This window comes from Lates calcarifer, linkage group LG1, assembly GCF_001640805.2.
Source record: "Lates calcarifer isolate ASB-BC8 linkage group LG1, TLL_Latcal_v3, whole genome shotgun sequence".
NCBI classification, from domain to species: Eukaryota; Metazoa; Chordata; class Actinopteri; family Centropomidae; genus Lates; species Lates calcarifer.
In genome coordinates, this window is record NC_066833.1 from 17497922 (window position 1) to 17642100 (window position 144179).

General features: G+C 39.6%; 7 protein-coding genes and 1 long non-coding RNA gene across 13 annotated transcripts; 4 read left to right on the forward strand and 4 right to left on the reverse strand.

Annotated features, from left to right (window-relative positions):
* Window positions 1-2233: 2233 nt before the first annotated feature.
* On the forward strand, window positions 2234-8331 carry prkra (protein kinase, interferon-inducible double stranded RNA dependent activator). 2 transcript variants are annotated; one of them, XM_018675810.2, is made up of 8 exons: window positions 2234-2495; window positions 4588-4763; window positions 5334-5415; window positions 5832-5910; window positions 6253-6370; window positions 6468-6562; window positions 6668-6830; window positions 7284-8331. In XM_018675810.2, exons 1-8 carry the CDS (start codon window positions 2443-2445, stop codon window positions 7439-7441), a joined length of 924 nt encoding a protein of 307 aa, XP_018531326.1. In that variant the 5' UTR covers window positions 2234-2442; the 3' UTR covers window positions 7442-8331. The 2 variants fall into 2 exon arrangements, with proteins under 2 accessions (XP_018531326.1, XP_050927226.1); XM_051071269.1 differs by having other exon boundaries at window positions 2239-2379.
* A 472-nt stretch (window positions 8332-8803) lies between these two features.
* On the reverse strand, window positions 8804-45493 carry osbpl6 (oxysterol binding protein-like 6). 5 transcript variants are annotated; one of them, XM_051071273.1, is made up of 25 exons: window positions 44890-45493; window positions 38910-39038; window positions 37648-37891; window positions 29868-29990; window positions 29337-29390; window positions 28100-28213; window positions 27832-28002; window positions 25701-25845; window positions 25414-25517; window positions 24919-25011; window positions 24002-24170; window positions 23018-23148; window positions 21068-21175; window positions 20891-20920; window positions 20522-20653; window positions 19323-19410; window positions 17015-17268; window positions 16433-16570; window positions 15266-15329; window positions 15001-15079; window positions 14169-14313; window positions 13261-13405; window positions 12931-13057; window positions 12553-12675; window positions 8804-11616 (listed from the first exon to the last, which is right to left on the reverse strand). In XM_051071273.1, exons 3-25 carry the CDS (start codon window positions 37792-37794, stop codon window positions 11505-11507), a joined length of 2796 nt encoding a protein of 931 aa, XP_050927230.1. In that variant the 5' UTR covers window positions 37795-37891; window positions 38910-39038; window positions 44890-45493; the 3' UTR covers window positions 8804-11504. The 5 variants fall into 5 exon arrangements, with proteins under 5 accessions (XP_050927230.1, XP_018531322.1, XP_050927231.1 ...); XM_018675806.2 differs by lacking the exon at window positions 38910-39038; XM_051071274.1 differs by lacking the exons at window positions 24919-25011; window positions 38910-39038.
* A 2655-nt stretch (window positions 45494-48148) lies between these two features.
* LOC108882983 (cytochrome c) lies at window positions 48149-49819 on the forward strand. Its single transcript, XM_018675799.2, has 3 exons — window positions 48149-48298; window positions 48944-49120; window positions 49225-49819. The coding sequence occupies exons 2-3, from the start codon at window positions 48949-48951 to the stop codon at window positions 49368-49370; spliced, it is 318 nt and encodes a 105-aa protein (XP_018531315.1). The 5' UTR covers window positions 48149-48298; window positions 48944-48948; the 3' UTR covers window positions 49371-49819.
* Window positions 49820-51079: 1260 nt separating this feature from the next.
* On the forward strand, window positions 51080-88694 carry pde11a (phosphodiesterase 11a). Its single transcript, XM_018675798.2, is given in 20 exon segments — window positions 51080-52237; window positions 52941-53099; window positions 61455-61544; window positions 62238-62378; window positions 62544-62608; window positions 64138-64270; window positions 65307-65373; window positions 69682-69758; window positions 69850-69942; window positions 70915-70965; window positions 73428-73574; window positions 73708-73815; window positions 74866-74975; window positions 77697-77787; window positions 80774-80874; window positions 81069-81146; window positions 81232-81295; window positions 81724-81798; window positions 82710-82793; window positions 86507-88694. Coding segments are annotated over 20 exon segments (2883 nt in total). The 5' UTR covers window positions 51080-51322; the 3' UTR covers window positions 86741-88694.
* A 1045-nt stretch (window positions 88695-89739) lies between these two features.
* agps (alkylglycerone phosphate synthase) lies at window positions 89740-117024 on the reverse strand. The gene is made up of 20 exons (XM_018675797.2): window positions 116772-117024; window positions 113572-113661; window positions 112245-112335; window positions 112027-112147; window positions 111808-111882; window positions 110671-110742; window positions 109985-110064; window positions 108478-108558; window positions 107389-107514; window positions 106984-107092; window positions 102674-102801; window positions 102148-102199; window positions 100527-100603; window positions 100328-100440; window positions 98739-98808; window positions 97627-97688; window positions 96687-96776; window positions 95402-95501; window positions 95170-95227; window positions 89740-91432 (listed from the first exon to the last, which is right to left on the reverse strand). The coding sequence occupies exons 1-20, from the start codon at window positions 116954-116956 to the stop codon at window positions 91311-91313; spliced, it is 1902 nt and encodes a 633-aa protein (XP_018531313.1). The 5' UTR covers window positions 116957-117024; the 3' UTR covers window positions 89740-91310.
* A 1236-nt stretch (window positions 117025-118260) lies between these two features.
* LOC108882959 (uncharacterized) lies at window positions 118261-119664 on the reverse strand. The gene is made up of 2 exons (XR_001960856.2): window positions 119371-119664; window positions 118261-118530 (listed from the first exon to the last, which is right to left on the reverse strand). It is a non-coding gene; the product is annotated as an uncharacterized LOC108882959 (long non-coding RNA).
* A 2524-nt stretch (window positions 119665-122188) lies between these two features.
* nfe2l2a (nfe2 like bZIP transcription factor 2a) lies at window positions 122189-128806 on the forward strand. The gene is made up of 5 exons (XM_018675793.2): window positions 122189-122239; window positions 125133-125399; window positions 125684-125776; window positions 125861-126034; window positions 127144-128806. Exons 1-5 carry the CDS (start codon window positions 122201-122203, stop codon window positions 128407-128409), a joined length of 1839 nt encoding a protein of 612 aa, XP_018531309.1. The 5' UTR covers window positions 122189-122200; the 3' UTR covers window positions 128410-128806.
* Window positions 128807-131899: 3093 nt separating this feature from the next.
* On the reverse strand, window positions 131900-136177 carry hnrnpa3 (heterogeneous nuclear ribonucleoprotein A3). The gene is made up of 11 exons (XM_018675794.2): window positions 136075-136177; window positions 135169-135291; window positions 134895-135041; window positions 134606-134816; window positions 134417-134506; window positions 134248-134319; window positions 133382-133429; window positions 133089-133226; window positions 132851-132967; window positions 132660-132730; window positions 131900-132558 (listed from the first exon to the last, which is right to left on the reverse strand). The coding sequence occupies exons 1-10, from the start codon at window positions 136108-136110 to the stop codon at window positions 132675-132677; spliced, it is 1038 nt and encodes a 345-aa protein (XP_018531310.1). The 5' UTR covers window positions 136111-136177; the 3' UTR covers window positions 131900-132558; window positions 132660-132674.
* Between the last annotated feature and the right edge of the window lie 8002 nt (window positions 136178-144179).

The following is a 144179-nucleotide window of genomic DNA, read 5'->3' on the forward strand; positions in this document are numbered from 1 at the left end:
CAAACAGTAATCTCAGTTCACACATTGTGACCTACTCTTGAGGCTTAAAACTTGTATAGGAGCATCAGTTAAAATCTAGTTTTCAAGCTTGTATTTAACACAAAACTGAGCTCAGTAAGGTCTCACAAAGAAATTTCTAATCAATAATATACACAACAGGATACCATTGGATAGCAATGATTACTACCACACAGCTACAAAGACACACAAAACGCCAAAGAGGCAAAAAAAAAAAAAAAGCCTGAATCACAAAATAATCACAATGAGATGCTTAACTGCCACAGTGAAACACAAAATGGCCACAAAAAACTGTTAAATGTTCTGGAATAGACACAAAACTACAAAGACACAATGCAAACCAAAGCAACCACAAAGAATCTTACCCTAAGTATAAAACAGCCAGCTAGAAAAGCAAAACAATGCAATACCAATGCCTAAAGTAAAGGAAGATCACTTTAAAGTATTGAATGAAATGTATCTGTCCAATGATTTTTTTACATCAACTTTTTCATTTAAATTTGAATATGTGTACTTTCTGTGGATCTGATATTGAAAAAAATAAGCAATAAGCATTTATATTATATTTGTATATATAGATTATTATATATAGATTCAGGACCTTTTGGAATATGTTTCAGCACTGGTTAACCTCCAAAGAAATACAGATCCAAAATATATCATCCAAAACATAAAGTGTGGTTTTCAAATGGAGAACAAAAAACTGAGTTTGAAAATAATAACTTGGTCATTTTGGCAAAGTACTTTATACACAAATGCCGTGTCCCAGGCACCAATATTTAATGCATATCTAAATTAAATAATTTTATATATACTTATTACATAAGTATTGTAACCCTAAAAAAGCAATATATCTTCATGATTATCTATGTAGCTTAATCCCTGACTGAACGCTTGGATGTTTTGTTTTGTTTCTAGATACCTTTTTATTATATATGTTGTCATCGCTTACTCATTTCCTCCAACTACTGGTTGAATTGCAATTTCTTGAATTTGAAGAGCTTATTATCACTTGTATCAAAGTTTCAATAAAGGAATAAAAGATAAGGCTAATGTTAACGCTCGACGCTATTGCAAACGCCCAGGTGTAAAACAGCCAGGTAGAGACGTAAATGATATAAAATGACCACAAAAACGATGACGACGACATGATAAACCATCATAAATGAAGTTAAAATGATCAGGATGGAATACAAAGTTACAAAGAGATGCAAAACATAGGTTAAGTGACTGTAAACAAATACAATGGGGATTTAAACAGACTATCAAGAGCGCTTGACTTTTCACCCGTCCAGGCTGGGGGTCCACAACTCATGACAGGGACGCCTCAGTCACGGAAACACAAACGACTGAAAATAGAAATATGTCTTTAGAGGAGAAGTCTAATGACGCGAGCGTTAACGCAAATGCTAACGCTAGCCGTTAGCATGCTCGCTACTTAGCCTTACCTTCGGGCCGAAGGCGTATTTAGCGTCCAGCCTCACTCATGTTCGACAAAAAGGAACTCCAAACCTTGTTTTAGCATCCAGGCTTCGCATCGGTAATTAAGCTTTCTTACAGCACTGGCAAACCAAGACAAAGTTTCAAACGTTGGTGTTTATCTGTTCCGACTTCGTTTCTCCGCCTCTCTAGGCTCCACCCACAAGGTCATGACTGATGACGACACACGGCATGGACCAATGACAACACACGCAAGCCAACAACGGCAGAAAAAAGCGCCTCCCCCTATATATATATATATATATATATATATATATATATATTATATTATATTATATTATAAGAACTGACAATAGCTCCAATAATACATCCATGACAAACAGTAGTTGGATATTTACTGACGGCTGGGTGTGGTGGGGATCCTCTGGTGAGTGCAGCCTTGAAGCTACACAAATAGGGAGAGAGCGCTGAAGGATTTCTACGGGAGGGATGCAGAGATGAGATGTTTAACTTGTATCTCTTTGGTCGGACTTTTAAACAACTGTGATCAATTGCATTAATTTTTAACACATTAATTTTGTGGGTTATCTAATAAATGTGTTTTCTTAACCTCCTTTTTTTATTTGAGGGGGCTCTCCACTGAAGAGATAATTCAATCTTTCTGGAGTGTGGTTTCACCTTAAGTTTCACACATAGACTACAGTCTATGGTTGCACATGATGAACCTACCATCACCAGTAGGTGGAGGCAAACATTTTATGTCCGTATGTGACGTCAGTTGACCCGCCACTGACCCGGATGTTGATATGATGTTAAATTTGGTGATTTCCCCGGCCGGTCTACAATGATTTTTTAGGCCACTTCATTCTCTTTCCTCACATTAATTTAATTAGATGCCCGGAAAAAATAAACGCGAAAGTGGTGAGTGAAGTTTTCCTTAACCACAGTCTTTAATCAGCCCGCTGACCAGAGAAACCTTTAAACATGTCTCAGGAGGGATATCAGTCACCAGCAGTGAAAACCACCGCCGACACCAGGTCAGTTGTTTATAATGACTTAGGTTTATTAAAATGCTTTTAACGCCCGCAGACCATTAACAACAACATAGCGACAATATTTAACGGCTTCTGGTAAGTGTTAAAATCTCAAGCCATGAAGTTACGAATACAAATACAATTAAATATTGCAAATGAAGTTCGACATGACTTACAGAGAACTGAAACTGAAAAAATAAATGTTATAATTAGTTTTCTATTGATTTAGCAATAACGATTAGATTTGGCCTCATAAATTTCTCTGCCCCCCGAAAAGAAGCCTCATTAAGTTATATTACTAATATTACTCATATATTACTACTATCATATATTACTGATATTATTCATTAAGTTATATTCATAATAATAATATAACAAATTCTATTAATAATAAGTTAGTAATAATAATAACAATAATAATCAACATTAATTGAACAGTAGAGCATTTGAAAATAAATATACTTAACATTCAGTGTTTTAGGTTTGATGGAAAAGACTCTAAAGTCAGTATCATAATGTTATAAGTAATAATACTAGAATTATGCAGAATAATCATCCAACTCACTCCCAGTGCGTGCAGTTCATGTCAAATAAAGACAGCAATATCATCTAAAACCTATGAATCCTCAAGGCAGTGCAGAAGCCATGCAGAGCAACAGGACACAGCAAAACCTTAGTGCAGTAATGCAGCAACAGAATATGCAGTAGTACACATAGAAATGCAAAGCAGCAAGATATAGTGATTATAACCATTTGTAGACATGCAGAGCAGCAATAAGATATTTGTGTTACAATATGTCAATTCACTGATTTCATAATTATACAAAGGAGGGTGTTGCAATTACACTTGTGGTGGTCTGAATGTTGGAGAGACGGGTTTGTTACCAGAGGCTTGCAGGATCTATCCGCTGGACTGGAGGGATAAATCTGTATTCGTATCCGTACGAGGTGTCGCTGAGCAAGGCCTCTAACCTCCAGCTGCTCCTGTGTAGCTGCTCAGTCACCAGCAGATCATACTGTGGTTGCACTGGCCAGCAGCTTGTGCAAATGTGTTTTACTCTGTGAGAGTGAACAGTGTGTTTCTGAAAAGAGCTGTGCTTTCAGTGATACTTCCCTGGATAAAGAAAGTAAAAACAAACTTAAGGCCTGCTGTCCACCTTGCAGCATCCTTACCTCAGCAAACATCAGCTTGGGTTTGTGAGTGCAGGAGGGTTCATAGGCTAAAAGGCACTTAACAAAACCACATTTATCTTAGGCAGAGTCATTTCTGTGGTTAGTAAAGTGCAAGCATCACATATCATATGCAGCTTAATAAAACTGAGTGGTGGCTGTGCATTTTCTGATTAAAGTAATAGCCTTTATATCAGACACATCTGATCAAATCAGATGATGTTTTAAATCAACCAGACACAGTGTTTGCCTCTGTACATGAATATAAACTTTTTTTTTTCCCAGTTTCTTACATGTTAGTCATATGAGATGACCCACACTATAAATGGTGACAAGTTCTCCCAGGCTAATTCTGTAGTATCATAAATGGGTCTATGAAAAGTGTGCACAAAAGACTTAAAAAGGTTGTTATAGAGCCTCCAGGGGACAGTCCCGAGCTCTTGTCATCACATCAGGAATGTGCATCAAGTCTGTGAGTTTTAATTAGATGAGATGAGAAAGTTACTTAGTGAAGCTAAGCTATGTTAAGCTGAAACAATAATGTGATTAATCAACAATTCGATCCACTTTTTATATTTGCCGAATCAGCCAGTCCTCATTAATTCCAGCTTCTCACATGTGAGGATTGTGATGGTCATTTTCCTACTATTTTCTCATATCTTATAGATTAATTGAGAATGTAATCATCTCATGTATTGAGAATGAAAATAATTGCCAGTTGCAGCAACTATAAGTATTTTTGGATCTCTTATCATCATAATAAACACCTATAAACACCAAAGCTACAAGACATGATCCTAATAAGTTAAAATATTTACATAAAAAAAGTTTATTAACAGCCCTGATTTTTGGTTCAGATGAATGAAAACAGTGCTGTTATTATGCTTATGTTAACTGTTTGTGTGTGTTTGTTTAATACTCGCAGCTTGAACGCACTTGAAACACAGAGGAGTAATCCTGGGAAAACGCCTATACAAATCCTGCATGAATATGGCACCAAAATTGGCAACCTTCCCGTGTATGTGATGGAGAAAGCCGAAGGAGAGGCTCACCAACCCTGCTTTGTCTTTAGTGTGAAAATTGGAGATGTGAGCTGCACAGGTACGTCGACAGTCCCACTCCTGCTGTGTTGATAGCTGCCTGTCACTGCATCAAGCCTTTTATTTAATTGTAAATCATACAGTGCTGGCTCCAGTCGGCAACATATTATGTGTCACTTCTGCTTTGATGTCAGTTGTGTCTATTGCCACAGTGTAGTCTTAAATATATCCTCCATGTTTTTTTTAAACAAAGGTATCTCACCTCAGACATAGAGCAGTGCAGAGGATTACAGACATTTTCAAAGCTCTCACTGTTGAAGTGACAAGAAATAACAGTCCTTTTATTTTATATCTTCAACAACTACTCTAGAGCACAATTCGTTTAAGCCAAATTGTCCTCTTTATTTGATCAAAAATGTCCTTTGGTGTAGCGCTCAGGATTAAGCTTTCCTTTCTGGGATGGTAACAACAAACAACAATTGACACCTTGTGGGCTTAAACTGAGAATTAAAATTTTATCTCACAGGCATATTTATTTTTTAAACATTTTTGAGGTTATGGTGCTTTAAAAAAATTTTTCTCTAGCATATTATATAACCTGTGGTGTGTGTCTGGTTGTATTTTGTTTCAGGTCAAGGTCCCAGTAAAAAGGCTGCTAAACACCAGGCTGCAGAGGCTGCCCTGACTATTCTGCAAATAAATGCTGGAACAGTGTGAGTCAAAATGAAACAATTAGTTGATGGACATCAAATGAATTGGCAACAATTTAAAAAATAAATAAATCATTCTAGTAATTTAATAAAAGCAAAAATGCCAGAAATTCACTGATTCCAGATTCCTCAAATGTGAATATCTGTCCTCTATTGTTTGTCTAAATTGTTTTGGCCTTTGTTCAACAAGCAGTTTAAAGATGTAACCTGGAGCTTTTGGAAATTAATGCAGGTGGTTTGTTTTTTTTTTTTTTACCACTTCCTTGTATTATACAAACAAAAGAAGCCATTGATTAAACAAGAACTGGAAATTACCATTAGTTGAAGCCCTGCACTGTCGCACCATGCAAATCTGAAAGCCTGCAGTGAATGTTGATCTGTTGCAGCTGTGGTAACTGCTTTGATGTAATTCCCAACAGGAATGTTCCTGCGAAGTCTGAGAGTAACGGTGTTGCAGCAGAAACAAACAACCACCCCAACTCAGTGGGAGTACTGCAGGTGTGTAAATCCTGGCTGTGGTTGTTTTTATGCACTGAAGTTGTTTGAGTGTGTCTTATCTATGCAATATTGTACCTGCAGTTGTAGTAGTTTCCCTGTGTGTGTCCTTGAGTGTTCTCTGCCCAGAACATGGATAAAAAAGATAGACCACAAGAAGGGAAAGCTTGATAAATGTATTCACTTTCAGAGATCAAAAGTTGTGTCCACTGAGTAAACTGTAATTGAAAGTGGCACACAGCAATATATCATGTCTAATGTCTAATATACACAATAAGTTTTAAATAAATTCAATACTAACTCTGTTTTGTCCTTTTTCTCCTTCTCATTGGCATTTCATTTCAGGAGCTAGCGTTGCAGAGAGGATGGCGTCTTCCTGAATACACAGTTTTATTGGAGGCTGGTCCCCCACACAAGAGAGAATTCACTGTTACTTGTCGAATGGAGTCCCTGTCAGAGAAGGGTGCGGGTGTTTTTGAGATTTTCATGTAAAATCCTTAAAGTGACTGTAATTTTTCATTGTTAATTCTGCTCTCAATTTCTGCTTTATGTTTTGACAGCTGTAGGAAATTCAAAAAAGGCAGCAAAAAAGGCAGCTGCAGAGAAAATGGTGGCGAAGCTTCAAAGTCTGTCGGGCTGTTCAGAAATCACATGGGTATGTCAAATATTTCTGGCATTTTTTTGTGACCTCTCGAGGCAGCAGCAATATTTCTGAGTTAAAAGTTTCTAAAACATGTTGCATTTAATTTTTCATTTTCAGATGCCTCAGCCAAGTGTCCGATTTGAGAACTTAAGGAACTCATCAGCGGAGAAGATATCTTTACTGAGAAGAAACCCCCTGAGCATTCCCAACACAGATTACATTCAGATGATGCTGGACCTGTCCAAGGAGCAAGGCTTTGAGGTCACATACTTTGATATTGGTGAGACAGCCCACACTGCATCTGTGTTTCTTCATCAAAGATACAGAGTGCTTTCTATTCAGATGGTTTTATTGAAGTAATGTGACAGCTTGAAAGGGGTTGCTCATAGTGATGAGAGTTTTCACATGAATCAGCAGCTCCACTCAGCTCTAAGGCGTTTTATAGTGAGTTGTTATCGAGGAGTCTGGTCCTGGAGATTTACTGTTTTGGCTCACTCTCACCAGTCTGCCAGCCAAAAAAGAAAAAAAAGTTATTGCAGGGTTAATTAAGGAATTGGAAGATCATCAGATGATGGCAGATCTCCATGGACTTCCAGGGTCACAGGGTGGATGACGGAGGGGCGAGAACTGGGGGAAGCATACTTAGCTGAATAGAAAGCACCCAGGGAAAACACTGCTTTATTAATTTGTGCCGGTCGTGTCACTTTGTAAAGTGTGCGTCTGTCTTTGTCAGATGAGCTGACAGTGAACGGTCAGTACCAATGTCTGGCAGAGCTGTCCACCTCGCCGGTCACTGTGTGCCATGGCACAGGCATCTCCTGTAGCAACGCACACAACGATGCAGCACACAGTGCCCTCCAGTACATCAAGATCATGGCCTCCATCAAGTAGACACCTCCACAGTCAACAGTCGCTTCACCCATGTTGTCACATACATCAGCTGTTTAGTCAGGATGAGGCTGTAGATTGTTCTTCCCGCTTAAGTCTTCCTGCCCATGGACTATATTAGGTCAACGTATATTTTTATATTTAATTATGTATATCACAAGGAAGATCATGCGCCACAGTAATTCAAGGTATTCAAGGAATCATTCAACAGTATTACTGAGGAAAGTTCAATATTAAGAATCAGATCTAAATAAAAATTTGTCACCGGGATGAAGATGACTGACATATTTAACTGAATACACGTGTAAATGAACACAGGTGAATATTATGAAGCACTTCCTCAACAAAAACAAAATTTTGTGTTTCCAGTGTTGGAAATTCTTTGCCTCTTTTTTAAAAAATTATTATTATTATTATTTTTTAAGATGCATACACTTTTAGGTTCCAGTTGAATTATTTAAATTTTTCATTCCACAGTTTTCTCACCAGCGATGTATTGAGCAGCCAATAGACCTTATACTTTTAATTTGACTCCTGCCTTTCTGTAAATGAACACCTGAAAATGAAAGTGATTTGAAGAGATTATTTAAATATTTAAATTCAAAATGATGGTCTGCACTTTTATCCACATTTTTTTTTCCTATTTCCACTTTTCCATCTGTCAGTGTACAGTTTACAATACAATCCCAACTGTCATTATCTAAATTAGATACATGTTACTTTCTGCTGGTCTGTTTTTTTGCAGTGTGCCTCATAGTAGTTAAAATCTGTGACATATTTAAAACATTTACTGACTGGTTTCCTCTGCTGTAAGAGCTGAACCCTGGTGGAGAATAATACCAGCAACAATATGTGTAAGAATACAGAAAATAAACCGAAACACTAAATGTGAATGAGTGTTGATTTCTGTCAATGGTCATACAATAGTATTGAAAAAGCAGATTGCTGCGGTACCCTCAGGAGCTATTGCAGTCTTACAGATTGAAATCTCTCTTGTGGAAGCTGACCTCTTGACAGCCATCAATTTATGAGGCAGCAGGTCCTGTGGTACTAGTGCAAGGCCAGCTACACCGTCTCAAGGAAATTTATATCAAACGCAACTGGACTTAGTTGTAGTCTGGGAAGAGGTAAGTAATAATTTTAAACTGAATATCTTTGGATTGTCAACTGTCATGACAACGTCATGTTAGACTCGGGGATATGTTTCACTATTTTCTGTCATTTTATGACAAATAATCTTCCAGATTAATCTGAAAAATAATCTTTCAAATCTGAAAGATTATTTGACACAACCCCATTCTCCTGTGGACAATGTTATTTCACAGTTATGGCTGTCTTTTACATATTATCCACACACTTATCAGCTGAGTTTTACAGTTTTATTAGAACAAGCACTATGTAGCAGCAGTGTACAGTGTTCATGGAAAGATATGTACTTTGTTAAAATTGCACTTTAGAAGGTACCCATTAGGAAAGTAGATCTGAAAGAAAGGTGAGCTGACACAGTGCTTTGTGATACATGTCAGTCCAAAACAAAAACAAAACATGAGAGTCAAATTGAGAACACAAAAACTTTTTTTTTTATAAGGCATCTGCAATATTCATTGGCAGGCTAAGTTGTCTAGACATGCAGGTAGAACAATGGATGAAGAAAGCATGAGAAAGTTTTCATGATTTTTTTTCACTACAGTTGGTCTCTATGATACCAAACACTATGCAAAGCATTGTCCCTACCTCCACTCAAAATTGCTGGGATTCAGTCTTGTTAAAAAATCAGTGATGGAGGAGGAGAAAGGAATCAGCTTTTGCAGTATTGACCCATCTTCTAAATGTGCTGTATTTACAGTGATCACCAAAAATGTATTGGTTATATGTTGGAGTAGCAGAGCAGTGCAGAACATCTTTGAACACTGCAAGCATTTTACAGTCAGATTAACCTGTTTTTTTTTCCCACTTGTAACATCAGACATCTTCCTCAAAACTATTTTGTCCACAGCTGACTCCTCAATATAATTTAGAATCTGTAGGCAGGTGGAGACTGGAGAATGTGCGGAGTTAAGGGCATACCTTCTTCTTGGCATGGGGATTCTTTATCAGTAGTGTGAGGCATTAATAAATGCATTAAGGCACAGCAAGTGAAACTGACGCTGACAAGTAGTAGCATTGAGTTTGTGATTGGGGATAAAATTAAAAGTACATAATGTACATTTAAAAAAAAAAAAGAATGGATGCAAAGCAGTACTACATTTTTGGTTTGTAGTCTACAGTACCATGTGAACAGTGCACACAGGATGGATTTGCTTCACATAATTTTCATTCTACATGTGAGTATTTGCTCTTTCTCTCCTTCAGGGTCCTCACCCTGCAGTCCTGAATGAGGGGAGTCAACTCAAAATGTACTCTCATACACATGGAGAACCTGTGACTGCTCATGTGTGTTGGGGTCGATTTCAATCAAACACCCCGTGTTATATTTTCTTTCTCTGAAAAAAAAGTGTGGGGTTAAAACATTAAAGCTAATCTGCTTTGCAATAGATATAGAAACTTCAAATAAGTAACTGGTGCTTTGCAGAAGCCCACATCATAGCAGTTAAGTCTCTGGGGAATCAGACACATTAAAATATAAACTTTAATGCTAGTACAGAACAACTGTTACTGTACAAAAGTGTTTGGCTCTTTCCATCTAAAACAATACTGTCCTTCTGTATCCTGAAACTGCATTTTCATGGGATGACCTGTAGGTGTCTCTGTTGTTTCATAACTGTAGGAAGGTGGCTGAATGACTCATGGATAATTGACTGATTAATTAATTAGTTAATTAAGCAGGAGAAAATGTATTCCTGTTTTGATAACTGATTAGTAATGTAGGTAATTCTTCTTTGTTTCATGGACATTTTTGGTTAGTCAGAACAAGGATGTGAATTTGAGACATTTCTTTAACTGTGATGGGAATTTGTCATTATTTTTGACAGCAAATTATTGATTTATTGATTAAATAAATTATATTCAAAATAAGCTCTACAGCTGTGTGGCTGGATGCACAGTAAATGAGCATTTGGTCTTGTGATGGAAATAGGTGATGTTACTCATGTTTCATCCGTCGTCTCTATTTATAAAGCACAGTCACAAAAGTGTCTCAGAGGGCTTTAAATCTGTACAACTTGGTACACCATCTTGATCATCTTAAATGACTGAACATTTAAGTGCCTGATGTTCGAGTCTCCGATATTTCACTGACACCATGACATTTACCTGCACTACAATCAGAGGACAGACTGAATGTGTGCCCACTATACATAAAGGGAGGTATGTATGTACGTATGTCACCATGTGATTCAGAGGAGTTGGTTTCATGTAACGGTGTTTATAATTAGACAATGGGGCAGGGCAGGGCGAGGCCTGGTGATTGAAGGGAGGCTAGGGCCAGTTGGGAGAAGGGGATATGAAGTAAAATAGGTTGTTTCCCGAGAGAGCACACTGCTATCACACAGATTCAACAGTATTAAAAGGCAAGAATAAATAAAATCTGCCAACTCACATAGTACTTTTTCACTAAATTCTGAGTCCAAGATATTTTATAAAAATACCTCTTTTTCTCTACAATAATTGATGATATAATAAATATGGCGTTATGCCAGTGAAAGCTGCTCTCTAAACATGCATGGTATCGTAGGTAATCAAAATGTCTACTTCATAGACTAGTCTAACCCAAACGGCTGTCAGAAATCAAATGGCTTCAACTAAAAAGCGCTAAATCGTGTGACATGTCGTTTTAAGGCAAGGACATACTCAGAAGTCAAAGGAGCTGAGGATAGATCTACATAGGAGTGGTACAACTGTTGCCCTGACAACCCAGTTTGGAGAAGCACAATGAAGGTGATCCTACAGGATGTTTCCATGGATGGACAACCATGGAAGGCATCAGGCCATCTCTCAGCTCTGCAGCCGCTCCTATCCATGCACACAGATGTTTTATCATCAACATGTTTCTTTTAACACCTTATTGTGCATAGGTAACAGACTTCTTGTGTGTGATGACAATTGGATGGACAAAACAATCCATTTGCTACCACAGGTTCACTGTAGATTCCATATTGATGAAGCCAGGGTTTTTGCGGAGCTCCCAGTACATGTTGTTGGAGACCCACCTCTCCCTGTGATTGGCATCAACCACTTTCCTGGAAGGAAAAGAGTGAGTGTTTAAAGGCAATGTGGAGAAAAACTGTCATTCACAAACAAATGGAGGCACGATCAGGCTCATGTTATCCTGGATAGCTATATAATCTATAATCAGAGAAAGAAACCTGTGCACACTAAAACATCAAGCCAGTATTTACAGATTTACAAAAAGCAACAGCTCATATTTTCTTCTTCTTCTTCTATACACTGTAGCACCAAAGGAACACAATTACAATCCCCTATACAATGAGTAATGTGTATGGAGAGAATGGCAGTAAATTCTACCTTGACCTTGTAGTTATCAAAACAACATGCGATGAAAACATTCATACCACATATCCACTGAAGGCAACACATACACATGGTTTTCTACAGCTATCTGGTGGAAAAATAAGGTGAGAGACAAAATCTAGTTTAGTCTAGAATTAGATTGTTTACCAGTTTCACTATATATGATATGTAAAATGCAGATCACTTAATTTTTATCAGTCACTTTAATAATTTTTTTTCTTTTTTTATTCATTTTACATGGGAGGCATCATTTAATTTTACTGGTCCTGCCTTTTTCATTTTATCTTATGAAGACACACTTTGTAAAAATTTATTTGCATGGCAAATTATTGATTACTTTTCTGAAGTTTAATGATAATGAATGTGCAAAAGTGCTGATGATGTTTCACAGGCACATTTGATGAATTAATGATAAAACAAGTACTAATGGTGCATAACAACAGCTGCTCTGGAGATGTAGATGCGATACAATCAGTGAAACTGCGCTGCTGCATTAAGATTTTAAAAAATTGAATGATGACAGCCCATGGGTTTATAAATGTGATGTAAAGAATATATGCATATTTCAGTCTTTCTGTGTAAACACGGTTTCAGTCAGATATGGACAAAGTTTTAAACATCTGCTCGCTGGTCTCTGTGCTTACTTGAAGAAACGTGGCTCCAGTTTGATGTTGTTCTCCTCGTTCCACTTCCTCCTGGCTCTCTGCATGTCCTCAATACGCTGCTTCTCTGAGGATGCCAACTCCAGGTTCCCTTCTTCAAGATGCCTGCGTGAGCCAAACAACGCTCCTCAGTAAACATATGCAGTTAATCAGAGAACGTAAGCAAAAGTGTATTACCAATCTCAATATTTCAGCTTCTTTAGCAGGACATCATCAGACAGAAACATTATTATGAGCAGATTAACTTCACTGATGTTGCAGTCTACTTTGTGGGAAATCTCTTCCACCTTTTTCCCAGTCAGATGCAACATCATTGTGTTATCTGGGCCCATGATGGCAGCCGAGAATGTGATGCTGTACCTTTGATCGGGCCTGAATCTGGCATCTGTGCGCGGCAGGACATCTTTCAACTCAGGACAAAGCTCATTCAGTTCAATGGCGAACCTAGTGAAGCCATAGTAGAGCTCATAGTCTGTGGGCATGGAGCCTGACAAGGACAGAACAACATAGACATTAGTGTTAACATCTTAAATTTAAGGGGTCATCTTATTTTTATAATTCCTCTCTACCCCATCCACCGGGGTGTGTTGGGGAGTAGAATCTATGGTCAAAAACTTAATGACCAATAACACCAGCTATACGTCTTTGGTGAAGTCCAACTGGGAGTGTGGATGATAAACCCATGCGTACCAGGCCTCCAGATGCATTTGGCAGAAGGTGGGACACCACAGTAAAGGCCCTCATGCCATTTTCCAAACAGCCTGTGGATTACTTTCCCTTCTTGATCCATCACAAATCCTTGAACCTCATTCACATTTGAACTCCAGTAGTTTCCCTGAAAGACGAGTAATGTATTAATTAGCAAGGTATACTCTGTGTGGTTTAACCTTTTTTGAAGAATCAACACTGAGTATGCAATCATATCGAAAATACATATTAAAATACACTAGGAATGTGTTTACATCACATCTAAACATTTATATCTGTTACAGGGTATCTACAGGTCTTCCCTCAAAAAAACAAAAAGGCATAGGAGGTATTAAAAAGTCTGCCTGCTGTAAACAGCAATATTAGCTACAATATTTTTATGCAGTAGTGGGCCAGTGGGAGACATTATACATTTATAAACTACATGTGAGACTGGTTCAACAGCTGATTATGCTGCTGGAGGCTGTGTAATTCTCTATTGTGGCATTTCAGTCAGCAGCATCAGACTTGCAGCAAACACTGTCACTACTGTGTTTTAGAGTAGTCGAGAGGCTCATTGATTAATTATCAGAAAGTGTCCGTTTCAGCAAAAACATAAATTATCCATCCAACAATTATATGCCCTATCCGCTGGGTCCAGGTCACATTATCTGATTTTACTGTATTACTTAATTATTACTTAATTGTTGTTATATACAGCTGGGAAGTTCTGACAGAAATGTGACATTAATGTCAATTGATTCATGTAATTAATAAATAAGTCTCTGCCTTATACTCCTTTCTGGTTTTCCATCATTATTTGGACAGAGTAACAGTGAAAAGGGTATGAAAGCACATCATACAGTATGTGGTATAAAAAGGTCTTTTATCTTGACGGTGCTTTTCTGTACCTTGACGAAGGTAAGTTTGCAGAGGCAGGCGCTGCTCTTTGTGTTTCTGATGGTGATCTCCCCATAGTGTTCGATCCACCGTCGCCCGCTGAGGATGTTGTGTACACAGGTGGTGACTTTGTTCCATTCATAGTGATCTCCAAACCTATAGACAAACAATAACAGCTGATCGGACTGAGGTGCTGCTAGGTTTTGGTTCGTTTTTTGTTTTGTTTTTTTTTTTACATACACTGATCAACAGAAAAAAATCTTGATCTACTTTGATCCAGCAGCTTATTCAACAGCCCCAGATTTGAAGCACTCGTATCTGAATGATTTTGTGTGATAAAAATAGCACTGCACGCCTCGTCAAACCTCCCCATCATGGGCATTATTCGTGGGCTGCATCTCCTTGTGGATTCCTCTGAACTACAGGAGCATGTGGATGGGTTAGACATTTGTCTTTACATTTACTTTAACTTTGAGTTGGTATGAGACATTTGTTTATTTGATTTTCACGTATTACTAAGAGTTGTCACAGCACAAATAGCACTGGTGAAACAAATTCTTGTCACCACTGAGCCTTATGGCTGTATCAACTACAAACAGCTGGTATAGTGCCAAGCAAGATATATCAGAGTTTTCAAAAAATGTGTTCCTCAGTCATAATTATAATTTAGATGTTAATGTGAACACAATTAAAAGTCACAAACTGATAATTACAGTAAAGCCGATGACATGAAAGCAGCATCAGGATCACTTGCCAGCTGAGATGATTTAATGCCTTTATTGGTGGGATTAAGTCTGTGGCTTTAGATTTAACCACTACACAAGCCATCAGGCTCAAAGTTACCTGGGAATCATGAGATTCACGGTTCCTATTGGCAAAATCTCCATTGATTTCCCCCAGAATTTGTTTTTCCATCTCACATCTGAGAAGCAAAACAACAAAAACATCAGAAATAAAAGAACAATGCACTGAATTTTGTATTTTTTGTAAGTAAAATCTATAAAGATTCAGCTGGATATTAAAGAGGCTAACTGAGTTGTGTTGACTCATCTGGTAAGCCATAGTTCCCCTGAGAAAAATCTCTCATTAATTAGACAAGGTAACATACCTTGCCAGAAGGTGAAGTTCTTAGACTCACAGTGGCAGGCGGAGATGGGAGGGTGGTGGCTCACCTTTGAGACAAGATCAAATAAAAACAGTCTGACAGCTGTTGTTGTTGTTGTCAAGATTACACATTACATGCAGCACCCAGTTTGTAAATTGTTAGTCATTTTTCAAGAAAAATTGCAGATTAAAGCTCTTGAAATATGAATATTTTCTTCTTTTTTCTTTCTTATATGTGACAGTAAACAATTTTGTTACCTTTAGGGAACTATAAAGGGTGTTTTTCACAATTTCTTGACATGACCCAACAATTACTGGATTAGTCAAGAAAATAATCAGCATATCTGTTAACTGTGGTGCTGGTTTACTCTATGCCTAAATTATCAGGACTATAATCTTCAAAAGTTCAGTGAAATGTGAGAGATGTACATATAATATATAATATATATAAGTTTATATACCAGTGAGTAGTCACTTAGCTCAACCAAATGCAACACTGCAGCTTTACCTTCATAGAGAAGACACATAGTGGTAAAAAAATACTGTTCCCAGGTTCAAACAGCGGGATTTGAAGCTCTGCTTTTACAGTAACCTAAAATGAACTACATTTAAAAAAATGGTGATTCAAAAATTAACAATTTCCATGATGGCCAGACTCCATTTCTATATGATATAATGAAAAGGACTGCTAATAAGTAGACCTTGCAGTGAAATGTTTTATTTATCAGTGGGTCTTAACCTGGAGGTGGAAGGGATGATTAATAGACGAGGAAATCAGAAAAAAAAAAAAACATTCTACATGCTTTATACTACATAGAGCTATCCTTACTTTTTTTCAATTTACCTTTAATCTTTGCTTTTTTAATGTAAATTCATTGGTCATTTTTTCATACTTTAAAATGACTCAAAACAAACAAACAAAAAGACTGTGGTTGATCTGATCACAACAGGCTGAGATATGTGAAGGATTAAGAGCAGTTAGCGAGTAAAGATTGGTTAGTTTTTAACAGTCACAAGCCAAAAAGGTTGAAAACCATATGTTTTAATCTGTCCTACAAATAAGCTCAAATACCAAGAAAATGCTCATATAGAGACAATACTTCTCTTTAAAATGCGCTTCATAGTATAAAAATTTGTTTCACAAAACAAAACAATCTCTGGACAAACTTGCCTGTTCTGAGAAAAAACAGAAGCCCTTGTCCTCCCGAATACATTCGTAAGTCTCTCCAAGTAGCGGGTTGAATGGCTTACTTCCTGCTCTGTAATAAGTGGATGAGTAGCCTGAGACGGCAAAAGCAGCGACGAGAACCTGTCAGAGAGTCAAAACAAGACAGGCATCATAAACAAGACGAGATTAACCAGCTCACATTAACAGGCTTTGTCAGGAGTGAGCGAAAACATTAGTATGCATGATTTGACGCCATCAAAAGAACGAAGACGGACACAAGAGGGAGGATCCAAGGTCAGCAGCTGCATTGGAGCTTACTGCTGCCTCACAGACATGCCACTGTTGGCTTGTGACTGGCAATGTCACCTTATATATAAACAAACACAGGTAGGATAGACACAAAAACACAGCAGGAATTTAACATATGTGTTTGAAAGTCAACTTGAAAATCTTCATTTTCTGAGTCCACTATAGAAACATCACCTGAGCAAAAGAAAGTGAAGGGTCACCGTGTTCTTTAGACTCAACAGCTAACCGGACTGACATTTGATTTGACACAGTGTTCATATCTGGCAGCTAATTTACCATGCGTTCAAAAGGATCCTCAGTCTCAGCAGCCTTATCCAGCAGCTCGCTGTACTCCAGCTCTTCACACATACGCTGCAGGGTGTTGAGGGGTTCGTTGAGCTCCACAGGCATGGACACTTTGGACAGGTCCTTGCCGATGTTGTTTCTCAAGATGTTCCAGAGGTTGATGTTGCTGGTGTCAGGACATGGTGCCGGGAGGCAGGTGCGTCGCCCGTTACGGAAGGCACTGCCAGCAAAGTCTCCATTGGCCACTGGGAAATCAATACCACCTCATTAACAGTCCACACGTTACAACATTAGCTGTAACAGTCTGTGCTGCGCTTTGAAACATCTTAGTAATATAATAATAAGAATCGTTATTAATCTTTTAAAACTCCAGGTCACTGCAGCACATTAAAACCAACTCATCACAAAATCATCTATGAAATCTAATCAGATGGGGAAACTGCAACAATGAGTTAATCAATAGTTTAGTTAACTGACAAAAAATGAATCAACAACAATTTTAATTATCTATTTATCCTCACTTTTCAAGCAAAAATGCCAAAAATTCTCTAATTCTTCTGTGACTTTTATTCATGGCTAGATTAACCTCCTCAGGTTTTCTGTGTGTTAATCACTTGATACAAAGAAGAAAAAAAAATAAAGCAGTTTGATAGAACACAAATGAGATCAATATAAACAATTAAGATCTCAAAAATAAATTTTTGACATGCAGACCTCCTACAAGACCATGATCACAAGATAGAGGTTGGAGGACTCCACATAACTGATCCTATACTTCAGTATTTAAAATTTTTAACAAATTTGCAATAAGTCAAATTATTGAGGCCCAAGTGATAAATCTGAGTAAATCTGAGGCTTTTGGGTGCCATGGGCAGTTGCTTGCCTTGCCTAGTTGGTAATCAAACCTTTCTTTTATCTGTCTTATTTTAAAGTAGAGTGAACATATCCAACTGTTGACTGGATAAAGGAAGACATCTAAAGTTGTCACCTTGGACTTGGACTTATTGTTTTATCAATTTTATGACATTTTATAGTCAAACAATTAGTTAATCAAGAAAATAATGATTGGGGTGATTGATAAGTGACCTAAAGTAGAAGAAGATGAGTAATTATGCATTAAGTTAAAAGTCAGTAACTTTTGTGGTATTTCTGTTTTGCGTGGTTGAAGTCAGCACTGTCTGAAAAAACGGTCCAAATGGAGAAAACGGTCAAAATGGAGACCACTGAGCTCCTCCTTCAGAAGAGGTAGTCGTCTGAAGGTGCCAAATCAGGTGAATAGCAGGATGACTGTGCGAAGGTCGATGTCGTCCATTTTCTGTCTGTACTGACTTGCAATTTTCAACTACCCAAAACGAGAGCTGTTTAACTTCTACCTTAGGCAACGAATTCACCAATCACTCCTTGTATTAGAAAAAAAAAAATCATTAGTTGCAGTCTTAAGCAATAAACACTAACTGGACCAGAATAAAATGGGTAAAGCCTATTCAAATAAAATCAAATCCAAGCCAAATTCTAGCAGAATCAGTACAAACCCTCTTAAAACATAGTTTTAAGAGGAGATTTAAAAGTTTAGCTTGATTGATTCAGTCAGCTTCCCGAGGACATGCTGTTCCAGAGCCTCGGAAAATTGACTGCAAAAGCTCTGTCTCAGGTTATTAGCCTGGTGCAATGCAGAGTCTGGAATAGATAAAATACATTAGCCTGAGGATCTTGAGAAGCTTCATACAGACTTGAATGGGGCTAAAAGGTCAGGCCACTACGAACCTTAAAACAAATCACTAAGATGTTAAGATCAGACCAAAAACACTGACTGGAGTGTAAGGACGCCAACAGGTGTGATGTGGTCTGTTGCTGTAGGGTTATAGTTACATTGAAATGAAAGTGTCTCTATAAGAAAATGTGTAATAACATTTTTAATACTTCCTTTATCTAGTTCTTATGTAATTCCTATATTTTTCAATCTCCCTGAAATAATATTACCAATGCCAGTACTTTTCCAGACTTGGCAGACCTTTTCTGGAACCTAGAGAGTTTTCATCATCATGAGATGAGATTATATATCTCTGTGTGGTACGTGACAAAGATAGAGAAGGGAGATCCCATCCCTCCTTACACAGATAGCTTTCATAAAGCCTAAGAGAAGCCCTTGGCACACAGCAACATTGCAAAGTCAAGAAGAGAAGAGAAGCACAGTTGATCCACTGAGTGGGATCCTCTCCTTTATTAATTTTTTCCCCATTTCTAACAGAGAACCACAGAAGCTTGGTGTTGGCTCGTGATGGCGTGGAATTGGACCTACTTTGTCTGGAGACGTTATCAGTCACACTGGCGTTGTCCTCGGAAATGTTATCGCTCACATCACTGACATATGACTCATCGTCTGAGCCCTGTGAGGAGGAACAGGTACAGAGCGGAGTGAGTCAGTGCAGCCGAGTACTACACAAACTGATCAGAACAGCAGAACCGCATTAGCCTCTCTCTCTCTCTCTCTCTCACACACACACACACACACACACACACAGTTACTGCAGTTTGCCAGTGGCTAGCAAACTGCAGCAGTCGCCGGCTATCTGTCCCACTGCAGCGATCATGAGATGAGACACTGCAGCATTTTCATACTTTATATTTAGCAAACACAATGAGGCCACTGATGCCACCAAAGAGGAGCAGATTGTAGCCACTCGCTGTAATAGCCTCTATTACGGCCGCCTGCTGCTGGTGAAGGTTTGCCTGACAGTGTTATGCAGGTCTGAATGTGTCTGCTGTTGGTGCTACAGGATGGGGAGGTTGATGAATTTCCTCTGTGAGCAATCCTTCAACACGGCTCAATGCATGCCTGGGGAGCTACAATGCTTAATGGCTCTTCAGAGACCACATATATTTGGAACAGGGTGTTCACAGGAGTTAAAATGGGAGACGGCAGAAATGACCGTTTCAACTGATGGACCAAACAGCCCTTTTTTTTTTTTAAAGTTATTTTTTGGGCTTTTCACCTTTATTTTGACAGGACAGTAGAGAGGAGACAGGAAACAGGGAGAGAGAGTGGGGGAATGACATGCAGTAAAGGTCCAGCCAGACCAGGAGTCGATCCGGGGACCAGCTGCTCAGAGCACTTAGGCCCATGTGGTACGTGCCCCAACCATTTGGCTATGGGTGCGCCCCCAAACTGTCCTTTTAACAAAGCTAGAAGCTGCAAATCAAGACACACAGACGGAAGAAGAGTGTTATTACTCTGAGAAACAACTGAGGGATTAAGCCTCAGGGCAGATTAAAAAAAGAAGCCCTCCTGTATGCACAAGTTTGTTTGAGTTTCTGTTACACGCTATCTCTACTTTTCATGTTGCCCCCATTAATTGCTGACTAACTCCAGCTCCACACACAACAACTGCAGTGACGTTTTATCTGGCTTCCCAGCAGCAGGGCTAGTTTGACTCCCCCCACCCCCCTTGATCTACTCCTCATGGTCCATACTGTTGTCTCAACCGTCCCCCATTATACCTCATTCTCTGATGAGCTGGCTGACAGAAGCACTTCCTGGGCATCAAAGAACTCTGAGACAGACTCCGACATGGAGAGTCGGCTCTCATTAGAGGCCTGCTGAGTCAGAGGGATCCCCATCTGTTCCCCAGCCTGTGGGCAAACACATGCAAAACACACGAGATGTTCACTGTTACTTGCTATGGTGACAGTTTCAAGAACTAAAACAGCCCTGAACAAACACAGACACTGTCATAAGACAACATGGAGTTCATCTTGCAGCATGTGTATCCTTGCCAAAGGGCAAGCTCCCTTCCATCGCTAATTAGTAATTTTTTCCATTAACCTTGATGTCAGGTTCTGCATAGAATAATGATCCTTTAAGCTTACCTGACATGGCGTACTGGAAAGACCATCAGTCTATAAGGACAGGAATCAATAATGCAATTGACAAATGCAGGAAGCAAACACTACAACTACCTGGCCAGCCTTGGGAGCTGCGGTGCTTCATCAACATGGGAGTCAGAAATTAGCTTTGTCAGTGACAGACTGACCACAGTGACCTACCTCATCAGGCGTGGAGATGATGTTCACACTGACAACTTGTTCAGTCAGGACAGATTCAGAATGGATGCGGTTGAGTCGAGTTCGAAGTTCTGCGTTTTGGGACAGGGCCTGGATGATGAAAAATTTGGATTATTTTTCCAAATTTCACATGAAAATGTAAGTTGCACTCAGTTTTATTTTAGTGGCTGGAAGAAATGACTTCCTCACTACACCTGGGAAAAACACTGCTTTCATCTTTAAAGACGTCTGTTTAAAGCTGGGGACTTTAAACCCCAATAAAGACACTGAGAGCACATTGACCTTACGGCATCTTACATTTTTCTTTTAAATTGTGAAAAATGTTGTACTATATTGAGGGTTTTATTTGATGAACTGGATGCTGACACTTTGAAATTCCATTGATTACAAAAGAATATTAAAAAAGAAAACATTTTTAAAAGGTATAGTTTGGATTTGGATTCCATCTTCATTAGTAGTATAGTATTTACATGCTGTACGTATACTGATAAAGAGTTACTGGTAGTGTTATTTCTGTTGATTCTAGCTGTGAACAGACTGCTTAATAAAGCAACTACACTGTAGCAGATGGTGGACGAAATCCACGGTCCTCATTCTGTCCACAAAAATGCATCCCAAAGTCCAGTCCATGGTCTTCTTAATATAAAATTAATTCTTTGTATTTCTCAGGACAATGTTCCCTTGCCATGCCATGGTGGAGTGACATATCATTGTAGTCGCATGTAACCAGTGATGTAGAAGCGTACTACATGCAGGGTGTGTCATGGTACCTTGACGTCACTGTTGGGCGCGCTAATAGCGTTCAGTACTCTTTAAGCAGCTATAATCAATACATTATATTAATGATGGTATAACATCATGTAGGTCATTAGGGAGTCATTCATAGTAATGGGTCATTCATAGTAATGAGCCCACAGAGCTATCACCTGCAGCTCCCCTCAGCTCTGCAGAATGTTTTAGCATCTGTGAGCTCATTGTTTTGATTTGAAGGCAGACAACTTGGACTGTTCAAGCACAAAACTGGAGACAGTGAATGAAAGATAGTTGCCCCATTGCTACCCAACTAACATCTAAATAGGCAACTGTTTACTAACAAGTCATATCAGCATTACAGTGAGGTGATAATGTGTCAAAGTTTTCTTTACAGCTCATTTTAGTTGCCCTCAAGAGGCCAAAAATTCAGTCATACAGACATGTGTAAATAAAACATAAAAAAATTCTAAATTAAGACAATAAAATCCCTCACTAATTCCCAGCAGGAATTAAAACAGCTGACATCAGCAGCTGTAGCTAAACAGCCATGAGTCCTGAAACTTCCCACAGAGCTTTGCCACCAAATCCTGACCTCCAGCCTGTGACAACATTGTCATACAAGCATCCAATTAGGCACAAAGCTGAGATAAAGCAGAAACATTTCACTGAAATGATGTCAACTGTTAGCAGGAGAACAGTCCAATTAAATCACCGGGGTAGAGAGACAGCCCTAAGGAGCAGAGTTAATGAACTACAGTGCACATTTCTCTCTCTCACCAATTAATATGGGAAAAGATGATTGGACTTTCACAACTTGCTTGCCTCTCATCTCCACGCATCATCCTTTTTAATTGTGATTAGCATGACTACTTTGGAATAAACTGCAGCTTGTGTGTTTTATCTGACAGCCCATCATCATGAGCATAGCTAATAACATGACAACTACAAAATGGGTTTGAGTTTAAAGACACCAAAGAAACATTGCTCAAATTACTGCTGTAATTTCCTCAGTGATGTCCCAATCGATCTTGGTAATTATATGTTAAAACAGCATCACACTTAGAATTAAGAATATAAAGTAGCCAAACACAGTATGTTTGACAAAAGGTCTAGATTTACTAGTCCTAAATAATAGGAGGAGGGAGACATCATGGGTAATGGTTACAGCTGGCTTATTACCTGTGACAGAGACTTCCTGAGAGAGTTGATCTGGGCTGACTGGTCTGACTGCTCCTGGTCAGAAAGAATCTGTTTGATCTTTTCTTTCTCTATGGCCACAGTGTTGAAGGCCGACTTCAGTAGAGAGTGAACTGTGCAAGGAAAGAACAAAAGCAGAAGTTAATATCCTTCCCAACCTTTCACAAGGACAGTTTTTTCCTTGAGCTTCTTTGTCACAATCCTAAAATGAAAATCATTATTCTCAAAACACTGTGTGAAACTCTCTCATCTCTTCCTCATTTTCTAAAGCCGTACATGCATTTCAAAAACTGATTTTAATGTTTGATTTTAAATCCTGTGCTACTTAGCACCTGTGTTGTGTTTTTAGCTTTCCACGTTCTTTTATTTAACTTGTCATGTAAAGCACTCTGCATATGAATAAAATGTGTTTTCTTTATTAAGATGATCACACAGTTATAGTCAATTAACCCAGTGACTCACTGAGTTAGCCTTGGCGACCAAAACTAAATGGATGTCACTGAATCCCAAGTTAAGGTAATTGCTGAGATCGGGGATCATGGTGACGTTATTACAAAACAAAGTCCAGCTGGAGAAAACTGAGAGGTCAGATTATCATACAGGTTGTAAGGCTGTAACAAGTCAACAGTTTAGTGAAATTTGCTAAACCAGATGAAACGGAGAAAGTGATCACACCTAAACATTATCAATGATTCCCTCACTGCACAGGAAAACTGCTGAAAGTATGGAGGATCACTATTGAACTAACAAGTGGTGGATTTTTACAACCTTATATTTGGGTAAAATGTTACAGATCACCTTTATTTTATCTTCTAATTAGGTTTGGCTAATCAGGAGGTTAACATCTAATCGGTCTTAACTTCAAACTGCTTATGTTTAATACCCGTGACAGAATCCTTTTTAGTGATTTTGATCTGTGCTACTGTATGAAAATAAGACCCAGATTGCTGTAAACTGCCTTCCTACCCTTCTGTGCGATGGTGCAGAATTCCTCCTGAAGTTTAATGTAGTCACTGGCGCACTCTACGCTGTCTGTCAGTCGGGAAACGGGAGGTTGAAAGTCCACCAGCTCAGCACACAGGTTGGGGTTGGATGAGTGGAGACGGACAGGGGACATGCTGGCAGACAGAGGGACCTGGAGAGAGATGAGGAGGACCACTGTCAACCACCCGAGAGGCACAGAAATACTCATGTGTTGCGTCTGACAGCCAGAACAAACCACTGACCACATAGCATGTCAAACTGACTTTGAATTTCTTGCTGTAGCTGTATTAATTTCTAAGGTAGACTACTGAGGAGGCTTTATTCCACCACTAATCTGCTCATGAAAGACAAGTGTATTAAAACCCCCTGTATGAAAGCACATTTAGTCTTTTCAGGGAGTACAGATTAATATATTAAGCAAAACAAGGGTGAATTAGCAAAGATGGAAAAATCATTACTCAGGCCATGACACACCACACTAATAAGTGCCAACTGCAGTGCAGACTAATTAAACAACAAAAAAGAACAAAAAAAAATGTTTTGTCTCAGCTGTGTTTGTGTAACAAGCTCCCCTCTTAAAAGGGGAGCAGAGAGCAGTAGGGTTACAATTTTCATTTAATGTAGTTAAGCTGTAGTTAACTTGTCTAAGCAGCCTGGAGTTCAGATTCTTCAAAACTCAGAGATGGTTATTCAATTTATACTGATAGAAGCTGCTTGTCCTCACATTTGAGAGTCTTAATGCTGTGAAAGGCATTTTTCTTGAGAATTGACTCATCAGCTGTCAGTACTGTTAAGGATCTAATCAATTAATCAGCTACTGCATGTTAAAACATGATTAAAATCCTGTGCGTGTTTGTGTCCATATAACAGAAACAGTGTAGAAATCTGAAGAGAGGTACCTGAAGCTGGAATTTTGCGTCTTTGCCAACACTTTTTGTTCTCCATCTTCTGTTCAAGCGCTTTTCTTTCTTTGACAATTCTACACAATTGGTCTTTGTGGCACGCATGGATCAAAATATGCAAAATGGGGTTAATAGGACAAACACATCACAAAGAAAGACACAGACTGATTGCAGTGAAATTACAAAAATAAGACAGCATGCCCGCAAATGAAGTGCAGACAAAAGCAAATGGAAAGTGTGGTGTCAAAAAAGGCATTTCAGCCAAAAATAGAAAAAAATGAAATTTGTTTGAATCTGATCAGTTAGAGAAGCAGGGTATCAAGGATGAGGTTTTTAAAGACTACACCCTCCTTAGACTGACACACTTACGTCATTAACTGACTAAAACAGGCCTCTGAGAACCTCATAAACACAGAGAACTCTAAATGAAACACCATCTAAATTTCTTCTCCCGCTCGCTTGTATCAGTGGATGTGTTTGTGTCTGTTTTACCTGCATATCTGTGAAGTTGGGTGCTGACTGTGTCCTTTGTAGAATCTCCAGACTCTGCAATAACCGGCTCAGCTCAGTCAGGTTGGACTGGCACCGTGCAAGCTCTGAAAATAAAATTCACACCCACACACGCACAGAAACACCTTCAGCAATATGTGTCATGAAATGGGCATCAATCCTCTGCTCAGGGGTTTCGAAAGACTTATCACGAGGCCCGAGGCTTGATTTAATACACTCCTTTGTAAAATCTGATTTGTTGCCAGTGTAAGGTGGAAAATTGCTCTTACCCTCTGCACACTTGTCCATCTCCTCTGACTCCTGCAGCCAAGCAACCACCTTGCTCTGGCCGTTGCTGTAGGAGGCAGGCAGGCTGCTGTTGCTGCTGTTGCTTGGGGCCACCGGCTGCCACGGCAAGCTGCTTGGCTTGGCCTGCTGTGGTGTGATACAAGAGCAAACACAGAGTCAATGTACATGACTGAATGAAAAATGTGGAGCATTTCTAGGAGCTCTTCAGACAGCATTTAAGAATAAGAGAGGTGATGCTCATCAAGCAAATCTTAGTCATATCATGAAGTTGGGGTGAGCAGGTGAGCTACGTTTCTTTTGTGTGTGAAAGCCCTGGCAGTCTGGGCAAGGTCTAATTTGTATTATAAATTTTCTTGAGAGTAACTCATAAGTGACATGCGTAAAACATGAAGGTCAGGTTCCAGTTTTCCAGACCCCAACCTGATATCTTTGATACAATCCAAAATCCACGTCTGCAATGACATGAAATGAGGAAAAAGTACAGAAAAGCAGCAGATGCTGCCAAAGAAGTAAATATTTGGCATTTTTGCTTGATAAATGCCTTAATCAGAACAGCTCTAGATGAATTTTTAGCACTATTCTGGATAGAAAATCATTACTTGTATGTGACTCTTTGGGGCCCTTGAACAGCCCACCTGCAACAGCTGCAGTGAGTCTCTCCAGAAGCTCACAGTGAAGGACAACTGACAATTTTTAAACAACTTATGAAATACAGCAGGTTGAATAATGTGTAATATTATCTGCTTCTAGGAGCCTGTACAAATGCTGTCTAAGGTTTTTGCAGGACATGTCTTCCTTCTGAGTCTTCAGTGCAGCAGTTAATTGTGACTCTAGGACTGGAGTCTTTCATTTAAGCTTTTCTACAGGGAGCGCTCATCAGGCTGCAGCCAGATGCTCTGAATCCAGATCCTACTGATCACCTCTAATGGCCTGAATGAGGCACAGAGTATCACTCCCACGAGAACCTGCTCTGGCTGCATCCTCACATTTACTCACAAATCAGACACGTTGACAGGGACCAGAGGTTCACACTGAACTTGTAACAGTCCCGACAAACAATCCTTTTGTGTTATCCTAATGATCTGGATACAATTATTTCCCCCGTTGGCTCTATTGCGCTAGGCAGATATGTGTCTACACATTCACAGCCATTAATCTGACAATTAGCCACATGATCCAGCAGACAGATCAGGGGCATGGAAACAAAGTGTTCAAATCGCACCTAGTGAAACAGTGGCTTCCATATATGGATACTTGGATACAGGCCTGCTACAGACAGGTGACAAAAGAAAAAGAAAAACCAGCACAATGTAAGGTTTTGGGCTTCCACAAGCCCCCAGAACAGCTTCAATGCTCCTTGGCATTGTTACACATCAAAACACATTGTTTTGATGGTGGTGGTGGAGAGTGTTCAACTGGGTTGAGATCTTTTTATACTCAGACTACTCAGTTCCCCTTGTGCCCTATGAATAAGGGCACTGTCATCTTGTTCCTGCCCTCATTTTTCAGGTTTTCCCTTTAATTTGTCACCCATCTGACTAGGATTTGTATGGAAATGTAATGTCAAATTAAGACACACTGAAAAGAAAATATTAAACACCACAAAGTCATCTGTGACAAGTTATCAGGTGAGGGTGATCAAAGCAGCACAGAGGCAGACACAATCTTGTTTGACCATAGAGTCTTCACTGTCTTTACTGTGAGTGTTCAGTGAATTTTACGTCCTCTCTTCTGGATGATATTTTGGTAGACTATCCCAGTTTCCAATAAAAAACAGAACAAGGCGATCTCTCATTCCCAATGACATACCCTTCTTGAATAAGTAAATGCACTCTGCTCAGAGCACAGCAAGAGACTACTTTTAAGCCTGACACACAGAAGTAGTATAGGTATGAAAAATATTCAGACTGGTCTGTTAAGAAAGGTCCATATCAACATTAAATCTGTAGTGTAGTGTTTTACAGTACAGAGTGCATTTTTTACTAATTAGATGGGAGAGTGCAAACCAATTTCCATACAAGGATAAAAAGCCAGTTCAAAGAGATTTTCTTGACAGAATTTGAGAGCACTTACAGTACTGTAGTGGTGTTTTCAGGGGGTGGGAGGACTCACCTTTGCTTCATGTACCACACTTGCAGCAGGTTGGGGGGACTCCATGGCAGCCGGAGGAGGGAATGTTCGCATGGTGGCCTCCCGGGGAGATCGCACAATCTCGTTCTGCCTGTAAAGCCGGTGATGACGCAACTTGGACACCCAGGCATCAAAGATTTCTTGAGATTTGACCTAAAGAGGAAGAGCACAGAGAGCTTTGAATTCTGTTCTGTTTGAATTCTGACCTCGGTGCTAAAATGACCTGACTGACTCTTCCAATCAGCGTTACCTTCAAGTGGTAGATGTGCTCCTCAGTGTCCAGGTCGATACGGCGGGCCCTCTTTTTGATGGACATGACTGAGAGGCCGACGTCAATGCTGCCATGCAGTTTACCTTTCTGGATCTAAGGCAAGTGAGAGACACATTTTTTCAGTTAACCTTTAGTCACATTTTTCAAATAATATTTTTATCGGTAAATACATTTACAACAAACTTCTTTCACATCATAAATCCTTACAACACCACCCAGTGTGTTCAGTCCTCACACCTTTAATCAGGAAAAATTAATACAGCCAAACAGCTAAACAGTTATGATTGGTTATGATGATTAATTAGATTAATTAGTGGAGTCATAGTCTATTTTGCTAAGAAATAATCATTTAAGTCAGTGATTCCCAAAAAAGTCTACTTGTAACCCAGGGACTTCATCAGTTGCCCAGGGGTATGTGGAAATATTGTTGAGTTTCTCAGCTAATTTGAGAAAAAAAATGTTTTGGCAAAAAGCATATGTACATATTTATATCTAAGAGGACAATAAACATACAAGATTACAAATTGGTGTGATGGTGATCCTCAGATTATTTATTGTAGCAATAAGTGATTAACAAGTAGCAAAGTAGCACATATGGAAGAAAAACAAAGAAAGACCACATTTCAGGAACCCTTTCAGGATTCTTTTAGTATTGTGACAGTATCTACTTTTACACAGTTGATTGTCAGTGACTGAGCTCATCTGAAAGGGAAAAAAAGTCAAATAATCACTTCACTTTTCATCAGCATTCAGCTTTTTTGTATCATATGATAGAAAATATCTTTGGACGAAACAAGTGATTTGAGGATGGCCTCTAGGAAATGTTGCTGGACATTTTTCATTTTCTGAGGTTGAATATGCCTAACAATTCATCAGTGAACCAAGAAAACAGCTGGATTAATCCACAGCCCTGAAAACAGCACTGACACCAATGATCATTTATGTACTGAATGAAAATCTGAAACACTCTTAGTAAAGTGAATACAAACAATCCAGAGTTTGCAAGCTATTTCTCCTGCTTCTTGACAGTCGTGTTTCATTCTCATTTCGTCATCTAAATTCTAGTTTTCCTGCGAAGTGACATGGCATACTAAAACACTGAACTGAACATCATGAACCGTGTTGCTGATGTTTCTGCTGACTCATTGCCAAGCCAAGCTGATGTCAGGCTGGCCTGCCCTGTTTGTGCCTGTGGGTTATAGTCAGGGTTACTTACATCAATGGGGGACTTTGAGTACTTCAGGATACCATTGTCCAGAACAAAAAAACGCTGCAGAGAAAATAAGCACAAAAATAATACATTAGTTAAATAACAGGAGGAACAGGCAACTAAATATAGATCACATTGGACCTGTTTATGTTTAAGATTCATCACAAATTTCCCTCATAGTTTGCTGAAGGACATACGTTTTGTGTTCTATGTGTCGTGTAATGTGTGTTGTGTTGTAAGTTCAAATATGTTAACAAAAGGGACTAGTTTCCACTGGTATTCATGTGTTTTGAGAAAACAACAGTTAAGCTCAAGCTGACGGTGGTGACTTCAAATGAAATTTCCACTAAGCTTGCCGAAGAGGCCCACTGAGGGTGAGGCAAGGTGCATTAAAAGGGGAACTTCTTTCAAGCAACAGCACTTCACTCGACAGCAAACTGTTTAACATTCGGGATGCAGCTGTGTTTGAAAGTGTTCTCTTTTTTCCCCCCCGAGCAACAAAAGCTTTTCGTGTCTCGCTTTGCCTGTGGATCTTACCTTGTGCCAGCCTTTCAGGGGCCATTTCCGCTTCTTCAACATAAAGCCCTCGTGTTTATCAGGCCTCTGGACATTGCTCTGACCAATTTTCAGCCCTTCGATGATTTCCCAGCTGTCAGCCTCCTAGGGAGGAAAAGAACAGCGCTGTGTCAGAACTAATCCACTCACTCCTCCAATAATAATAAGAAGGCAGGAGATACACATGTTTTAATAAAAAGAAAAGACTGCTGTCATGCCAATGTCTGACAGACAGAGGAAAAACAACAGGGATACACTTAATACTTGTTTATTCTTTTCCCCTACACTACACATTTAAAGAAATACTGCCCCATTCAAATTCCTCCTGCTCTCTCAGCATTTCCACCCCATTAGCTTTCTCCTGACTGTGCTCTTCCTGCTTCTAGTGGGTCTGTAAATCAAAGTGATGTCTCTGGAGTAGAGGGACAGCGGGGTCAGGCAGGGACAGGTGAGACATCACACCGTTGTCCCAATGCAGAGTGGAGGACACATGATACAGCTTTGATGGAAGCTGAGGGAAAGGATCATCGCCCTCATGTTGTACTGCCCTGTCACTGTCTTTCACAAGTTATTCTGTGTCCAACTTTGTCATTTTTTCCCTCTAACTGTCTCATCTACTTCTATGTTAGCGGGGCTGTACTCTACTATAAATCCTCCTATCTAGCATTTATTAGCAGCATATTTTAAACTATAACTCCTCCTGTAGACATATTGCCAAGTAGAGGCTGGTGTATAAACAGATATTGATAATACAGTACAACACAGTTTTAATAATATAAAATATGTTTTCATAGGGGAAGTTAGAATTGCTGCCAAACACTGTACATTAATAAACACTTAAACATGTATTTGTAGCTGAGTACCACTACATTATAGAGTGTTTTAAACCATTTATCAAATGCTTGTATACAGCTTATAAATGTAAATAAAGGACTTCAGTGTTACTAGTTGAACAGTATGCATTCACTAAAGATTTATTTTGTATGGTCGCAGGTTACTGAAATTTGTTTTGTTTGGTCTTTTTATGTGGAATTCTGGTCCATTACTAAATGGTTGTTATTGAGGAATGTGAGTCAAATCTTTGGCATCACAATAATATTCCTAAATATGAAGTGATCTTTAACAAAAACTTAGTTCCTTCTACTTTACAACATCCATCCGAATACCCTATTTATCTACAGAGGGTCAACAAAACTGGAGATGCATCTTGACAGATTTTTGAATATATGAATTCATGGATTACTTGCAGAAATCCTCTGACTACTGTCATTTCTTGCTTGCTTTCTTGCTTGTATCTCAGTGAGTAATTTCCTACGTTTCCCAGAATGCATTCAATAGCTGTAAACATGTATTGTTGCTGCAACTGTCATGTTTAGCTTTCTGTTAAACATGTGTCTGGAGAGAAACCATGATATAAACAGAGCATGTTTTCTTGCTGCATTGCATTAGGGTCTACGAAATGTTGTTGTAAAACCCTGAAGCATTGTCTGTTCTCTGTAGAAATACCTGAACAACACATATTCATTTATTTCAGGCAGTTATTCATCAGAATGAGTCTTTTAATATCAAATAAATGGAATGCATATAAGTGTAATATTGCTGAAGTAGGTCAGATTTTTAATTTCATACTTGATTCAGTAGAGGCAGAGCCTTTAAGGCAAGATCCAAAATTAAACGTGCACAAGCTTCAGTGGTAAACCAAATAATGGCCTGTGTCTCCTCAATGCACTTTGTGTCATTGTGATCTTCGAGCTCTTTGGGCATACGTGATGACACCCGCCCTTGGTTTGCAGGGCATTTAACGAAAGCAGACAACAGCTTGTTTAATCTAATGACCAGGCGGACAGATCTGTCGGGTAATGAGGTCATGTTTCTCCACCGACTGCAGCCGCCTCCTTTCAGTGGCAATGTGCAACCAGGGAAGTGGGGGAGATCAACTTCATTAGCAAAATGTACCTCACTGTTCAAAGCAATCATATCGTAAAAGGCAGCGGTCTACTCATTATACTCAAAGCGTTTAGGTCATTATCAACTGCATCAAACTCTGTATAACTCTGCTGTATAATGTTGCTTGTGAAAATATCAATACACCAACACTTCCCTTTTCTAGAACATAACAGCACCCACCCTAACAGGCAGCATGCAGCACATGAGAAACCCTCGATACAGACTTCCTGTGTGTTATCTGAAGCATTACAAACAGACTTTCAAAAGGCTCTAAATTGATAAATCAATACTACACTAAATAAAGAATGGCTTCTGCTGCAAATAGTGCAATTCAATGCACTTTCCTGGTTATCGTTTTAAGATCCAAACCAATAAACAATATAAATCAGCAAATTCCCTGTGAGGAACAGTCCACACAACCTTTGGGCCCACGTACAGTAAATACCAAAGTATATGCCGACTGCTGGTTTATATGGAAATTACTGCTACAGTCAGAGAATTTGCTTTTGTTATTTGACCCTGGAAACAGGACGGAATTAAGCCAAAGTGATTTCCTGCACTCTGCTCACATTCATTGATCTCGCTGCAGAATAATTTAAAAGCTGAATGAGCCGGTCCCTCTTGGTGAGCTTACCACTTTAATGAAGGATCTTGTGGCAGACTCAGTAAGAAGCTGTCTGCTTTTCTGTGTGAAGACTGAAAAAGATTTGTTCCATGAGCGTGTTTGTTTGATTTGGATAAGACTGACTTGATTTAGGGTTTTGTTCTGAATAAATGTTTTTTTAAAACCTTTCTTTTCCTTGAAAAATGTTCTTCATATTGGTGGAGCGTCACCGTTGCCAGTATATCCAAAAAAAAGAAAACACTGAACAGTGAAAGGACTATCCAGATCATCAGCTAAATCAATCTAACAGTCTCCCTATGTCAGTTTCATAGGCCAGGTCTTATGGGATCCACCACCTGCAGTGACACTCAGCAGTGTAGCACAGCAGACCCTTTAATGCTGCAATGAATCAAACTATTACAGCTAAGGTCTTCCAAGCAGGAGAAAGGACAAACACTCCTTGGGGACACCTTAGGCTAAATCACTACTATAAATATCAGTACAAACCTCTGACGACAAGTTTCTTTTACACATCCTGCTTCTCCCATTGACACTGATGAACAAGTAGACGGCTGGGATCTGTTGAAATACTGTAGTACGGCAAAGACCCAACCCAACCACCTTAAAACCAAATGTTTCTCCATTTTGATATTATTTCAGTTTATTTCTTCTATTACCCATAGTGTATTCAGGCCCTAATTAAACATAATGATGCAATAAAAATAGTGATAAAACTATGAAACTGTCAAAATCTTTATATTCTCACAATAGTTGTAAATCTAACGGGCTTACATAATCACTGATCACCCAAAATAAAAATGAATAAATAAATAAAGACTAGAAAATTGAATTGTGACAATAGTCAGTCACCATTAAGAGAAGATGGCTACAGAAGCCAAGAACAGACGTATCAGCAATCATTTTATTTTATTAAGATCGCAAGTTAATTATCTCGTTATCTTTGGATAACGAGATAATTTTCTTCAATTATCTTGTCTCAGAAAAACAACAAGTCGGTCTCTCTGGATTATGGGATAAATATCTTGGTTGTTTACTTGTGATAATGAGTTCATTATTGCATTATCCTTTTTTTTGCTATTAACCAAATAATTGATTTGCCTATTTTATATCATTTTATATTTTATAGTATTGCAAATTGAACATATTTGGGTTTTCAACCAATATTCCCAAAACCCAAGATGTCACCCTGAAGACATCATCTTGGAATATGGGAAAATGTAAATGGATTTTTTTTAAATAATTCTGACATTTAATAGACAAATGATTTACCAAATAATCAAGAAAATAATCTGCTGATTAACTGATGGTAAAAATAATCATAAATTGCAGCGTTTGTTTATGAGAAACTGTTACCTGAAGATATTAGAGATTAGGGATAAGATAAAATGATTGTAAGTATGGCCGTTCTTGTCTTCTGTAGATAATAGATCCTAGTTTATGTTAATGTGAGATTCAAATATAAAGTACCTTATAACAATGTAACTATGTGTTTTCCACAAAATACCAAATACTAAATAATTAAAAATGCATCAAACGGGACAGTATGTTATTACCTGCTGCACTTGCACAATGTAAGAATATACTGTGTGAAAATATGAAACTGTAGTCCGCAATGGAAAAAACTGTAACATGCTCCTACATCGTCCTCCACCATCACCACCAAACTATGATATTTCAGCAGCTGATAACCACAGAGGAACTGTTGTGAGGATGGATTTCACTGCAGTGTCTGGCTGCCTCAGCGGTAAAGCTTTGAGTAGGAGCGTGGGCCGCCACATGGATGAGAAGGTAATATTCTGAGAGACTGTGTATAAGCACAGTCTAATGCACAGTGTAAACACCACAGGTTCGGTTACAGACCTACAGTCCACATGTGTAACCTGCTGTGTTGTAGGTAAGATATTGTTGCATCTGGATAACTGGGGGGAAAAAAAAGTTCATTCTTGACCTGTCAAGGTCCACTTACTTGCTTTTGGACCATGAGCCAAAATTTTGACTCCAGGACATTTTATCCTCTTTCTGACAACATATCAGACAACATAAAAGTAATAAGGTGGTTTACGTTGTGGGAAAGATCACAGCAACACTTGGAACCAGAAAGACTGGTACCACTTGCACAGACTCTATCAAACCTACGATCTAAGATCCAAACCACCTGGTTTTTACACATTCAATTTTCCAGTTTATTTCCTGTTCTCTGGCAAGGAATCAATAATTATTTTTTTTATTAAATTTTTAGACAAAGATCTGTACAGGGGAGAAGATAATCCAGTAGCCAGGGCAAGTACTCCATCAATTAATCTACAGTAACATCAGTATGTTCTGGTCATTACCATGAAAACACGATCTGATCTTATAGCGACTGATCACATCATCTATTTCTCCACTCTCATATATCAAGAGGGACCTTTCTTAAATATTTACCACAAACAGCGTGCAATTCAGTCCATCCCTCCTACTATCTCTGAGCTGAACATGTCTTATCAGACCAGGAAATGACAAGCAGCACAAGAAAAAGTGGGTATTTGTATCGACATCCTGAACCATTGTGCAATGTCTCTGTCCACAAACTGTAAGTGTGTGGGTGCGTGTGTGTGTCTGTGCTCACTTCAGGTGGTGCCTCTGATTGCTCTCATAAGGGTCTCCAGAGTGAACAGTAGTTGTCAGCAGAGGGGAAAGTGACATGTATTGATTTGAAAATGGGGGCTGGATCTCATTAAGGCCCCCTCCCTCCCCCTAACAAAATGCCACACTTACATTTCTCCTCAAAAACTGAGGCCCAGCCAAACTAGCTAAGGTCTTTTCTCTGTGTCTACTGTGCTTCCTCAGGATGTCTCTCGGGATGCTGCACCGTGCTGTGTATTCTCTGCATGGTATCACTGAAAACTCCCTGCACAGAACACACTCAGCAGACAGTGATGCAGCATAATGCAGTCATTGAAGTTTATACACAGCTAAGCTTTATGCATAACTTTACATAGTGTCAATAGAGTTCCCTGCTGGAGACCTCCTTGCGACTCAGTCAACTATGTTTTTAGAGTCATATGTAAAATAATAATAAATTTTATAATAATAATAATTTAAGTTAGTTCTAGACCTTGGAAACAACAGTCGAACAAACAGTCTCACTACAAGGTCATTTTAGTGGCTGTTCTGGAGCACAACTTTCATCTACAGATGGAATTGTCAGGAAGATAATGATCCAGAGCAGCTATGAAAGGAACCTTGTGGTGAGACTGTTTTTTCAACTTATTCAACAAATTTGAACTATGAAAATATTACAACAACAAGTTTAACTACACCTGTTGATGTAGACTGTGTCATACAACCAAACGCTCCAGAACAGCTATTAGAGGGATTGTTTGTTTGAGTGATCCAGTCAAATCTGAAGAATTATGTCACATTATGGTGCTTTTCACTTATTCATTTAAGACATTTTCACTTCTGTTTCACTGTGACTTTAAAGTCAGTGTCTTTTAAAATGTACTTAGAAATATGCCAGTGACATCAGCCCCTTGTTTCCTTGTACTTTTTTTTTTTTAAACAGTTGTGAGCTAAACCCCTGAGACAGCTGAATATGATCAACAGTATATGATTATGAGTCCAAGTGTGTTTTTTAATTATATATCTGTTACATCAAATGTCTGGATCACCTACAGACAGGTACATCATTGCATCATTTAGGGAGCGCTGTTATATCAATTAAATTCTTGTCGTGCTGCTGATTCCCTCTATATGCCGCTGACTATCTTGAGGTCTTGATCAAGCAGGTGTATAAAACTTCTGGACAAAGACTTAATTTGTTGCTATCTTTGCAGCTACTTCTTTAGCAAGTGCCTGACGTAATTAAAAGTATTAAAAGAGATGAATAAGAAAAGAAGTGCTAACAGATAACCTCGCTTTGAGATGAACTTGGCTTTAAGATTATGAAGCGTCAGGGAAATGAAATGCTGAACCCTTTCACCCGCGAAGGCCTTGTTATCAGAAGTGAGTCAGTGACATTAAGGAAAGGAACAATGAACAGAAGGGTCGGAGGGGTTAACTGTCTGCCTCGTCAAGCAGCAGGCCTTCAACGCTGCTTTTCAAACAGGCCCCCATTTCTCAAACCAGTTCCCTTTTCTCCTCCGAGAGCCATCTCCCGAGGACACAAGCTGGGCTCCCACACAGCATACCAGAGCGTGCCACATGTTCAGTGGAGCACCAAGCCTCCGCCTGTCTCTCATGAAATATTCATGAGCCAGTGCTGACGGAAAAGCTGTGATGTCAGAGATTCCAGTTTGGGTGTCCTGTTTCTGCACGGCCACAGAGACACAGTAGCTCAGTGAGGTAAGGAGGGCCAGAGGCTTCACATCCCTTACTGCAGAGGTTACATTTAAACACTTGTCCTGTGAACTGTGAAATAAGAGTGTATCTCATTGTTTACCATGTGTCTGCAAGGTTTTTATTTACCAACCAGGGAGGGCTGCTCTCTCTTAACTGATTAGTCAGCTAATCAGTCAATAAGGTCATTTGGAAAGGTGAGTATTTTTTATGGACTTTTTGCAAGGAATCAGCTATTAATTATTAGTCATTATCAGAGGAGATGGTTCTGTATCTCTGTATGTATTGACTGCAAAGCAAAAACAGTAACAATTTGACAGATTAAACTAATCACTTAGTAAAAGCAATCTTATGAATATTAAGTTGGACATCCACTTAATTTAAACCATGTAATGGTTGCTCCCGGGTAATTTCAGAATTGCAAATTTCTCCCAGAGTGGTTTCTGATGTTGTTTGATGTTCATATGAATGACAAATAACACTGCCTTCCTGTGTCTGTCAACATTTTTAAGGATATGGTTGCACTGTTTAAAATATTTTATAGGACTTGTCAATTGATAAAATCAATCACTGGTTCTGTGTTTACTTATAATATGAGTGCCCATTTGTGACACTTTAACTGATAAGTAAGTACATTTGCTCTAATGCTGTACTTAAGTACAATTTTGAGGTACTTGTATTTACACTCCCCAAAACCCCTAGGTGAATATCTCATCATTTACCTTCTATCTGCCTGTTTTTTTCTGTTGCATAAACTGTCCCACTGACAGAAAATTATTTTTTTCCTTCAAGGAACCCTCATCCGAAGCGCTGCTATCCCTGAGAAACAATTTCTAGATGAATTTTCTCCTCCCGCGATCTGAAAATTACCTGCCGGCTGTCGCGCTGAGAAGAAGAAGAAGAGGAGGCGCTCTTGTGAACAGGTGTGGAGGTCTTGTTGATTGGCGTGGAGCTCCTCTCCTCAGAGCTCATGGTGCGGCCGTGGGGGCCTCGCTGGTAGTGTTGGTGATGAGACATGATGGGCGCCGACCAGTTGGCTCTGTGGACCTCCCTCAGCACTGGGCCCCGCAGATCAGGAGCATCCTCTGACACGTCCTCACTGCTTGCTGTTCATCTGAAAAAACAAAGGTCAGGAATTTTTACGCTATGGCGTCCACTTTGCCTTCCTCGCTCTATTGCAGTGCTGTTGTTTATACCAAACACTGAGGCACACTGTCAGCGATCAAACACCAGTCTAGTCTAGTTTGTTCCTGTTAGAAATGAGTATCTGGGCCTATTCTAGGCTTTCAGAACTACCCTCCATCCGTTTCAGTGTGTTCGTCTAACTCACTGATGCTCAGTTGAGACACCCTGCGCTATTCTTTGAAGCATGGGCTGTTCAGATTCTTCTCATTACATGTGCATTACTGAATAAGCCTTTCATTATGTTAGCTATGAGACTGGTGCCACTCAGGATTACTCAACATACTGCGTTTAGCAGAGGTATGTACCAAACACTCTCAAACCCAAACTGAACCTATATTAGAGCTGCAAATCCTCTTGTCTTCAGAAATTGTGGATTTTTTTCACTACTGTGACTTGATAAATTACTGAAATGATTAATTGATGATCAGAATCGTTGCTGATTATTCTTCTGTCGATTGACAAATCAGTTAATCAGATAATTGCTTCTAAGCTATATTGAGTTGAGCCTCTAACTGTGTCTGTCCACTTATGGCTACTTAAACGGAAAACAGTGCGTCTTTCTACATCAAGGCATTGAACTCTGTTTACAGTCACAAAATGAGGCAGATCACCATGTCAATTTATGACTGAAGTCACTGCCTCCATTGCAGAAGATTGAGATCATCCCAGAGGACTACGTATGTAACATTAATCATTATCAACATCTTATTACCACTACGATAATGATGGTAATTATTGATGATACCAAATCAATACTAGAAAGAATCTCCAGCTTGACTTCTATGACCACAAACAGGGTATAACATAACACATACCCATTTATACACCTGAGCCAAAGCTCCCAAAATAGCAACATCCTCTGGTTTAAACTCTGAAACCTCAGCCAGCATTGGCATGGCCATAATTACAATAAATGTACTAGATTTCAATTATTTGGTTAACCTTACTGTTCAGATAGCATCGGGGAGTGCTTGTTTTCATCATTAGTCATGGCACTGTGTTGCTCCACGCTGATACCCGTAGCACTGCCTGCAGTGGCGCGGTGTAATTGTCTGAGCTCTCAGGAGGTCTCAGCGCTGATAAAACATACATCGATTGCAAGATAGTAGAAAACAAACAGATAAACAAACCCTTTCAATTTAGAAACAGAGACACTTGGTGAGATACAGAGGATGTTATTGGACCTTTAAAACGGCAAATAAAACCATATTTCTGACCAAATGCCTCAGTGTTGATCATGTGACTTTTGGGGAAAAGATTCTGAGGATGCAGTATTTACACACAAGGACATACTGGGAGACAGATATCAGTAGTGGATATACTGAACACATTTAAAGAGACATTCATCATCCATTGCCTTTAAATAAATTCAAATAAATCACTCATGGAGTATTACTATTGCTATTATTATTCTGATTATGATTATCTGATTATTATTATTATTATTATTATCATTATTCTGATTATTATTATTAGTAGTAGTAGTAGTAGTAGTGGTAGTATGGCAACTATATGAAGTCAGAGACCAAATCTAAAAGACTGGTAGAGAAAACTGTAAAGCAGCGCAGGATTTCAACATCCCAGGCAGTGATATGTGACACCACAGACGGTTTGTGTTCACAGGCATTGTATACAACCCTGGACACCCTGTGGTTTTAACGACAGGATGAGGTTCTCCCACACATCAGGGAAACTACCTGAGTCCACTGAGCAGCTCTGCACACTTCAGCAGTGCACACTCTTACACGCTGATGGTGCAGCATACAGTACTCACACACACACCATCCTCTATAATTCAGATACTTGGAGAACGTCATCATCCCTGCCCTGTTTTAAGCCAACTAGGATCTAAGCTACTGTAAGACAACGTGCTAAGTCCATTCAGATAGTGTACGCCACTTAGCCTATTTAATACATCCACTCTCCTTGACCTAATAAGGAAGCACAAGTGAGGAGTGCTTTTAATGTAAACTCTGCCATTTTAATACACTGTTAATCTTTGACTGTGCAGACAGGCAGGCATTTTCAGTGACATTTACTGTAAATTAAAAACATAAACAGCCAACTATCAGCATATGAAAATGACAGAAAGATGCCAAAACAAATGTAAATAAAAGTGAAGTGAAACCTGCTACTATGGCTACCAAAAACTATAACATGTCCGACTTCACTTTTTGATTTTTGCAGAACATATAGTAGTTTCATCACTGGCAATGTGAATTACATGTTGAGACACTGTACGTATATTACAGCAGAATCAAAACAATTTCAATAGCCGACTAAACTGGCCGATTATTGTTAGCCCATAAGTGTTCATACAGTAACTGATGTGTATACAGTAACTGATGTGAGAAACACAGAGGATTTGTAGAGTAAATGAAAAGTTCCAAACATCACCAGCCAAGTAAACTTATAGTTTACAGGCAAAAGAAAGTGCCAGTTTTTTTTAAATCTGACAGACCCATGTGGAACAGTCTGCTTGAATCCTGCTCAGACAGACAGCAGTGCCGCTCCATATGAAGCAAGTTACCATGTTGGGGAACATGTGCCCAGGACTTGATTAGTCATGAGCTTAATCTTCTAAATCCAGTCACCATGATTATGGTCCTCTAAGCAGAAGGACGAGGCAGGGCCACACCTGGCCGATACCTCAAGAGCAGTGTCAAAGCAAACACTACACTGTCTTCACCAGACAATTGTAAGTGTTTAATGAGTATGTGTGCGTGTTTTGGTGTGAATAAAACATATTGTGCTCGTACAGTAAGTTCTGATTCCATCCTCTTACAATGGACTAATTTTAGGGTCACACACTTTTAGATGAAATGCACTGTTAAAATGTAAAAATGTTCCAGGGAGAAGAGACTGCTGTGGGGATGTGAGCACAAATTCTAGTCCTGAGAATAGATTATTCAAAACATGACATCTTTCAAATGATTTCAGTTGAATAAATCACACAGAATATTCCTGTATGATGTGCACTTCTGCACATAACGGATGCAATGTGATATTTTCTTTTGATGCACTTTATTCTCAAAGTTCTTTTCTGAAAGGCTGAGGTTCAGATAATGGACTGTGGCTGCAGTATTTCATTATACTCCAGGACAAAGAGGAGCCTTCAGCAACAATGACACTAGTATGTAACAGTCTGAGGAAAGGACCCTTCTCTTGACATTCTTTTAATTCCTCAAGTTGGAGTAAAATGCCACCAAACTTGAACAACTTGATCACACGCACTGTTATAATGAGGCTTAGTTGCCTTGTCTTATTGTGCTACCACTATCAAATTTAGTTTACTCATCAAAGCACAGCAATTTTCTTTTTGTCTTATATCTTAGGTAAGTGACTATCCTTCAACCAGCTGACATGAAGATCCAGAGCCAACTGAACCATAATAAAAATGTGATTAAATCTTAATTAGGAGACAAAAAGTAATTTCCAGAGAAAGGAAGATGAGTAATAAAATTTTTAAAAACCTTAAATTTGTAAAATATATGTACTGCATGCAGTATATGTACCTTAAATACCTATGCATGGTATACATGGTACAGGTGATGAGAGGATGTGTGAAAAGCTCTGCTACTGTACTCCATTTCACATTGACTAAAAAAAAAACTACATTTCTGCAAAATGTAGCCTCTTTGCACTGATGCATTACACACTACAAAGAATTCTCTCTGGAAATTAGCCTATCCTCTGCCTAATTTCCTCAACAACAATTTAACAGTTCTGTGGCTCCACCTGCACAAAATGTGCAAGAAAGACTTTCACTTCCCTTTCCCATTTCTTTCGTTCAACCTAAAACGCACTCTCAGCTCAATCAAACTCAAACAACAGGCTCTGTCTGTCATGATCCAGAAAAGCAACAGAATTTAGGGAGCAACAAAAACTGTCTTGAAGAGAAAATCATTTGAGCATGTATATGTATGTATATGTTTGTGTGTGTGTGCATACATACATATATATACACACACACACACACACACACACACACTCACACATATATATATGTATATACACACACACATATACATATAGGGTTCACTAAACTAGACTAGACTGTAGGGACTAAAACAAGCTGAGTTAACAGCTCTAATGATTGGGCATTAACAGGAGACAAGGGCTTCATTTGTGACTATTCTGTTGTTTACACTGTCAGCATATTTGCAATATTTTGTATACCCAATTTACAGATTGGTCATTATTATTAAGGAAACTGTTCTTGTAGTGGTAAAATGAAGGGAACAAAAGAAAAGATTTTGTGATTTGTTTGAAGTGGATCCACTGACACCCATTTATTTAGTCCTTGCTCTGTTAGTTGACTGATTCTGAAGTACAGTAAATATTTCTATTGTCCCAGTCTCCCTCTGTTTCAGTATTTGAGGCTTAGTAGTTCATAATATTTGTGTCAATTGACCCACCAGATGTTGACATAAAATCCAGTGCTTTTAATTTAGGACTGGTGAGCACTTTTCATGGTCCAACAAATACGGTTGCAGATACAGTTACTGTGCTTGCGATCATGTGAATAATATTGTTGCATTATTCTACTTTAAGAAGAAGGTTCAGTCACCTGTAATAACAATAGTCTGCTGTAATGGAATGTCTTTGAACCAGATGCTAAATTCCTGAAGGCTTCAGGGCTTTTTAGAGCTGTGAAAATGTGCTGTGGAGGGGCTAGAGAGATAAAAGTCAAATTTCTCCCTTCAGGGATAAATAGAGTATCACAAATAAAGCAGCGACTGTCATCTGTCCTGATGTGGGTCAAGCCAAGAAGAGCTGAGCAGAGCTGTCTGGAGAGAGGTTCAGAGGACCCAAGTAATCCCTCTATCTGTGTGCCCTGCTCTTCGAGATCTGAGAGGGATGAGGAAAATAAACGTAGGATTTGGACACCCAATATGTCGAGCAGTACTGCATGATCCAAAGCCAAACAAACCAATGAAAAACAAAAAGAAGAAAAGGTGAATTAGTGATCACTTTTTATTGTATATTTTGATGTTTGCTGCTGTTAGTGCACATTAAACTTAACCACACAAATGTTAATGGAATCACTCATCACAGACATGTAATATGATGAAGCCTGATGGCAACTGTGCTTTAATAGGAGAGGAAAGACATTTATGTTTGTGTTGTCACCACATCCAAACCACCCACAATATCACATTATCGACCAGCACTCTACAGTGTACCAAGTTTGCTGATCTCCCCTCTCTGTTGCATAATTAAAGTGGGCCAACAAAAGCAGACTCATGTCCCAAGATTATATTACAGGGTCTTCAGAGGACAGCTATCGTCTGAATTTACAACTGGCTAATAATGCATATTGATCAGCACAGCAGTGTTTTCACCGTTTACCTGGCTACACAATTGCAGGCTAAACAGATGTCCATTCTGCACATCTCTTTAAAACAGGCCTTTTTTCCTTCCTTTTTTAAAACAACACCAACTGGACGAAGCCAGTTTATCCTGTGTTGCACGCATTACATCATCTAGGTAGAGTATCACACTGCAATACTTTTCAAGTCCTGCCTGACTTGTGCCCATAGTGGAAACTTCAGTGCTGGAAGCTGATGTTTGCTGTTGCCTTGTATAAACCCCAATTTCTTAACTTTATACTGTATCTTATTTTTGTGTCAAGACAACACAAGGTAAGAAAGGTTTTTGAAGAAAACCTGTTTATAGTCTCGGCCCATAAAAGTACAAGAGAATTAATCATTTTGTCTAATGCAACTAAAAATCCAGGATCAGGTTGACAATGGCATCTATAAATTTTGAATCATTACAAGCACTGTACTTACAACAAAACAAAACAACCAAAAACTAATAAGGCTAATAACAGAGAGTGAGCATGAGTGACATACATAGAACTAATCATTAAAGCAAACAAGTGACCATTATAGGTGAGTCAGCTAATCAAATAAGTAATTATAGAAGTAATATCAATGGCATGAGGGGGGAAAAAAGACAGTCTGAATCCAGTATATTTTATCAAAGTGGGGTTGGCCCCTGCTCTACCCCTCTCTCCCTTTATCAAAGGATAAAGGTGCACACAAGCTCTGCAAAGATTTCATGTAAATGGGACGGGGACACCTTCAGCAGGAGGTTTCTTCAGGCAGGGCCAAGAAAAATATATCAGAAAATCAATCATGACCGCTGACCAAAGTGACATCTATTCAAGAAAGCACTGCCAGTGACAAACTATAAAATACATCCAGCTTTCCAGCCCCCTCTGCTGCTCTTTAATTTATGTGAATCGGTGCTATTTTAAACAACTGCAAAGTCACTGGCTGACCTTCAGTTTGAAAAACCCAGGCAGGAGTGATATTGTAGAGCAATCTTTTAAGTGACAGAAGTTGGCTAACTTTCAATTAGTTGGCATCTCAACACTGACAACATAATGAGCGGATTATGAGCTGAGATCATGTTCATCAGTATTCCTTTAATGTATAATGGCAGCTGTCTAATGGAAGAAGCCATGAAGCTCAGTTAAAAAGGTGAAAATGTCAGTGACGCATTACGTCTATATTTTCCAAGTCAGTCCAGAGTTGGCTGCTTAGCTGTTTTATTACCCCACAACTGCATCCATGTTTTGGACCAGGATCTTGTCCCTGTGGTGTTGTGCATGTATGTCTGCGTGGTCTGAGGGTCAGCTCATCATCCCTGTGTCAGTCAGACGAGCAGCAGCAGGAGCTAGCTAAGTCAACGGTGGCTATGTGCTCATGTCTGACTGGTCCTCGGTGATTCACTCGGGATGCAAATACAAAAAGGGATAAGATGCGGGGCTCTCAGCGGCTGAATAAAGCACCAAAGCGGCGACTCTACACCTTAATTTAACGTAACACTGCCACGACACGGTAGTTTCCTCTACATTTGCAGGACTGGCGCTAAGGTCGCATTGAAACAGAGGGAGAGAAAAGCTTATTGGCTTACCACAGCTGCGGTGTGATGACCGTGTCTTTACAGTTCTTGGCGCAGGAAACAATTGGGGGGGTCTCCCTTGACTGGGCACAGACTCCCAGCTTCTCAGAGACAAACGGTTTCCATAGGGATCCACATCCAGTGTGTGTGTGTGTGTGTGTTTGTGTTTCTTCTTATTAAAGACGTGTGCAGCACGGAAGCTAGAGCATTATGGAAAGTCTAAAAAGTGCTGTGTTTGCCTGTTTCCTTGAATGCGGGCTGTGATGCTCAGCTCAGCTCAGCTGCACTCTCCGGTCGCTCCTCCCTGCAGCAAGAAGGCTTTGAGCGGGAAGAAACCACCGGACTGGATCAAATGCTGGCGGAGGCTAGGACTGATCACAAAACACGGAGGTGGAGTTCCTCAAACCTCGGACTCGGAGCAGCCAAATTTAGGGACCAAAGGCCGGAATGTCAGCATTACTTCCAGAGGCCATAAAAGCCAGATTTACTCTTTATTATCAGGGTCAACGTTAATTGATTATATCAAATTTGTCTTCAGTTCCCCCATCTTTCAACCCTCTTAAACTGCAGAAAGTAACGTTTTTGACTGATGTGAAGTAAAAACCCTTTACAGCAAGAAGAAGAAAAATAAGTCGTCGTCCTAAAATGTGTTAATTTTCCATGTTGAGATTTAAAGATTTCACGTAAATAAAATTTATTTTTTGAAAACTGATAATTATATATGTTTCTGCTGACTAACATAGCTCTGTAAAAATTAATTAATTTAAATGTACATTTTTTTGTACAAAATTGCAGATGTAGGGTCAGTCCACATTTCTGACTGGTTATTTCTTTTCTGAGCATAGATGTGATCAATCCTGTGGTCAGCTGAGAGTAATAGATTAATCAAAAGTCATTTCAGCTCTGGTTGTAAATGGTTTTAGATCTAGAGTTTGTAGCTGCCTGGGAAAATAAAGAAACTGATGTGTACAGTGGGGGTTCACAGGGGCTTAACAATATATTTCTGTCTTGGAGGCCCCTAGGAGGTTAATCCAGTCATGAGAACAGCCATGGAGATCTCCCTTTACCTCCAGTATGCTTATTAAGCTTATTGTTGAAATTCCTCATCAGAAAATATTATGGCACAGACGATGATAGCTCCACTGGTGAACTCAGCACGTCACTGATTATGTAAGGAACTCTGAAGGTCAAACGTAGGGCAATGCTGTACACCAGTTTTGATATTAACAGTGAAAAATGATTCAGTGAATGTGAATGTTTCCTGTAAGAAAACCACCACCCAGCTTAGAAGCTTTTAGCTGCTCCTAGCTGCTTTTACCTCTATGTTTTACCTACACCGTGTATAACCATTGACCCTATGGTTGCCTGGCAACTGCTCTCACCAACCCATCCTTACAGCTAATGAGCACCAAACAAGCTCTCTGTCAGATCCAGTAGTGCAAAGTAACTATGTGGATGTGCAGACTGATGTATTTGATGTGATGTTGTAGCTTGTGCTTGGTGGGATGGAAGTGAGTATTTCCTGCATAATTCAGCTGCTGATCATTCATCCTCAGGTTTCACACCATCCACAAACCCTGCTTGCATATTTTAAAGATGTAAAGAATAAGAAGCTAAGAAGACATTCAGTATTTTAGATTCATATAATTTAACTTGAACTTTAAAATGACAGTGAATGAGACTTCAACAAACTTAATGTACATGTTTGCACATGTTTTTTGATTATTGTTGTACCTCTTTGTTGCAAATAAAGATGTTTTTTAAGTATTTAAGTGGGTGTGGTGTACATTTGTATAAGTTTTGAAGTACTTGAGTTTATATGTCAATTAATACTTTCTACACCACTACAATTCAGATGGAAATCATCTATATTTTTCTACCAGTACATGTCACAACTATAGTTACTATAGTTTGTCCCTCCTTCATGAAACATATTCCTATGGAACTTTTTTGGAGAGGGTTCTGTGTATAAATTAACTTAAATAAGCAGCTTAAAGCAGCTATTTGGACAGATGTAAACACGAGAGGCTGTGTCAACTTGTTAGCAGAGTGATGGGGGATGCATTACTGATTTGAAATTGATTACCTGTCAACCTTATGTCAAACTGCCCTCAGTACAAAAGCAACAACAGAAGGAAAAGCAGCAAATCCTGCATCCTGGTGATGTAAGAGGTGAGACAAGGTGACCTCAGTTACACCACAGTATCAGTGAAAGCAGCATACACATACTTATCCTGTCATACTGAATAAAGAAAATCAGGCAGGTCAGTGTTAGGGGGTACAGTTACTGTTTGAATGCTTGAATAGGCAAAGTGACCTAAGTGACACTGTGTGTGATGGTTTGGTGCTCATTAGTGTGTTTTACTCTGGTGACATGGTATCTTAGAAACTTGTATTCTCCTGGGATTTTCACACACAGTGGAAGGTTTTATGTGTAAAAGTAACTTGAGAAGTCAGCCTACAGGTGAGGGGAGCTATAAACTCTTCTCATCTGTCTGTGCCTTTCTCAAAAAAGGTTGGATATCATATTTCATGACTTGTATACCCGCTCTGAACTCAGACATGCTCCAATTTAAGCTTTCCGCTGTCTCACAGCTTGCTATCGCCAGAATAGCCTTTGTCACAATTGAACATTCTCATTCTCATTTTTCCTATTGTAGTGCAAAAGGGAAACTTTATCAAACCCACACTGTGTGGTGAGGCAAAAGACAGTTCTTGAATTACAAGTCTGTAAGTTAATTTTGGTGACAATAGACCTACTGTTTCTGTTGTCTGTTTGAGCAGCGCTGTGACATAAGATACACTTTGCTGTTGGCTGTTTTGCACATCCATGAACATGCAGGTGAAAATGTGCTTTGACACCGTTGGAGAGGTTAATAATCCCAGCCAGTATAACATGAGTCAAATCACATTTAAAAGATCATATTTATGATATGTTGATATCTAATGATGGGAAAAACAAGCTGTTATACTGTCACTGTGACATGAATCAAATCACACTATTTATGATAATTTAGAGGCCTTGCTATCGCCTGTAACAGATGAAACAAGATAAATCAGTGACAATTATTAGGATAGCGTTATGTATCACTGTAGTGAACCTGTCCTAAAACAGGCATTTGCACATCATTGGTTCACTGTACTATTATCAGAAAGAAGCTTTTAATCAAGTAGATGGGAAAGTGTTACATATCATACATATTATAAGACCTCCATGGTTGCGCCATATGACATTGCGCAGTTTGAGGACAGTTCTCACAGAGCAGCATGATGAAACAGGTCAGCTGACTGATGACGTTTGACGGGAGTAACTTTACTGAGAGGAAGCACATTGGTGAATCAGTGGCGAGTGAGCCGGCGGCAGGGACAAAACCAGAAGAATTACGAGTCTCCTAAAGTCCGTTGAATACAAATCAATAAGGTAAGACGATGATCATCAAAATATAGAGCTTTTCTGATTGTTGTGTCGAGTGTAATCTCTTTTCATGCGACTTTAATATGTCTTTGCCGGATCCTTCCACGGACAACGTGGTGGTCGTGGTGTTTCCGGAGAATTCCCGGTTATTATTATTATTATTTTTTAAATCTGATAAACCGAGTCAAGTGTGTAATACAACGTCTCCATTCTTATTACATTCGACGCTTTTATAGCTCATACTTAGTTTTTTGACAGGTCTTTGTTGAATATGAATTTTTGACATTGGCCTGTCAGAGACACCGTATGTTACCTGTTTTCTTCAAATCACAAAGACCGTGAGCATACGGAGGCACTGCTGTTGTTTCCGAATAAAAATTATGTCATTTCCAGAAAAGTTATCTAAAACAGTTTTGTAACAATGCCAGCGCCGTAATGGTTGCGCAACTTGGAAGCGAGCTCCCCCTATTGGCTGAATGAGGGTATCATTTTTATTCTTCAAAAAAGCAGGAGTCTTATAATGGAAGTAACTAAACATAAATAAGTGATTACCAAAAATATAAGTCGGTGGTAATTAAAAAAAAAAAAATTCCAGTTCTAATGAAGCAAATAAATGCAGTTGTCCTGTGTGTGTGTGTTTCTTCTTCATAGGAACCATGCCTGGAGACATTAATAAAGGCAAGAAAGCATTTGTCCAGAAGTGTGCCCAGTGCCATACTGTGGAGAATGGTGGAAAGCATAAGGTTGGGCCCAACCTTTGGGGTCTGTTTGGACGCAAAACAGGCCAGGCAGAGGGCTACTCCTACACTGAAGCCAACAAAAGCAAAGGTAAGTACCTCTACATGTGTATTCAGAATATAAGAACAGTCCTAAGAATTGTGCTGTTTAGCTAAAATGTGGTTCTCCACTGCATCTGTTCACTTTTATTCTAGGCATTATCTGGGATGAGGACACCCTGATGATTTATTTGGAAAACCCCAAGAAATACATTCCAGGAACAAAGATGATCTTCGCTGGCATCAAAAAGAAGAATGAACGTGCTGACCTTATAGAGTATCTCAAGTCTGCAACTTCATAAAGGATTCTTCATCTGGGCTTCTTTGCCAGTTTTTGTGTTCAAGAGACCAGGACTTGTCAGTCTTTCAAAATCAAGCAGAACAGTCTGAATGGTGTCGGCATAAGTTGCCATCTTTGTCACAGCTGTACCTCTTTTTCTGATACGATCCTCCGGTGCGGTGGAATAAATTATATCCCCTGGTTTTAACAGGTTCCTTTTCTAACATAAATTATTAAACCATATACTGTTTATTATGACTGTAGGGACTGAAAGCTGTGCATGTTTGCTAACTGACTGTCTTCCAATGTTGTGTTTCTCCATAGATTCATGGTTTATAATTAAGTTGTCTTAATCATTTTCTGGTCCAAGAATGAATATGCCTTTCTGCTTCTGATTTGATGATACCTCAACAGTCTTTTATTATGTCATTTTTGAATTTGCAAGTTGAATAAATCTGACACTAAATATTATTTTTGAACTGTGTTTAACTGGTGATGCTCCCAGAACTGAATGTGTGGTCAATATTAGATTAAATATGGGGTGTGGGTGATCATGGCAGGCTATAATTATTATCCTGTTTTAAAATTAGAATATATACATATGCAGGTCTTAAATTCTCTCCACCAGGGAGACAGATATATATTACTTTATCTGTTCTCTGCATATATATATATATATATATATATATATATATGTACACACACACACACACACACACACACACTTCATGTAACATGATGCATTTCCTGAGGAGAGCAGCCTCTCCCTCCAAATGAAGTAACTTGAAATATGTAGCTTTTAAGAATCAACTTGAGCTTGGAAACTGATCTGTATGTTATAAATGCTGCACACTTTTGAGTATGTTGGTTATACTTTTACGTTCTTTGACCTCAATTAAAGTTGGAGAAGATCCTGCATGTTCACTGGTACTGTTACTGAGCGTATTGGATCACTGCTCATCAACAAAAGCTACACAATATGGTTTAGGACTAGAGGGACCTAAAAGACTTTAAAATTTGCAATTTTAAGAGATCACAGGACAAAGGTTTTCCGTGTTGGGATGTCCATTAAAGACTGGCTTATCCATCAGAAATGAACCACATGGCTACATTCCCAGTTCAAGTTGTGGAGTATTGCTCCCTCTAGCGTTCAAATGTCACACCTGCACTCAGATAATGATTTGTATGTATTGTATGAAGGAATTTGATTTCCTGACGCTCTTTTGCCAATAAAAGTCGCTGTTACGTAACTTAATGATACTGGCCACTTCAGATTCCACACGTGTTAAAGTTTGGCTCATGTGACTTGAGTGTACTGTCAAGTTGCAGTATTTATTCATTTATTTATGCTATGAGGCACGTTTCTTCAGGTGGCAGTCAGTCCCTTTGAATGCTCTTTTGCTTTCATGAAACCAGTGAACGCAGTGAATTTTGACTGAACGACTAAACATCCTCCACTGTAATCCACCATTTCTATATGTCTAGAAATGGTATATGTCATATCATGCATCCGATTTTGTGCACGCTGACGATGATGGATGAATTTGCCCTAGTTATTAACATCCACGGCGTCTTCATCCTACTTGGAGCGCCTCTGTAAGGAGGGCAAGCGATTCAAATGGCCAGAGGGGCTGACTGCTGAAGCAACCCTGAGCTCCTGTCTGTGTGACGAAGCGAGCGTCAGCGGGACAGAGCCAACCACAGCCAGCGTCATTTGCACACAAGAAGACACACACGACGGTGTTGCTCGGTAGTGGCTCTTAAATTTCCCTATGCTTGTGGTGTGATCGTCTACGCGAGACTGATTTTGCCTCCACGCCGGCTTGTATAGATTTGCTTCAATGATCTGAAATTAAGTTAATGTGTGGGAGATGCTGTGGAGGGATGTACCGGTGCGCAAAGGGAGTCTCCATCCTTCTCTCCACAGAGTAGAAACTGGATATGTAGTCACAGCTTCAGGGGTGTTCCCAGCATATGCGCCTCGGAAGTTGAGGCATTCAAGTGATTCGCTACTTTAAACCTCCGTAAAAGCCTCATAGATGCAATTTCTCTGCGCGACTTCATGGATTTGGTTCGTTGAGGACCATCTGAAGAACAGACATGGCAGTGCCAAATATGGTGTTTTCTGACGTGGAAAGTTTTCTGGACTCGCATCCCGAGTTATTCGAGGACTACCTGAACAGAAAGGGGAACCATAGCATGGTGGAGAAATGGCTCAAGAATCACCGGGCGAGCAAAAGTCCGGCGGCTGCAGCTCCCGCCGAGCCGAGGGAGGAGAAGAGCAACGCGTGTAAAGACAGCTGGGCGAGCAAATGTGACGGTCTGCAGCGGAGAGCCTCGCAGAAGGAGCTGCGCAAAACTTTTGCCAGATCAAAGGCCATCAACGTCAACAGGACATACGACGAACATGTTAATTCCAGGGCCCAGGAGCCGCTTACGAGCATGAGGAGGAGAGCTCTGCTGAGGAAAGCGAGCTCTCTGCCCCCGACCACTGCGCACATACTGAGCGCGCTGCTGGAGTCCAGGGTCAACATCCCCCAGTACCCGTCCACAGCCGTGGATTTTAAATATTACCTCAAAGAACATAGCGAAAGAGAGTTTTTCCTGGAGCTCGTAAAAGACATTTCTAACGACTTGGATCTAACGAGTCTCAGCTACAAAATCCTCGTGTTTGTTTGTATTATGGTCGATGCGGACCGGTGCTCTCTATTTTTGGTGGAGGGAACAGGCAACAAGAAAACACTAGTGTCCAAATTCTTTGACGTGCACGCAGGAACCACAGTTTTGCCTTCAATGAATTCAGACGAAGTTCAGGTTCCGTGGGGGAAAGGAATCATTGGATATGTGGCTGAACATGGAGAGACAGTGAACATTCCTGACGCTTATCAGGTGCTTGCATGCATGCGTGTATGTGTGTTTGTAAGTGTATTTGCATGAGTCACAGAAAGAGAGAGGGGCAGATGAATTTCATTCAGTCTGTCATTTGTCACAGTCAATTGATCATCAATCAACCCGTGTAACAGCTGAGTGCACGACAATCAACACCAGGAGTCAGCTGGACAAAGCCTGTGTCAAACCACAAGTTCAATCAAAACATCACTGTCTGATACAAATGAGGCAATGAAGGAGATGTCTGATCATGTCTTTGTAGTTTTTATGCAATTTCCACGTGTTTACCTTGAGTTTAAAAAAGTAAAGCAATACAAGATTAGATTAAAGCTGCAAAGACACCAAATTGCTTAATGATGCCAACAGCCCCTTCTCAGGGTAGAAGAAAAGTCTAAGCAGACCTGTTAATGGCTGAGCAAATATTTACAGTAGAAAGGAAGAGTTACATTTCCCTACTGTCCAAACACAGCAGCTACCTGAGCAACACTTGTCAGACACTTGTCCAGGCAAAATGTTATAGAGCAAAAACCTCAAACCATGCTGTCATCTATCATACCGCCTTCTCTTTTAGACCTGGGAGTCCTGAGGAGTTACACATTTTAGTGCACTGTCATCTGAAAATAAAAAGAGAACTGCTTTTTTTTTTTTTTGCAAGAAGTGCTTACACTGTGTCTTCATTTTCTACTGTCCATATGGATTTCAGGATCGTCGCTTCAGTGATGAAATTGACAAGCTGACAGGGTACAAAACCAAGTCGCTCTTGTGCATGCCCATCCGCAACAGTGACGGCGAGATCATTGGAGTTGCTCAGGCCATCAACAAGACTTCAAGTGGAGAACTCTTCACTGAAGATGATGAAAAGGTAATTTTATCTTTATGGTTGTGAGTGAAAATGCTGAATGAGTATCACATGCCACCATAATGCATTATATGTATCAAGCTTCTTGCTTGGCATGTCCATAAGAAATCAAGATAATTCTTTTTTTTTTCTTTGTTTGGTTCTAATATGTTGTCTCATAACTAGCTGTTATCCTCCACTAAAATCCCCCGCAGTGTCTCAATCCAACAACTTTATCATGCTCAAGACAGGCTAAAATAATACTTGGATCAGTTGTAACTGAGACTATTTGAGTAAATTAATTAAAAGATGGATGAAATTACACCTTTAAAATGTTTACATACTGTTTACATACTATACTCACATGCGGACGACTAATAGAATAGAAAATAGGGGGACATAAGATTTGTACTTGCCCATTGTGTTGATTTTCTCTTATTACAAATAAACACATGGTTCTATGGTAATATGGTAGTTTGGTCACAATTTTTAGCTGCACTTGCAGGAGGGCACAAGGGATAGCAGTGTCAACCGGTCAGTTCACCCCTTCGGTCCCCACAGAAAAGAGATTTTACACAGTTAGTCAGGCTCCCCAGAGGATGAATCACAACGACTAGTGATCTTATGACTTTTCCTCTAGCTCCACCATGATGTTGATGTTTTTCAGTTTGTGTGAAATGTTTCTGTATGTGTAAATTCTCCACATTTATGTTGAGTGCTTAACATTTTTTGTTCAGAGTAAAATGTTTCAACAACTCTTGGATGAATTGCTGTGTAATTTGGCACAAACATTAATATGACATACAGAAAGTTTGGAGATTCCCTGACTTTTCCTCTAGTGCCATCATCTGGTAAATTTAAAGTTGTCTGCTATGTTGGTTTAGGGACACATACCTGATTCTCATATGCATAAATAGCATGTGTGCAATGTTATGTTATCATGCTAACACACTAAACTAAGAGAGTGAACATGGTTAACATTACTTGCTACCCATCAGCATGTTAGCAATGTTATTGTAAGCATGTTGTCATGCTGACATTAGCATTCAGGCACAGTGGTGTCCAAATAAAGCTTTACAGAGCTGCTAGCGTAGCTTTAGACATTCAGTCTTGTTATTGCAGCACAGTGAAGTGAGGTGCAGAGGAAAGAGTAGGCTTCAAGTAAATGCTCATTGTCTTCATGATTCATGTGTGGCATTTCTAAGATAGTGTTCAGTTTTTTTTTAGGGTGAATAGTGTTTTTTGGCAGGGCTCTGGTGATGTGAGCAATCATTTTTCATTGATGTCAATGTTGCTTCAGTCGCAAGTTTGCAATAGTAGATATCTTGATCTTGAAAGATATTTCATTTATTTCATTATTTCATTCATTTGTCATATTTTCTTTCTTTAATACAGTAATTAAAGGGTTTGATTTATTACTACATTGTATTTTACCCACAGTAATCTAAAAAAGCATATTTCTGATTCTGATTTCAAATCAATATTAATTATAGTAGATTTATGTATATGACTTCACATTAACAGAGCAGTACAGTATTTTCAAAAATGTTTTCATGTGGGTACCATGAAAACTGGAACAGACTGGACAGCACATACTGTGATGGTAAAAGAGTGTCATCACTACAGTCGCCATTTGGGGAATAGAGAAATGTGGTCAAAAATATTAAACCAGTTTTGTTATTTACTGGAATGGTTTCAGAAACTTTGGTTGTTTTTTCATAGCATAAATCAGATTTTATGTGTTGTGTTGGTAACAACGCTGAAAAAGCAATGCCTTCACTAGAACGGATGAGCGCTCTTACCTGGGATACTCTCCCCATCACATATTGCCCTCAGCATCTGAATGTAGCTCATGCTATGCTGTCACATGTGTCTTTTCTTCTTACATCCTCTCATTTCAAATCAAATATTTCACAAGCAACACTAACTGCATGTATGTTGTCTGATAAACTGCCCGTTTGCTCTTTCTCTGTTTGTTCCTGTGTCCACTCTGAATGTGATATTTATTATTTAAAGAATTCACCCAACTCCCTTGATGAGAGTTGGGTGAATTCTGTCTGTCCGTAGACAGAGTCTCAGCGCTCAGTTATAGCTGGGTCATAGCTCATGTCTCTCAGCATCATCTAATTTTCCTAAGGCAGTATCCTCCCTCCCTGTTGTAATATCACCAAGAATAACAGCTTTACAAGTGGTTCAGAATGTCTAATTGGTTAGTGCTTGTACGCTGGGTGTCTGTCTTTAATGTGGATTTAATTTAGATCTAATTTAGAGCATTTAGATTTCACAATTTAACTAATTTTGTATGGCTGTTAAGGAGTTAACACCAGCATAAGAGGACTTGTGGTGAAGTGTTGGGTACCTTAAATATTCAAGTGGAGCTGCTTAGTGGCCAACAGATCAGACTGGTACTAGGCAACTTCCAGGCGTGAATGCGTTTTCTTGTGTGTATGGTATGGGACAGATCTGGAGAGAACCACGGAGACTGAAGGATGCTCTTGGATGGTAACTGTTTATCATTTTACCCCTTTGTGAATCAACTTGACCTGTAAAGAGAAAGATGCAGATGTTAGTGAATGGAGTATATTAGACAAATAAAATATGTCAAGTGGTAGGTGGGGGTGTTCCACATCCCAGCAATCCAGATAGTCTTTTCTCTCTGAATGATTGTTTATTTGGCTTATCGCCATCATCACAGAGGCACGAGGAGCACGTGTTTGTCTGTCGGCACTCTTGAATAGATGTAGCAGAGAGGCAGTGACAAGCACACACACAGAGTTGTTCTCTTTTTGCAGCTCTGAACCCCTGAAGGGCAGAAAAGATGAAACATGAAAGCACAAAACTAGCTGTGCTCTTATTTCAGAGTTAGATATCACTGTAGCAAATGACTGTAGTTTTTTTATTTATAGTATGTTTTTCTCCTTTGGAGCTCTGCTGTCAAAATTACATCTCCAGATTCTATCCATCGTTCATAACAGATGAAGATTAGAGATTCTTTTTTCTTTCCCTTGTTTTGAGTATGTTTCACGTTGCATCAACATCACACTAATGCTTGGGATGGCTACAGCTGAATTAGTAATGAAATGCAATGTTAGCATTACAGTAAGCTCCCTGCATAGCACAGCTGCAGCTCTGCTTTTATGGAAGACCTTGTAATAAGAAAATGTATCACAGTTTTCAAAGCATTAAATGATATTGCAATAGCAGATGTCATTAGACTTTAGTGTGGCTCTATTAAAACAAATGTGGTTTGCTACGTACTGAAACTAGGATATTTGAACACATTATATTGCAGGTTTTAAATCCCATGCTGTCTTAATTGTGTTCCGTTGATACCCTGTACAACTGCAGTCTTTGAATCTTTTGGCGAGTTTGGATAATGGTTCAACCCATGTATAATTGCACTGCCTCATTATCTTCTGTAGAGGAATATAACCATTGACTTTATTTAAGTGTATAAATTTACATGAATTGTTTTATTCACAGATATTTTCACAAAATCTTCTCCTAATACGTTGCTCCATGAAGGGTCCATCTGTCAAAATAGTTTGTCAAGTGTGTGGATTGATTGGCAAATAGCATTCTCCCCTCACTGCTGCCCTCCTTCTGGCTACATGACTGCAGGATATCAGAAGAAGTCAGATTTATACAGTACATTACACCAAATTGGCTCTTAACAGCACTGTTTATATGACTGCAAAAAGTCACAAAAATCCACTTTAAGATTTTCAACGCGTGTTTATTTGAGGTAGTGTGCGTGTTCCACAGATAAAATGTGCATAATAGTGTTCACTTTAACCAATTCATCCAGGAAGTACAAAATGTCTAGCTGACCAATAACCTCCACCACTGTGATGTAGTTCAACATCACTAAGCAGATAGTACACCTGGTACAAACCATTTAAAATAAACTAAATTAAACAAGCTCTGATCCAGTGAGAGGATTTTTTTGGTGAGGACTTCAAGGATAGTCTGTAATTCTGGAAGAAAAATGCTTTTTGACACTAAAAGAAGGAAAAAGATATTCCAGTTTTTCCACCAATTTTGATTAAAGAAATAACATAATAATTAACATTATGATTTGTGGGATCTGCAGGGAATGTCTAATAAATACTAACTAAATTAAAGGTTAAGCTTTGCAAATGTAAAAATTCAACTTAAACTGTGAGTCTTCAGTTGAGTTGCAGTTCCTCAAACAGCTTGATTTTGCTTTTAAGGCACTATGTGTGAGATTGTGAAGCGATTTTCATGTATTAAACACTTTTTTATTGCCAATGTGTGATTGCAAAGTAAAAAAAAATAGAAAATTGAAGCCTGTCTGGCCAAACTGGAATGTGACCAATGTTGGGGGGAAAACATGAAACAGATCAGATCAACATGAACAGACAGTTCAGTGTCGCTAAACACACAAGCATGAGCTACAGCATGCTAACTGCAGTTCACTGAACAGCCATCTGAATGTTACACACAGAGCATTTAAGTCTCTACAGAGGAGATAAATCAACTTGAGTCTGAAAGGTGAGAATGTATTTTACGTTGTGTAGGTGGATCAGCTAATCAATGAAGAAATGTCTATATGCAATACCTTACTAAATACCTCCAACAGTCACAGGTTTTTACAACCATTGTTTTTAGAAATTGCCGCCTCAGAAAACCATGAGCGCAGCAGATAAAAAATAAGCAATCTGCATCTTGGTTAAATTTTCTCAGTCAAGAAATTAGCATGTGTGAACAACCTTGTGTCGTTGCCAAAAGGGGCTGGGGTTCCCTTGAGGCTCTCGTAAATAAATCAGTGACTAAATCTACCTTGTTCTACTGTTTGGTCTTAATATCAGATTGGGGCAGTTTTCACTCTAGACTGCACTATAGTTTCAATGAGTTACCTGTTGCTTAATATTTCATGTACAACTTTTCTAATTACATTTTTAATCTTTTTTTAAAATTAATTTAGGTGTTTTTCTTTTCACATTTAGTTAATACTGAATCATAAGAAACAATTATTATAAATTATCAACACAAAACATACTCATAACCAATCACATCACAGTTTCTCTTCTGAGAAAAGGTCATATTTCTCTTTAGGTGTCAACAGTGAGTGTTTACAAAACTTGATCTGTCTTGATGTTACTGCACTGATGCAACATCTGCTGCTTATTTATTGTGGCCTCTCTTTCGCTCCTGGCTTTTTTCTGTGTAGCTGTGACGTGTAGTACAATTTAATTATTTATGGATAATAGCTATTGAGCAGTACTACTGGTGTGGTACAGTGTTTATTAGCTGTGTTGTATTATTACCATATCACAGCTAGTCAATTCAGTATATTTCAAATGCTGCATTTTGCTGTATGAGATATAATTTGTAAACTGTATGGTGGCATTCTTAAGAAGAGAGAGAAACTGGGTCATTCATTTTCACTTGATCTGTGAGGTATATTTTATTACACAATATTCATGTTGCTATTTATGTAGATAGTCATGTTCTGAATTTATCACTGACGTGAGATTTGTTGAGGTGTAGATTCCTGTTGCATAAATATTTGATGTCACCTTCAAAAGCAGCAATCATTGCTAAGTGTATTTGCAAAACTGCTATGTACTTTGCTGACACAAGCTAGGGAGTCCCATATGAGATTGGAGAAAATGGAAGGCTTCATTTTTTTTATTTTTTATTTTTTTTACTGTGAGCAATTCTTGGCAAAACAATTGCTTCACCTTACCACATGAGTAGAGTGAGCACAGCTTTTTAAACCAACTAGTAGTTGTTATTTACGAGGTATGTGGAGAAAGAAAATGTTGGCTATGTAATTTGTCTTGGTTTGCTTCATATGAAACTCCAGTTGTGCACAAGGAAGTCATTGAGGTTAGAGGAACTGACTGTCCCTGAAGCCTTAGCTGGTTAGTTTCGTTATTAAACCACTCTTTACTGGTCAGTCCACAGGTCTCCAGGGAAAAACATCTTGTTTGTAATGCAACCTTGTATAATGGCCTGCCTGACAGAATGTAATTAGAGAGAGCAGTGCTTTTCTTGGGTTCCACAGGCAGATCCATAGCTAAGATCCCCAAAGTCCAGCTTGCTAATGAATCTGTTCCTGCTGGGGCTATTGATGGCCACTGCCTCTCTGGAAGATCATTATTAGATAATTCCAAAGGACAGCTGAAATAGCATTACGTATGAGCTTATTGCTCAGCATCATCTGTTTTGTGTGTCTGAATAATGACTGAATGAAGAGCATAAAGTTAATTTATCCATTAGCATGACAGAGTAATATTTCATATCATGTCACAACTAGAAATTGTTTTAATTCAGTGATTAAATTTGCACTGAGCCTAATATGAAACAGTATCATAATGTGCACATCAGTGTGACATGCCAGAGCTGAAGAATTCAAATTTTGATGGTGTTGATTGACTTAATAAAGACAAATGGCTCATTTCCATGATGGACAGAACAAAACAATAAAAGCAGTCAAACACGTGTTCATTCAACAAAAGAGTGACAAGGCTTGGGTTTTCCTCTGATTATAAGATTTGAGTTACAGATTACTGAATATTTCTTACCTGCTTTGTGTATATGTATATGTTCCCTCATTCTCCTATAGAATAAACACTTCATTCTTGTTGTAGCCAACGTGCTTTCAGTTCAGATAGTCCTACTATAATTAAAATATGGAGTGAGAAATTAAATATATATAGCTAACCCAAGAGACCTTCTTGATTGTAAAGAGAAATTGCAGCAATTAGAGCAGAGTTCCTCAGCCTTCTCCAGTCTGTGATGCCATTCTAGGTCTACAGTGATCATGAACCCAGCAATTAGAGTTGTCAGGTTGTCAAGTGAATGTATTAATCAATTGTAAGATCATGGAGTAAGCTCAAAATATTTTGCATTTAAATATTAATATATTTTCAATACACATTTTGTACTCTCTACTCAATTAAATCAAACAAATGTAAAACAGCCAATATTAGTTTGTTAATTTTCTCCAACTGCACATCACATCACTCCTCATGGGGCCCAGGAACCAGTGCACTGCCTAAAAAAAGTATTTTTTGAGTACAAGCTTCAAATTCTCAGTACAGTGTTATAAGGGTGTGTTCCTCACTTGTTGATTTCTGGCTGATGAGCAACTGATACATTATCTTTTCCGAAAGGTGAAAGCGATATTCCTGTATCAGGAGCCACAGCTGAGTAACTTCCCATTCATGTATTGTTGTAGTGTCCCCACCCTCAGATCACACTGAAGGCTGGTAAATATTAGGGGGTTTGTTGTACTGATTGTATTGTTTACACAGTGGCCAGATGCTGAAGATAGATGACTAAACAAAAAGGCAGAGTAAGGAAGCACACAACCTAAATTCTATTGATTCCATGTTATGAGGCCCGAGTGTCTCTCAGAAGGCTACATTGTGGAGTAATTGTAGTTGTATAGAATCCAGCCTGTGTATTCGCATCCCAGCTGTCTTTAGCAGGATGCAGTTCAGCCACATCTCTACATCTTCTCTGGAGGCTAGTTGCATATTGCTGTTCATTATGAATCAACAGTGGGGAGGAAGAAATTAATGTAGCTCGATTCCATACGAGTGAGATGTTGATTCAATTTCAGGATACATATTAGCTTCAGTCATTAAGCCACATCAAATGATTACATTATTTATGTGAAGAAAATATGAGTGAAAAAAAGACATTTATATTATCAGCCCAAGGCACAAGTAAGTCAGACTATTCAGTCAAATGGTAAAATGTCAGTTGAATTGATCTATTTGTCCTAGCAAGTAATGATGCCAATGAAAACTAATTTCTTATTTGTTCCCATTCAAAAGCTAAGTTTTTCTTGGATGAAAATATTACTCACTTTTTTATTGTTGTTGTTGCTGTTTTTTCAAAAATATAACTATATAATATTTATATATATAAATATATAAGGTGCTATCTTCTTGTTAACAATTGTTATGTATCCTTAAGGTCTAACAAACACACTGAATGCATTGCCTTCCTCATAAAACATTTGCAAAGCCACAGCTACATTGTTTACAATCAGTCCTCTTCCTCACTGCTTTTGTTGGCTCAGTGCTATGTTTCTTTGGACACTGCTCCTGATCTGTAGATGGGATTGTAGATTGTTTGAATTGCGTTATGTGTATGCTCTTACAAAAAAAACCAGGGAAGTACTCCTAAAAACATGCTAGTGCTACAAGTGCAAAAACTCCTGAGAGTAAAGATAGTTGACAGGTGCACGTAACATTTCAATGACTGTTACACAGCTACATTAAAAAGTAAAGTCTCTCAGTTGTGGCAGCTCATGTATATGGTAGCTTTTACTTGTGAGATCTGGGACCATATCTGTAAATAACCCTGTTTTTTCCACCCTGTTGTCCACGTCCACAGGTGCTGCAGATGTACCTGCCATTCTGTGGTATTGCGATCTCCAATGCCCAACTCTTTGCCGCCTCAAGGAAGGAGTACGACAGGAGTCGGGTAAGGGACCACAGGGCCAACAAAGATAATACCCCCACACCCCCACACACTCCCACAACCCCCCTCCTCTCATTCCTGGGATCAGCATTACTTCCCTCCAACCCACCTGATGCTGACATTGAGGCTGAGTATTGATCAGCAGCAGCCCACTTGCTGCCACTGCAGTGGGGATCATGGAGCAGCATGCAGCCCTCCATGGACATTTTCTCTGGATCTGTAGGGGGAGGGGGGTGGGGCTGTATCCAGAGAAGGGCCTGGTCCATGATCTAGATCTCCTTGGGAATGTTAAGAGATGCACTAATTCATGTCACACATTGATCTGTGATGGAAGAGAACATAATGAGAACACAGCTCAGTGAACAGAGGAGAGAAATGAGGAGAGCTCCCTTTATGCCATATGATTTTTATGTGCTTGTGTTTTAAATTGGATTGGTATTGCCTTAAATAAAGGGCCTAATTTACTTTTATTGCAGAAATAATCATATCACCCTCTTGGTTTATAGTTAACAACAACAACAACAATAATAATAGTAATAATCATGCTATAACAGCTGAGTGAAGCAAAGCTATTTTATGGGTCCCTGTTACTACTTCCTACTTTTCTTCTTTAGTGGATTTTACAACAGCATTTGGCTCAGTTTGTTGGAAATAATGCTAGTTGTATTTTTTTTTGTTGTTGGTGGTGGTGTTCAGGCACTCTTGGAGGTAGTCAATGACCTATTTGAAGAGCAGACTGACCTGGAGAAGATTGTCAGGAAGATCATGCACCGTGCCCAGACATTACTTAAGTGCGAGCGCTGCTCTGTTCAATTGCTGGAGGACATTGAGTCACCGGTACTGTTTTTCTCTCAGCTGTTCGGCTGTGTATGTCTATCTGTCTGTACATTTGTGCATTTTTCTTAATTTATTATTTATTTATTTATATATATATATATATATATTTTTTTATTTTTTTTACCAGTAAGACTTTTGTCATTTCTTCCAATTCAAATCTCTCAGGTGGTGAAGTTCACAAAGTCCTTTGAGCTGCTGTCCCCTAAGTGTAGTGCAGACACTGAAAGCAGGTACGTATGGTGTTTCAATGTTAAAATCTACTCTGCTCCTAAATAACATTAGACCTGGTGAAGAACATTTTCCATATTCTGACACCAGTAAGTTTTTCACTAAATCACATCTACAGCTTTGTTTGCCTTTGGCACCATGGCACCTGTAAATTCTGAACATAGTCTTGTTTGGATCTGTAAAGCTCCCATCAGGTATAAAAATGGAATATTGTGTACTAGGGGGTAATGCTGATTCTGAATAGAAGGCATACTCCTAAGGCAGAGTCCTAATTAATTGGCTTTTGCTGCTTCTCTCCACTGCTAGGCAAGGCCGAGTGGAGAAAGAGGGGCTTAATATTGTGTGGGATGTTTATGGATGAAAACCAACGCTGAGAGGAAGACAAATTATCCCCCGAGTCCTACACTTGCCATAACTGATATGGTCACTTCAAGGCAGTGGTGCTAGCTGCAACAGTAATCATAACACAAGAAATACCAATAGTAAAAGACATGTAGTAATCAAAGAAATGTGAGTTTGCTCTTCTGGCCAATTTAGTCTTTCTGGCTAAACACACTCTGTGTGGCTAAACACACTCTGGTGTCGCATATGAAATAAATGTCCAGTTTGTGATTTAAAGCAATAAAACTACACAGCATTTCAAATCAAGCTGAAAGGACAAAAGTGCAGCATCTTTGTGATGACCCTAAGGGTTCACATCTAAATAACCAAAGCTGCTGTGCAAGATTTATGTGTGTAATTAGGTGAATAAATTGTGTCAAAAGGCGAGTGTACTGTAGGTTTTCTAATGTGCCTTACAATACCCAGCCGCCCCCATGGGGAGGATAATGTTGAGCGAGTATACAGTGCTGCTAGTGTGTCTGTGGCAGCTAAATGACAGACATGAGACAGAGAAGAGTCAGAGAGGATGAAAAGAGAAAGAGGGAAAGAAAGGACAAGGAGGTAAAGTATCTTGCCATCTCACTCATGAGGTTTATTCCCTGCCGCACTGTGGGCACATCCGCACACAGCCGTATCACTAGATCAAAGGGATCTGACATCTGTGTCTCTCCATCTTTATTCTGATGTTTAAAGGCAAAATGAGCCACACAGAGCATTTACCTTGTTGTGTTTGAAGGTAAAAAGTCAGCAACAGCGCACTACAATAATGTGAATGGGAAGCCAGAATGCTGCTGCAGGTGTTTCTGTGGCAGAGTGTGGGGGCGTTTGGCAATGAGGAAGACAATCACACAATTAACTTTTCATTACTTCATAAGCTGCAGGAGAAGCTTAGTGATATCTACTGTATGAGGAGTTCATTTAATGCAAGTCCACAAGGAGAAATAAGAGTGGCCTTTTGCAAGCTTGCATTTCAGGTGTGAAGGAACATATATCCTTTCTTATTTGACAATACAATAAAAAAGGGCATTTTTTATTTTTATTTTCATGATAACAAAGTTAGTAGCTAAATGAGTGTGTTAGAAAAATGTAAAAGAAAAAAAATCATATCCTTTTTCGTTTGCCTTTCTCCCCTGTTATTGTCTGACCCTAGTTTCAAAGACAGTATGGAGAAATCATCTTACTCAGACTGGCTCATCAACAACAGTATTGCAGAGCTTGTAGCGTCCACAGGACTACCAGTGAACATTAGTGATGCCTATCAGGATCCTCGCTTTGATGCCGAGGTAAACACACAGTAACACTCCTTTCAGATTTGACATCACACAGGATTTTACGAAAATCCAATCCAGGTATTATTCATATTTAGAAGTACAATGTCAATGCAGACTCAGAGCTTGGTACTGAAGATGTTTCACCTGTAATCCAAGAGGCCTCTTTAGTTCCACTAGCTGGCCCGGCACTTTAAACTACTATGGGATGGATGTTTACACCCACCACTTGGGAAGCTTTGTTTGAATGGCATTGCAAATAAGCATTTTGCTGAGAGACCGAAATGGCTTGGGGGACCATCACTGTTGTACTAACATCCATCCCTGAGCTGTTTATCAGTTTATGTTGCTGTCTTAACATTAAACATTCAAGATGATATCATAACAATTCACACCTTTATTAATTGGACTCTCATGTGCCATCTCATCTGACTTTAATAACTCATATGTGATCTTATGGACTCACAGAGCTTGAACATATTAAAAAGGCCATGAGAGAATATAATGGATGAAGCCTCTTGGAAATGCCTTCAAGACCTCACATTAAGTCCAACTGCCTTTGACTTAATACTTAAGTCAATACTAATACTAAAAATTACATACTACCAGTTTCATTTGTCAGCTGTTAATAAATCTGTGATAAAGCCTTTCAAACTAGGAAGCGGTAACCAGAGTGGTGCTGATGCTGGGTAGATCTAAATGAAATCCCACTGTGGCCAGTGTAGCAGTCCGCACTGCATCTAGCTGCCAGCTGCAAAAGTTTGACGTGGTTTGCCTTAAGTAAAAGAGTGGCACCTCTAAATTGTTCGTAGGTGTGAATGTGAGTGTTAACGGTTGTTTGACTACATATGTGCCTGCGATAGTCTGGCAATCTGTCCAGGGTGTACCCCACCTCTCACCCATTGTCAGCTGGGATTGGCTCCAGCTTTTCACTAAATAAAATACAGTTTAAAATGTGAAAAAATATGAATTGAATGAAGAATAGCGGAAATGTGTTTTTTATGAGGATGGATTGTAATCCTTATACTGTATTAACACTCACTCTTTTTAGGCGGACCAGTTCTCAGACTTCCACATCCGCTCTGTGCTTTGTGTTCCCATATGGAACAGCAACCATCCAAATTATTGGTAAGTTAACTAATGTTGCACATCACTGTCATGCTGCAGTACATTTATGCAAGCAGGTACATCATGAAAACAAAGCAGTGACCACTGCATATTGGCAAAACAGCCAGGACCAATGTTCCCCCTAATTTTTCATGTGTCTGAGCATACACACAAACTCCCTGAGAATCACACTTAAATAAGTGGAGACCACCTCTGGAACACAAATGCCACAACAGCTCTTGTGTTTCCACTTTTTGCAAGGTGCACTAACTAAGAGCACACTGCAACAGCAATGTCCAGTCATGCTGTGGCCAGTCTAAAGTGGTAACACAAAAATGGGCACCACAAACACGCAGTGGCATGTTTCATCACCTTCAAATACACTCAGACTCCAAACTTAAAACGCGGTTTCCAAAAGATGCATGAATGGTGACGCTAAGCCAAAGAAAACATTTGACAAACTGTTCCCCACTAAAATACCCTGTAAAGTACCACCCAATGTGCAGACTGCAAAAGCAGAGAAACACAATAGACAAAATCCACACAAGAAAAATGTGAGCACAAACCAAAAGGGATGCTAAACAAGTAAACTCACACAAAAGGTACAGGGTTTAACCAAGTGGAACAGCTTTTTTTTTTTTTTTTTTACATTAAATCCCAAATAATTACAGCTCATTCACAAAAAGCAGGCCTCACACAGGTCATCATGGCAGCTGCATGCTACTCTTCTGACAGGATTTTGACATGTCTAACCTCCTATTCTAAACTACTCCAGTTCTTCTCCATCTGTGGGCTTACTACTTTACCTTACCCATTTATTGTGGCTACACATAGATGACCTGACTAACTAGAAACTAAGGACTAGGTTTGGTATCCTGGATGAGTGCCCATTATTGTGTTATGGCTAGCTCAAACACCAAACACAAACTAGGAGAGAGTTTACTACATTAAAGTTCACTGAAATAAATGAATGAATAACTGAAAACCAGATACCTTGCACCCCAAAGGTGCTGCTGCAGCAGGGTGGAGAGAGTGAAGTGGACAAGAAGGCTGGCCTATATAGACTCAGCACAGGTGTGCGCCAATCAGATGATTAACATAGTGGGGTAAACAGGAAACACCAAAATAAAACAAGATGCAACACTGTGTGTAAAAAAATATCATTAATCATTTATTGTTTTTGCATATATTGGTAAGAGGAGATTAAATTTAGAAAAGTGCAATATACTATATGGCCAAAAGTGTGTAGACAATCATGCAGCTGCTCTCATTTGGCCACAACAACATCAGTGATGTTCTCACTGATGTTGGGTGAGAAGGACAGGCTCACAGTTGGCACTCCAGCTCTTATCAAAGGTGTTAGATGGAGCTCAGGTCAGTGCTCTGTGCAGGCCAGTCCGATTCTTCCACATCAAACTGCTAAAAGCATTTCTTCTTGGACATCTCTTCACATGGATACAATCATGTTGAAACAGTAAAGAACCTTGTCCACAATCTTATGGCCAAATGCTGTGGTGCTGTGTGCTATGATGCAGTTTTATATTCAGCACTAACATCATGTGGCAATTTGTTGCAGTCATAAAGTAGGGTTTAAAAAATTTCTTCCATTTTTGCTGCATAGAAGAGAATAGGGGAGAGGGGAGCTTGGGCATACGTTCAGCTGAGGCTGCATGTGTGTGATTAGATCTATGCTGCACCACAGCTCCACACTTGGAAGTGGAGTTCCCTTCTTGTGCCCGTGTGCTTTGTGTTTGTGGATCAGCCCCAGGCCAACACCATGCTGACACTCTGATAAATCATTGATCTTTAGTCTGGTTTTGGTGCTGGATATTGCAGGGAGGAGCATTGACAGCAGCTCCTCTTGGTCCACTGAGATTTGACGCAAGAAGTCTTTAGTTTTATTTTGAGTGCAAAGTGATCAGCATATTTGCTGTGACTGGTTGGCTAAGACAGGTGTATGTGTATGTGCATGTGATGTCTGTGAGTACTCTTTTTTTTTTTCTTTGCGTAGGTGTAAGTGCATTTGTTGGGGAGGGAAGAGGGAAGAGGAAGAACAGAAACAGTGAAGGGGGAAAGAAATGCAGCATGTGTGGGTGGTACCTGAGGATCCAGAGTGAAAAACCATAATATACAAACAAAGCAGCAGGAGATGAAATTCTCAGATCAAGGATACAGGCAGTTAGAAAAAAAAGTCCCGTCCTTGAGTCATCTGTCAAGGTTACAGCCAGCTCCTTCAGAACGTAACCACAAGAAATACTGTTGTGACTACAACCTCAATAATGATGTTTAATGTCAAATATCAAATGTGAGTAAAATCAATTTTAGCACTTCCTTTCATGACATGCAGTGACATTCACTGTAATAAATGCAGCTGGTAAAACCTAGAGTTTTCAAATACCTAAAACGATTATTAAAAAAATGTTGGTTTAGCTGCCTGAAATGCCACTTTATTTTTTGGAATCTAAATGAATTGCTGTAACTGACATTTTTTAGTTCATAAATTCATCATATTACAGTTAGCGTTAACTTTGAAACAACCATAAGTTTAAATATGACAGATTTTCAAGATAAAACTCAGTTTGCTCAAAACAGGCAGCTGATTATCTTGTAGTGTGTGGAGTCAGGATTCAGATCTCACACCTGCTGATAAAGCGTCAGACCAGAATTGTGATCATATTAACACTGAGCCCTCTCATAGTTGCTCAGGATTTTAAACATTTTTGTGGGGTTTAACCTACAGAGCCAATAAAATGTATTCACTCCTCTTGGAAGCTTTTAGATTTTATTGTCTCTCACTGAATCAAAGCAGATTTAATGTGGCTTTTTTGACATCAATCAACAGAAAAAGACCCATTAATGTAAATGTGAAAAAAGATTTCTACAAAGTAGTCTACATTAATTAAAAATGTAATCCATAAAATAAATGTCTGTTGAAATATTCACCACCTCCAAGTCAGTGTATGTTGTACCTTTGGCAGCAATTAAGCCTTCCGTTGCCCTTCATATTGGCCTTCGTATTCCGTATACTTTTTTCTTCTTACTATTATTCAAAAACAAAAGATAACCGCTTCAGAATCACGAATGTCATGCACAACAACAAATCCTACAACACACACACACACACACACACACACACACACACACACACACACTAAGGCACATTGTCGGCCACCAGGTTACTTTGACCCAGAGGACAATGCGAGGGTTAAGGCTGTGAGCCTGTTTAGTCAGACAGGTCACCATCAGCTTCGCACATCTGGAGACTGCAATTTTCCCCCATTCTCACACTCTGAGAGGTTGCATGGTGACTGTGAGTGAACGGCCTTTTTAAAGTCTGTCCTGGAAAAGGAGCTCAACTCTGACTTGACTACTCCTGGACATAAATGTGTGTTGTTGTGCAAAATTGATAGATATTCCCTGCAGGTTAAGAGACATTTTAGCTAACAGCACACTGTTTGTTGTTCCACAAAGTATAATTTAAAAAAGCATTAACTGCATGTCCCATAATGATAAACTTTATGAAGACTGTTTTGAGATGAGCTTGGTTGTGTAGTGTAATTTGGTATAAATTGCTGAAGACTTGTGGTGCTGAACTGGTTGCAGCTCAGGACCCGAGCAGAATTTTTCTTTCTCCACCCAGTAACAAAACTGCATTGTACACTCACACAACACAATGGGTCACCTGTGTGTAATAATGTAGCTGTAAATTATTGTCACATCATGGTTTTTGATATTTTTTGTGATAATGGAAAATAATGCTTGTGACAGTGGGACGATGGTGTAGTTAAAGATTATGTGATGGCCACAGGGCTTTAGGGAGCCATTTAATTTGCTTATGCTCAGGGCCACCTGTGCTACAACTCATCACAAACTACATCCTCATTACAGAGAGAGCAAAAATAGATCTGAGAAGACATCAGCCCTAATTTTAAGTTTAATGACACCAATAGAAATGGAAAACACAAATTGTTTCATAGCTACAGAACTAATCCATTCACCTCTGTGGATTTGGCTCTGAAGTTTTCTGGGTTTCAGTTACGTCAGTGCTATATGTTTATCATTTGGTATAACCAGGTCGTTTGTAGAATTTCTGCATATACTTATGGTATAGCCTACTGCTATTTATATGAGAGGATGTTGTGTCTCTGTAATTCCCATTATATATATGATGCATATTAGTCAATGACATGGAGTGTGTGGGTGTGATCCTCTTGTAATTGAAGTCATATATACATACATACACACACATACACACTCAAGCCAATATCAGGGCTAAAACATTACTGTTAAGTTCCTACTGGATGGATAAACTATTTTTTGTGTAACAGGCGTTGCTCAAGTGCTGAACAGGCTGGATGGGAAACCATTTGATGATGCAGACCAGCGTCTCTTTGAGGTATTACACCTGCATTTCTACATTAAGTATCCAGTGGGAGGCGACTGGAAACTGTTATAGTTAAGTGTTTCTGTGTTTATTCTGTCCTTAGGCATTTGTGATCTTTTGTGGACTGGGCATCAACAACACCATCATGTACGACCAGGTGAAGAAGTCTTGGGCCAAGCAATCTGTGGCTTTAGATGTAAGAATACAACATCTTCTTTGATTTCCTGCCTCATACCACATTAAGAAAAAGAGAATATGCAATTTTTTGGACAACAAATCTTTCTATCACTATGTAACCTGCAACGCTGCTTCAGAATGTTGACTTCAGTTGATTCATTGCTGCTCCTGCTTTCTACTTCAGTTTCCTTGTATGTCCATTGTGTTTGTGTTAGCTTCATGCCCTCTCAGATGATTTTTCCCTATCTGTTCTTCTATAATTTTCCTTTCCAGTCAACATATACTCTATGATGCGACGTTTACCCAGAAGTCACATGACACAACAGCTGCTGCATGGCTAATGGCTCTTCTGACTTATTCTCTCTCAGGGGTCTTTGTGCTTGGCTCCTTTTTTTAGTCTCGTATTTCCAAGAGAATGTGCGCATGAAAAAAGTGCTGATCTCTCATTGTAGATAACCTTCTCACAAAGGTTTTATTGAAAATTAATGAGAGGCAGTGAAAAGCAATCTCTCATCTGCCCTGCAGTATGTAGCCATTCAGCACTACTCAGCCTTTACAGTATGTCCTTAGATTACAATAGGGAGCTTTCAGGTGTATTATAATAGTTAGCACCACTCTGTTTCAAGGTAGAAGTTGAGAACAGAGCGATAGAGCAGTTAAAGGAGAGACATGGAATGCACTAATATGTAGATGCATTGCTTCTGGCAGCACTGAATAAACATGAGCATTTATGATCAAATAAGCAACTGCAGGTCTGTGCGAGGTATTTCTCTCAGGAAATGAAGGGAACATGGCGATGGAATCAGGGCTGACATCTCTGCTCTTGTAGACTGTTCTAGAGGCAAGCGTTAACTTCCTCATCTGGAAGATCCACTGAAATGCAGTAACACAAATGTGCAGTATTTTCAGCCACAACCACAGTTGTACATCTCTTAGAGCCCTACTGGTTATCTTAATGATTTGAAAAATGCACTATGTCATTATTTTGCAGGTTCTGTCTTACCATGCCACTTGCTCCAAGACTGAAGTTGACAAATTCAAGGTAACAGATATTCACAGTTGCCTTCATTACATTTGTCTCAGCAAAACCCATTTGTTTCTCTCCACAGTTACAGTAGTTTGGGGGATTCGCTGTTTTAGCTCTACACAGATATTAAAGTCACAACTCAAGACATTGTTTGTTCTTAAAGCATTATCCTTTAGCAACAGTAACGTTACCTCCATAGCCAAAACATTATATATGTTATTCCTCTGTACTGTGTACTTACATCGTTGAAAACACACTGACCCACTGGATGACATGTTCCTTAATTTCCATGAATACTGGTATTATACTTTATTTTGAGACAATTCCACACACACCATCCTGCTACCCAGGCCAGTCTCACAACGGTTCTTGAAACAGTAATGAAATTCAATGTAGTGATTTATGTACATGGACAGGATTTTATCTTTTTTTTCTCCGTTAGAGTAAAATATTGACTTGTAGTGCCTATTACATGTGTTTATGGTTATGTCTAGGCACTCACCACGCTTGGTTAAGATTTATGAAAGATCATGGCCTGGTTTGACACACAAAAAAACACCATTCACAGTGATATCAGACACAACGTGTTTCATTTAAATTCAGCCAAAACCACAATCTTTCACTAACCTTAATCAAAGTGCTTTTGTTACCTAAACGACGGGACAATGGATGCAAAACCCGATCTCTCCTGTGACAATAGTGATCTTTGTATTCCTACCATCCACCCCAACCACCTACTTGCGACACTGTTGCTATTAATGAGCATCAAATGTGTATTAAAGTTAGAGACTGACTACATGTGGTCCCTTTAATAAAACAACAAATGCAGCTGAAAGACTAATTGCAGCTCTAAATAACTATGTTTGAAGATACTTTTTACACAGAGTAGAGTATGATGGTAGAGTCACTTCTTACACCCTAGTGACCTGGAATAGTCGAATGAGTTCTCATACATCAATGACAACATAGGTTGTTTGTCACTGCCTTCTAAAAGGGACCATGTGAATATTTTCTGATCTGGAGTTTTCTGCTGAGGACGGTGTCTTGTGTAGTTTGTACACTCTCACTATAGATTACAATTTGTGATCATCAGGTTTGCTATGGTGGTGCAGATAATTGCCGTAGTATAATTTCATTACTGCTCTACCTCAGTAGATGTGCTCCTTAATGTCTTGGTTTCATAGTCAGTTCAGTTAAGACATATTAAAGAAAATAACACCATTAAAGGTGCATTTTGATCCTATTAAACCCCTCAGTTTCAACAGCAATAAAGTAGACTTCTCTTATGACTAAAATACAACAGTGTTTTACAGGGAGGTAAAATCCTGGAAATTTACCTCACAGTGCATTTGTTTTGGTCATGGGCCCTTTAATTAAGATATACTTTCTAATTAAATAACAATATCTCATTAACTTTAATGGGGAAGAAAAAAATCCATGGCAACAGACAGGAATTATTGGCAGCCTGTCACCTAGACTTTATTCTCCAGTTCCTCCAAAGAGCCGCGGTAGCTTGCAAACATAAGTATGGGCAGACAATTCCCCAATGAAAATAAACTAATTGTGGTATTTGAGATGGATTACTCTAATCAATAGGCAATCATTCTTGATGCATTATTTCTAAAGATGAAAAAATGAAAATATCTACATTTTTAATTGACATGACATTTCTGAAATATAGATATGACCTATTTTCCTGCACTTTCATGTGTAGGATTTTCCCCCATGGCCATTACTGTGAAGTAGGAACCCTGCTTTCCAGTGTGCTTGTGTGATCTCTCAGCCCCCTCATCTTGCGCCGTGCTCTGCTTCCTGCCCCCACCCCCCACTTTCTTTCATAACTGCTCTACATATAGAGCCTTAGCAGTGGCAAACAAACCTGGCTGACATTTCGTAACCCGGGGCTGTGAATTAAGAGAAAGGAGAATACCTGCTCACCTGACAGGCAAACATTTGTGCGGGAATCATTGGGCTCAGGTGGCTGTCAGGCAGGAGTTGAAGAAAAAAGACAAGACAGCACTGTAGTGAAACTGTAACACAGATTTGTAAGAGAGCTTTGACTCATTAGAATGAGAGAAATGCTTGCGTTATAAATGCTGACTGGGGCTACAAAGGCCGCATCTGCTCATTGTCCTCGTTAGACCACAATGAAGACAGAGGACATGGATGCTTGAGTATGAATCTGGTTAATTGGAATTACATGTGTTAAGCATTTTTGTTTTTGTTGATAAATCAGCATCAATTTTTTTTGCAATATTAAACAATGAGCTCCGAAAGTAAATAACAGTGAAATTCACCCTCATTAATGTTAACCCCCTCCAACTGAGTCCTCAGAGTGTTAATTACCATGTCTCCATATTTCCATGTATCCTCTGCAAATAGCACACCATCCTCTGACCTGTCCGTCCTCCTCTGCTCTCTGAACTCACACTGTCTTTCTCTCCCTCAATGTTTTTTATCCTACCATGATGAAACAGGCTGCTAACATCCCCCTGGTTTGCGAGCTGGGCATTGATAAGCTGTCCTTTGACGATTTCTCTCTGGACGTTGATGCCATGATAACGGCCGCTCTGAGGATGTTTATGGAGCTGGGCATGGTGCAGAAATTCAAGATTGACTATGAGGTAAGAGCTCTGACTTACTTTGTCTATTTTCCTTTGAATACTTGACTGAATTTGCCCAGAACACTGTTCCTTTGGTATCCTCGCAATGACCACTGACCCATGTGCTCATCTCTCTCTCTGACTTCCCCTCCAGACACTGTGCAGATGGCTGCTGACTGTCAGAAAAAACTACAGAATGGTCCTCTACCACAACTGGAGACATGCCTTCAACGTCTGCCAGTGCATGTTTGCCATGCTAACGGTAACTATAAGTAGAGCAATTTACAATTTACTAATTACAAACATTACTAAAAGCCCGGCACACAAGGAGGAGGTTGGTAGGAGTAAAGTGTAACAAAGCAAATTTACTCATATATGTTTGCTTTACTTGTTTTTTTTTATGTTACTTTCTACTTTTACTCTACTACATTTCAGTTACTACACTACATTTACCTGACAGTCACATTTAACATTTAACAAGTTATTTCCCACTAAACCTCTCAGAAGTTTGGTTTCAGAGAGGTGAAACTATTCCAGATTGCACAAAGTTTTTTTCTTTTGTACCTCACATTATCTCCTCACATTATACAAGTGAGAGGTGTCACGTTATGATGCACAACTTCCTGTTATTGTCAAAAGTAGACAGTTCATGACACATCTCTGTTTGACCTGTGTTCAAATCACAGAGACCTAAATGATACTAACTATACAAACAGCCTATTCTGTGCAGAGCCAAACCAGAGATGTTTGTTTAAACACAGACCCCAAGAGAATTACTTCATGCAATTCCAGCAGGCCTTTACTTTATCAGGTCCTTGGGGCGACACACTCACACAGACACGCACGCTGTTGTACAAACAGCACAGTGTAGCTCTTTTAATCAAGCACAGCATTAATGCATGGTGTCCCATCTGAATTGATTATTGGCAGAGGGAAATGAAATAGTAGTGTGTAAGCTGTTCTGGGGCCCTCCACTCTCCTGCCATGTGTTTTAATGAGAGGGCCGTGCTATCTTTGCTGCTATCCCCACAATGACCTATAGTGACTCACTCAGCACATGGCCTCCAGAACCCATTCATCCAAGCCATAAATCTCCCTGCATGACTGTTTTACTGCAGTCCCACTGGCATTTTAGGGAGATACTGTTTTTTTTCTTTTTAGGATGATGCTGCTATTGGAGTGTTTTCCATTTTTATTCAATGTACTCCGCAGAGTTTCATAGAATAAGAGAAAAACTGATGCAGCTGTGTGGTGTTCACAGTGTGTGTGTGTGTGTGTTTGTTTTCTTATTGGCCTCCTCTGTGTCAATCAGACGGCAGGCTTCCAGGAGACGCTGACAGAGGTGGAGATCTTAGCACTTATTGTAGGCTGTGTGTGCCATGACTTGGACCACAGGGGCACCAACAACGCTTTTCAGGCGAAGTAAGTGCTCCCTGTCTCTCTCTCCATCTCTCTGTCACATATTCACATAAACATGCTCCCTCCTACACACTGTTTATAGTGTATTTTCTGACCTGCAGCTGCCTGTAGCAGTTGAGCCCAGATCAGCAAGAGTCAAGTGGCAAGTTGTATAAGGCTTATATAAGGGTCTGCTCAATGAGGAGACTGTAAACAGTGCTGACTCTGAGCACATTAAGATTGAAATTAGTGACCTCTGCCCTCACTAAGGTTATTTAAGTAAACTAAAACCAAGATGAAAACCAGGTGGAAGACAGACATGATCATGAGCTGAACTAGGAACATTTTTGTATTTTCATCTGCAGGCTTAAATTATTATTTTTTTGTTGTTGTTATTGAACGTAAGTACATCACGAGTTGGTGCTATCCAGCTGACTGATTTGTTTTGGCCCCCATAAGCACCCATTTACAGGACCTCTTGAAATGCTGTTGTTGCCATTCTCATCACATTAGCTGTCAAAAATACTGGTAGAGTTTCATTTGTTAATGTTGAGCTAAATGGTCTGGATTTACATGAATGTTGATTGTCAGTTAGTTCAAAATTAGTTCAACAGCATTTTAAACTTTAAATAGAAATTTCAGTGACTATGAGGTTGTGCAGACTTTAAGTATTCATTTTTGTGTAATATCAATAGCATATAAACATTACAGGAATTATATCCTTTAGAGAAAACAATTAACTGAGGTCCGGAAGCATAAGTGGAACAGGTTTATTTTATAGCCGTACATTTGTACTTTGTTTTATTTAACCTATGAACAGCAACATTAACAGCAACAACATTGCAACAACTAGTTGAAAATATTCTAGAAAAAAAAACCTTTATCTTAACAATTTTTTAAGGCTGGGTAGCCTGTTGGCATTCACACACTTTGCTCAACTGTGATATTGCTGATAGCTAATTAGCAATCAAACTAATACAGCCTCTCCACGTCTCTTCTGACCAAATAGTTAATTTTACCACAGACACTGAAAGCAACCTGTTGTGACAACTTTAGGACTGTTAGTTAGCTAGACCCACTGGAACAGCATCCTCTCTGTGTACCAGGGCCTCTTGATTTACAAATTAAGCACCGGTAACAAGTCTAGCCAGCTAGATAGCTAACATTAGACTGCATTAGCTAACGCTAACAAGTTAGCTAACTAGCTTGGTAACGTTTACCTGTCACTCAGAAACGCTGCTGTCCCACAGATTGCGAACGCACCGGTTCAACAAATATGTGATTGTGGTAAATAATATTAACATATAAACATATTATGTAGTGTTAATATGTACCTAGGGTGGCCATATTTTGGTTTTCAAAAAAGAGGACACACATTAGTAGACACTAAGATAAGTTACCGGAATATAGATGCAGCATAAAAACAAATACACGTAAAAAGCATTATAAATACAACTCACCCTAACGCAGCAGCAGGCAGCATCAGCTCTTCAACAATGAAAGACTTCTTAGCCTTAGCAACACGGTTAGCAACGAAGTACGATGCTCTCAGTGCAGCTACACTTGCTGCTGTGGTGGTCCTGAAGACTTGCTTCTGTCCTCCTTGTTCACGTTTTTCTTTTTCAAAGAACTTGGGTTCCGGCTTGTCTTTTAACGCAGGGTGCTTTGTGTCCATGCGTCGAAGCAGTTTTGAAAGCTTCACTATCTCGTTTGATAGCCTGTTGCCGCATATTGTGAGAGGGGGCCTGGAGCATGTGAATCACCTGTCGCGATAAAGCCGTATACTAAGTAGGACTCCTGGTATTTCCCACTAAACTTTGTTTTTCTTGGAAGTCTTAGGCTTTTTTGCTGTCTCATCATTGGGCCTTTTCCCTTTTCAAAGACATTTGTTTTGTTTTGTTTTTTTTCTCATTGTAACTAGTTGGCTAACTGGCTTAATTTACCAGGCATCACAGCCATGACAAAAAGGTATGTGTCAAGCGGTATCAGGAGGCACAGACGGATATGATGGGCAGAGGTTCATTTTTCAAAATAAAACACCGCCCAGACTACAATAGTCAATAACATAAAATAATATAAATTATTCATTCTTTCTGTGCGGCCCGGTACCAAATGATCCACGGCAGCGCTCACTCTCAAACACACTCTAAAGCTAAAAGCCAGTAATTTTATGCAAGCGCCATTGACTCATATTAAATTCAATGTGGTGGAGTACAGAGCTTTCCGACTCTAATACTAAAACTTGAACAGAAACCAACATAAATTGATCATTTGAAAAAACTCATACAATTCAGCACACCAGGGCTATATGCATTCATTTTAACTATATTTTACTATTACTGTGGAAATGACGGACAAACTTAAACCAAAATAAAAACTGAAGGCAGTACTAAAATATAATAAAACAAACTACTGTAATATCCCAATCTTTAAAAACCTCGACCCACATGCCTCACTTTTAATACACAAGCTTCAGTTCTGGTATTTTTTCCTCCACATTAAATGATGTTCATATTCAGTGTTGAATGGTTGAATTTCAGCTGCAGTTTAGGTTATGGCTCTCCAGTTTCTTTTATTATTGAGCCGTAAGTTGGCGACAGCGTGCAGAGTGAATTGGTGAGGGAATTACAACAGACTCAGACTTTGTTTCTTAGTATGTGATTATGTCATCCCTCTTCTTGATTCCTGTGTGTGTGTGTGTGTGTGTGTGTGTGTGTGTGTGTGTGTGTGTGTGTGTGTTGTCAGGACGGGTTCAGCCCTTGCTCTGCTTTATGGGACCTCTGCTACATTGGAGCACCACCACTTCAACCATGCTGTTATGATCCTGCAGAGCGAGGTGCACTATGTTCCAGTGTCTGCTGCAATGCAGTTACCATGAAGATTGACTGCATGTTGTATTTGTGCAATATATTTTATTTTATGATTCTAAATGCCATTTACAGCCGAGTTCTTAACCCTTTAACACCCTTACACCAACATATTTCCAAGGTTCAGATGTTACTCTGCCGTATTTTGTGTTTAAATTAGTTTCATGACAGAGCTATAATGACAGCAAATAGTCAGTCAGAAATTTTTCAAAAGCTCAAAATGGTTCACTTCCATCAGGTGTCCCAGTGAGTCATTACATTGAGACAACATACACAATACCAGGACCCTGGATCTAGCTCACCAAAATGAAAAATTTAATGTTAATGTCACTAACTTCTGTGCTTTTTAGTGCTATGACATGCCAAAAATGGCTGCTGTGAGAAAAATCTATTACTCTGCAGGTGGAACAACATTAAAGTTGTGTACTTAAAGGAATAGTTTGACATTTTGGGCTGTCTTGCTAAGAGATAAATGGCATGTTAGCTTAGCTTAGCACAAAGACTAGAAACGGGGATAAACAGCTAGCCTGTATCTGTCCACAGGTTAAAAACAAAAATCAGTTTATCTGTAAATCTTGCTTATTTCATCCAAAAAAATATCAAAGGGTAAAACTGACAAATTGTGGTTTTCCTGGATGTTATGTGTCGCACAGTTTTTATGTCCAGAGGCAGTGACTTCCCTGTCACCGTGAGGCTGGCAGCCAACCAGCTGTTTCCTCCTGTTTCCAGTCTTATGCTGCTGGTGGTGGATTCATCTTTAACAGGCAGATATGAGAGTGATGTTGATCTTCTCATCTGATTCTCAGCAAGAAAACAAATGAGCTGTCTAAATATGTCTAAATATAATGTAACTTGTGCCTCTATTGTACCATTACAAAACCCTTGACTGGTTAATATGAGTACAGTTACTCCCATGCATGCCACCTGTCCAGAATCAAAGTCATAGTCTTTCATACCATATCTCTCTCTTTATATTTTTAACCATGTAAATTAAACAAAATATTGAAGCCCACTTTTCCTTAACAAAATTACCAACTGAGCCTGAAGGTAACCATGTGGCGCCTCTATGTCTGCTGTATATGAGCAGGTAAACAAATAGCTCATACTGCCCTCAAATCAATGTAATTACAGAGGCGATAGATTTGGTGGTAATTGGTTGAGAGAGACATTTTACCAGGTGACTGGGTTTGCATGAAGTCGTAATTAAAGACGTTTTGAGGGAGCCGCTGAGACAAGGCTTAGCAGGGTAGGTTCCAGTGGCTTCATTATCATGGTACTGACAACACAGTAAGCTGACAAATGTTTGCTTGGAATATCATAATGGTTTCTGTTGATACTGGGGTTGAACTACCGCTGTCGTATTAGCATATAAATGAATAGTATGGCTAATTCAAGTAGAAGAGAAAGCTCACGATTCCATCCTGCCAGCCTGCACGAACCATTAATTAAAATATAAACTTTTAAACGTCACTCACTCCCTTTGTACCTCTCATTCTCACTTCACTATTTTTCTTGCCTCCCTCCTTCATCCGCTCCAATTGTAAGAGAATGAGAGAAGTCGTATGTGTCTCTGCTGTTACATAGTTGAATATTTCATGAGCTGATGAATGGTGTGCTAAGCGAGTCTTTGGACTCAAATTGTCAGCGTTTAAAGAGGAAACAGTGGTCATCCAGTTTTAAAGCTCTAGTTTAATTTTTGAGGGTCGTTATCGTGCTGTCATTCTGGTCCTTCTCTGTTATTACCTCTTCATCTTCCATTTTCTCCACAGGCAACCTCTCCATCCTCTAGAGGAAGGTGTCTAAGTGGTGAATGAATGTATAATACAATGATGGGGGGAGGCCTGTTTTAATGATAGAGAGGCCTCAAGTGAGAGATGTTGCTTACTTATTAAGAGCTGCTTGGGAGCTGCTGGCTTCCCTCCTGCCCAGCAGAGATTCATTCAGTTTTATGATTGCTTTTTTTTAAACATCATAATGGTTTAATTGTGCATTCAGGCCTTTTCTAAGAAAGACTCTTTGACATGTTGGAAATGCAAAATGACCCTGTGGTTTTCTCATGCACTATTCCATATGCTAAAAGACACTCAGTAGTTTACTGTATAGTGAGCAGTTAAGCAAGATTGTAGCCACGTATGAATCACTGTCATTTTGCATCATCACTGACAGCTGTAGTGTTGTATGACTGTAATTTTCATGTCTATTAAATGTGTCAAATTGCACTATGGGACTGTAAGCAGAAAGTAGTGTGCATGCTATGGACATTACAACAGACTATATAATACCTGGTATTATGCATACCAGTGGTAGCTCACTCACACACTGTTTTGGCCCAATGGGACACTTGAATAGAACATGGCCATTTTAGTAACACCTTTTCTTTTCCCCTCCATGATGAGTGAAAATGTCTTTTAAAAAAGGCCTTATAAACTAAAACCAGAGCTGGCTTCAACAGCTCAATCTGATGTTCCACCTAAGGAAAACCTCCACTGAGCTACAGAATGATTACTCCAAAAGAAAAGTTCTTTTCTGGGGGCAAACTGTGAATAAAGTTGGATGACGGGTGGATTATTTGAGATAATTGAGAATAAAAATCAAATAATAGTAACTGACAAATATTTTTAATCTTAAAAATACATACATTTAACAATAATTGCTGAAATTGTGGCAGAGACAGGTTAATGATCTATGAGAAGATGATAACAGACAGTACTGCCAGTAGTCTAAGCTCTTACTGAATGATATCAAATAATTAAATAACTATGAAAAAGGGCCTGGATTAAAGCTGTATAATAGATAATATGGACCTTTTGTTAAATACATGTTACCCATGCTGAGTGTAATCAATAATTCATCCAGGGACTGTAACCTGTTATTGCAGGCTCTGTGAGCAAAGTTAGAAAAAGGACATTTCTTCAGAAATTCTTCATTATGTCATCTCTGTATCTGTCTCCACAGGGTCACAATATCTTCTCCAACCTGTCGTCCACAGAGTACAGCAACCTCATGCAGCTGTTGAAACAGTCAATTCTGGCCACAGACCTCACACTTTACTTTGAGTATGTTCTGCTCAACACACACTGTTAAATCTCCTGTTTGCAAGACTCTGACTGTGTATTTACACTGAACCAACAGTACTCAGCCTCCAGTGTTTACTGTAGGTTCTTAAGCCTTCTTTTAGGTAACACTGCCCCCTTGTGGATTTTATGTAATTTACACCTGTATATACAGATGATGTTTATTATATCATCAGGAACAGAAACACCTTTTTTGAGCTGGTCAGCAATGGAGAGTACAATTGGAATGTGAAGGATCATAGAGACATGTGCAGGTAATGCACCTAAGATTTTTTTGTACTCATAACTACATAAATAAATAGCAGATAAAATACAGCTGTTTATCTGATCTCCTCTCAGATCCATGATGATGACAGCGTGTGATCTTGGTGCTGTCACTAAACCCTGGGAAATATCAAGAAAGGTGAGAAATAAACAGTAAAATCTCTCTATAAGTAAGAAGTCTGCATCTGTTCTAGCATCTGAGCTGAAAAGATCAACTGAAAGTTGATTAAGGACTATTTTGATAATCAATCGTTTTTGAAAGTAACTTCTCAAGAAAAAATACCATGAAATTCCCTAGTTCCAGCCTTAAAATTGTGGGGATTTGCTGCTATTCCTTGTCTCACTCCATTAGAAGCAGAATATATTTGGTTTTGGACAAAACAAGCAAATTTGGTATCATCATCTTGGACTTGAAATTCCAACAGGCATTTCTCTTAATTTTCTGACATTTTATAGTTCAAACAATTAATTGACAAATTGAGAACATAATTAGCAGATAGAATGATAATGATAATAAGACTTAGTTGCAGTCCTAAATCAATCTTTTCTATCTGTCTTCGGTCTCAGGTGGCAGAGTTGGTGACCAGCGAGTTCTTCGAGCAGGGCGACAGAGAGAGATCGGAGCTGAAGCTCACGCCCTCTGTGAGTACATCGAAACTATCTCTGGTTCAGTGCTTTTTGCAGTTTGGTTCACCTCCATGACCTCCACAAGCTGATGATGCTGAAGATTTATATTCTCAGCAGTTCCAAACATACTGACTGCGTAGGAAACATGAGAGCTTGTGTCTCCTGGTGTAGAGAAAAAGTGTATTGTCAGCTTGACTGCTCCACAGCCTCACTGCTGTGCCAAGAGCAAAAACTGTGGACCATGTAATAATCATTCTTAAAAAGAAAAAAAAAAAACAAAAAACTCCTGCCTGAGAAAATAAACATCTTTACTTCTCTCATACAGGTGTGAAAATAGCATGATAATAATACTAATAACAGCAGCCTAATTCATTACGTGCTAATACCGTCCTCAAAGCCACAGCAGAGGAGTACTGTCTGTTTGATTGAGGAGCTTTGAAGGCTGAACTGTGTTGCAAGTTCTTAAAGTGGGGAGAAGGAGACAACAGCTTTCTGCGTGCAATTAATGGCTGTTGACTAATCGAGCCAGGCCACATTGCCTCCCCTGTGAAATAACTAATGCAGTAGCCTCTGGTCTGCCACTTGTGTCAAACCTTTAGCACTCTGTGTGTGGGTGTTGGAAATTAAATATTAACTTCTAAGTCGTAGCCCAGTAACTATCTCTGAAGCACAGCCTCAGTGGAGCCTCTTAAGTTCAGGCTGCAAAAGAATGAAGGAGAATAGAAAATGTACATGACTTAAACTCAGTTGTTTTGAGAACTGAGGGAGAATTTTCTTTAACCAAAGCAGTAAGAGCAGCACTTTAGGGACTGTAAGCCTGACTTGTAACCTTACAGTAAGCACAATGTATGTCTCGTATGTCTCTTTTGTTTCTCCAGTGAGTGCACAAATGTAGCTGTACATAAATTCTGTCTGTTTTGTTTCAGGCCATCTTTGATCGGAACAGGAAGGACGAGTTGCCAGGGCTTCAGCTGGAGTGGATTGATGGAATTTGTGCGCCGCTGTACGAGGTATTGCTCAGACCTTCACTGCTCTCCGGCCTTCGCTGTGTCGTGCTTGCCACACATCCGCCTCTGACATCAGTAGTTGCTGTCCTTCCTCAGCTATTGTACCACCACCCCCCACCTCCATTGACGCCAGCAATGAACTTGTCACCAACAAATGTGACTTTCTTTGCAGCCAGATTTCTCATTGAAAAAAAAAAAAGAAGCTTTTTTTATATTGAAAGCTCTGAAACAACTTCAAGGTTTCATCCTGTTCTTTTGAGCATAGAAGAATGAGTGTGCACTTTCTGACTGCAAGAAAAGCTCCAGAGGTAGTGGAGTGTGTGAATAGAGTTGTGATGTTAGTCAGGTTAAATCCCCTCAGTAAGACAGTGTACTTTGGGCTTCACTGCACAGTAATGAAATAAGGACTGACTATTGACTGCATGCTTTTCTTCTGAGATGCACACAGAAAAACAGGCTGGTTTTATTGTGAGATCCCAGCAGAGCAAACATTAGGGTCAGCGTTAGGGCTATAGTGATTATCTTCGAGGGATTTAATGGAAATCTATACAGTGTCCTTGCTTGTATAGTAAAGTGTGTGTGTGTGTGTGTTTCCGACTGACGTCAAGAGAGATTCACCTGCCCCTCCCACTGCTGGCAGCAGTGGCTGTGTGGGAGGAAAACGAAGGCTGAATTACTGAGGAGATCAGGTCTGTTAAGTGATGAGGCGTGTTGAAGGCAAATTCATGAAAGTCCAACAGAAGAGGAGTTGTGAAAGGAGTCAGGAATAAAACAGTTCATTCATTCTTGCAGCACTGGGTGATCACTCTGCTTTTGTACTGTTAGGCCTCCTTTCTTTTTACTGTCATATTAAACACATTACTCTTAGTCACCATGAGTGGAAAACAAACAATAGATCATCTTCACGTCTATTGAATTATCCCAGGATCAGCGTCAAAAGTTAGAGCAGGCTAATCTGTGTTGGGCTCTGGTTTCACCATTGTTACTGTCTGTGTAGTGTAGATAAAAAGCATCAAAGTGGTGTGTATGTGTGTGTTGTCTGCGTGGGGGGTTTGTCTCCACACTGCCTTGTGTAAAGGCTGGTGTTTGGAGAATGCAGATATGGAGCTCACGATCATGCTGCTGCCAATTAAACTTGCAAGAGGGAGAACATAGGAAGTTCAGAGGCGGCAGGGTTTTTGTCCGTGGGCGGAAGAGATCCCATTCTTGATCTCGCTGATCTCCTTCTCCTGGTGGTGGCTCGCTACTTTGTGGAATATTAATCCCCCATTATATAACCTTCCATCTTTATACCCTACCATATGACAGTCTCTCTCTCTCTCCCTCCTCTCAGTCTACCTCAGTGGAATAATGATGCTGTGCAAACCAGTGACAAAGTCCCACAGAGATACTGCAGAGAAAGAGGGAAATTGTTCTCTTCTAGAAAATCCTCTTCTTTTAACCCACAGACGAGACAAATCCATAAAGGTTTAGATGATCAGTGCTTTGGTTTTTGTACTTTTTGAAAATGACAGTTGCATGTAGCATATGCTATCACATTCATTTGCACCTGGTGTAAGTGCACTAAGGCTGCAAATTATACTTTTCTTTAGCAGTATCTAAACATTTAATAAATAGTTTATAACACCTTATAATGTAGTTATAAGCAGATAAAAGTGTATAAACAGATAATAAATGATAAAACAGTATAAGACTAAGTATAAGAACTGTTGTACTAATATAAAATATGCATTCAGAGGAGAAGTTATAATTTTTGACAAATTAAACACTTACATTATAATGTGTTATAAAGATCTATTATTACTGGAGTTTGCATGTTCTCCCTGTGCCTGCGTGGCTTCTCTCCAGATACTCCAGCTTCCTCCCACAGTCCAAAGACATGCAGGTTAGATTAATTGGTTGCCCTTGAATGTGAATGGTTGTGTTGAATGGTGGTGAAAGGGCGTACCCCGCCTCTTGCCCAATGTCAGCTAAATAAGCTAATGTCAGCAGCACATAAAACATTAAACATAGAGGTTAACAAACACATTCTTATACATATACATATTCCAAGACATTGAATAAAATGTTACTAGTCATCATTTGTTCTTACTGGACTGCCAGTGACATCCTTTGTGTCTGATAATCTGTTCCTCAAGCTCAGGTTGATGTCTAAATAACTCATTTTGTTTGATCAACAGTCCAAAACCCCTAAATCACAGATATACAGTTTCAAACAGAGCAAATTCTCCCATTTGAGAAACTGGAATCAGAGCCTGTTTCTTGTCTCTGACTTCTTTACTAAAAAATAACCACAGCAATTATTCAATTGTCAAAAAAGTTAGCAAACAACAAATCATTTCAATTCTGCACTACTGTGCAGTGCACACATTTTAACCAGATGTGGCCTGAAACTCAGAAAAGTAGGAGCAGAGCTGAAGCAGCCTGACTCCAGAAATGTACACTGACTTTATAATAGAAATGGAAATCCATGTTGTGCTAATGTTTCTCTGGATTGCAGGTGAACAGTTTCTTAATTAGCAGCACACACATTCCAGCAACTACAGTGTAATGAATTATTATATTATTACAATTGAGGGGACAGCTGTTTATCTTTAATAAATAGTCTTGATGTCTGAACTTGGCCACATTAGAGAGCTTTGTTCCAGTCAACCACCTACACAAATGTTTTAATTGTTCACATGAATTAGAGAACACACCCTCTGAATATAAATGCATTGCAAATTGCTGCTTCATTTAAAGTTCAGTTAATTGGCAGCTGTGATTAGTTGTGTTTTCCCAAAGTGTTACAACAGATTTGATTTCCCTTTCATGCATAGAACACACAATCCCCAGTGTAGGCGTACAGTTCTTATTTGGCTCTTTTTTTTTTTTACAATGGCTTCCCATTCAACTCCTATACATGTGTGTGAATAAATAAAAGATTTCTTTGTTTCAAATGCGGGACCCATGTTAGATTACCATATGAAACAGGGTTAACGAAACAATAAGTAATTATACGGTCTTCCTTGGAAATAGACACAGAAGACACAGTTAGCAGAACAGAGGGAACAAAATCCCCTGTCTCTCAGGTAATTTATTAAAATGGTGGATGACAGCTTTTACAACACTGCCACTTACACTTCACAGAAAAATGACAAAGGAAACTAATCTCAGTCATACACGTGCCTCTAATCTTAAAAGAGCAGCCATTTAATGGACTGCCGATATCAACTGACTGTATGTCGCTGTTGTTTTGTTTCATTTATTTCATCCATATATTGCATTTGATGAATAATGTGCTGTTTCCTGAATCCTCAGTTTCCTCTCCCCATTTAGCTGCAAAAAATCTTCTGTTTCTTGTACAATGAGAAAGATTTTTTTCTGCTGACTTTGATGATTCACTAACTTTTCCTATAACGCCACCATGAGGTTTACATCTGTGGCTAACCCTAACTGTTGGATGCTTTGCCATGAAACTGTATTATTAATTTTATTCAATGACTTTGCCTCAAGCACCATCATTAGGTCAAATTTTTAAAATTGTCCAGTACTTAAGCTAATGACTAAATACTTGTGAACTATTAACATTCCTAATAGCCTTTTCATTCTGATGGTATTTTTTCCTTTTTATTTAATTTTTAGCATTTAAAACTATAAACAACAAATACTATATCATAGATGTTTGCAGTGTGAAGTGTTTATTCTCCTCTTTCTTCCTCCCTCTCTCTCCCCAGACTCTGGTCAAGTTGAATCCCAAACTTCAGCCCATGGTTGACATGATCAAAGCGAACAGGGCCAAGTGGGAGGAACTGAATATGAAGAGACAATGTGGCCAGAGCGTTTCTGCACCCACAAGCCCATGCAGCAGCGACAGCACAGAAACCAGTGGCTGCACCGTGGCCAAAACTGGCAGCACACCCTGCTGCAGCGGCGATGCTGATGGCACAACACCTAAACCTGTTAGTTAGCTTCTGTTGCCACCTCCAGGCTGATCACTTAGGCTTATTTCCTCTTAAATGCAGCCTGCAACAGAGGCAGTACAGTGCATGCAGAGATTCTTGGGCTCTGCTCCTCTTTGCTTTTGCTACTAAGGATGAGCTTTAGACTTGAGTGCGGCGCTATCGTAGGGGTTTTTCTGCTCCCTTCAGTCTCCCTGCGCTGAAGGCTGACAGAGCCGTGTTTGGCAGGCTTGTCGGAGCAGCTACAAATCAGCTGATGACACCATGTCAGAAAGGAAACTTAAACCACTGTGTCAACATGTCAACCAGTGAACTGACACTAACTATTTGGGGCATTGCACAGATTTTCAGCACAACAAGGTATGAAGAATATTGGAGAGGTGTGTTTGTCTCTGCCGTGGTTGGTTTTGCTCTCGGTACCTCCTTGTTGCTCGCATTTTGTCCGGGGTAACAGAGATATTTTTTTTGTAAATTTGTACATAGGCTATTGAGTTATTTACAAGTGCTCTGAGCTCTGGATTGTAATGTGGCTGTAGAGTTGCTGAAGGATAAAGGGGTGCAGGACCTGTGACAGTGCTTGCAATGCAAATTGAGTGCTCCACTCTCTCCCTGTGCCTTGTTTTAAGATCCTAATGAAAAATGCATGGCCTCCTCACAGAGATTCTTAGATAGTATGGAAACCCATGTTGAACCACTATGTATTTTTGCCATAATTTGTAAAAACCAATGACTGTAGTTTTGTCTTGATCCCATGTTTAGCCACAAAGCATTAACATTATATACAAGAAATCTACTTTGCCCAGTTTTATAAATGCAGGGTCTCATTTGTCACACACACAATGTGCCTTGATAAAGTTGTTCTGGTATCACATGAATTTCTACAGAAAAAATAGTTTAATCTACTGATTTAACACCGACAGCTCAAACATAAAGCATAGTAATATAACTCATTATGAAACTACATTGATCAAAATTTTCGGAAATACAGTGGTGGAGAGTCAGATAAGATCAGTCCCACTCTTTCTGTCCATAACACGTGAAGCTACAGTCAGCAGCCAGTTAGCTTAGCTTAACATAGCATAAAGCCTGGCAACAGCTAGCCCAGCTCCGTCCAAAGGAAATAAAATCGATCTACCAGTAACTCTGAAGCTCATTAAGATTTCAACTTGCAGGATTTTGTTGCCGTTGGACAGAGGCAGGCTAGTTTCTCCAACTGTTGGCTAGCTGTAGCCACGTAAAAGGGTATAGATATGAGACTTCTCGTTTCATCATACCTCTCCCCAGAAAGTGAAGTGCATTTCGTAAAATGTCAGAGTTTTGCTTTAATTAAATTTTTAGCCTTTTCTCAAAGCTCACAAATGCTACTTAAAGAAGATACGGAGAGTGCTGAAGTGCCCATGTAGTCACAAGGTATTACTTTAAAAAAAAATTCTGGGGGGAGCTTATGAGTTGTGTTGTAGCTTTGTTGCTTGGAGGTGGAGTGTAAAATGTGACTGTGCACTTTGTGTGGCATTGATCTGTGTGCTTTACTGTATTTTAGTTGAGGAGCTGAATTGAAGTCAAGCTGAAGAATTTTGAATTGCATGTTTTATGCAGTATTAAATTCAACCACTTGCTGAGGATGTAGCAAACGTGAGCCAACAAATACCTCGTATTTTGAACTTCATCAGTAAACACAGAATCTCATCGAAAATGCATGACTTAAATTCTCTTCTATTGCATCATGTTACGTGAATTATGAATATCGCTGTTCTATTTTTCTATTAGGTCTCCAAATGTGGCCGACTTCTACTCGTCTTTTTTGCAGTGTTATGTGCTTCTTGCATTTCTTCTCTCTGTTTGGACTCTGAAATTTATGTATGGTGGGCTAAACTGAAAGAAACCTAAGGCATGAAAATGCAAATGTGCAATGTTTCTGTTCAGAGTTTAAATAAAAATATGCTGCTACATGTGCTCTGATTTATTCTGATATCAAACTATAATATATTATTTAATATATAATACTGTTAAAATTGGCTCAGAACAAAGCACATGCACTTAAAAACATCCAGTAGTAACATTTCAATAATACAACATGTACCAGTAAAACATTCACAGGAGGCATTTTTCTGCATCATGGGTCATTTTTACTTGATACTTTGAGTTAATTCTGCCAGTAATACTTTTGCTAAAGTGACACTGTCACAGTAGGCATTTTCTTGTAATGGGGTATTAACATCACCCACTATTGCTACCTTACTTTACCTTTTATTTACTTTACTTTAGAGCTCTAACTCTTCCTCCACCACTGATTCTGCCTCCCAGTTTACACAGTATTTCTTCTAGTACAGTGCTGACCTCATGTGGACAAAAGTATATTTACACACAAACTGCATCTGAATGAAATACTGCAGGTATAAGCACATTTCATTGAGACACAGTTAAAGGAAAAATTGCATGATGCAGTCAGATTTTGTAAGACAACATATTTAACAAGAAAATGGGAATTAGCTGCAAATATGTGAGTCTCTAATCAATATTACTTATAACACTGACAGTTATAGCGATTAATGTTAAAATCCTTCATGTCGTATTTATATCCAACGTATTCATTCACACAATCCTCAGTATTAAACTACAGTGTGAGGGTGTAATGGCTGCAGTGTATTTCATCGTCCAAGGCTGAGCTCTGTTGCTGCTGATAGGTGGTGGTGACGTCAGCAGGCAGTGTGTGGGTGGCTGTGTGGGTGAAGATGAGCCTGTGTGTAAAACAAACAAACAAAAAAAAAAAAAAGGAAGCAAAAGACAGGCTCTGTTAAACTCTCAGTGTCGTGCAGGTAGAGGTAGAGCAAACAAAAACCTCCTCTCGGGCTCTTGTTGACCCTCCCAGCAACTCCTGACGACATAAATACAGGCAACTATTCAAGAGTTGAATAGGACATAATGTAGAGGGGGTGGGGGGTAGAGGGGAGGGGTTTCTGCTTTACTAACAACCGTGCATGTGCATGCAAAGAAAAATCAACAACTGGGATGTTTTAGTTCAATGTATTGCACAAACAGCTTTGACAAAATGTACTCTGATGTTACTACATTGTTAAGAGAAATGGAAAATAACAAGAAAAAGGTACATAACATTCAAAAGCTCTCGCACGTTTTTGACACGGGGATTCAATGTCAGGCAGAGGGTCCCAAACAAGTCTTTTTATTTGGAAGAAGGGGATATTAAGAACTAAAAGGACATGGTGATCCAGAAAAATCTAAGCTCTCTTAAGGCTAAAGCTATCTCAAAATGAACGGGTAAATGGTATGTCTGGTATCAAATTGCAGTGCATTACAGTAATAGTTCCAAAAACTTTTTATACAATACAGATACACTATCAAGGTCAACTACCTCAGGAGCTGGGGAATTTCTGGGCAACAGCAATTATATAGAGCAGAAATAATTCAATTCAGCGTCTTTAACATATGAAACGTGACGTAAGTGAGTTAAATAAAAAGGTAAAGCATGTGCATCATTAACAAATATAAACATTTTACAGTTCTCAGTTATCTTTGCATATGCGGTTTAAAAAAATCTAATTCAGCTGTGCATGATGTTAATAACTGTGTGATGATGGTGGTTAAACATAATTAAACAAATGTTTACAGTATGTTTGCATGATCTGATGTGTCGAGTCTTTGGTACAACATGAGCACCAGGATCCAGAGGCCTACGACTGCAAATGCTGTTACACTGAAGCAGGCATTATTGAAAGACGCAATGGCTTTTTTTCCCCACTCCAACGTCACTTTCTCAGTAACAAACCATGCAAGGAAAACAATTTCAGTACAAAAACTAAACACACAAGGAGTATCACTCATTGTAATCATATTGTACTACATTTTAGAGGGGCTGAAGGCGAGGGGTGTTTAGTCAAATAAGTTAATCAGCAGAGGTACACGCACACATACAGTCGAGAAAGTCTCTTATGGCAATAGCTCAGTACAACAAAAGGCATGAGGGCATGAAAAAGACAAACAGGAGACACTAAAAACATCATGTCCAAGTCTGTTTAGCTTCACAAAGGGACTCATTGTACACTAGCAGTGTGTGCGGTAGGAGAAGGGGAAGGCAGACTTTAGAAAGGCACAGAGCTTTAGAAAGCGCATTCTTCAAGAACTTACCACTAAAGAAGTGCCAAACACACACATACACACACTCACACACAAACACACAAAAAGAGGAAAATCAAAAGTAATTTAAGGGTTAACTATGTTGGCAAGGATATTTAGGAAATAGTTAAACATAAGCAAATGTGACAAAAATCAAGATTTTGTTGCATCATGCCAGAATGCATCATGGCTCCACTTCGCTCCAACAAGCTGAGGCCATGACACAACAAATGAGCTTCAACATGAATGACAATGATTGTTACAGCATATTAAGTGCAATATAATGTAAAAGAAAAAGGTTTGGGTGAATCAATACATGGCACCAAATGACACTTTTGATGGAAAAGATCTCTGTCCGTTTTAAATTCACATTTAGTATCTATTAATCCAAAACGCACAAGACGCTTTTAGAAAAAGGTGAGACAAAGATGGACAGGAGTGGGGAAAATTAGAGGAGGTTCCTGTTTCCGAAGATGTTATTGGGGTCCACGTAGTCCTTGACAGACTTGAGCATCCCCATACCGACATTAGAGACGGTCTCTCTCATCCACTCCTTCCGAAGTTTCCCCACTGAATGACAGAGGAGAGAGGAGAAAATAAATAAATAAATAAACTCAAGGAAGAAGACCGAAGGGGGAGAAATAGAGGAATCGGCACGGCTGATTGCTCAGCAGGCTGCTGGGAGCCAATCAATCTTGTGAGAGTGAGTGAATAAACAGAGGGTGATAAATGCTTTTATTCAGAGAGGAGAAATGTTTTGCATGGCATGATTTATGGAGCTCAGCAGACTATCAAACTCATTAGGCTCTGTGTGTTCCCAGAGGAGGAGGCCGGCTGGCAGTTGTAGCGGGCCGTCCCCGGCTCCCTCGCTCTTTGAGCCACCACTCCCCTCCAATTCCCTCCCTCCAGAGTCACCAGGGCGTTTTCTGTGTGTGTTTCTGTCTCATTGTGCACACGAGTGCGCTCCTCCAGCTGACCTGCGAGGGTGTTGTGCTTGCTTGTCCTGAACGCCACTCTGCTCCCTCTGACACTGGCCTGATAGCCAACAGGGTGCCGAAGCCAACCGCGGAGCACCACACAATGGTCCTCTGTCAACAGGACTTTGGCTCTCCACCCTCTCTCCTTCAAAGCCCCCCCAAACACACACAACCTGAGGAGTGAGTGTGGCTGTGGCATGAAGCCTAGTGAGGGTGCCCATTGCTTCACCAGCTGTCCAGTCCGACATACTCCGCAGAGTCTGTACCCTGCAGGTTTCTTAGTGGAGAGTCTGGAGCCAGCGAGAGGTCTGGTGACTGCAGAGGACTGGGAAACCTCACTGGAGGCAAACTCTTGTTGGAAAACTTCAAATAAAATAGAAACTTTGATTTTCTATGAGCGAATAAAGCTGCATCATGTTATGCGCTTTACTCAGGAACAATCTCTAATTAGCTTCTACATTTTTTTTGCTTTTATTTGATGGTTGAGATGGAGGAGACAGACAAAGAAGCTAAGATGACAACTGGCCAGTTAGATACTGTGAAACTGTGACATCTTTCATGATTTTTGGATATTTTTGACTAAAATACTGATCCAAACAATTATAAATTAATTGATCATTTAAAAATAACTGTTAGTTGCAGCTTTAGTTGGCAGCCTGAATCAAACTGCAACGTTGCATTTACATAGTATGCACCCGTGAACACTGGATAATCAGAGCACCTCTGCAGCAGCTGGAGGTTGAAACATTTTACAGAGAAAATCAGTTTTAAAACAATAAGTAGTCATAATCAGAAGACCTTAATTAAGGCCTTAATAAAGCAAAAGGGCTTAATCAAAGGACTTTACGCCAGATACACTGAAAGAGAAATGACGATGAATAAAGAAAATACAGTAACTGGTGAAATATTAGTCTGGAGTGACTGCAGAAATTAACTTCAAGATCAGAGCTGGGTAAATATGAACTTTTGGAGGTCATGTCAGTTTCAGAAAAACACTCAATATCTTTACTCCAAAACTCAAAAAGATAAATTTGAGAATAGATCAGCCTGGAACAGGTGCTGCTCACTGGGTAAACACTTCCACCCAGCACTGTAATCACTTGAGATTAGATACAGGGGCCTGAAAATAGGAAGGTGTGGGATGAGAGTGTTCACACGCCCTCCTCTGCATCAGTAGCATGGAGCCCCTGTGTTAATGGGGCACGTTGAGGGAGGGGGGCCACCCTGACACATTAGAGCACTGTGTTATCAGAGTCCAGCCAGGAAACGCCAGATGGGGATCAGCCATGAGGCGTGTGAGGCCCGTCTCCTGACAAAACAGGGCAGACAGCGGGGTCACCAGAGACTCTGATACCACACAAACCTCCAGATGGTGACAGAGGGACCAATCAGCTGCTACCCAATAACTAAGAAAGTATGCTGCTCTCTACCACCTCCTCCTCCTCCTCCTCAGTCCTTCCCCCATGTTCCACCTCCATCCCTCCCTCCTCTAAGGAGAGAAAACAGAAGGTGCTGGGACTGCATCATTGCCTCCATCACAGTGATAATTTACACATCTATCTTGTCATATTCTCTCTTTTTTGCTTGCTATTGCAATCAATCTCACCATGCTTGGTCTATGCAGCTGAGACATGCAAAGAAGTGCAGGTAGTTATTTTAAATGACAGATTTTTTTTCTTTAAAGAAAAAAAAGGTGGCATATTTCTCTTGTGTGGAAAAGCCTGGGGAAACACAGGGCAAATGGCATGAGGGAAGCTTCACTAAATCAGGTCATTTTTTTATCTCTTGAGTGCAGTGACCTGTGTGGAAGTGCAGTTGGCAGACTTAGAGAGATTGGAGCTATGTGGAGCCACAAGGTGAGATGGGAATGGCGGGCACCCTGGAGTGGCTCTCATTCAGAGGAGACTGTAGAGGCCGAGCTGAGCTTCGCCCCTCTGACATGCTGTCCTCACTCTCACCTGGCTTCTCTGACAAATGGGGGTCAGGACATGAGAGACGGGGTAAGGCAGTGGCCCTGCTTTCCTGTGATATGGCCGAGGCAGAGTATAGGCTGAGAAGCCGCGGTGCAGGGCTGATAGATGGATGACTCTCCTGGTGATGGATGTTCAACAACTCTTCACCGCTACAACACTAGTGACCTAGTTAAAGAGGACATTTCTCCCAGCATTCTGGCTTTCAGAACCAAAGAATAATCAAACATATAACAGAGTTTTTGCCTCTGAGCAAGCCTTATAAATCTGACTCTTTCCAAAGTTAAACTCAACATCATTTTTGTGTTGGAAAGCAGTCTACACATAGTGGTGTGAGTATTATGTCCTGCTGAGAAAGAAGTAGAATGCTCCACACACCCAAATTCCCTTACCTATGCCCACGCAGCACAGTGCTGACCTGCTGTAAACACAAGGCCACAAAAATGTATATTTCCTCCGGTGCCCTCCCACCTCACCATCCTTGACTACATCTGTTTTGTTTGATACACAAAAACCAGTGAAACTAGCTCCATTTGTCAACTGCTGATTGTGGGCAGACAAACCGGCCTGTCTGCGCCCAGATAGCGAGCCCCACTGTTATTAATCACAATTACAGAGTGGGCCTCGCACATGGGAGCTGCATCAATATCCCCTCCTCTCCCCCCTGTCACCTCCCTGTGCTGCTCGGGGTGGCCGGGCCACCGTTTGGAGGTCAGTATACAGCCGGCGATAACGGCTGCATCATTTACCCTGGCCTGCCGCCTCCTTTTTATTAGCAATCTTTTAATTTTGAACCCGTCCCCGCCTTCAGGAAAAATTGTGATTTAATATCGCAGCTGATTCACTGCATACTGTTTTTGACAGGTGTGATGAATAGCCTGAAGTGATGTATGAAAACAGCGAGGCGGATGGCAATATAGATAAGGCAGCCATTTCGGTTAGCCCTGATGGGGCCCAGAGAGTTGTTGCACCGCCCTCCCCTGCTCACGTTTCATTTGGTCACTGCTGAAATGAACAAATATCCGAGTCAAAGCCATTCATCTGAGCTGCAGGAAGATATTTTGGACATGTGAAGGAACCAATGAAAGATTTCTGACCAAATGCACATTTACAGCACGACTGGGTGCCTGTTCGCGGATGGAAGAGCATGCTGGGAAAGCTTGCCATTCTGTCACTGGCACCCAGAACGACCTCTTTTCATAAATTCTAATTTAGGAGAAGATGCAAATATAAACGCTCATCTTTTAAAACTGTCATCCACTTCAGGGTGCAATATGTGCACCTGTTTTCATTTGTACACAGTACATGTTTGCAAAAACAGACTTGATATTTTTAGCATGAATTTTTTTGATTTTAGTACCTCCGTGGTGATGTGACAAGCTTCCTCCATTGGCAAGGATTTCTTCTCTAGCTGCATGCTGGGAAACAAAAAATAAAACCACACTCGTATTTGTCATATTATATAACACTAGATTCTGACATTGACTCAGTGGGGTGCTGGAGAGTCAACATATCATCACATCACATGTAATAATATTCTACGAAAGCACTGGACTATGGCGTAATGTTGATAAAAATTAAACTGGACTTACCTCCACTTGTTCATACACATGCACTGGATCACTGAGTCCCCTGTAGTTGAAGGCAAAGTAAAAGTAGACACAGGCACCAGCGTCGTATGTCTGAGTCACCCTATAAAAACCACAGGTTTAAATAATCAGAAAAGACTACTGTTTCTCTGAAAATCTAATTTAATTGAATTTAAAGAGCAGTGTGGGAGGTTTGGCTTTCCCCAATGAACCCCTGATCTCAGTTCCATTCATGGTTTCCAGAAAGCAGAGGCAGCGTGGAACTACTGTTACCTTTAATAACATAATATTATCAGACATTAAATGGACATCAAATGCTTTTACCTGAACCACATTTGTACAGCAGGTAACAAGATGACTCAACTGTCACTTTTGTGTGGAGCAGAAGCTTGATCAGTTTTTTGTTTTACAAATAACAAAATATCTTCACCGTTCACGTAGCTGCTTATAAATAAAATGCAGCTTGAATTCAGGCATTTTCTCTGGAAGAACATGTGTAATAATCTTTAAGTTGAGAGTAAAATGCTTCTTTATTTTGCATTTTCTCTCATTGGCCCTGTTCTCTGTAGGGGTGCAGGGTGCAGAGCCCTTGTTCATTTGACATGGCCCATCACCTGGTACACTGACTATTCTAAAGGTTAAATGGACAAATCAATCATGTGACAGACTGCAGCCGGGAAATGAATGGCTGTAGCATAATCAGGCTGAGGCCTAATCGGTCCTCAATCGGCGAGCTGCAGCCTGGTGCTCCTCAACCGCGAGCCGTCTGTCACATTGTCTGTCTGTCTGTATTGCTTTCGCTAACTCACTAGGGGTTGGGGGCAGGTCTGGGTCTGGGTATGGAACCTCATTACTTTCTGGTATTGAAAAAATGTGTTTTTTATCCTATATTTTTCTTATTGTCATCAAATTAGATGAAAACCATCAATAAATTGATCCTACTAACAATATCAATAAATTGATCCTACTAACAAGTATCTCCTGTGGTTCTGAAGCCTTATATCATATTCCTCTGTGCCACAGACCTTCATAGTTGTCCAAAAACTATTACAAACACATCAGTGATTCACACTGTTGCACTGGGTGACATGTTCCTTCATTACACTAAATATGGGCTTTACTGTGGTTTATTATGAATCAATCCCTCATATATCTTCCTGCTGCTGCAAATACTTGCTAGTACTAAATATGTATTAATCCACTACTAGGATCCTTTGTGAGATCTGTTGAGTAGCATGAGATTCTGAAGATGCCTTCAGGCTCAATTTATGTTGTTTTAAAACAATACCTGCATGTAGATAAAGGTGGAAACTGCACTCCCCTCTCTTTACACTCTCGAACAATGCGTGCCTTCACATTCCGGCAAATGTCCAACACCCTAGAAGAAAGAAAATGGCAGATTGAAGAAGTCATGTCAGAACAGAAGAGAAACAAAATGAGACTTTGTAATGTTACAACTTGTTCTTGAAATGTTTTAAGGGTGCAGTCCATACTGCAATATTTGTTTAGTCACATGTAGGGGGCATCTACTTTAAAATGAATTAATTAGCAATACAAAATTATCACAATTTAGAAAAAGATCACAAGGCCAGGAGAGAGGAGGAGGGGGAGAGACCGACTAACATGATGGCAATTGTGGTGTGGAAATGGCCGCCAGTCCTAGGCATGTGCAGCCGTGTGTGGAGTGTGGAGGATGGGGAAGAGGATGGGTAATGAGCCAGGCACATATGCTCGCCTCAGTGCCTGATCTCTTGGTCTCTCCCGTCGGGCATGCTACACAACAAGGAGCTGAGTGTGCTCCTGTTTGTTGTGTGTGTGTGTATGTAAAAAAAAAAAAAAAACAATGATGAAAACATGTAGAAAATGCACAAAACACCACATATGGATGAGAGATGAATCTGTGCCTCACGTTACATTTCCCGCACTGCGCACACACATGGGTATCTCCACTGCGTGCATGTGTGTGTATCAATAATAATATGGTGGGTTTGTAGGCTGAAGAGGCAATGCTTCCGCCAACGCAGAGTTGGTTAATAGGGAGGAGAAGGCAGGCATGAAGGTGAATGTGAAAGACAGAGGCAAAGAGAAATAAACGAAAGGAGGGAAAACAGGAGTGGGATGAAGACAGAGGACTCTTTCTGGACTGAATGTGTGGGTGGTGAGTAAAGAATGTTAACAGCTATTTAAATTAAACGAGGAAAGCCCACAGCTCATATCAGTGTATCTACCTGTCCCAAGGCACAGAGGTTTCAAAGGACTCCCCAATCACATAGTAGTCCATCCCCAAGTCCTGTGCAGAATAAAATGTTAACATTAGAAGGCTGATCAGTAATCAGTGAAAGGTCATTCAGTTACCTTTACCTGCAGAAAAGAAATGAGAACACTGGGGGAAATCGGATTATACAGGTAATAGAACAACAGGTTTACATGCACTGTAGTTGCCCAGTTACTGTAAAATCTACATCTGCTGGCTAGTAATCAGGTTTCTTCTCCATCCCCAACCATTTTTTGGAATGGTGGCTTACTGATTTTAATTGTATTGATGATACCAAATTTTCTTGCCTTTGCTTTTTTTGGTTGGTTTGAGGATTTTCTGTTATTTTTCTGTTTTGTTTTGCTGGTGTATTTGGATCATTAAGTGCAACAGAAGAAAAGGCTCTCACAGTTTTCCTTTACAACGTGACTGAAGTTTTTTTGTCTGAATGCATCTCTATGAAATGTATACAGTAAAAATGTGGAAGCAATTTTAAAACTTCTTTTTTTAAAACTGCTTTCTTCATGAAATTTCACATATTTAGCTCATTTTTAGCTCAAATTCATGTGGCTTGTGGCTGAGATGCTTAGATTTTGTGAGAGAGGAAAAATTTGTCTTTATAAGTCATCATTTGTATAAACAGTGTGTCAGTTGCAAGAGGAGGCTGAAGAGTGTATCTGTCCCGCTCTGGAAACTGATTTCTGTGTCAGATATCAGCTTGAAGGAGGAGAAATCTAGCACTGAAAATACCCCACGCTGATTACACAGTTTTTGTGTACATAGCAGTAAAAAAAAAAGTCACTGCAGAAAGCTATCAGTAATCTCTTTATATGTTTCTGTGACAGAACTGACTTAAGACAACTCTCCATTGTCATTCTAACTGCAGCCACTGTGCTGTCCTCATGATGTAGATACCTCAGTGTTAGACACCCTGACAACAACTGTGACCAGATCAAATTCAAAGACCTCCCCGGGTCACATTCTGCAGCCTTTCTGTGTCGGTCACTATCCTATCTGCTGTCAGACCGCGTCACCCCACCCGCCCATCAGCTTGGGCTGAAAAAAAAAGCCAGAGGAGTGACCCACCCGGAGGTAAGCGATGACGAAGGTCAACATGTAGCCCCTCTGCCCATTGTCCTCTCCAGCTGCCAGGCCCCTGTAAAGCAGATAACAGGGTTAATATTTAACAGCTCTTTTCTTTTAGCTTTGTTGCTCTGACCGCTCACACTCACAACAGCTGCGTGGGAGCCTGTCAGTCCAACAACGTACAGATCAATGACGCTATGCTCCGTGCATCGCCACAGGTCAGCCACACATCCATCACCTGCAGTGGGTAATCAGATTTTCATCTACCTCCCAAACTAATCAGGCCAAGCTCAATAGAAAATCACTATATTGATTTTCACTCTTCTTCCTGTTTCCAAACACTACAAGAAAATATTCCTTACAGAACCGCACTAATCCATCACTGGCACTTGATCTGATGGGTGTTCACAATTTATTTGAAATAATGCAATAAAGCAGTGGGTGCTGCATGTAACTGACAAGTTTCTTATGATTTAATTGCAGGCTATTACCAGGGCAGTGCTCCAGCTACGTGCAAATCTGGGCATTGAGCCTGACAGTAACACTAACAGCAATTCATGATTGGTAAAAATTACCCAGGAAGAAAAAGGTGACATCGACCAGTGAGGAGCACGGGGGATCCCTGGCATGTCCCTGGAGTCATAATGAAGTGCTGGTTCCTGAATAATTAAGGTTTCATTAAACAAGGAAGCCTTTTTGTTGACCAACTTTCATGATTAAATGCAAACTTCTATCTGTATACAAAGTATGTACTTTTGCAGATTTTGCTGACTTTCAAGAAAATAATTCTCCAAGAAGCACATTAAAACCGTTAAAACTAATTTTCATTTGGATTTGATTTCACCACACACATAAGCTGCTGTGGTTCTTGCTACAAGACGAACCTGCCCACATAGTTTAAAGCAAATAAAGACCCATAAGAAAATCTTTTATAATAAGAAATGAAAAAATATAACAGAGGAAAATACAAATGTTAACTCGTCCCTTTAAGTTGGTGAAATAAAACCAGAAATGGTTCAATAAGAGAGAGGTTGCATTGCAGATGATGCCTTTAAAATGTTAGGATGAACCCATCTATTATGCTTCTGTTAGGGTTTTAAAACAGGCTCAGGACAGAGAGGGCATCCCTCTCAGGCTGACAGGTAACTGATTTCCAACAAAAGTCCTCATCGATCCATTTCATGATCAATCACTACAGCAAAGCACTTCCAGGCTGTCCTCTTGCCCTGTGCTGCCTGAGGGGAGCTGTGCCCCACTATCACCGCCCACACCACACCTACTTTAACATAAAAGCTGGCCTGACAGGAGGACATCCACAGGTGATCCATCAATCCACACTGAGACAAACTACTGGGTGGAAGACCAAGTCTGAAATGTGTAACTGTGCTGCTCCATCCTTTCCACTGCTACTACATAATGGCTGGTTAAATAAAGTGACATCAGCGCTTCAGGCACCTCCATGTCATGTTTAAAATCCCACTAAATGGTGCTTTGTCATTTCTCTTCTCTTACATGGCCAGAGTCTTCAAGTGATCTCTGTGAAGTGAATTGTTCTAAGACAGGGTGAAGGTGAGAGAACTACCACTTACCCAAATTTTGCAGCAATGTCATAAACTTGCTTCTCATGCTGCAGGACTTTCTCACGATCTCCCTCGAACAGCAGGGTGGCCACACACAAGCGGTTGGGGTCGAACCCTTTGAACTGGTGATTAAAGAGTTGGATTCATTTTTCATGAAGAACACTCGTGGCAAGCAAATGGTGATGTTCCCTTCTAAATATCTTTTTACCTTGGTGATGTAAAATTTCTTCAACCCGTCCAAAAAGGATGTGAAAATTGAAGACACTTGAGGCTTCAGGGCATGACCTGTGAAAGCATCAGATAAAAGCCAGCTCTGCTTATTCACAAAGAGGCAAGCCTGAAAAACTGATAATATTTTTCACACGTTAGTCATACCCTGCTTCTGCTTGCATCCTTCAGTGCTCTGAGAGGGCAAGTGAGTCAAATTTATTTGGGGTTTCAAACAAAAGGAGGAAAAACAAATGGTAACATTTGAATAACTTTACAACTGGCCAGTGGCTGCAAGCGACAGTGACTATAAATCAGAGGGTTTCCGAAGGGAAGTGGGGTTGACACAGCGATATCCGTCTTCCTCACCCACACTTTTTGATTTATTCCTGATCGGACGCACAAAAGCGCCTGTGGACAAGCGAAAATGAGGGGATGGGGCCAATGGGATGGTTATCAATCACAGTGGGGAAGTCACGGGTGATGTCGCAGAGACTTAACAGTTCATTTATTTCCCTCCATGCTCAAGTCTCTTCATCACTTAGTGTTCTAATTGTTTCCATTCCAAAATCTGATTGCAGGTCTTTAGGTCTCTCACAGCCATCATACTCGTTAATTAAATACTGAACATCCAGAGAGAGAAAATTACACCTGCACTGTGTATAATTTCACTTTTAACTCTCCCCTATGTGGTTTGTGGTTTTTTTGCATATCAACACACCCTTCTACTTACTACAACATTCTCATTTTTCATCTTGTGTATCAAGACAGGCTGTACTAAATTGTACTTGTAGTCCCAATCTGAAAAAGACCTGTGAATATATCAACTCTCCTTACTCAACAGCCAACATGATTAAAAGTGAGGACAAGCCACTAATAAGCCCAAGAAGGTATCACAGAGCCATGAGTTTTAGTTATTAGTGAAAAACCTAGTCGCTTCATCTTCCCTACTTAATGCTAAGAAGTGCCTACTCTGTGAAAAGTGGAAATATAGTGGAGATAATGAGATCCCTGGAGACTGGGGAACTTTACAGAGATCTCTGGCAACACCAGATGCATTCCACTAGACCTTAAGAAACAACATCATAAAACTTCAGTGTAACAACGGCTTAATTTTGGCCAGGATCTTTTTTCTTTTAATCTTGTTTCAATTCTTTGTGTGTGTGTGTGTGTGTGTGTGTGTGTGTGTGTGTGTGTATGCGTAGCTACTCCGCTACAAAAATAATAATAATCAATTTAACAATTCAGTACTACAGAAAATAAAATCAGTGCATTCTGTCCAATCATCATTCATTGTTCTTCTCTCAGAGGTGCTCAGTGCAAAAAACCAATACAATAGTGGAAAAACACAGTATGAAACAAAATTCAAATCTAAATAAATATGATTGCTATCATGCTGCTGGTTAAAAGCCTGCCACGTGCCACATGTTGCAAAGCTCTCTAATCAAAGCCAAAGGTTACACTGGGGCCTAAAGGAGAATAACACTTCTTTAAAATGAAAAAGTTTCTATAGTGAGGGGTTACCACAAAGCACTAATGGTTAGATGTTTGCATTCAAGACATAATGAAAGCAGCAATATGCTGAGGCTGGGTTACATTGTAAATGATCTAACAAAACTTACCAAACTTAAATTGTTCATTATCCATGAGTCGTATAGATGCCGGAGCACACCTCTGAAAACAGAAGTTGGTCTGTGTTAGTTTGTTTAAATGATAGTTCTTTCAACATGGCAGAATTATATCACACGATTGTGCTTCAAGATAAAATCAGACCAAAATCAAAAATCACATTTTGCAGTGTCCCAGCAGTACAGTCTCAGTACAGTATTGTTACAGTATTTTTTTTTGCAACAGTATTTTTTTTGCAACAGCTTCAAAAGGTGCTGAGTTCTGTTGGCTTAGTTTGGGCTTGTTGTGTTTTAGCTGAGAGCACAAGTTAGCTTAAAAATACACTTTAATTTTTTTCTGGTTTTTGATGGCAGATCAGTTTTACACAAATGGAGAGATGAAGCAAAGACTGGAAAGTTCTTACCGATGTTTGGGCAAACCCCTAACACACTAAAAGTTTATGGTCTTGGTCTCATGTTGAGAGAGGAAGAGAAAGCAACAACAAAGCGCAACATGTTAAAGGATGGATTAACATGTTACCTGTCTGGCAACCTCTCGAAGGCAGGCAACTCCTTGCTCAAAATTAGGGAAAACAACAGAGCCATATTTCTGATACTCTGGCATGGGACGGATCTTCATCGTTACCTCAGTAACCACACCCAGGGTTCCTGTGGAAAATCACAGTGAGAGATTCTGAGTGGCACCAAAAGAAGTAAATCACTTCCCACAATTTATATGACCTAACCCCCTCTTAGAGCGGAACTTTAGACTGTTTTACAGGGCTCTGGTACATGTCCCAAGGGATTTTTGGGTGACCTTTGTCTCACATTTCACCTAGTAGATCTACCACACACTAGGGGACAACTAAGATTTATCAGCTAAAGAGCATGAAGAAATAAAGCAGGGCTCTATCAAAGGCACCGAGGCCAACAGCAGTACCACATATACAGGTTCGAGGAAACCTCTGGCTGACCTTATGACTCTGAAAACTGTCAGTCATTAGCTGCTGCTGCTGCTGAAGGAGTCACATTGCATGTCTACTCTCCCTAAGACAGCAAATGTGTCTAGGATTAATACTTGAAAAAAAAGAAAAAAAAAAAGCTGCTCTCACACTGTAGCTAGGGAGTGATGTTTGTCATCCCCTAAATCTGTCAAATTAATAACATTTATTAAAAAAACAAAAAAGAGTGGCTGTATTGAAAATAATTTTCCAGCACCCACACTTTCATATGCTGTCACATTACGTATATTTTTTTCAGACTTTCATGGGAATGATACAAGCCTGTTCACATTTAATTACTAAATAAGATTTCTCTCTCTCTCTTTGCCACAAGTAGTGTATGAAACTTACACCGAGTGGTCAGAAAAGCAGAAACCACTATAAAAGCTCACACAATCTCTGAACAAAGAGGACATGAGAGCCACATGGAAAAGATGCAGGCTTTGACTTTCTATGGGTTTTCATTTGGGAAAAACACATGAGGGAAAAAACAACAGTTTCTGCTACAATAAATCTCAGAAGCAGGAATTCTAGTCAGACTTTCTTCTTAATGAGATAAATAGATACAATGTGTCATAACATACAACCCAACTATGATAACTGCTTCCATTAAAAATGACAAATGTCTGGAAAGAACATTGTGTGAAACATTATCATTGATGACAACAGACAACAACAGAACATCATGCAGAACAGAATATTTATTTCTGTTGCTAGTAGCAGTTGCTAATGGCACCAGCATTACATCCACTGTTTGGTTTGAGACCACATAAACATTCACACAAAAAGCAACAAGCTAGCCATTACACTGGCTGTCTGAGATGACATTCTAAGTTATACTGTTAGCTAATATAATGTTGGACTGACTGTGGGTATGTATTTTACTCTCTTTTCTATTCTTTAGTAGATTAATTACAGTGCTGTCCTTTCTATGGGGACCTATCTTAATGTTTTTCTTTCACTGGTGAAAATTTCTTCCTAGCTAGAAGGAACAATGTGATTAATTTACAAACTAGTCAATATTTTTGTCCAGTTCCAGTTTTCTTGTTACTGGACTAATTAATTTTCACAGCACATTTTGTTCTCATTTTTTTTTAAACTTGTTGCATAGTTTGAAACTGTATGATGAATTAACATTGCATTACAGTCATTTCAAGTAGTGCTGGAATGCTTTGTTGACTGACAGATAAGTAATGTTCAACAATTTTGATAATCTTCAAGTAATGTATCGAGCAAAATGCTTATATTGGTTTCTGCTTCTTAAATGTGAGGATTTGCTTTTTTCTGTTTTGTAGCATTGTAAATTAAATACATTTGGGTTGTCTTTCAAAAAAAGACAAACAAAAATAATTGTTAGTTACAACTATAGTTTAATGTTTGTGAGTTTATAGATGTAAACCAAAGCTTTTGATTTGCCCCAGCTTGATGTATGAGGTGAGGTGTATTACTACAAACAATGTCCATTTAAAGATGTATCTCCCCTGAACATAGCTGGTCCATTAGGAGGCCTCCTCAGCCTGTTATGGCTCTAATGAGCCCTCTAATGTGACACTACATGCCACACGCTGCTCCCTAGTGGTCCACTGGAAAACATGTGACTCCATTAGACTTTAACCGAGAAAGACTCCTCCCTCCTCATGGTAGGCAGGAGGAGTCGCAGAAGGAGTGAGCGAGGAGGAGTCAGAGAAACAGAAGGAGAGAAAGGAGGAGGGAGGGTGGGGTGGGGGGTGGGGGGGTGGAGAGAGGGAGAGAGGGAGAGAGAGAGAGAGAGAGAGAGAGAGAGATCTAGGGAGGAGCTAGAGCAAAGGAGGGTGAGCAAGTAAGAAATAAAGGGAGGTAATAAGAACAGCAAGGTCAGAAAAACACTCCTGGGGGACAATTGCAATGCAAAGAAATGCTGTAGTGCAACTTAAGCCATTTTACCATGACTGAAGCTATTAAACCAACCTCGTCTTACAGGATTAGTATTTGGGGAGATGAACTATTCGCTATAAGTCTCTGTTTTTAATGTTACTTATGATGAAAAAAAAAAACAGTGGGGACAACACTGACCACTGTGAAGCCACCACTTTAGACTCAAAGAATTAGTTACATTAGTTTAGCACTGGATGGCTTCACACATCCTCTGTAGCTGAGTGGTGTTTAAAAGACAAAGGGATTATCATTGATTATTCCAATCATCCTTTACACTGGTTGTAGCAAGGGGGAAGAAAATACTTTGCATTCAGGCCACTTCAATGTCAGAGAGATAGAGAGACCCAATTGCTGTGCAGTGAATGAGAAACTCAAGGTTTCACAGTAATTTCTAATAAAATGGATACGTTCCACTTAACATGCAGAGCAAAGTTGAGGGTTTTAGAGTGGTGCTTTGTTGTTGTTGTTGCTGTGGCCTACTGTCAGACTGCAGGATGGGATTTCTGGTGTGAGGAGATAGATAATTTTAATGAAACCAAATGGAGGTGTGACCTCTTGGCTCCAGTGTTAGGCCTCCCAGAAGAACATGTACTCCAAGAGACATGTGGTCCTGTCCCATCTCTATTTGTGCACCAATCCCCAGCAGCAAACTCACCTTCAGATATTTAACTCTACATACTCTTATATGTTGCAACATGAAGCATTATTACTGTATTATTAGTGATAATTGCAATTAAAGTGAACTGCAATTACACACCTACAACGCTGAATACTACAAAAATTGGGTTTCACAAAGATATAACACTTGAGTATTCTGACATGAGACTCATCTATTCAAAACTAATTTCTCTCCATATTTTAGGATTCTTAAAAAAAAACACACACTGTATTCCCTCTTAAAATCTTAACATGTCATAATGTTTGAATTATTTTACATGCTTTTATACACGTAAATGTATGTGAGAAAGTTCCCTTTAATGTTTAGTTCACACAAATTGGAACAGATCAGAAAACTCCAGAGGGCTGTAATTTTAACAACAGGGGAAGTGATAAGAAGAACCCTGATGTACAGTACTGTTGTCACTGCCCTACAAATTTTCCTTTTGGAGAAGTAAGATTAAGGGAAACTACATGAACTCTGTATAACCCAATGAACTTGCATGTGACAATTTTTCAGGCACAAAGAAATTCTATTAATGCCATCCTTACCTGTGTCATGCAGATCAACAATAAATTTGCCTGACTTAACATAAAATATTCCAAATGTGACAAATGTTGGCCAAACAGGAGGCCAGATTGTGACCAGTTTACACAGGTCTAAGCTGATTATCACATAGTGACTTTTACTGTATAACTCAATTAACCAGAGTAATCATGATGTAACTTTTTAAAAGCTTGCATTTGTGCAAATGTATTACTCGTAATTCAGCAATAAATGACAAAATTCTTTGAAACACATTTGATTTTGCTCTTATTCTGCTGTTCTCTTGGTATTGAAATCAATTCTAATGAGTACAAATGGAAACTTCTGCCATGATCCCAGCCCAGTCAGGGAGCAGATTGCTGAGCTTTGTAGGGCGAATATAAAGTTTGTATCCACAGCTGTTTAACATAACGATGCCAAGAGTCTCTGAACCTCCTCATTATGTACGGGGGAACCTGGCATATGGCAGTATTCTCTGTGGGCATTCACAAGGACAGGGCACTGCAGATGGGGTGGGGAGGACACTTGCTGGTTCCTAACTAACACCCCTCCAGATCACTTCTTCACCGAAGCTGGTTAATGTGTAAGAAGTCCACAGCTTGAGAACTGTCCTGATGTTACTGTTTTATCACAAAGATTTTACAGACCCACAAACCCACGTTACCACACAACCTCACACACACGTGTCCACATGCCCTGGTGTACTGAAATCACATGAGAAAGGTAGCAAACCTTCTGAGCCCATGATGAAGTGGTGAATGTCCGGCCCTGTGGACATGCGTGGACCCTGGCAACTCTTTTCAATGACACCTTGAGGGGTCACCATCTTTATGTGGACGACCTATTCAGTAAGAAAACAGCAACATATCAAACACTTAGAAACAAAAATATGCAAATAGTAGTATACTATTCTTTCAGTTTTACAAATGTTCAAATAAAATTTGGATATTGCCTTCAGTGCTACATATTTCAATGCATTTCATAACTAGTACTGTGAGCACTGCATTTCAGTGATGAGGGTGAAGTCCAAATAACTTTTGCTATTAATTTCCTTTCTGATTACTGTGAACTAACTGCTATGTCCTGTGTTTGGAACAAACACGAGCAGGAAGGTAAAGGTGAGGGTCAGTGACTTACCAGGTCCTCAATGTTGCCGTAGATGTTCTTCTTCATGCCTGATGCTCTGGTTGCTACCCAGCCTCCCAGGGAGCTGAACTCCATTGAGTCAGGCTCATGCCCTGTACAGTAACCACTCTCATTAAGCTGTGAAAAAAACATGCATTTGTTGTTACATTTAAAACTGAGCCAAAAATATTTGGAAAACAATGATGTTGTAAACCCACAAGAATGTTTTAATAACAACCAAAAAGAATGAGCAAGCAAAGGGAAAAAAATAATTGCAACTCTGCTGCTGACTTTCACTGCTCTCATTATGCTGCAGTGCTAAAACCAAGGCTTTATGGCATCACAGATTTTTTTTTTTTTACCATGGCCTAAAATAAACCAAGTGGAAAGAGCATGAAAAGACTAAGAAGGAAGATCAGGGTGTTATTTGGGCAGTGTCAAATTCCAATAATTGACTGGAGTACTTATGTCATGTGAAAAATTATGGCTAAAATTTTTTTTTTTAAATTCTCTGAGCAACCCAAGAACCCTCATCTGATGCACCATTCATCAGGGGTCATCAGGAACCCACACATTCTCCTCAAGGCAGTTGCTCAAAAGATTGCATTTGTCAGCAGAACATTTAATAGTAATAATAATAATAATGAATTTAAACTACAACAACAACCCCCACCAGAAGCACAATGCGGGGGTAAAATCAGGCCTTGTTTTATCACAACACTCCCCTGGAAGGCAGTTTATAATGCAGACCCATCTGCTCCATCAAAACGGCCCAGTCTAAATGTAGAAGTGGAGTCTGTTTTAGATGCAGCTCACGCATTCCTCTACATCAAACGCCTGCTCCTTCTCCATTTTTCTGAATTAGCTTGATGGTGCCATCTGCTCATGACCACTGCCTCACTCTCTAATCTCTCCCCTTCAGCACTCTGCTCCTGTATCAAACTCCTTTCTAAACCCTGTTCAATCCTCTGAGCAAAGAGTACCAAGGTGACTGAGCATGGACAACCTGCATGTGAATGGTCACACAGCTTGACTGTTGGAACATTTTACAGTAATGTAAGCTCTCTCAGTGATGAATATGGATGGCTGGGCAGTACTTACCAATCTCTCCAGATCCTGACCAACGATGCCAGCTTCCACGTGGGCAGTTAAATTTTTCTCGTCAACCCACAGAATGCGGTTCTGCGGTCAAAAAAAAAAAGGAAGCAAACAACAACATGACTGAGGAGGTAATGAACATTCTGTATGTTTTCTGCCGTACAGTATAAAAAACTCTGTAAAGTTGTGTTTTTCATTTGTCTAAATGAAAACCACACCATTTATTTAATGTAGGCTACAAGACCTTCATAAAAATGCTATATATCACCATGTCTGTCATCTGAACACTAAGCCTGCCTACGTCTCTGTTATGTTGACTTAAAATATCTCAGATATAAACACTTCCTTCAACAACTGTCCATGGAGACAGTACCCTGGCAGTTTGCTTACAATATTGAAAGCTTTGCACTAGTATGTCCTTCTAGTCTGACGGTCACATGTCTGAGGATAAATGTGTGCAGAGGGGCTGAGGGACAGAGAAAAGAGAAAAGAGTCAGTTTCCTCAAGGTTAAACTCAATTTAACATCTAATTCCAAATATATGCCTCCTATTTGGGCTGTTGGGCACTTGGCCTACCCCTACCTGCAGGAGGTCATTTCACACCTGCCATCAATTATTCTCCAGGGGTAATAAACTTTATGTTCCTACTATACTGCTCCTTTCATGTGCTTCCATTGGAGCCAACTCACCTCTGACCCCCTGACACAGAACACTGGTCACTGGTGTCTGTGGCACCAAACTCAGTGACTGGTAGGCTAGCAGCATCCAGACAGCTTATATATCACCTCTATGTGCGCCTGGATCAAAGGGTTGTACAGTACTAGAGACGATATTCACCATTTTATATTATAACCAATAAAACCTTTTCACATTCATGGTGAGAGCATTGGTACTACCTTAAGTATAATGGCTGATGCCATAGAACCATAACTGTACCCCAACAACATGCTAAATATACACTCAAGACAGCTTTGGTTTTGAAATTAATAATACAGGAACATTACTAATATACAGAAAGATCAGAAATAATTTACATGTTTAGATTAACATTTTTTCAGTAATGACAAAATATCCCTCTCACTTTATGGCATGGTGTCTCTCATCAGTGATACAGACCATCTTTATTCAGACCATTACTACAACCTCAATGACCAGATAAACAGTTACACCAGAACAATGTAATGCAAGTCATTACAGAAGCCCTGTAAATAAAAGCTTTGAAAAGCAATTTAAGTTAAGATGGTGTCAAAGCATGTGCTACAGCTCCATTTTGTGACATTCTATTAATGGCATACAATTTCATATTTTGTCACTCTTCATTTAAATCCATGGGAGACCAAAAATTTACAAAGTATCATTCAATGTAAGTCAGTACAACAGTTACAATCTAAGTTTCACAGTGGTAGTATTTATTAAACTGTTTCACACTGCATTTGATTTGTTTTCAGTTTTTCTAATCATCATTGCAGATCAACTCTTGTGACATGAACAGACACAGGTGCTTACGTACCATCTGAGAGGTATCCAGAGACACAATGGAGCGAGTTTCCTCTGGGGGGCACTCTAGAGCACTAGAGACACTGGTTCCTCCTGCGAGAGAAAAACAGCAGTATTAAGGAGTTACACTTATCTCTCTCTCTCTATCTATATATATATATATATATATATCTACATATATATGTACACACACACAGAGCTACTTGCTATATACTGCACCAGCATAAGTTCTGGTAACATATATATATGTTTATGAATCTAAGATTGGTTACCAAACCTCAGTACTTACTGCATACAGACAGAAATGTGTCTTTAGCATTGAATGTTGAAAACAGATTGTAACATTTTTTCTAAAATGACAGAAGGCTTCAGGGCTGACTTTTATTGATAATATCATTCTCATGAATCAGGAACTCCTCTACTACCATATGAGATCAATTTTTGTTATTCTGCCATCATAATATAGTCAATAGTGGTAAATGATAGGAGACAAGGTGGGGTGGGGGCAGCAGTGCATTATTTACCAGGTTCATTCATAGATTATGTGGCCTCATTAACAAAAAAATTAATTTCACAAGCATGGGATGGGAATAAATAATGTATAACAGTACATCAAATGTAAATACACATCTAGTGTCCTGTATATACAGTACATCACAGGTTATTATGCTGATTAGAACCTTTAATGTCACAACTCACCTCCATATGGTATCAAACAAACATTATGTTTGCTTGCCAGTTCCACAATTTTCACTACATCATTGTGGCAGTCTACAAAGACACAGAATAGCATTTTAAAAAATAGGGGCAATCATACAGGAAATGTTTCCAATTATTTCCCTCTATTGCATTCATAAATTAAGTGTCCTCATAATAACAAGAGTAGATGCATTACAAAGGAGATAAAAGATGGCACAAAACGCTACATGTATACATAGAACAATAAATAAATGTATATGGCCTGAGCCATTAGGGCAAGGGGACCAGCAGAGAGGCAGGGCGCATTTTGATTTGCCTGATGGTTGTGATTTGCCTGGGGCATTCCTCAGGCGGAGCCATACTGCATAAAGCTATGCTCTCTGGGGTGGGATGTGCTGGATCAATACAAATGTGCTTTAGCCAATCAAGGAGCCCGCATCCATTCACACTGTGGTGGTGAGCAAGTGGGAAGAACAGCAATACCCACCTACACGGATGTGCTTGACTGGCCTCAAGTGCTTTTAGAGGCAGTGAGAAATGCCTGTGCTCTAGTATATTTTGCCATCCAATTAAATACACAGCTTTGGCCTACGGATTACAGTTCAACAAACTAAACCTCCACTTAAAACACACAGCTCGACCTGGAGGGACCAGTGAAAAATGCAAATTACAGGTGAAAATATCTATTAGATACATGGCAAACAAGAGTGTGTTTGCGAGGTCGGAAAAATTAACATTTGGTGCCAGTGTGGATGAAACGATGCCTACAGTTGCTTGGTGATTTGCTGCCCATTTGGGAAGCTGCTAATCAAGTTTCAACCATCAGTCAACACTCATTTGCATGATAAAATAGTGCCAGCCATAACAACAGAAAACCAATCTCAGAATCATAATTCATGGGTGTACTGTGCAGGGCCAGACTGTGGAGTATTGGGTGTCAACCGTCCTCCCCCTGACACTTCTTATTAAGCTTCCACTCATACATATTAATATCCCTGCCTCTGCAGAGATTAACCCTTTAAATCACCTAAGCCAGTGAGGGGATCAGCGATGCCATGCAGGAGGAGAAAAACAGACCAATAAAAGAAAGAGAGAGGGAAAAAAAAAACACACAGATGACGCAGCTTCTGAACTCACTTGGCCATACAACCATATCTGGAACACGCCCAAATTTGCCTTCTCTGAGGGCAAAGATCTCGTGTAAGCAATGGCCTACAGGAAAATATGAGAATGAGACATAAGTCCACAGAAACTTTAATGTGATCACCGCAATTAAATGCATTATTGCTAAATTAAAAATCCAGGGTTATGCAGGTGGTTCATAAACAAGAGTGGAGGAGAAAGAGCATGCCTTACCATGGGCGCGAAATACCCGGTCCTCTGCATCTTGAGAGAAGGGAATACCTGTGGATTTCAGTTCCTCAACGAAGGCCTCGTTAAGAGTGGGAGGCTGTACAGCACTGCTATTCAGAAGGGGCTGAAACAAAACAAGCCATTGTGATTGTGAACTATGACTGAGTGCTCTTCTTAGCCATTCACTGAAGGAATGACAAGTAAACGTGAAAAATACTCACTGTTGCTGGGGTTTTATGCTGCAGACTGGCTCCAAACGTGCATTCAAACCAATCTTTCAGACCAGGAATGATCATACCACTTAGTCTATACCTGGTGGAAAGTAAGACAGATAGAGCAAATAACCAATTTACAAAAACAGCTAAACCTCATGTATTAGTGATTTCTAGCAGTGAAAGTCAAAATCTTGAACTGAATATATTTTAATGCTTGACTGCTCTTATTTACTTGGAAAACCAATCCTGTTTCTAATAAGAATAGAGTGTGAGGTTTGAGTCCAATGAGGTTATTGGGCAAGCAGAGCAGCAGTGACAGTGCTGTCCATGTGATTGCCCTCACCATCCCTTGCATAATTGAGCTGCTGGCACAGCCTGGGCCAGGCCATCAGGGGACTGTGGTGTGCCTTTGTCCAAGAGACCATGAAACACACTCTATAATGAAAAAGCCTCTGTCACAGTGAGCGCGGAGGGGGAGAGCACCGTCTTTGACATTCATTCAACTGCGCCCCGGCCGGGGTTACTGTACACCGCCTAGGTAGCTTTTCAGTCGAGAGAGCGAAGCAGTTAGTGGCAAGTGCTTGAACAGGAGGAAACCATTTACTGTGCAACATCCTCTTCAGCTCCACTCATTACTCAAAATACATCCTCATTCACCCTGCACCAGTCCTCCGTGTTTACAATTTGACAGGAAAGGCTGTCTCTACCAAAGTCATATGTCATGATTACAATGACAAGACCCATCTCTACTTCTGCTCTTGGCATGAGAAACAAGGACAAAGGTGCAGAAAGACCCAACTATTCTTTGTCATACTTTGAGTTTGAGGACAACTGACTTGGTTTCTGCACACCCTCAGACATTTAAGCTAAAACCTTCTTCTTAAACTGTCAGTGAATAACTGTGTTTACCCACAACTCCCCAGAGACACACCAATAATTACTAACATAAAATGTTAAATTTTTGAACAGATTGGAGAGAGGTTTCTGTTAATGAGCAACAGAGTTTGGGAAAGCTGAAAATCCCAACCAGTGACCTTCTCAGATGACAATGAACAGTTCAAATGCCAACCACTAGGTGGCAGTAGCACCACATTGCTGTGAGCGTAGGAAGGCGACAGCAACTGATTTCAAAAGCTGGGTTCACAGCATGAGCTGTGAAAATGATCAAGGCACAACTCCAGCCCCAAATCACACAGCAAGAATGACTGCTGAAGCTTAACACAACAGCTTTACTAAAACAAAATGGGAGGCTGTGTATTGATTTCTCTAAGTCATTGAAGCAGTTAAGTATAAAAACTACACCTAACAGTGGCTTTGTGACATTATAATGTACCTTTTGCCAGTAAATTCTGCTTGACCTTTCTTATTGAAGAGGAATCTTGAGTCGCTGTATCCCCAGCCATTCCATTTCATAATCTCCTGCCTGTGGAAAGATAAATATTAGCACAGGTTAAGTTAACAACGCATAGGCTTTACACTTAAGACATGACATGAAATATCATCAGAGGTAGTTACAAAAACACATGTGAAGGTGATTCCTTAGGGAGGTGACCTGGTAAATTCTTAATTTGCACCCACAGTCCCCCGTGGGCAGTTTTCCCGAGATAAAAAGGAAAGTCCTTCCTGATAATCTGATACTTTGTACTGATATACAGCATTTTGCAAAGACAAAATGTCAACCCTCCTCCAGTTTATTCAGTCATTCACAACTTTTTGATTCATCTAAGGTGGGGCTAGCTATCAGTTGGCAAATTTAAAGTATGGGAGGCTGCAGACAGGCACACCTACAACATCCCCTGGGTGCCTACCACTACACAACGCTCTGCAGACAGGCTTGCAAACAAACAGCTCGTTGACATGGTAATGGTGAAGCAGAAGCAACACATTCAAACAGCATATCCATGAACAAAGGAAGCTATGGACTCTCTCTGTGCTGTCTGCCATTTTCCATTTAACACATTAAAATATTTCACATTTATGACACCTGGCAGGCATCCTTATCCAGAGCTCCTTTGAATACTGTTCAGTTTTTATGATTAAGTCCCGACTTATGTCCTGGTTTAAGAAGCTTTAGCTGATCATTTAGCACAAAAATCCAATTAAATAGCACACAAGCACCAGTTCTACACTGTCAAAGCAACAACCACATTGGAACGCAGCCAGTAGCCACTTACTGTGCTCCCCCAAAATGACTGAGCCTACTAACCAAAGAGGATGTGGAATTTCTCAATGAAAATGCTGCTGTGCCATTACTGTTGAGGGATATTCCACTATTATCATAAGCTGCACAACCAAAGATGATGCTACATTGTCTATGCTGTAACACTGTACACAGCTTAGACTGGCTGCAGAAAGACAGCTATACCACCACTAACATAACTCACGAGCCACTTGGGATGGGATGCTAACACAGTGAAGTAAAAACCATAATTAAGATTAATACCTGCCAAAATTGAGTTTCCCATAAATTAAGAGTGAGAACAGAAATGAGTGTGACACACTGAGTCATACTTTAATGAATCCTCATTACCACTGATATGCTGTCATAGGTGCAGAACATACTGACTAAAAATGAATCAGTAAAAGGGGGCAAGAGTGTGGCAAGGTCAGTGAGAACAACTACTGACAGCAACAGACTGACAGGCCATTAACAAGGCTCTGTTAAAAGGCACAGCAGAGGCACTTTAAGATTTTGTTTTGACAAACTTTGAGTGGGATCTCATCTCTCATAAGATCCTTTATTAGTCCCACAATGGGGAAATTTACATTGTTGCAGCAGAATAAGTGATTGAAAAGATGAAAAAGACATATAAATACGAGTAAAGGCGGGGGGGCTATAAGCCATCTAAATGAAAACAAAGGTGGATATCACTTTGTCAGTGCATCAGTGGTGGTTGCCATGCCTTTAATTAAAATGTTGCTAAAACTGCAGCATAGGCCCCACAAAACCAGAAAATCCTGAACCTGAAACCACTTAACTAACCATACAAGAAAGGTGCCACTGAGCATGTCAGTATCATGATGCAAAGGCTCAGGTGAGAAAGTCTCTTGGTACTTTTCTAAACAGTGGCTGATATTTGCAATATTACAGCACATGGTTGTGTTCGAATAAACAAAAGGAGAAAGCTAAGAGCTTATCTGACACCTAGCGTGTACCTGAACTTAATTGCACTGTTGAACTGCTCTTTCTGTTTGTAGCTTTATGATTTTGCTCTATACCCAATGTCCCATGTTGTTCTGACAAAACTTACTGACTGTTTGACTATTTGCAATTCTATTATTGTTTTCCTAAACTATCAAGCTACCACTGTAAATAGCAAATGACTCAAGTTAAGAGTACCATCTGGGATAACATGACCACAAGACATAATATTTCACTTTATTATCACTGTGTCACAGTGAACAGAACAGGACATGATGAATCTCACAAGGCCAAATTCCCAAACTCTTGTACCAATTCACCTTTAGCTACAGTTGTTATTTCAGACTGACACTAGATGTCAGCACAGTGTGGTGGTGTTTCCTCATACGAAACTGAGCTGCCAATAGGTTGAAAGTCAGACCACCACTTGTCCTAGCCAATCAGATCAACAGAAGAGACAGAAGTTTCACTGTCTCTCCCGACAAATTACATGTTTTTTAGGTGCACCATATCCTGAAATCCAGTTGAGAAAAATCAAAAACTACTATGGAAGAGATCCGATAATCCCCATAATAACATAAGTTAGTAAAAGAGTACAGTTCAAATAAACCACACTGCTCGTGTGCGTACAGATACTGCGTGGTAAAACAAAGAGTATGTAACGGCTAAATATAACAGTTACGGTTGCAGAGACGACCATATGTAACAGTAACGGCTGTGCGTATCAGTGACAGTTACAGTAAACGGTAACAGTGAGGGCCACAACGGCAGTAACGGCTGCAGGAAGGCCTGTATGTGACAGTACAATTTACAGTAACGGCTGTATGTAATAGTAACGGTTAACGTAGCAGCTGTACGTAACAGTACCGGTTACAGTAACGTCCACAGTTGTAGGGCATGACTTGTACTGAAAATGTTGCCAACTGGACTGAACGACTTTAAATGTCAGAAAACTAGCCGCAACGGTTACACTTCCGTCAAGCTTCTACATCCTCACTGACACTGACAAAATACCTGACATACGTGACAAATAAAATACGTGACAAATAAAATTATCTGTTATTAGCCACAGAGAAAACAGCAGCTGACTAACTAACTTTGAGAGAGTCGACCACAGCAGCGCTAAACTCTCTGTGTAAACCTAGCCGCACCCACTCTGTAGCAAATGAATGGCTTCTCTGTAACGTTAGCTAGCAGGCTAACTAAAAAATTTAGCTTTAGCTGTGTTCTCCCACGTTAATTGTGTTTCGAGCAGACAGGGAAGTCAGTCTGTTAGTGTATGTCACCCCATTGTTCTTATGTAGCCGGGCAGCCGGCTGCTGTTTGACTTAATAACTAGCTAAAAGCACAGAGGATGGACTCTTGTCCACCACTCCATCACAGCCTTGTACCTCCTCCTCGGCACCGTCTTCTCCTCTCTGGAGGTATCTGGCTTGCTCCCCTGGGCTTTGCACTCCGCGGCAAGTATGGCCGAGTCACCGTCCACCGGTCTCTGTAAATGCCCGGCAATTATCCTCAGTCTTTGCTGTGCAATCCGTTGCCTGTCAGAGCTGCCGCCGCTGCTGTTGGACGCCATGCTGCTTCCGTGTTTGTGAAAGGAGGGAGCGCATCCATGAGCGGCTGTCAGAGGTCAGTACAGTGAAAGTGCCCCGCGTTCACTGCCCGTCGGAAAAATTACACTCAGTCCACGTGAATGACCCAAAAAAGTGCGAATGCTGGCAACTGGGTTTTTTCTTTTTTGCTTTGTCACATTTTGGAGTTAGAGACACATTATAAGATAATAAGAGATAATGGTTTGGTAAATCTAACAGACGGTTTCTTTGTGGTATTTAAAAACGCCGATTCAGATAAGATTTGAAAAAACAGGTTGATTAATCGATGAGGTGATAATTTTAAACTATATATAAAGGTTTTTGACTGTTCTGACAAAAAAAACCCCACTGGGAATTGGCACATTAGGACCTAAGAAAATAATCAGCAGATTATTCAATAATTTTAAAAATAATTTTCTTAGTATCTTAGCAGCCGTAGTTCAGACATGTTAAGGTTAGGTGTGGGTTTGGAATGCATGGGTTTGAGTCTGAATAAATGTGAGGCAATTGTCCTTCTGTCTGTTATTACGACAAGGCTCATAACAGTTTCATCACTGTTTTTATTGAACTTGGTTACACAAAATGTTCATTCCATCGTGAAATAGGAGCTAACGAGGAGCACTTGAATGTACCAGTTTACGTATTTCCCAGCATGCCTTGCAATATACGACTGGTTGCATATTCTCCATTGAGTAAGGAATTTACAGTCAGTTTGCATAGCTGTAAACCTACCCGTAACAACAGAATTTCGGCCACTTGAAATGTTTAAAAGGGCAGGAAGCGGTGTAAGGTACAAAGTCAATATTAAAGTGAACTGAATTAAGACCCCAAATGATGCCTAGATTATCCAGTTAAATCAGATTTCTTTAGTTTGACAATTGTCTACCCTATGTATTGTATGTTTAATTAAAACTAAACCCGAGGTGATAACAGATCTATAGTTTGAGACTAATCATTTTTAAAATTCCATTGTATGCTACATTATATTTAGCTTTGAATGCTCTCACTTAATAAAGCAGCATCATCAAAGTGTCAAAAAAATCCTCACATGTAAGGTTTGTAACGTGGTTGTAAAAACTGAGAGTAAACTGAAACAATGTGACTTCACTGTTTACCCTTCTGCCTCACCTCCACCCAGTCACTTGACCGGCGTGACTACTGTTTCCATATGGCACGCAGAAATGCTCCATAAGTCATGATTCGACACAAACTTATAGTAACATATTTCTACTGTAGAATATAAAATAACCATGGTTAAATGATCAAAAAAGACAGAAACTGTGAAAAGTGCTTAAGACAGGGAAATTTTATTTGGGGAAACATCATTTGTCAACAGAAATATTGCATCGCGATGTAAACTTAAATGTCCAGATGTTTGAGGATTTATTTCCGACAGGTTAAAGAATTAACTCCCAAAACAAAGTTCTGTAATGCACTGACTACAGGAAATTAGAGTCTAAGTGTATCACAGAACTTTATTTGGAAAGCCACAGTGCCACCTCATAGGTTTGTCCTTGTGCAGAGACTTATCCTCCTCACGACTGGGTGCTCCTTTAACCTGTAAAAAGGCACAAACAGCAGGGAAACAGGACAACCATGTTGGATTATCTCTTTTTTCATGGTCTGAACTTTAATACAAAATGTACTGTACAATTATATAAGAATAACAAGAACAAGAATATTTCTCCTCTAGAATGAAGCTTGTATAATTAGTACAAGACTAGAGTGCTAAAAGTTGCCAAGACTTGAATTTGGTAAGACTGGGCCTATAGAAAGGCTTGCTGTGTGTAGAATCACACAGGTAAAGTAGGCCATATGGAGTCTTTTTACACACTGTCAGCTCTCTACAGAAATGATTAAATGGCTAGATATCATTTGGGCATGTGCAATAAGTGATCCTTTAGTACATCCCACCAGAAAAGATGCTGAAATATATGTTCTTACCTCTGTAAGCATAACCATCTGGTTGGTTGCAAAGTTAAGATATAAACCAGTCTCTACATTTGCTAACATGTTTGAAGTTTCCAGCTTTGTTGGGTCTTTAGTGGGATTATTTCATTCCAATGCCAGAGTGTCATTGATTCTACCTGTTGAGCTCTAACAACTTTGTGAATTGAACGGGCCCTGGAGAATGAGCTATTCACCAAACAATGCAGATAGATATGATAGCAATGAGGAAAGTGCAGAAGGCCAGCTGAGCTCCAGGGGTATTAAGTTCTGTCAGTTTGAAGGTAGTTAGGGCACTTGCACTTTAGCAGCATTAAAGTGACAGCAACTTAACAAGTGCAACATGATGAAATAAAACAATGAATATAATCTTTCAATCATTATTATTACAATTATTTACGCAAGAAGTGATACGATGAAGGAAAAGTAAGTTCTGCAAGTCATACTGTACCTGATAAAGGTAGACGCGAGGGTACCAGCTGCAATCCAACACGAGGGACAAATAATCTAGATCATAAAATGCAAAAGCAGAAAGCGATATGAGGACATTGCAGGCCACGGCTCGGTTCACAGTGCAAACGCCTGTTTTCACTGCGGTTGATGTCCGTCTGCGGACTTGCAGCGCTCCAATCGTAAGGTGGCCACCGCCGCTTTTACCTTTTCTTCCCCCAGTCCTGTGCAGTTCACTATATGCAGCTGGAAGAATGTCGACGTGGAGCTGCCAAACGTGAACGCGTGTTCATGAGCGCGCATGGGGTGGGGGGGTGGGGGGATAGGCTTTTTTAGTGTAATTTCACGCAGTGGCACAGTGAGCTGCACTTCAGTGTGAGGTTCTTTACAGATACGTGCTAGAGCCGGGACCAAGTCTGTCTTATTGTCTTGACATATTTTAAAAGCCACTTAATTACATCTTGATCCGACTTCTTACTATCACGGGGGTGTCAGAATAGTTCAGATTTAGTTATCTTTGAAGATTTTCTAAGCAGTAACAACTCTCTTATGTAGCAGTAATCTTGGATTGTCTCATTGAAAGTTTACAGTTGGCAGTTAAGGCATATATTGACAGCGAGTCTGTCCTGTCCACCAGTGCTGAAAGAAGTATACAGATCCTTTCCTGAAGCAAGCACAGCAGTAACACACTGCAAAATACTCTTGCAAGTAAAAGTCCTGCATTCAAAATTTACTTTGGTAAAAGTACAGAATTGAAATCAACAAAATGAAAGTAGTGACTATGGAGAATGCCTTCTCTCCCATATTACTACAGTAGCCTATATAACGTAACCAAATTACTATTTCTGATACATTAATGTATATAGCTTTATTATAGCGGTAATGTAATCCACCAGGTCTAATGTTGTAATTTGTCAATGTTGAGCCAACTTTATTGATATTGATTTATTTATTGACAACTGTATTTACCATTGGGTTGTAAAATGTATAGCACCAGAGGCAAAGGAAGTATTCAAACCCTATACTGAAATAATAAGACAAATACCAGTTTATTTATACTCAGTTACAAGCAAAAGTCCTGCTATCAAAACCTTACTTAAGTAAAAGTGCAAAAGTTGTACTTTAAGTAATTGAGTAAAAGTACTTATTACACGCTAGAATGATCACATAGAGAGTAATTATAATTGAAAATGTAACTGGAATTGTATTACTGATGATTTAATGCATAGGCAGCATTTTAATGCTGTTGCTGGTGAAGGTGAAGCTCATTTTAACTACTTTATATACCACTGGGTGGTTTAAGATACAGAAATGCACTGTATTTTATAAACTGAGCACATGTTACATGTAAAATCTTAATCTGTAAAGTAACTAGTAACTACAACTGTTAAATAGATGTGGTTGGGTAAAAATACAATCGCTCCCTCTGGTATGTGGTGAAGTACAAGTATAAAGAAACAGGAAATGTTTAAGCAAAGTACAAGCCAAGCACTTCAAAGTTGTACTCAAGTAAGGTTCTTGAGTAAATGTAGCCTACTTGGTTACATATATCAACGCATTATTGGATACATTTATCATTATGATTAGCACCGAGTGGAAATACACAAGTACAATACCTCAAAATTCTACTGTGTAATACAAGAAGAAACAATAACATGTAAATGTAAAAAGTCACTGTATACACTCCCAGTAGTAAGTTTATGATGATAAAACTTTCCATTTTAATCCCATTATGTAATACTGTAGTTTATTTAGTAACATCTCTAATAGACTGTTCTTTAGTATGTTCTTTATTGTCAGTATACAAATAAACCAATTAAAATAACATGTAGCAAAACCAGAGTTTCAAAGTAATTACATTTACTTCTCTTAAGTACAGTTTTTAGGTAGCTCACTTTAAGTACTTTACTTGAGTATTTCCAGTATACGTCTTTGTGCTTTCAGACCACTGCAGACCACTGCCTATTACTTTCAGAAGGGAATACTTTACTTTTTACTCTGTTATACTTATTTTGCAGCTACATAATAGTTAATATTCCTGCACTATAAGTTAAATTTTAAATGCAGGACGTTTCTTGTAATAGTTTATATTTACACTGCATTCTTAAGTATCTGTTCTGAATACTCCGTCATCGAGGTCCATTTGTCTCCCAGAGGCAGTTTTCACGGGACATTAGGGCCCCAGGGCCTCCAGTTCTACACCGACCATGGTCACCAGCAGGGGGCGCTATGCACCAAACGAAACCTCTTTAGATGACGGAGTTAAAATAGAAATGGTAACGTAGCTTTTAGTTGTATAATTATATACCATTCTAGGAAGCTAGAAATTTTGATTAGCACTGAGATTAGATAAAAGTCAAGTATTTTAGTAGCTTTAATAGTTTTCAAACAGAGTATAAACTGGATATACTTTTTTAAATAAATCCATTTAATCTTGAATGGTTACATAACATAAATATAATACTTCTAACATTCAAATGCGCACTAATATGTTGAGTAATGTTTTTATTTTGTAAAACTGATATTTCCTTGTAGCTCTGTCTGCTCTGCCTGGTGGACTCCACACGCATGTACACACCGCCCTCATCTCCAGCCTCATAGGCCGGCGTGAGGGGGACGATCCCGGTGGCGCCGCAGCTCGGTGGGCAGGGCCACCATTTCCGTAATGTTCATTACATTTAGAGGAAGCAATATTTCCCTGAGCGCAGCTGCTGCGACGGACGGACAGACTCTATCGGCTCAGGACCGCTCGCCATTTTAATCTGCCATTTGAGGAATAATATACACATTTATCAACCATAAGGCGTTTCTTCACGGCGAGACAGATCTCCATGATGATGGATATGGAGGTGTTACATTCCAGTCAACAGGTAAAAACACAATTTTCTTAAAAAGAGGTTATTGGAAGAGGTGAACTGGGCTGACACTGGCTGCTAACTTTCTTTAATACGATGTGATTGGGAGACAGAGACGTGGTTATAGTTCAGGTAAACTTTTTGATGTTCGTTTTGGCAAAAAACTCAGTGACAGCCTGGTTAAGACGTAGATTAGACATTAGAATATAAAAATACCAGGTTCAACGTAGAAAAGACCATTAAAAAGTACATTGTTAGGCTTTCTTTAGTTAGACATAAAATAAGGTCGCCCTCTGTACCGCTTTCAGTTCTGCAAGTCATCCGCTTATGACGTTTTTCCTCGGCAGGAAATAAAACCAATCTTATTAAACACTAGGCTTACATATTAGTATTTGTGTCGAGGCTCTGAATAAAATGACACTATTTCTTACATCCTGACAAGTTTAGAAAACAGAAAAACTCTTGAGGTTTTTCTCGTAACTGACCCCCCCCCCCTCCTCCAAGCATGTGATCCAGTATGTGATAGCCTACACTTACAATGCACTGTGAATTATTTCTTTAAAGGCTGCACTGTTTCCTTTGTCTTAATGCTTAATGTTTGATTCTCAGTGTATGTTGACATGTTAAAGAACCACAAAAGATCAGTCTAGTCTTGTTTTCAGTATGTTCAGTACACACTGAATGAGATGTTGAACCTGGATTATTTTTCATGTATGTGCTGTGGTCTTACATCTTCTGTGTTTATTGAGTGTCAAAAGACAGGGTCAGTGGAAGTACATGGTGGACTGAAGGGAGCCTAAAAGGGTTGTTTTGGAACATGTGTGGCTGTGGTTCATCATCCACGGTCATGGGATGGATGAATTATGAGGAAAGGTAGAGTAATTATCCACTGGAGTCAGGCCCCGTTTGAGGCCCTTTTACTCAGCTGAGGAGAGGTAAATGAACAACCCATATTTAAAGTGCACACACTTTCTTGCCACTCCTCTGTCATGCAGTATGGTAGCTAGAGTAACCATGAGTTAATAGTCTGGTTTGCTGTCTAAAAATGTCTTTTTGTTTTCTGGTAATTGGGAGGTAAGCGTCAGTTGTGTATATTTTGACTCTTAAAATATGTTTGGCTTGACTTGTATAGAGATCTGGGAAATCTAAGTATTTTTGAGCTTGTTTCCTTGTTCTTGTGCCAGTCCATGTCTTGTGACAGCAAGACCTGATACTACACTGATAACCTGATCTTACATACACAAGCACACACGCACGCACGCACACACACGCACATTTACACAACATAGTTGGAGTTCATACAAAATTAAGTCTGTTTGATTCTGTGACATTTTCATATAACAGCATTGTTAACCAATAACAGTGAAAGAGAGCTGAACTTCCCCTGGGCAGGCGACAGACCTTTTTTAGACATGGGATTGTTTTTAAGGGACTTGTATGACTTGTCTGATGAGCTTATGAGGTGTGACCAACAGGCAAGAGTGCGGTTTTTCAGTTTTGAAAACACAGGTAACATCAAAAAGTGAGTTCAGCCATCCCACATAGACATTTTAGGACACTTCCTCATTCCTGCAGAAGCCATAATGTCTGGCTGTTTGCTCACCTCCCAGCCGGTGAGTATGATTTATAGTAGGCAGCCTTAGTGACGCGTAATCCTCTGGCGGTCATGACTCTGATGCAACACAGAAGCAAAGAGGGTTAGTGGGTTCTTATTTTGAAGTGCCAGAAAAACTGTGTCAACAATGTCTTAAAATATGTATTGGTACTTGTTTGCCATTATTATTAGTTTGTGACTCAATTTGTCTTGAATCAAAAAATAAAAAATAAATCAAAAGGGAAAATATTATTATACAGTGTTTTCTCCTCTTCTGTTTCACATCCTCTTTATTGTGTATTGTTCTGCTTTGTGCTTTCTTTCCCTTCAGTTCCCTGTTGACTTCCCACAGGCTCTGTCTGTTCTGGCCATATGACCCACCTCAAGCCTTATATAGCTAAGCTGATAAGTTATGTTGTTTATACCCAAATCTGAGGAACAAACATGTCACATGCCCAGACATTTTCTTGTGAACCAGTATCTTGGGTTTACGCAACATCCCAGGGCCTTGAGAAATGGTTTCCTTCTGTAAATAAGTAAAAGACCCAATGAAGAGAACAACACAGTTTATCTCAAAACATTCTTGTTTAGAAAGCCAAATAACATTCAGCCCAGTGAGGGGAAATCTACAGGAAATGGTATTAAAATATCCTCATGGCTGTTTGTAGACTGTGTCTAGTGTTCTGTATTAAGGGTAGCACTTGGATTAATGTGTAAATATTGTATGCAGGACTCAGTTGTGTGGTCTTTTGTTGAGGTCAGTTATCAATAGTTGTAGTTATTTACGTGAAGACATAGAAGACAAGGAAGAAAATAAGGAAACAACATTTTAATTCTACATAGCAACAGATCTACAGCCTTGCATTCTTAATTTTGGGATTTAACTTTTCTTAATTTTTGGAGAACTAAATTCTAACAAGAAGTCACTTATGCAAATTAAGACTTAAATGTCTGCCCTGTATGCGAGTTGGAATGTGACAAATGAATTCACACCTCAGTGTAATCGGATGGGTAATGATGGCTTTCCTTGGCAAGGGTATCAAATGAAGATACATGTCTTCTGTTGGTGTGTGGTGGCAACAGGGGAAACAGAGAAGTGCATCTATTATTCATGCAGCTTCTCCCCCTTGATATTAGTGCCAGTGTTGTTGTCAGTGAGCAGATACTGAGGGACAGGGTGTGGCAGGTGCAGCAGCAACGCTTCACAGCAGGGACACACTTCCTTGTTTGCCCGATGCTGCTCACATGCACACTGCAGGACAGCATGGCTACTGCTCCCAATTCTCTTAGCTGACCCACGGTCCTCTTTTCCAGGACATGGACCTGATTGACATCCTGTGGAAGCAGGACATTGATCTCGGAGCCAGACGAGAGGTGTTCGACTACAACCACCGTCAGAAAGAACATGAGCTGCAGAGGCAGCGGGAGCTGGAGGAGGAGAAAAAGCTGCATCTGCTCCGGGAGCAGGAGAAGGCCCTGCTCGCACAGCTACAGCTCGACGAGGAGACAGGAGAGTACATACCCCGCCCGCCACCCAGCGCCCCCATGCAGTCAGCTGTCACACCTTTGGAGGTTACACAGGTCTGTGAAGCCACACATAGCCTTCATTACTCATGTCAGAGGTAGACCACTCCTACCTTATTCGATAGGCTGTGGCTATATTGTAGCTAGGTAACCATCTCATCCTGTGTAATTACAAAAACACAGGTGGGTCTTCAGTTTGCATCAGTGTATTCTGCTCCAAAAACTACTCCACAGAGACCTAAGCTCTATAAATATAAAATTGTGCTTTTTTTAATAGGTGGTGTGCCACAAACAGTGTTAGAGGGTAAATTTAATGTTATGTATCTCAACCTCTGTTACAGAATGTTGGCTTCACACAGGAGGATAGTGATGCCATGTCATTCGATGAATGTCTGCAGCTACTGGCAGAGACATTTCCTGTAGAGGAAACTGAGGTAAGAATATTGACTAAATTATTACCACACATTAACAGTTGTTAATACACACTGTAGTCATACTGTCATGCATTTGTCTCACAGAACACTTCAGTTTGCCTGGACACAACTGTTGTCTCAGCGCCCAGCAGCAGCAACATCATGATGTCCCCAGAGCAACCAGCTCTCTCCCCAGGTCCACTGCTGTCACCACCACAGAGGATGTCCCCAGATTTGGAGCAGGCCTGGATGGAGCTTTTGTCCCTCCCTGAGCTGCAGGTATAATACATGGATTCTACTGCCTCAATGACATGGTTGTATGTGCTGTGGAACAAATACCCAAAGAATGCATCAACGCCAGGAGCCCGGCATTAAAGGACAAACACTTTTTTGTTTGGCCTATTAGAATGGGGTCTCATAAAGGTGGAGACAAGAGCCCACACCTCATTCCACTGCAATTAGGTTTCATTGTTGAGACTTTCTTGAGCATTAAGGGAGGTTTGGTGCTCAAGATAGGATGCAGCATATGATTTGCAGCCACTAGTTACATCTAGCAGAACTGAAAGACATGTTATTCAGGGTGGGTGGGGAGGGTGTGGCAGTCTTAAACTTTTGCTTACTGGCAGAAAGGTGAAGGTTTGTGCTCGGCTAGTTGTTCAGTAGCTGCTTTATCAGTTTGTTTCAGGGCAGCTCATATTTGCATTAGCTTATGGGTGGGGCAGTGTGTCATTTGTTGCCTTGACCTCTCACTGCATTTCAGAATAGAGAGAATAAACCATACGTGTTACCACAGCGTAGCACCAAAGTAGTTGCTCTGACAAGCTGATGATAAGACACACGTTGTGGAAACAGGTTGTATGGAATTTTTTTCTTAAAAGCTGTTTTGTGGAGATAAGGTAGTCGGTTAACTTCTTAGCAACAGCAAGCTGGGGTGATTGGCATCAGTGATTTCTGAGCTATTTTAGCAACTGGATATCTAGTTAGTCCTGGAAATCACAGAAGGCTTACCTTGTGCTATGGCCAGTTCAACCAGTATTTTGTCAGTGAAGTACCTGTCAGCTGGAGCAGCTGCGTGGCTAAATGCTTCAGAGCTCACTGACTGAGGCCTTATTGTTTAAGGTAACAGATTAAGCCAGTTTAAAACTAAATGAGGCAACTGGTTATCAACACAAGTCCCAGATTATAATATTTAGGTTCTGCATGAGTATGGTGTTTGTCTGAGAGTGTATTTCACAAGCTAACATTGTGGGCCACAAGATGAAAAGCCAAAGCATGTACAATAAACACACACCTTCATATTAACACAAGCTCCCACACAGATTTGAATTTGCACTCTAATATGTTGATTGTATTTATTATAATGATTGTATTTCTTGTTTTTCTTCTAGCAATGCCTGACCATGCAAATGGAGGACACACTGGAGACTACAACTTATCCTCTTTCAAACAGCCCTGAAGTACAGAATCCAAACTTCCCTTTTTACCCAATGACCAATCTCACAGACGGGGAGACAAACAATTTAAATGTTTGCCCTGCAGAGTTTATCAATACATTCGATGGCTCTGTTCCCAGTATGGCCCCACCAGACAGTGTCAGCCAAATGGAGGCAAAAGCTCCTCAGTTGAATACTAACTTTGGCACAGAAAGTTTCGGTGACATATTTTACCCCAGCACCATTCTGGAAGAGAGCAGCAGTCAGCATGGCCTTGAAGGAAATGAAAGTACCGCCATTTCCGATATCCCAAACAAGCCTCCCTTCACACCCATGGACCTTTACAGCCTTTCACCTGGAGATGCATTTGACAGAGGCAAACACAATTTAACGGCTGATATGCCCGACTCAGATTCAGGAATCTCTTCAAACACGAGTCCAAATGCTAGTTCACCTGCGAAATCTGCATACGGGGATGGGTCCTTTGGTTACAGTGATTCGGACATGGAGGAGATGGACCACAACCCTGGAAGCGCAGAGTCCGACTACTCAGAGATGTTCTCGCTAAATTTCCAGCCTGATGACCTTAACACAGCAATTACTGTATCTGCTCCAATAGGCCAGCCACAACAGCAACAAGAGAAAAAACCCAAACAGTACAAGACAGACCAAGCAGAGGAAAGTGGCCACAACAATGCTCCCTTCACCAAAGACAAGCAGAGGAGACGCTCCGATGTGCGTCTCCCCAGAGACGAGCAGAGGGCCAAGGCCCTCAAAATCCCCTTCACTATTGACATGATTATCAACCTGCCTGTTGACGACTTCAACGAGATGATGTCAAAGCACCAACTGAATGAGGCCCAGCTGGCCCTGGTCCGAGACATACGCCGCCGTGGCAAGAACAAAGTGGCTGCCCAGAACTGCCGCAAACGCAAGATGGAGAACATAGTGGGCCTGGAGGGCGAGCTGGACTCACTGAGGGAGGAAAAAGAGCGTCTGCTGAGCGAGAAGAGCCAGAACATCACAAACCTGAAGGAAATGAAGCAGCAGCTCAACAGCTTGTACCTGGAGGTCTTCAGCATGTTGAGAGATGAGAAGGGGAACTCCTACTCGCCATCCAACTACTCCCTCCAGCAGTCAACTGACGGCAGCATCTTCCTTGTCCCACGCATTAAAAAGACTTTCACCAAGAGCGAAGACAACCACCTATCTCCTTTGTAATATGGTACTGCATTAACATAGTAATACTATGCAATAACTTTGTAGTTGCTCAGCTTTAAAGCATCAGTAGCTCAGCAGAACTATTGTATAGTTTTTGCTTACTTCTCTTGAATGTTGTAATATTTTTGATATTTTACTTCTTTTGTACTCTGATACCCTCACAGATTCTTTAACCAATATTATTTGTAAATATAAACATTACTTGCTTTTGAGATTGATGAAAAATGTTACAGTATGTGTGTGTGTATATATATATATTGTATATATCATATTTCTGTATGCTAATGATTGTTTCAATCATTGCTCCTTATATTTTATAACTTTCCCTTTATGATTTGCTGTCCAGGTTCCGTTTTTTTAAACTTCCGTGCTTTTCAATAAACTATTCATATAGCTATACAGCCTGCTGTTTTCTGAGAAGAGAACATTGGGTGGTGAACTGTGGCCACAGCCTGTAACAGATTGATGCCAGATGGATAGGCCTATATAGTCTAAGGAATGATTACATAACTTACCACATGTTCAAGTCAGGTCTTGACTTGAAGGGCTTACAGAGCAGCAAATAAAAGGAATCTTGTACTGAAACAACAGCGTCAAAGGCTTAAACCACTTTCTCAATCTGCTTGCATTTAATTAGAATAAAGCTTGTTTGTACAGTAACCCAAATCTTTTAATACTGTGAATCTCCTGTCGCAAAAGAAATCACACCCACTGCATTCATTATGTTACACAACAAAGAGCACAATTGTTTAGCTACGGCAGAGTATGCTCAGTGTGTGACCCACGCATGACAACTTCACAATGGTCCACCGGCTAAGCATAGTCAGAGGTAAAGCCCTACACAATCAGTATGTGCTCCACATGCACTTTCACACACAAACACTACCTTTGATCACCAAGCTTATTATCTGCTCTTATGACAAACTTCAGAGGGTGTGTGTCAAACTTCAGTGGTGAGCAGGGTAACAAACTCAAGGACGTCTGCAAATCAAGCAAATCAAACAGTGAAACCTTTTGACGTTGATAACAGTTGTATTATACAATAAAGATAAACATTCATGGCTCAATGTGTGCTTTTAAGTGCTTTTCAGAAATTAAGTACTCATGTCAGGGGAAGATTTTTTATTTAAAAACACAAGTCACACATCTTACATTTACACATCTTACACTTAAACCAACATGGTTCATAGACACTGGTGTGCTTTCACTTAGCACAAAAGTCATCACTCTAAATTCCTCAGTTGAAATACTATCTGATTGGCAAACATATTAGCAGGAATTGTGTTTTTCCCTCTCAGACTGAGCAGACATGACCTGCCTGAAAACTTAAAAGTGCATATATGAATCCTTTCAAATACACATACTTTAAACCTAAGGTAAAGGTAGGCAATTTGGTGGGATTTTATTTCTATCACTGAGAAGTACTTCATGTCAGACACAGATGTTATGTAGTTATGTATGTTATTAGTTCAGAAATATTTTTGATGAAAAAAGCCTTAAAGTTAAAATTATTCAAAATCTGAATTTAAAATAGTTTAAAGATCTCTCTGGAAATTTAATGAAATTCTTGTTCCATGCTCAAATACTACTACTACTACTGGTAGTTAAAGCTACAGGTACAGTAACAGCAGAGAAGAAGGAAAATTTCCTTTGACATCTAAAATTATTTTGAACTCTAAGGGGCCAGACCAAATGTGCTAAAGTAAACATGCGAACAGTATTAGGGAAAAAAAAAATAATATTGTCTGCCATGTTCCTGTTTGTCACCAGCAGTTTCAACATGTGACCACAGTTGCTCTCGGTTGGCAGTTAGTCTACGTTCACTTAACTCCCTCACAAGTTAAACTATTTTTCATGATTTCATTTGTTTCCAAGAATTCCCCTGTGATTTCTGCAGGGAATCTGACCTGTTTTTTTGTGTTGCCTTAAGAACCGGCCCAGAAAAGTGCTGATTACCAGCCCCTTCTGAAACACTACTAAGTATCATATTACTTTAAGCAGCCTTCTTAGCAATGATCGAGAGTGCTTCTCCATAAGATGGTTGTAATGTTGTTCTTACACCCACTAAGTGATGAGAAGGAATTACAAAGACCTTAGGATTTCCATACATTTTAATACTGCATGACTTAACTGTTAACTTAGCATAATAGAACTGCAATGATTTATCAGTTTGTTAATTAAAAAGACAACTGATCAACAGCTACTCTAATGACTGACAGATCCTTCAGGGGTTTTTCAAGCAATCAACCCATTTGATTGTTCCAGGTTGATATTACATTATAATAAACTGAATGCCTTTGAGTTTTTGATTGTTGATTGAACCAAATTAAACATGTAAAGATATGATCTTGTGCTTGAGAATATTGTGATTGGCATTTTTCAGTTCTCTGACATTTTAGAAGCCAAGCAATTAAGAAAATAATGGATAGGTTAAATAGATAATGAAAATAACTGCCATTTGCAGTCCTATTGTTTTACTTTACTTAAGAAATATGGTAACTCTTCATTCATCACTACCAACTTAATCAGAAGTAGCTGAGTGTGAAAGGATAAACATTAAAACAACAGCCTTCAAGGTATACCAAGCAGTGTGGTGAAAGTGGTCAAAGTGGAACAATACTGGATATCATCCTGCTCGGTTTACCTTAAAAGTCCCCTCCAGTTTGAATAGTCACCATGTGCAATGTTAGATTACAATATGAGCAGCCTTGGATAATATTTTGAAAATGTCTTACCCATCCAGAACCTTCCATGTTATCAGGTCTTTACAGATTTTCAGCAAGAAGAGAATGCTTCTTTCCACATCTGTAAATCAAGCAAAGTGGTTACTCTTACCTGCTCCATCTTCTTAAGTCAGCTTTTGTGAAATACTCACTCCCTTTTCTCGTTAATGTCTGAAATCTAGCATTTGCGGGTAAAACTGAAGTATCTCTGACTCAACAGGATATCCAATGTGTCCAGGAACTAGTCTTTCTTCGCTAGCACCAGCTGTTGGAGGGTTTAGCTAGCCTTGAAAAAGAGAGATAGATGCTCACTACCAGGCACGACACTGCAAGCTTCCTCCACGGGCGTTGTGCTCGATGCTGCCTTCTCCCTTCTCTCTCAAAATGCTGACTGGTCCACTGTGCTGGGGCTGAAGACGTCCTGTCTGACAGTCATCTGCAATCTTCCACACTAGCGATGCTGAGGGCCCAACTGCAGGTGCTTGCGGCTCTTATAATCCTAATCGCTCAACACTGGCATATGTGGTGTATGGGCCCTTGCCCTAGGACTACCCAAAACTCCCTTGTCATTGATCCTGATACAAGTAAATACATACAATATATATACACACACTATATTCACCCACATCAGTCGTAATACTCCCCAGAGGAGGAGAAAGTTCTGGACAGGCTGATTTGCTAAACTTCACAGTCACAATGAGCAGGCAACAGATAAATTAACAACTCATTCAATCTTTTTCTGAACCAATGACGCACTGAACCTCATGTTACTTTACTACACAATTTTATTCGGTCTTTTTCTACTAATCAAAATATTTGAACAATCTAGAATTCGGTTTGCTGGGAACAAGAAGAGTGAGGGATTCCCTTAATTCTAATCCAGACTGCTTATATTTGTTGACACTGGTACTACGAACGGTTTACATACTGTGCTTCACATACAAAAATCAAAATACACTTGACACTTGCAATTGAGCAATCATAATAACTTCAGAAAGAAAAGTCGTGTAATTCTAGCTCATCTGAGGGCCTGATACAGCTATGCTATTTGACAAAAACCAGGTTAAAAGACAAAGGATTAATTGACCAGCAGAAATACTAACCCATATAAAAAAAGAAAAATAAAAGATATTAAGAACTGACTTCAGATAGAAAAACAATTTACTTTTTACCCCTGATACCATAGGCACAATACACACACACTTCAGACGCACAAAAGGAAAATTGTCTTAGTAGGGAAACATCTATCACAGTTAGGGAAGGGTATCATCTGCACTCATGTCTTGTGTATACAGTCCTTCTTGCTGCAGTAATGTCTGACTTGTGTGTTCCTCTAATGCTTTCAGATGACTGCCTCAAAGTAACCTGCAGCTTTCCTGACATTTCCTTTGCTCACCTCCTCGCCTCTCCTGCTAAGAACTGAAGCCTGTTGAATGGATACAGGATAGAACAAATAGTTATTCTGCACTTTCATGGGCTCACTCTGTACTGTGCTACGAGGGTGATGTGGAACTGAACGAAACTTACCAAAACATGAAATAATTAATACCGCCGCGAGCCGTAGCCACCTCCGCCGCCACCCCCAGGGCCATAGCCACCTGCAGTTTAGGATTGGTCACAACAAAATATCTTAAGTTAGTCCTCAGGAGAAATGATTGTGTTATGTCATTGGATGGGTCATTTTGAGGAATAAAAGAAGTCTGGAGGGTAAAACTCACCGCCATAGGGTCCACCTGAGTTTCTGCCACCAAAGTTGTTTCCCTTCATTGGCCCATAGTTTGACTGCTGTCCACCATAATTTCCAAAGTCATTGTAATTTCCACCCCCTCCGTAACCTGAAGATGTAGGTGTCAATTTTAAAGCAAGACTGTGATTTCAGCTGTCTGGTGCTGCACTACTTCTACGACTAGCACTAAATTTAACATGGAGAATTCTGGAGTCAGTTAAAATTTTTACCTCCATCATTACCCCCGTAACCTCCATCACAGCCGCCACCAAAGCCACCTCCCTGGTTGCCATACCCCGGACCACCACCTCCATAGCCCCCTCGGCCTCCTCCATAGCCTGGACCTCCACCATAATTTCCTCCTGGGCCTATAATAGTGAAAAACCACGCAAGCATACAGCATATTAACATAACACTGTTTAACATAAACACAACAAATTTTAAGTGAGCCATGAAATGACCAGAGGAAGGACTTTATACAATTCACACATCTTTAAAAACAGTAAATGTAACAACAACTCACCACTGTCAAAGTCCTCACCATAGCCACCTCTTCCTCCGCCATAGCCACCTAAAAAAAAACAAGAGTAAAATATTTTACCAAGACCTTACAACAGTGACCTCTTTAGCCTTGTCACGGATGACACCACTTCCACAATAATGGGGAAATGTTCATTTGAAAAACAGTCTCTCCTTGTTCTGATAAATTTACAAATGCCTGTCATATGTTAAAGTTGTATGGGACAATAAAGTATTATAAAAATGTTGACATAGGACGGTCAACATTTCACAAATATTACCAGTGTATTTCTGCAAGGCTACGACAGCAAGAGGACAAATTTCTGTCACCTCTGACTCTGTAACCACTTGTTTCGCATGTCAGTGTGGCTGATCATCTTACATGTCATCACTGAGATAGAAATCTGCCTGTCTGGCAATTGCATGAGAATAAAACTATAAGCGTAGGACTTACTACTCTCAGCCTCTGTTATCAAGTAACTTTTATAAACCTCAATCAACACCGTTCTGTACTCCTGATGTCTGATTACAAAACATATTGATTAAAGTTTAGCTTACCTAAAAAAAAAAAAAAGTGTTCAGAGAGAGATGGAGCAGACAGAGCAGAGCCATAGCCTGGCAAGGTCAAGTTGAATAACTGGTTTTACTAGGTGGTTATGGCCATTCACCAATTAGTTGCTAGCACCACCCGCATTGTAAGAAGAGACGAGCAAAAAAATAGATAATAGCATTTTACTGTGTTGATCCAGTGTGGATGCGAAACTTTGATCTGGGAGCTCCTTTTGTTAAATAAACATCACTATTGAATGTATCTGCATTAGTGTGGTTAGAAACAGAGACACTTTAATCTGACATGCAAATAATGCTCACCTCGGCCAAAGTTGCCACCTCCTCCAAAATTACTACCTCTGCCCATGAAGTTTCCAGATCCTCCACTCCTGCCTAATATGAGGAAAGGTGCCATTTTAGAGATGCTTTAAAAACCACAATTAACTGTCAGCTACATTCAATTTATATGCGCCAGTTGATGTGTGCTTACCCCTGTTACTGGATATGGCATGCATTTCCTGTTTTGAGAGAGCTTTCCTGACCTCGCAGTTGTGGGAGTTGATTGTGTGGTACTTCTGAGCTGAAAAGAAAAAGGGGATAAAACAATGTACTGACATCATAGCATTACTTGATATTTCCAAATAGCCAAGTTACCTCTGAAGTCTAAACAACCACATACCAACAATTTTATCTACAGTGTCATGGTCATCAAAGGAGACAAAGCAGAATCCTCTCTTCTTCCCAGTAGAGCGTTCCTCCATGATATCAATGCATTCAATCTTTCCATATTTCTCAAAATACTCGCGGATGTGGTATTCCTCAGTGTCCTCCTTTATACCACCAACGAAGATCTTCTTCACTGTCAAATGGGCACCTGGTTTATTGGAGTCCTGAAACAGAGAGTATCAGTGAGCGCGCACACAACAAACATGTTGCAGTATCTGCCTCTTGGTCCAGGATTTGTTTACCTCTCTGGACACAGCCCTCTTGGGTTCAACAACTCGGCCATCCACTTTATGAGGCCTTGCTTTCATGGCATCATCGACTTCTCTTCCAGAGGAATACGTTACAAAGCCAAACCCTCTGGATCGTTTGCTGTTGGGGTCCCTCATCACCTAGAGACAACAACATGATACATACTGTTAATGACAGTTCGCCTGGTTTGTAGCTGTATTCATACTTATCTATACATTTTAATAATAGTCCAGGGCTTCTTACTTCACTACCAATATAGTTACATACCACACAGTCCGTGAGAGTTCCCCATTGTTCAAAATGGGCCCGTAAACTCTCCTCCGTGGTTTCAAAGCTCAGGCCTCCAATAAACAGCTTTCTTTGCTGCTCAGGCTCCTTAGTTTCACGGTCCTATCAAAACAAGACAGTAAAATAACTAACATTGCAGCGGTGAACTATCTTACAGGATATCACTTGCAGAAACACCAGAGCATGGTTATAAAACCTTAGTGTACTCCTACAGCTGAAAAATGATAACACGTATCTAACACCACGTCCTGTTGACTGTTTATAATACCAGGCCGTGCTGCTACTCCTGTTGTGGCGACATGCTATAGCTAAGCAGCTAACTATCTTATAATACATGCTTTGTCTGGCACAAAATCAGTGCACCAACATAGATTTTATTCCTCAAAATTAGATTTATTATCTAGTAGCAGAAAATCACCAGACTGAGGCCCACAGTCCGTATAAAACAGGCTACACCATACTGAGTTAGCCTAAGTTGTCTCGTTAGCTTCAGCAGCTAACGTTAGCTTACTTTAGGAAAGCCGCAGGTTCACCAGCGTACTACTATCGATAAATAAATAAATAAAACACATGTCAGTACACTGGCACATACTATAACAAGTGATGTTCACATTTTAAGCAACCAAATGGTAACACAGAGCATTTCAGTGCTAACACCTCCTATTTAGCTTGCAGTAATTTTGGCCACTGTTAGCTTAACTGTAGCGTTAGCTGACGTGTACAGCGCCGGCTCTTGAGCTCCATTAAAGCTGCAGAAAAACCACATGTAAAAGAAAACACCCCCTATTGCTTTGCAAACGTTGCACTTCTATTACAGGGCAACTGTGACTCTCAGGCATTTTCTATACACCCGTATTTAGTCAGCAGCATTTGCGAGCACCTCACCTCCATTTTGCAGATGTCTTTTGTCCACAGGCGCATTGGCGCAGAGCTGAGTGGGTCATGTGACGAGGAAACCGGCTTGGTGGACGAGTCTGCAGAAAAAACTTTATGCAAAACTAAAGGTACAAAACAGGATCGCTTTTGCGGTCCACGTGTGCAAATTTTAATGCAAAATTCTAGATATATGAGAAATTATTTATTTTTATGGTTGAAGCTGATGTTAGTACACTTTGTCCCTTTGCAGCAATGAAAAAACGATCATTTGCGCCATCTACTGGTTAAAAGATGTGTTTTGACAACAATTAATCCTCATCGGCTCCTTAATTGTTGCAGATGTCAGTCCACAACAACCAACGAATGGAATCTAAAAGAGCAATTGTAGTGCTGTTAGTTTCCACGTAGAAATTACACAATAGTATGCAAAGGTTTTGGCACTTTAGATCTTTAGGTTACTATCCATCATGCAATACCACCAGGTGTCTGATCAGTCCCAAATTCATTTTGCAGCATGATGACAACTCTAAAGATGACAGCCAGAGTCATAAATAATCATCTTCAGTGACAAGAAGAACAAAACGTCCTGCAACAGATTTGGCCCCCACAGATTATGGGATTTCTAGAAGAGACAGAAGACAATGAGACAGATTAAATCCACAGGATAACTGTTTCAAGTTCTCCAAGATCCTTAGAACAAAACCTGCCAAATACCTTGAAAAACTGCACATGTGTACAGAGGAGAATTGGTGCTCCCATAAAGGCCAAAAAGTGGTCACACAAAATATTGATTTGATATAGGTCTTTATCTGTTTACTACACTTTGTATGAAATTCACTGATAAAAACTTTTAATGACTTAATGGCTGTTAATTATTTTCTAAAGCATCCTCAATTTACTGCAGTTTTTCACAAATAAAGGTTTGGCACTGAAAATGGAAACTCTCTTCATTACTAAAGAGCTGAAGTAGTGCAGTTTAGTAAAGGTCAGCGTTTAACTATTGAGACAGTTGGATTCAGTTTGATAATCTTTTCTGATCCCTCTTGTTGACAGAATATGTTTTGCAGGTGGCAAACATCCCTGGCTGTTCCATGTTGGTGGTCTAGCCTTTGGGCCTGGTTTTTTGTAATTGAACAGTAATAGAAACTGGATGTTTCAAATAAAGAGGCATAGTGCTAGCTTAATTCAATTTTAATAATCTTTGTGCTGTTTATTGTCAAGCCAAAACGCAAGCATAAATATTAATTAACTATAAGTTATAAAACCTGAATATCTTATGACTGGTCCAGATATGAGTCAATGAACAGTAAAAGTGACTAAAGCCTAAAAGTAAAGAATAACTTCAGTTAAAATAAAAACAGAATTGCTCCAAATGCCCATTGTATTTAAACTGATTTATTTGTATGAATCAACTAGCAGGATATATGGTATATAGGACATGTAAAACTGTCATGTCTTAATAGTGTGAGTAAGACTTCTGCCCCTGCTGCATAGCCTGGTTAACTTGTTAGGGGGCCCAGGGCAAGAATTTGCTGTTGGGCCCCTAATATGAATGAACACTGTTGCCTCCAAGTTTCCATTAAGTTCAGTGAATATGTACAAACAAAAATAATAAAGCTTTTAAAACTGCATTTTGATATAGAGCACCTCTACAAGGTCTCAAAATGATAACTGTCAAATAGTGACCTGCATGCCAGTACATCGGTTACAGACACTGCAACATATTTTTGGCGAGGTAGAAAAACTCAAAAATAATGATGGTGTGTGCCACACACAGGAAACATTGGCACAGAGTACCAGCTGTCATAACGTGTCCAAGTTTTGTTTACAATAAGAACATTAGAAACTATTTTTGCCTCAAAAAGTGACCATGGACTCTCAATAAACCAAATAAATGTCAAAAAACTGTGTATTCATCGCAGGTGTTTGTATTGTATTATAAGGAGTTATTTTGTCAATCAACTCAAGTAGTGCTCACATTGTTAGCACTGTTGTGCTGCTACAGATTTAGGATCAATGCCTCAGACCAAACAGCCTCAGAACCTTATTAAATATGTCCCAAGATTGTGTAACTGTGGAAATGTGACATACATCTGTATTTTCAGTTCAAGTTAGACCTCTCTGACAACAATACTTGATCTATGAGCCACATGCTACTGAGCCTTGTTGAAGCTGACCAGCATCTCCAAATATATGACTGTTTTATGGTTTAGACAATGTCTGTCATTAACTTTATTGTAGTGTGTGAGGAAAATACAGCCCCAATAAAAAGGGTAATGTTTTTCTGACACTGTTAATGATGAGTATTTATGATCAGACCATAGTTCACATTCAAGAGCCAGTATGTATTTTGCCCCTTTTATTCTACTGCAGTTACTGTATTTGCTTAGAAATAATAGATACATTTGTGGGCTTACAGCACTAGCAAACATTTGAGCAGAAGCCACGCAATTCCTCTTACCATTAAATTCATACTTGAAGTAAATTATAGCTAAATTACAGTTTTTACAGTGCATTTTGGGCTACAATGGGCTACCCTTGCTACATATTATATATACATTATATTATTATATACATTATTGAAAACAACGATACAGAGGTCCTATTTTTTTTATCAGTTTATCTATTTGTTTTTGATGTTTTGCCATTTATAATTATGTTAAGACCATCCTCCACTTTGAAAATTGGACCCTGTAGAGCCGTTAGAAGATGGAGATTGTGCTGCTGCCAAATATATTTTATCAGTATATTTGCAGTCAACACCTATTCAGCAAGACCAGTGTCGCACTTGGCATTTGAAGTCAGTGTGAGCCTGTGTTGTTGATGCAGAGCAGATGGTCAGGGATATTGTCCAAATGTCATGATATTTTTTTTCTTGTCTGTTTTGGAGCAAACAGAGGTTACAATCCCAACAAGCATTAGAATACATTATATAATAGTCATGCAATAAAAACTCTGCATACCAGAATCTATCATTCATTTCTATACTTGCATGCTTCAGAAGTCTCTGGTGGCCATGGTACTGTAGCTTTGTTACTGAGAATACTTCTTTTGAATGGTTATTGTAATGTATAAACTAACTTTAGCTCCAGACAGCTGATTTGTCAATATAACTGATATTTGGATGTATTGTAATTGATTTTTCACTTGGCAATATGAATTTGTTGAATTAGTATCACTACTGTCAGTGGTGGAATGTGATTATGTACATTTACTTAGGTTTTGTACTTCAGTATTTTTTTTTTTTTTTAGCTTATGTGAGTACTCTCATTTTATACAGTGTTATACTTATATTCAGATACATTCAAGAGTGAAATATTAGACTTTTCTCCACTATTGATGTGATGGCTATATAGCTATTTATTGTTAAACTGGGATTATTATTTTAAATGCAAACGTAAATATGACTGGCTAATATGATGTAACTCCTTGCTATAGGTTAAACTACTTTAACAGTATGTAAAGTTAGAATCAGCTCCAACCTAACCACATAAACATAAAAAATGCACATTAATGTTATAGTAATAATAACCATATAATACACAGTATATTTTGAATGGGAGGTGAGATTATTTGTACAGTACTTGAGCAATTCAAAGTGTTTTACATAGGGCATTAAAGGCAGTAACATGAAATATAAAAGAAACAATATAAAAAAAAGACACATAAATAGGTTTTAAAACAAATAGTACTGTTACTTGTGATATAAAAACCAGAATCACAGACATTTTAAAAATAGCAAAAAATTTGTTTTGTTCTATATGGTATTCATGTGGATCATCAAACAACACTATAAGTAAGTAGGTATGTAACTTCACACTTTTTGTGCTACACGTCGGCCATGATTATATCCCAAAGACACTCATGACCACAGTGAACCAATGCCCAGTAATCACCACTGTGTGGCTGATATATAATCCCATAATTGAAAGTCCACATATGAGATTTGCCAAGGAGAAGCTGAGCTGAGTGTAGTGAGAGTAGTGAGAGTAAACGGTACAGTATCAGCCTCTCACAGATGTAGTTTGATGGATGCTCTGTGTACACCTCCGCGCCCCAACCTCAGGACAACATGTTTGTTTGGTTGTTGATCACATCCCTCAGTCTTTGTACCTAACTGCCCCCTGACACAAAGATATATCACAGGTCCCACACACACTGCTACCTGCCAGGGACAGTTCTATTTTGTGTGCTTGTGATGGCTGCTTTGTCCTTTCATACGGCATTTTAAGAAACTGGTAAAAAAGGTTTTTACTTCTAAATCAGTATCAGCTTCTGTTTTATCACTGCAGTTTTGGGTATTTATCACAGCTGCATATGCTGGTAGGCCTTCAGCAAGGTCCAGTGCTAGAGGACTGAGATTTAAATGCAATTAGCAGTTCATTTACATCAAATGGAGTAAAAAATGAATAAAATTATTAGTTAATGATACTCATAAAAAAGTCTTGGTTTGCTCTGATTTATCCTACAGCTATACAATCTCAGGCTTTATTGTAATTTTTTCAGTGACAAATGAGTGATATAACGATCCCCTGAAATAGAGGGGGATGTCATCCTGGTGTGGACTAAAAGGAAGCACTTAGAACTGCGATTAAATAATTAATACAGGTTTTATACCCATTTTACACCTCCAAATTATGGTTTGCCATATATCTGAGAAGCAGCGACTGAGGAGTACCATGTCAGCAAAAATTAATGTACAGTAAATCTTTGTGAGGGAGGGGCCGGTGACTGCAAATCATATGTGATGGCATGAATATAACCTTTCCCCCGTCATTCTTATCAGGTGGGCCAGGTGAAAACAGTGTTTGCAACGCACACATACAAACACACAGACACACTCACACACATACACACTCACTTATCAAACTGTGCCGTCTGTTGACCTTTGTATCACTTTGACTTGATTATATAAAAAAGATTATTGCTCTGATTGTGGTCCACAGAATTAAGTTCAGTTATAGAGGAAATGATCCAACAGTAGGTGGCACCATATCATAATGCTCCACACAAGTGGCCAGTGTCAAGGATCATACATAGAAGAACTGCTAAGCCTGCAGGGTCTCCCTTCCACTTAATCCACTCTAAACAAAATAAAAATACTCTTTTCCTTGCAACAGTGATCCCACATATGCCCAGACACAAGTCTTACAATTTGCACAAAACAAATAGCTACATTAAGAATACTTTTATCCAGAACCTCTACACACACTGGCCATATTGTGCCTTGTTGTCCTCTCGTTCTCGGTGTCCTCTAGATGGCACCATGGTCCATGAGAAGAGGGGCCTTTTATTTTCAAATTATCTCACATTGTAAATGCCAAACAATATTCCTCTAAACTAAATTATTATTTTTCCCATGTGTCACATGTCTGACTACTTTATTATCTGCAATCATCTCAAAACCTTAATTATATTTGTTTCTATTTGTTTACGCAATTAATGTAATTATGGGGAATACATTTTTATTACTGGGCTATTGGCTGTTGCATTGCAAAAATGTGGTTTATTAGGGAGACTGAGGCAAAAAAAAAATATTGATTTAACACATTAGTTTCTAACTTTAAGAATATGTACAGGAGTATATTACAACTGGTTTTATCTCCTTTTTTGTGACACAAGTCATATGTATGTACTTTGTCTTTGGGATGAACTTAATGTTTCACACAAACCCTATCTTCCACCGCCTGTGGTGCCTGGGGTGTTGAGGTTGACCTTGTCCTGAGAAAGCATAGACTTGGCTCCATGACTCCATTAGGGAAGCCTGCCTGCCATAACCTGGGTTTGGGCAGACGGACATACGCAAGTGGAAACTCTGAGGAAATGGAGATTCAGAGCAGGGAAACCAGGGAGTCAATTTAGTCACTGTCTACTACCTTTTCGCATGCAAGTACAAAGCCAATCTCACACGTCGGTGTTGACTAGAATTTCTCTCTGAGGAATTTAGGGAAAGAACAATTCCTAGCATCTGTTTCCTGCTCACTTGCATGGAGGAAACTGATTGTAAATCACACACAATATAAATAGAATCTGCATTCAATTTACAGGAGCTAAAGTTGGTTACTGTGGCCTTGCATTTTGGATGCATCACACGACATTAATGCAGTTTGTCAACTAAAGACATAGTAAAGCAAGAACGATCTGTTTCCTTCCTTTCCCTAGAACTACATGTTTTGCAAAATAGTAAATATTACAAACCCCTATATTTTCTAGAATTATCATTGTATAATCAGTATGCATCATATAGCATTGTGATGTGAAGAGGACTTTAGAGTTCACGCAATTTAAAACCAATTAGATAAAATGAAAAATGAATCACAGTCAGTGGTGTGCTAAATCAAACATTGTGACCACAAACATTACATTTAGTTACTTGAAGAAAGTATTCAGTAAAATGTTGTTTTTACTGCCCTATAAGACTATGTCAAGTTAATATTATGTGTTAACATCTAGATATGACAATGACAAAAACTAAACCACAAGGTCTAGATACAAGCAAATATTATAGTTTTATATCTCTCCTTTACTGTTTGGTGTTATACAGGTCATCATTTCTTTCAGTTTTATAAATTTTATTTGTTCATTTTTTGTTTCTGTAATTTATGTAAATCTGAAATAAATAACTTTTTCTTTAGGAATGATTGTTGAGTCTTGTTCCTCCTCACTTTTACTCAGTTATGTGTTTTGCTTGACACAACACATATTAGTGTTCATACATCTATGAAAATGGCATAAATGCACTTAGTTTGCTTTTTAACACTGACTTATTCTTGCTGTCTGATACATGGTGGTCATCACACTGTGTATTGATACTGTCAGGCAGACCAGGACAAAGCCTTTTTTAATGAGCTACAGGTCAGTTAGAGTATCCTTCTCCTTCTCCTGTAGATATAATTGCCAGTTTTTTTCCAAGTGCTCTATGGGAGCAATAAAGTATGTTAGATTGTTTGGTTTGTCAGTCCTTTTCTAAATGAATAATGTATTGCTAGGATTCAAGGCATTTGTGTGAAAGTTGGTGCAAAAGTCATTACAAAAAACACCAATCAATCCAAAAATGAGACAATTTGTGTGATTTTAAGTTGGTGACTGTGACCTTCCTTCCTGCTTTTAATGTAAAATAGGAGGAGGAGGAGTGATTATGCTAGGAAACAGTCCAATATATTGGCCTATTGATGTCCAGAGAAGAGACGCAGATAGTGTGGTGTAATAAAAACCTTTATTTACAGCTCCTCAGCGGAGAGCAACAGAGGAGTGCTGTGTTTCCCTCTGGCGCTAATTGACTGCCTGCAGCAGGAGAAACATAGACTCTCACCCCTCGCTGGTGCACTGCTCTCAGATGTAATAATAACCACTATGCTTTCTCTCAGTGTACTTCCAAAGTCATTGTTCTCTACAGCTATCGTAAAAAGGTATTCATTTTGATAAGGCAGGGATTGTCTAATAAAGTGAAGATTTGGGGACAATGTGTCTGTGCTACCCTGCATGTCTGCTCTTTGTTTAAAGAGCTTATAGTGATCTGTGCAGCCCTGAGGCAGTTGTGTGCGGTCCATTCAGTGCATGTCCCTTCTTCCTGGGTGAGAAATAAGGGAGGGGGTGTGGGAGGCAAGGGAAAACCATGTCTCCCTTCCCTTAATTTTTGTGTACGGGCAACAAACGAGCACAAAAGTGCTGCTTTCACAGTTTTCTGTGGCCCGACGTTGAGCTCCCGGCAGAACAAGACAAAGGAATGGTAGGATGATGAAGTCCCGAGCAGTGCAGGGCAGGTGTTTCCTCTGTCTCCTGGGAGCCGAGGAGTACACCTGCCCACTACTAACCCACTGTGATGGATCGATGAAGCAGTAACTGACTCAGCACTTCAAGAGCTCTACCTGGGATTAGAGCATAGAGGACCTGATTGAAACACACTGTCATCCCACAAACAATAACACACATCCATCTTGAAGGGCCGGCTCCTCTTCCCTCCCCTGTGCTTTACTATCACTGAGAATGATTGCACTGTTGATGATGAGAGGAGCAATCTATTGGATGAGAGGCAATGGCTAAATTTCTGTAGACATGATATCTAATGGCACCACTTGGATTCAGTAAACACTATCTGCATCGCTATGTAGCAG

Excerpts from the sequence above, each read along its gene's own strand:
- prkra (XM_018675810.2), top strand. The coding sequence starts at position 2,443 with ATGTCTCAGGAGGGATATCAGTCACCAGCAGTGAAAACCACCGCCGAC. Across the intron at positions 4,764-5,333 it reads TGGAGATGTGAGCTGCACAG|GTCAAGGTCCCAGTAAAAAG; the intron begins GTACGTCGACAG and ends ATTTTGTTTCAG. Across the intron at positions 6,563-6,667 it reads GCTGTTCAGAAATCACATGG|ATGCCTCAGCCAAGTGTCCG; the intron begins GTATGTCAAATA and ends TTTCATTTTCAG.
- osbpl6 (XM_018675806.2), bottom strand. The coding sequence starts at position 37,794 with ATGTCTCATCACCAACACTACCAGCGAGGCCCCCACGGCCGCACCATG. Across the intron at positions 15,080-15,265 it reads GAACTTCACCTTCTGGCAAG|ATGTGAGATGGAAAAACAAA; the intron begins GTATGTTACCTT and ends TTTGCTTCTCAG. Across the intron at positions 14,314-15,000 it reads GTGAATCTCATGATTCCCAG|GTTTGGAGATCACTATGAAT; the intron begins GTAACTTTGAGC and ends GTTTGTCTATAG.
- LOC108882983 (XM_018675799.2), top strand. The coding sequence starts at position 48,949 with ATGCCTGGAGACATTAATAAAGGCAAGAAAGCATTTGTCCAGAAGTGT. Across the intron at positions 49,121-49,224 it reads TGAAGCCAACAAAAGCAAAG|GCATTATCTGGGATGAGGAC; the intron begins GTAAGTACCTCT and ends CTTTTATTCTAG.
- agps (XM_018675797.2), bottom strand. The coding sequence starts at position 116,956 with ATGGCGTCCAACAGCAGCGGCGGCAGCTCTGACAGGCAACGGATTGCA. Across the intron at positions 95,228-95,401 it reads ATGTGTATGAACAAGTGGAG|CATGCAGCTAGAGAAGAAAT; the intron begins GTAAGTCCAGTT and ends TTTGTTTCCCAG. Across the intron at positions 91,433-95,169 it reads CTTGTCACATCACCACGGAG|TGGGGAAACTTCGGAAGGAG; the intron begins GTACTAAAATCA and ends TCTGTCATTCAG.
- nfe2l2a (XM_018675793.2), top strand. The coding sequence starts at position 122,201 with ATGATGATGGATATGGAGGTGTTACATTCCAGTCAACAG. Across the intron at positions 122,240-125,132 it reads TGTTACATTCCAGTCAACAG|GACATGGACCTGATTGACAT; the intron begins GTAAAAACACAA and ends CCTCTTTTCCAG. Across the intron at positions 125,400-125,683 it reads CACCTTTGGAGGTTACACAG|AATGTTGGCTTCACACAGGA; the intron begins GTCTGTGAAGCC and ends CCTCTGTTACAG.
- hnrnpa3 (XM_018675794.2), bottom strand. The coding sequence starts at position 136,110 with ATGCGCCTGTGGACAAAAGACATCTGCAAAATGGAG. Across the intron at positions 134,817-134,894 it reads AGAGGGCTGTGTCCAGAGAG|GACTCCAATAAACCAGGTGC; the intron begins GTAAACAAATCC and ends TCTCTGTTTCAG. Across the intron at positions 133,227-133,381 it reads TGGTGAGGACTTTGACAGTG|GCCCAGGAGGAAATTATGGT; the intron begins GTGAGTTGTTGT and ends TCACTATTATAG.